The sequence below is a fragment of the Phoca vitulina genome, unplaced genomic scaffold (assembly GCF_004348235.1).
Source record: "Phoca vitulina isolate PV1807 unplaced genomic scaffold, GSC_HSeal_1.0 scaffold15, whole genome shotgun sequence".
NCBI classification, from domain to species: domain Eukaryota; kingdom Metazoa; phylum Chordata; class Mammalia; order Carnivora; family Phocidae; genus Phoca; species Phoca vitulina.
The window spans coordinates 18,773,434-18,908,951 of NW_022589718.1; the positions used below are offsets into that span (position 1 = coordinate 18,773,434).

The window sequence follows — 135,518 nt, forward strand, 5'->3', positions numbered from 1 at the left end:
GTCATCAAAATCTAAAATGGTGAGGGGAGAGGAGATCCACAAGAATATCAGAATAAAAGTGCTCCATCAGCGCATTCTCCCTTCACCCATAATGCCTAATGGCAGCACATTGCTTCTTGAGAAAGATTTCAGTTATTTTGTTGTGATTGTGACCTATTTTCAAGTGGATGTGGGGGCAGCTCAAAATATTTGCCATTGAGTTTTAATCAATGCCATGAGAAAATTGCAGAACATCTCATACAAAATTACGGTCATCTTTTTTGACAGCTTTAACAGAAAAAGTGGCAAATTGCAGAAAATTGTAAAAAAAATGAAGCTAAAATGGTTTACACTTACTGACAACCTTTATCTTAAACCTTGCTATTTTATCATTTATTTAATATAATCTATGATTTTAGCTACTGGCTTAAATTTCACTTTCAATTTTCTTCCTTGTGTTAAGACTGTCTGCCCCATGCGTCTGGTATCCCAGCAGTGAGCATTTGCTCATTCCTGATTATCTGGCATCTGAGCAGTTAGGTATTCTGTTCTGCAGCTCAAATGGTGGTGAATGCTTCTTAAAGACTGCCACTTTATGCATATATTTCGTGATTATTCTGTCTTTAATTAAATTGCAAACATTTCAAAATTTTTATTGCAGACATTCCAAGCTTCCTTTTTAAATACCACAGATGTTCAGTTCCCAATTATCAATAAGAGCTATTGACTTCAAAATTTAGATTAAAAAAATATATTTTTAAACTTACAGAAAAGTTTGCACTATTATTTATCAGAGAGTCTTAAAAAATAATAATGCAAAAGTATCAGAGCTTTGATCTTTGTAATAAAACACTGTTCTCCTCTCTGGACTTAGAACTGTGATGGTTTAATCCACTTATTTGCCTCAATCAAATATGTCACCTCGCATTACCTCTTATTTTCTTATTCAATTATTTGTGTTGTAGGTTATCTCGTGAGTAAACTACAAACTACCAAAAAGTATGGAAGATATACTCTTCTTTACTAGCTCCCCAAACCCTAAACCTCATGTACTACTCAGCATATTCTTTTTTTTTTTTTTTTAATTTTTTAATTTGACTTAAAATGTCATGGGATCTTTAACAATACAGACATCAATGACCATGTCAGCCTGGATACAAAAGACTCTTTTCCAACTTTTGGACAATACACGATGATCTCAGATTCTTGCCCAATATTGGGGGTGGGCAGATTACTACCACAAAAGGGGAGCCATTCAGATCCACTTAGTAAATACCACAGAATCCAAATTGTGATCTGAAATTGACTTCATTCTTTAATCTACAACTTTCCTGTGTATTCACCCCCACTTTTTGGTAATTTTTTTTAAGTTTTAATTTTAATTTTTTTATTGTTATGTTAATCCCCATACATTACATCATTAGTTTTAGATATAGTGTTCCATGATTCATTGTTTGTGCATAACACCCAGTGCTCCATACTACTCAGCATATTCTACGTTAAAAATTTTCTGGGGCATCTGGGTGACTCCGTCAGTTAAGCATCTGACTTCAGCTCAGGTCATGATCTTGGGATCCTGGGAGCAGGCTGCATGGGGGCTTTTTGCTCAGCAGGAAGTCTGCTTGTCCCTTTGCCCCTCCTCCCACTCACACTCTCTATCAAATAAATAAATCTCTAAAAAAAAAAAAGTTTCCATCACCATTATTTATTTTGATAAGAAATTTGCTTCCACACTTAATATATAATCCAGGAAAGTATATTTGCTTATAGACTTACCAGTTTATCTATTTCCTTCTTTTCTGTTGTAGTTCATTTGCTATAAGACTTTTCACCTTTGTATAATAGAGGAGGAGCCAAATTGTTCCCCCAAATAATAGGAAAGTAGATGGGGAGATAAATTATATTTTCCAGTACAAAAATGGTGATGATCTGCCCCAGTGAGGTACCTGAAACATGTATCTTAATTAATCTCTGTCAGGCGATGTAGGAAAATAGGTAGAAACATAGGCAAGTGAGAGAAGACTTGAATGATGATATTAAAAAACTGAACTGAGGAGCCTAGAAAGAGAGAAACCATTCATTCTGGCAAGAAATTTGAGAAAGTTCTAGGTTGACCCCTAAAAGAAAGGAGTTAAGTTTAGAAACAAATTAGAGGAAATTATAAGTGAGCTTTGATTATTTAGAGACGATGAAAGTGTTCTTTCTAAAGGAACTGGCCATAGTAAAACAAAAACAGAAACAAAAACCTCCTTAACCCCTAAAGAAAAAAAAAAAAACTGGACAGTGTAAATTATACATAAAACCTTATAAATCAGTCAAGGGTACTAGAGAAATAAGAAAACCATACAGATAAAATAGAAATATATATTTCAGTATATATATGTATATATATATACACACACACACACTGAAAAGGAGCTGATGACTCATAAAAAAATTAAATAATGGCAAGATTTTTCAATTATAAGAGTTAAGGAAACATGTTTTCCAACTTATAGAGGGAGGAAAGTGATTCCATAACATTCAAAACAGTCAGGTAAACTTTAATTCTTTCAGTAGGCACTTTAAAGAAAAAGATAGTATTCTCAAACCTCATGAAATTTGCAGAATGTGGGCTGTTACTCTGAATCTGACTTCCAAGTACAATATTAGCATAACTAAAGGGAGGAAAAATTAAGTTTTCAAGAATGAAATAGAGTTTAGGGAAAAAATAGGCTTCCCAGATTTAAGAAATTGTCAGCCAAGATATCCAGTATTTTTTTTAATTTTATTTTATTATGTTGTGTTAATCACCATACATTACATCATTAGTTTTTGATGTAGTGTGCCATGATTCATTGTTTGCATATAACACCCAGTGCTCCATGCAGAACCTGCCCTCTTTAATACCCATCACCAGGCCAACCCATCCCCCCACCCCCCTCTAGAACCCTCAGTTTGTTTCTCAGAGTCCATAGTCTCTCATGGTTTGTCTCCCCCAATTACATACTCCTACAAATTGATACTATGTTAAAAATTGAATTCCAGAACTAATTCACACCGATGTTTTCTATTCAATTGCTAAGCATGTATCCGGTCCTTCCCATGTATTAACCAATGCACTAAATAGACAGAGAAATTTATAAATTGTCAAGACTGCCTACAAATCAAATATTGGACCCCACCATTATTTTTTGCATGTGGGGCAACAGCCAATACTGTTACTAATTGACTTAGATATCCGAAGAGTGTGGAGAGGTGATGGATGCCTTAAAAAGATTTCATTGAACCTGTGAAGTTTGATATTGTTCCCAAGTAATGGGAAAGTATTGTTTATATTATCCTTAGAGGGGCTCATATAGAACCTGTTTAGCCCTAGGCTGTCAGAAGTGAGGGTGCGAGGGTTGGCTGATACTGATCCTCCTTAGCACAGAAACAAACATGACTGAGCCTTTGATAACAGCAGTGGCTCCCAAGGGACTGTTTGGCCAAAAGAGATCTCTGGTTGTCATTGCAGGATGGTGGTTGTAAGTGGGGTGCCTATCATACTTAACATTTTTTCTTCCATCAAACTCACACCGAGTACTCATAGATCAAATTCAAATCCATTTCTTCCTTTTTGTTGTTTATACTGACTTATACCCTCTTTTATCAATTTAATTTTCTGCCATACTATCATGAATCCAAGCTAACATTCCCTTCAATGGTCAATTTGCTTCATTTCAGAGCAAAAGTTTCCCTATCCAGTGTCAGTGATGGATCTATCTACACACTTTCTTTTTTCCCATTAAAAAGCCATGTCCACATATTTTTTACTTTTGTCCAAATCTTATGATAGGAGGCTAAATTTCTTGATAACCAGAGATGTTAGGAGTTTTTTCATCAAATGTAGGGGTTGGGAATAAAACAACCAGGGTGATATGTGGAAGATGATTGGAGTCTTAATGAATAACTCGCTAACTCTGTTCTGCACCCATCTTCAATATATATGGAAAATAGGTGAAAAGGAAATGATTTTCCTTATTCTGATCTCTGGGAAGGTTTTCCAAAATTTATTACTCTGCTCCCTCATAATTTGGAATGATTCTACATTTTTAAGATGTATTTCTCATAACGTAACTTAAGAGTTCTCCTTGTCAAGGGTGCAATTTTGGACATTATGAATGCTATTGTAAAAAAAAAAGATAAAAAATATGAGAGACTCTTAATCTCAGGGAACAAACTGAGGGTTGCTGGAGTGGAGGGGGATGGGAGGGATGGGCTGGCTAGGTGATAGACATTGGGGAGGGTATGTGCTATGGTGAGCGCTGTGAATTGTGTAAGACTGATGAATCACAGACCTGTACCCTGAAACAAATACATTATATGTTAACAAAAAAAATTTTTTTAAATAAAATGTATTACAATAAAAAAAAAAAATCAGTAAATGCCTAAGTGTCCTGGACACAAGGGTTGCAAACAGAAAAATGTTGAAAGTAATCTCAGCAAGAACAAGGGTGGAACTGAGCAAATTAATTGATGAAAGCTTAGTATAAAAGATATAATTCTGAAATTATATGTATGCTTAAGAATATTTCAATGTGTGGGAAGAGTATTTTAATGGTGCTTCTTTTTATAATTGGATACATTTACATTCAGTTCTGCACTGGAATGAAATGAGAAGCCCTGTAATTTTGTAGCATCTAAAGTTCACAAAACATTCAAAAGTACCATAAATAGAACCCTGTTATTTTTGTCTCACAAAAATGTTTATAGAAGAAGGGTACTCTGAAGTGAGGCAAAAAATACAGTGCCTGTGAAAATATTTTAGCTGAAATATTTATACGTTTTAATACAAAAAAATTTAGAATTGAAAATATTTTCTATCTAGCAAAATTTGCCCCTGCAGAGAGAATAATTTCTTAATTAGAAACAGGATCTATAGAGAAAGTCCATGGAAAATTGGCAACAATTTCAAAGTTTTTAACTATAAACTGCCTCTTGGAAGAAAACTGATGACAGTATTATGTAAAATAATTATTGTCATCTTCTGTGGAGAGATGCTCTACTGAGTAAGGGTTTGGTACGGCAGCTATCTGAAGTCACCACGTCTCCCTACTCCTGTTCTTCTGTACCTTGTTAAACAGAAGTGGGGCATCTCTCCCTAAAAGCTATGGGTCCCACCTTTGTTCCAGGGAGCAGAGAGCTGAGCCTCTTCGTGTTCTCAGGTCCATTCTACCCAGCAGAGTCAGCGAAATCCTCAAGTCATCCATCCCGCAGAAGCTACGTTACACAGCTTATTTTCCTGCAGCTTTGTGAGCACCTGGAAGGCAGCGTAAGGGGGAACCACACCTAAGGTGGAGTCTGAAGACTCCCGCGTTCACATCGTCACGTGTGTAATGGTACATAACCTGTGCTTCGTACTGGGTCTTTATTTTTTACTCTAATTCTGGAACTCAAAAAAATGTCCTTTCTTGGCCCACATTTATTCTAAGTTTTGATTTTTTTAAAATCTCTTGTTAAATTTTCTGTCAACAACGGTTAATTTTGTGCTGTTTTCCTAAGAATGATCCTAAAGCAATGACAGAGGTCTTTTACAAAGATATTATTCTTCCCTCTTCTCTTTCCACCAATTTTTGCCTGGAGATCACAAAGGGACTAGAAAGGGAAGAAGGAGAAAAAAGCTTTTTGATTGCTTTTGGTTGACAAAAGATGAGTTTCTCCATGGATTGCAGCTGGGCCCAAGAATTTTTCTGACTCATAGCAGATGAAAGATAGTAGGAGATCTTAGGAAATATTGATGTGGAAGTGGTCTGAGAGGCTGATTTATCTCGGGGGACCTGATTAAAATTCTATCCATTCATTTGAAGGAGCGGTGATAAAAGAGATGATTGCTAGAAGCCTGGCCTATCAGTCCCAGCTGTCAGACCATCCTTGACGCCAAATCTCTGGGAGGAATATTCGTACCCATCTTCTCAGTATCCCAAGCCCCATGCTATGACAAATGGCTCTACCACAGTATTAAATATAACTTTTTCTCCTGTTGCTGTTTCAGCCCGTAGCTTACCATTTGATCTCCTTTCTTTCTTTACCAGCAACTTAGACTTTTACAGAGATGAAGTGAAGCTATACATGTATATATGTATTTAACTTTTTACTTTGTAATATCAACTTGCAAGAATAGATACTTAGAGGTTTACAGAACTTCTTACCTAGAGGTGGAGGTATTGTAAGTAAGTGCTGGGTAAGAAAGGGGGTGGGGATGGGTGGGAGCAAAGTTCCAGAGAACACGAGGGTATTCTCTGTTTTGGACAAATGGTCTAGGAAAGAGGTCCTTGGAAGGGGAGGAGTGGAAAGAACAGAATGCACTCATGCCAAAAATAAGAGGATAATGGCATTTTAACCCCAGGTTAGGATAGTTGGATAATGACAGGGAAGAATGGTTATTCCACTCAGAGAGGAAGGTGGGCTGAGAGTGGGGCTATCTGTGGCCATCAAAATCATGTCCACAGCAGTAGGGGAGTGAAAACTTGAGAGAAATGCATACTGGAGCTTCTTCTGTGTTTTGATCCTAGATAACTTCGAGTTGGCTTTAAGTGAGTAATCACATCACTAAGGTGGGTATACCATAATAAAAAAAAAAAAAAAAGGATACAAATAAGCTAATTTCTCAAATTTTGTAATATCTTTGCCTAATCTAGTAGCAACAAAGCATCACTTTCATTAGAAAATTGTTTATACTATAAATGAGAGCAAGGAAATGGGTCAAAACCAGTGAAGAAGAGAATAGGTAGGAAGATAGAGATGGTTCAAAGACCCAGGCAAAAAGTGAAGACATAAGACACAGTAGCAACAACAAACGAGACTACATCAGCCTCCCACCAGGACCTGCCCCCCTTAACCTGGAGCGCTGGCTACACAGCAATCCATCCACTCACTGTGTAGACACACATACAACCTGTCATGGACTGAGTCGGTGAAGCAGATATGCTTGCCTGATGCCAGTGGTCTCCTTGAAGCTTTAGAGCCTGGGCAAATTCTGCTATAGAGGTAGAAGGGGTGTAGAGGAATAGGGGATCTGAGGTGTGAAGTGGAGCTCAAGGTGCTTCCTTCACAGAGAGAGGAATTATAAGATCTACTATAGTGGAGCTCAGGATAAGTGCTGTATAGTATTGCACTTTTACTTTGTAGATGTAAAAAAAAAAAAAAAATTCTACTTTTTGAAGTAATGGTGTCAAAAGCTGGTAAACTTCATAAAAAGCAGTGTGGTATAATACAGAATAACTTGGAGTCAGTTTACCTGGGTTCCAGTTTTAGTTTTTCTACATTCTATAGGACTTAAACCCTTTGTTTACTTATTTTTCTCTCTAAATTAGAGATAACATGAGCTTTTACCAAATTACAAAATTGAACGTCTCAGTTCAAATGTTTCCAAATATCCATTACTTGGTATTTGTCATGCAAACTTTAAAAATTACAATAATTGTGATCTTTCTCAACTATTATAAGAAAAAAGAATCTCATCTCTGAAATAAACAAAGAAACCACCTTTTAGATTAGGAAGAGGAATAATCTCCCCCAAGGGTTGTATTGGGTTGCTCTTTCTTCTCCCTTCGTTCCGCTCTTTTTTAATTATTATTATCAATTGATATGCTGCTCAAATTTATGACATCGTTGATGTCCAAAGAACTGGTCCTCTTTTAAAAGTCTTTTATTTATTATTTATTTGGCACACATGTTTCATATCGACTCATCCACTGCTATCTGGATTTTGATGTTAGCTTCCCAATAATATGCAAAGTGTTTTTAAAATTTAGAATCAAAAAAGTACAGGATGATTTTTTTTTTTTTTCCTGGTAGCTTTGCATGTGAGATCATCCTGGATTTTCCGGTTTGGGCACCAAATCCAATAACAAATGATGGTATAAGAATGATACAAAGGGAGATGAGACACAGGAAGGAGCCAACAGGCTCTTGGTGGCAGAGAGTGGAGTGATGCACCTGCAAGTCACGGACCGCTGACACACCAAACACTCCCTGAAGCCTGAATACCACATTAGCGCAAACTTGGTGGCTTACCACAACACAGTTATCACTTTCCATTACTGTAGTCAGAAGTCTATCACAGGTCTCACCGCCCTCAAATCAAGGTGTTGGCAGGGCTGCTTGCCTTTTGCAAACTCTGCAGGAAAACCCATTTCCTTGCCTTTCCCAGCTTCCAGAGGCTGCCAGCATTCCTTGGTGGAGGGCTCCCTTCCCCCATCTTCAAAGCCAGCAATGGCAGACTGAGTTCCCATGCTGCCTCCCTCTGACATCCTCTTCTACTTCAGTGACCCCTGTGATCTGTTGTGCTCACATGGATAATCTCCCTTTTTTCAGCTGATTAGCAATCTTCATTCCATCTGCAACCTTAATTCCCCTTTGCCATGTAATGTCATGTATTCACAGCTTTGGGGAATGAAGACATGGGCATCTTTGACCATCTTTACTTCTGGCTAACATTCTAAAATTACTCCAAATTATTTTTAGGTTCTGAGTCACCCAAATAGGCATGAACACTTCCTTTCCTACTCCCTAGTTTTGAAAGGTATTCTTCTTGTGTCCTTCCATAACAATCACTGGTGTCCTGACCCCTGCACATATCAGATTGCATTTAAGTCAGTTCTCTGTACTTTCCTACTACCCGGAAAATCCCCCCCTTCTAATTTTTATTTTTTTAATGCTTTATTTATTTATTCATGAGAGGTCAGAGAGAGAGAAAGAGAGAGAGAGAGAGAGGCAGAGGCAGAGGGAGAAGCAGGCTCCCCGCCTAGCAGGGAGCCCGATGCGGGACTCGATCCCAGGACTCTGGGATCATGACCTGAGCCGAAGGCAGACGCTTAACCATCTGAGCCACCCATGTGCCCCCTAATTTTTAAATATTAAACTCCTTCAGAAAGCTTTTAATCTTCTTTAAGAAATAAGCAATTCTAAATTCTTACTCTATAGGAGTGTATGAGAGATGCTCCCTGCTTGTTAACCACCAAAGGCAGAAGTGTGGTCAGCATTGAAAGAGACCACATTTTAGGAACAGACTAAGGCCATTAATAGACTAAAGACTTCTGAGAAGACTTGAAAAAAAAAAAAAGGTCTCTGGACATGAACAGGGAAAAAAAATGGTGCCAGCGCACCAGAGACATCCTTCACACATACTGATTGGACAGAAGTACATAGGTTAGTCCCTCTTCTGTACCCATTATTCTCAATGTTATCACTAAATTACCATTCCTCACACTTATTTTCAATACATTTTTAACCAGATTATTCATATAAGCAGAGATCTTGGAAGGAACACCGTAGGGATATCCCTGACTAATTAGGTCAGTTTCCTCTTACCTCACACGAGCAATCATATTTGACAGCCTTTGTTTTACTTTATTTCTATAATTTTTGCTGCTTATGCAGACTTTAATAAGCTATTCCTTTCAACTGTAGGCTTCCATCCTAAATCTAATGGAGGGAGGACATGCTGTAGGGGGCAGCAACTGATCCTCTCTCATTCTAGTCAGCCAATATCTCTTCCAGCAACATAATGGATTTTCCCTCTTTACCAGAGATCATAGGTTATATTCATGTTCATGGTGAAAATATAGATGGATACGTCAGCTGGATTGCTGTGGCACAGAAAAGAGAGTGTAATTCTCACCCGTCCGGATTGTGTCTTCTAAATACAGAATTAAAGAGCCAACAAGACAACATAAAGAAATGGAATCATCTAAAAGTACTCCTCACCTCAAAATCTCACTGTTTTATTTCAAATTTTCTATGAGTCTCTTCTGGGTGGTTAATTTAAAGTTCATGTTAGGGGCACCTGGGTGGTTCAGTTGCTAAGCATCCAACTCTTGGTTTCAGATCAGTTCGTGATCTCAGGGTTGTGAGATCAAGCCCCACTTCTGGCTTCATGCTCAGTGCAGAATCTGCTGGAGATTCTCTCTCCCTCTCCCTCTGCTCCTCCTGCTCATGCGCTTTCTCTCAAATAAATTAATAAATCTTTAAAAAAAGAATAAAGCTCATGTTAAATGACAATATATGTATGGGTAAAGAAATGCTCACTAGTTGCTATAACAGATAAACCCCAAAATATTGCTGGCTTAACACAATAAATTTTACTTCTTGGGGCATCTATGTGGCTCAGTCGGTTAAGGGTCTGCCTTCAGCTCAGGTCATGATCCCGGGAGTCCCGGGATCGAGTCCCACATCGGGCTCCTTGCTCAGCAGGGAGTCTCCCTCTCCCTCTGCCCTTCTCCCTGCTCATGTTCTCTCTCTCAAATAAAATTTCTCTGATATGTTGTTGGTTGGTAGCTCTACTTTCCTATCATCCAGTAGGACTCAAGCTGGCAGAAGTTGTGATTCCTACAATATGGCTTCTAAGGTTACCTTTAGTGGTATCTTCCAGATTGATAATGGAGGAGGAAGAGGGAGGACACAGAGGGAGACTGTTGTGGACCAGGCCTGTAAATGGTGTATATCATTTCTTCTCATGTTCCTTTTTAGTGAGAACTTGGGAGTATGGCCATACTCTCTGCAACTGCATTCCCAGGAAGAAAACAGATAGGTTTGATAAATGCAAATGTTCTTTGCCACAATGGGAAAGGTAAGAGATTTTTAACTGATACTCACACTTCAGTTCTAAATAATGTATCATATAAAAGCTAACAGAGGTAGGGGTTCTAAGGAAGTAGGTCTGAAGATCTAAGTTTGGTAGATTTGGAGAAATGATATCTGCTTAGGAAGTTTCTATCCCCATCCTCCTGTGACAACTCTGATGGGGGACAACATAAAGGTACTGAGCAGCTGCAACAGGAAGATGATGGCAACATGGACAAGGAAGAATGGAAATGGGCATTGGAAGGTTTCTGAGATCGTTCTGGCCTTACTTTGCTAGGTACTCCCCCTCCTAAAGGGAAGGTGTAAGGAATTCCATATGATTGCAATGTCCATATAATACAAATCAGTGCTGCCTTAAATGGACAGAAGGAATCAGCTTTGACTTCCCACTGATAAGAACTGCCATGAGCACTTAGAATGAGCCAGACAATTTGCTAAATGCTCTGCTTGCATTAGTATTTTTAGCTTTCACAACAACTTTATGAGGTAGTTCTAATTAGATCACTTATACAAAAATGAAAATCAAAATTCAGAATGCAGGTTTATAAGATCACCCAGCAGAAAGCTGTGGAGCTAGGGCTAGTCCCATGGTAGCTTTACTGCAAAGCCTTTTGCTTCATCTTCTGATGCTATTGGGAAGATCGAAGCTGTAAGACTTCAATATAATCAATAATGTGGAAATACACCTCATTTGGAAAATAGAAGGCTGTTTCTCTTAAGATTATTTACCTTAAGAAAGAACCTTTAAAATGTACATAGGTTGTATTCAGCACAAATCAAATGCAAATAGTTTATTTCATAGGAAATAGACTTGAGTACAATAACGAAACAAGGAAAGTTTTAGAAAAATCCAATATATTGAAACATCTTCATAATAACAAAGAAAAACTACGTATACTTAAAATTTACCAAGAAAAATTTATCACTCTGGAATAAGTATTTTCTATCCTTGTTTACATAGATATTCTTAAACTACAATATTAAGTGATGAAACCTATTTGGATGTGGAGTGATGGTGTCCTTAAACGAGTATCTTGACTCTGTTTTACTATACCTTAGCTTACAAAGAGGGATTGATGGAAATTGGTACATAGTTTCATATGAGCTACTTTTGTAAAATTAATCTTTATTAACATATTTAACCGTGTCTACTTCCCAGAGCAGATTCAAAATAATTATTTTAATTTTAAAAATTGCTTGTTTTTGCTAAGAGGACACTGCTTCCTTTTTTAATGAAAACAATGGTGGTATAACTCTACAGTGTTTTTCTCTCTTTTATTTTAGACTGAAGGCAATTCAGAAGAAGCAGATACAAGAACTTCGTGCCCTCCCCATATTTGCCTAAAGGCAGGGCATAGATTTATGAAGGTGCCCCCACTGGCCCCCTACCAGGAAGACAGAAGTAGATGGCACCACAGGAATCTACATGACCAACTTGACTAACCCTTACCTTCCATTAATTTCCCCATATGTTTACTTTTCTACAATTTGTCACCCTTAGGAACACAGAGTCCTTTTCTTTTGTCTTACCACTTCCTGCAAATGTATTGTTCCTTTGTTAAAATGCTAGGTAAGTCCAGATTCTAACCACCCCTTTGAGATAGTCATCACTGGGCACTCCTGTGTGGCTGGGCTGTGCATGCATTAATAAAACTTCTGTTTGTTTTTTCTCTTGTTAACTTGTCTTTTGTCTCTCATTTGCAGTGCCCCAGCCAGTGAACCTAAGATGGGTAGAGGAAAAAAATATTTGTTTTCCTCCCCTTCAATTCAAAGACATAAAATTCAGGACGAGGTCTTCTGAACAAAATTAATTTTGTGGAAGACTAGCATGCTAATGAACTTTATTACCAGATACATCAAATAAAGCACGACTAGATAATTCAGAGAAGGTTGTGAGTAAAGCCATTAGTCTAAAATATAAGATCTTGGAAAAATGAAACCTTATTTACTTTGTTACTTCACAGAAAAAAGTACAATGCAGGAAAACCAGAAAGATCTATGACAGGGAAATTGGAAATGAAATTAAGGGTGAGAAAAAGAAAGAACATAAATGTTTAATTCAGATTGTTAAAGCCAGTGGGAGCATCTACAAACTAGGGCTGCCAGATAAAATACAGAAAGCTCAGTTAAATTTGAAGTTTATGTAATCCACAAATTATGATTTTAATGTATGTCCTAAATATTGCATGGGACATACTTATACTTCAAAAATATATTTGTTGTTTATTTGAGATTCAAACTCAACTGGCCACTCTGTATTATTACCTGTTAAACCCAGCAACTCCAGTAAATCAACAACTATATTTCACTTTGATTATTACTATTAAATGCTTACTTGCCACTTTTATATTTTAGTACAATGTTGCAGTTTAACCTTCATTTGTGATAATTTATTTCCGACTTCACTTGGTATACAGACCTTTCCAGACGTTGTTGTTATAGGATTAACATTTTTTGTAAGCGTTTAGTTAAATACTTGAGCTTGGCAGCTTCAAGAAGAGAGCACATAGTTTTACAATGTGTTATGCACAGATAATGTGTTTTTAATTGTGAATGTATTTATTGAAGGCAAAGGAAGTATTAAATGTGCTCTCATGGGTCAGTAATTGCAAATTGAGGAAGGCTTTTCCTAATCCTCACTTCTCATACTATTTTATTTCTCCTGCTTCTCTCTCTCGTCTCTTCCTGATCCCTGGATCTATGCCTCTCCGGCTTTCCTTGGCCTTCTATCCGCCAACAGCTAAGTCAACAACTGGAAACTCTTAGGTAAATTTACTCCACTGTAACCACCCTGTTGACCTTTTTTTTGGCTGTTTCTCATTTATGTAGAGTGGCCTGTAGTCAAAGCAATTATGGTCTCTAAAAATGCAAAACACTCGACTACAAATACTTGTGTTTTTTTGCTTCTCAGTAGAGGGGCTGATTACACTGTCTGTTGGTTTAAAGTGTGGCAATGTACACAGAGAAAAAGACATGATAAACCACTTCATGGTAGGATTGCTTATGAACTGTGCCCAGACCATGTTACAACAGAATAAAGTTGGAGTAAAAGAGCTCTTTCCTAAAAGTTGTCTATATGGTTAAAAAGAAAACCACATGGGCGCCTGGGTGGCTCAGGTCATGATCCTGGAGCCCCAGGATCGAGTCCCATATCGGGCTCCTTGCTCAGCGGGGAGTCTGCTTCCTCCCTCTGCCCCTCCGCCCACTTGTGCGCACACACGCGCTCTCTCTCTCTCAAATAAATAAATAAAATCTTAAAAAAAAAAAAAAAGAAAAGAAAACCACAGGCCCCAAATGGAGTCACTTAGGTTCAGGTCCCATCGCAGTAAACCAAGGCTTAATACCTAATCTAACTTCAGTTTCAAACCACCCCTCCATTGGGGCACCTGGGTGGCTCAGTAGTTAAGCATCTGCCTTCCACTCAGGTCATGATCCCAGGGTCCTAGGATCGAGTCCCGCATCGGGCTCCCTGCTCAGTGGGAGGCCTGCTTCTGCCTCTCCCACTCCCCCTGCTTGTGTTCCCTCTCTCGCTGTCTCTCTCTCTGTCAAATAAATAAATAAAATCTTAAAAAAAAAACAAAAACCAGAAACAAAAACCATCCCTCCCACCCCCGCAGGAATACAACCTTGAAAGGGGCCAAACTGGAATTTACTGGTCAACACCAGGAGATAATCCACCCCCTTCTGTTTCTCTTAGGAGGGTAACCTTGCCTAAAACATGTTCTTTGCTAATAAATTCCTTTTTTTTTTTTTTTTTTCCCCAGCTCCCTTTCTGGCTTTAAAAACCTTTCCTTTTCTACAGCTCAGCAGAGCTCCCCTTACTTGCTAGATGGGATGCTGCCTGATTCATGAATCATTTAAAAAGCCAGTTAGATCTGGGGCGCCTGGGTGGCTCAGTTGGTTGGGCGACTGCCTTCGGCTCAGGTCATGATCCTGGAGTCCCTGGATCGAGTCCCGCATTGGGCTCCCTGCTCGGCGGGGAGCTTGCTTCTCCCTCTGACCCTCCCCCCTCTCATGTGCTCTCTCTCTCTCTCTCTCTCATTCTGTCTCAAATAAATAAATAAAATCTAAAAAAAAAAAAAAAGCCAGTTAGATCTTCAGATTTTCTCAGTTGAATTTTGTTTTTTAAAGCCATTCCCTGTCTCTACCACCACAGTTTCCAATCTCTTCTCACCCTCCAGCCTTTCCACTCCACTGCCACCATTTCTTAAAATTATTTATTTTTTAGAGAGACGGAGAGCACATGTGTGGAAGGGGAGGGGGAGAAGGAGAGGGAGAAGGAGTGAATCTTACGTGGGGCTCGATCTCACAACCCTGAAACCATGACCTGAGCCAAAATCAAGAGTCAGATGCTTAACCAACTGAGCCACCCAGGTGCCCCAACCACTGCCACCATATTAACAAGAATTTGTTGAATCCTAAAATCCAAAGGATGCTTTTTCCTTGTTATTTTTGAGCTCTCTACAACATTTGATGATATCATTCCTTCTTTCTGCAATTGCCTACAAATATCATACCCTAACAATACCTTTTCCTTTAAAATTTATGAAATAATTAAAATTGCAAAAGAGGCTTAAATAATAATGAGATGAACACCTAGGAGGCCACCACCTATCTTGGGAGTTAAAACATGACAAATACATCTAAAACTTTCTGTATATTTCCTGACTGCAATCCCATCTCTCTCATTCCCCCAATCCTGAATTTGGTGTATAATATCTGTATTTGTTCAACTTTGATCACATTTGTATGTATCCTTAAATAAATTTTACTTTTGATTTGCATTTATTTAAATTATATATATGGAACTAAACTATTTCTCTATAGCAACTTTTGTTTTATTGCTATTATTTTTAAGTCAATACTATGTGACATTTATTCATATTGGTACATACAACTCTAAAAAAATTTTTATAGTATATTCATTGTTTAAATATACTACTGTTGACTGCCCCCAAAGACCACCCCCAAAATTTGTTGATCAAGTAAAGTTTATTGGACTTACTTCAGTAAAGGAGAACTCAAGATTGATATTGTTTCAAAAGTGTTTCAGAAGGGAAAGCAAAGAATGATATTTACAGTTTTAGGAACTGGGCTGGAGGATTTTAGGGTGGACCTTGCAAGGCAGAAAAGTTTGGGACTGGACAGGGTTTAGCATTATGTCCTTGGCTTTGGGGGCACAGAGTAGGGGTCTTAAAGAGAATCCTCATGAGTCTGAGAGTGTTGAAATGATAGAATCGTTAAGTTTTAAAAGCACATTACTTTAGATGATTCACAGTTTATTTCCAGGAGAAGTATTTCTCAGGGCAGGCTAACTTACTTTGCTTGTTCTCAATATCATTTAACAGAGCTATTGTTAATGTAGCTCACTTTTATTTAACTTTAGGGCAAGGAAGTATTGTTTAACTCGCCCTGATGCGATTCTGTCTAAATTCTCACCACAACTTTTTAAAAGTTTTAAAAAGTTTAAAACTTTATCTATCAGTTGATTTTTTTCCAAGCCTACTATGAACAATTCTGTGATGCCATTTTCTACATGATTAAAACCTGGAAGTATAATAGATGGTTATAAAGAATGTGCATTTTAAAATTGATAATTGAAAATTTGCTCAACAAATTGATCATTATAACTTAAATTCCCATTGGAAACGGGAGAATTCTCTTTTCTCCACCCTTGCAACTGTTAGACTTTTTAAATTTTCCCCAAAGTTAAGTGATACTTTATTGTGGTTTAGTTTGCTTTCTTAGTTACCACTTGGTTTGTTCCCTGTCATATCTTTTGTCCACTATCCTACTGAGTCATTTGTTTACCCCTATATTGATTTTACATGCCCTGTAGTTTTATGGAAACCAAGTACTGTCTTATGATATGCATTCAAATTTTTGGCTTGTCTTTTAATATATTTAGATTCCTATAAATATTTTTAATGCAGTAAAATTTATCAATCTTTTCATTATAATTTATATTTTTTGGTCCCATTCAAGAAGTGTTTACCTACAAAGAAGTTATAAAGATATCCTTCTGCATTATTTTTTCTTCTCCTTTTACAGGTTGGCTTTAACATTTCAATCTTTAGTTGACCAGGAATTGATTTTTGTGTTGGGTATAAATCAGGAAGTGACTTCAGTTTTGGTTCCCATATATAGGTGACTAGTTTTCTCAGAATAATCAAGAACATCTTTACAACTTTCTATCATATATCAAGCTTCTAATATATGTGCTGTTCTACTTCAGGCTCTCAATTCTATTCCACTGTTCTATTTGTCTATTCCAGAACTGTACCACGTTTTCTTCATTAGTATAGTGCTATGATACTTTCATATTTGGAGAAGTAAATTTCCCACCCATTCTTTCTTCAAGGGTGTCTGTTCTTTTTGTTTTTCTTTTCCATATAATTCTGGAGTCAGCCTAAGTTCTAGAAAAACAAGAACAAAACCCAACAACACACAGATTTTAAAATCCTGTTGCCATTTTAATTGGAATCATGTGCCACTAGATTGGTTTGGGAAGAATTGAGATTTTTTTTATGAAATCCAATCTCTCTATTCATGCAGATGAAATCTCTTGCTACTTTTTTGTGGCTGTATGTTGTAGGGACCATGAACATGCACTTCGCACTCTCTTACCGTAGAGGACATAGCGGATTGATGAAGGCCCCAGTTGCTGTCCCTCTGGATCTATCACCACAGTGGGTGACAGGACACTCGCCCCAGGCTGCTCCTAGCTGATGCTTGAGCACAGCAGGGTCGTAAGGCAGACCATTCTGGCTGAATTCAGGTCTCCTCTGACAGGGAACTTTGGCTCAGGGACTCCCCATTGGCCTGGAAGAAACTTCTTAAAACTGCTTTGTGGTCCAAGACTATTCCTACCCAACCGTCCTTTTCACTTTCCATCCACAGGTATCAGCCCCGTGTCACAGTCTACACTCTCCTACTTTCTTTCCCCTTTATCCCTTAGACATTCCCCTCATCTATTTCACTGTAGGTGCATTTTGATATCTGCCTCTTGGAGCACCCAAACAAAACACAAAACAAAAACAATGCCTTTTTTTTTTTCCTTAAGAGACAGCGAGAGAGGGAACACAAGCAGGGGGAGTGGGAGAGGGAGAAGCAGGCTTCCTGCCGAGCAGGGAGCCCGATGCGGGGCTCGATCCCAGGACCCTGGGATCATGACCCGAGCCGAAGGCAGTTGCCTAACCAACTGAGCCACCCAGGCACCCCCAAAAACAATGCCTTTCAAGGAGTTTTGTAGTTTTCTTCCAAAGTTATCAGATTTTTGAGATTTTTCATAAATACTTAAGCTTAAGAAATCATACTTTTGATTGCTATTGGGGTAGAGAGGTTGAACATAGGGACCAGCCTAATTCATGAGGACTTGCCTAATTCATGCTATTCTCTACCTAAAAGGTGTGAAAAGCAGTAGAAAGAGTGACCATTACAACCATGCTAGGCCAGAATCTCTGAGGATCTACTGAAGCAGAAGCACACTTCTGGTCTTCCACCACCCTCACTTAGTGAAGATTTAGGTTGTGGGGAAATAAAGGGCTAAGAGCAGGATTCCTGAGTCCCACCTGCAAAAAGAGGCTAAGGAACAAGTGGGGTAGAATCACACAGCAGCTGAGCTCAGGAATGGCATACAGACCTGGTTGTGTAAACCTGGAATCAAAAATCTAGTTTTAGTCCTGGTCTCTTGGCTTTTCAACATATCAGCCTCTGTTTTTGGAGGCTATCACAGTGAGACAGATCCTATGGATTACTTCTCTGAGATGCTGGAGATGGTACTTCAGCAATACTAAACTGTCTAGACAAGAAACTATGGCAGGAAACACAACCTAGGAGAAACTGTCTAGCAACTGACCCCGAAATAATGAAGACCATTTTCTAAGGGCTCGGTAGGGAAATATTGGAGGAGTTTATTCATAAATCTATAAGGGAAGTCAAGAGCAAGTAATCTCTTTTTGCTGACAAAACAGCCTTTAGTTTGAATACCAATCTCACCTTGAGACAGGTTGTTCTGGAACAACCGCCAGGAAGAAGAATAGAAAAGCTCTTAGAATGTAATTACTGCCTTGGTTAGGTTAGGCTGGGACAGCGCAGCAGTGCCAACCCCTTGGCTCCTGTGGGGTATTGTGCTCACAATCCTTACTGCAGAGCTCGGCAGCTAATCATGTCCCAAGGCTGAATGTTAGGACCCCAATTGCTCATCGCCCTTGGGGGGATCTAGCTCATCCCACTTGGGTTCTGCCCCAACTTTGCAGGCTCCGAGGTGGCCCAGTCTTTTCTTTCATTCCATTGTTAATATCAGTTTGAATTTTCATAGGCCCTGTTCTCTTGCTACACCCCTCCCTGCTTCACGTTTGGTCTGGAAGCCTCAATTCTATTATTTAGGACCAAAGAGGCTGACATCTGGCCTGCTCCCCTGAGCCAGACTACAGTGCACCACACTTAGTGAAGTGTCCAGTGAGGTAGAAGATTTCCATGGTTCTTTATAATTATTATGACATCACATGAGAGATAAGACCAGTGAGTCTATGGAAGGTTGAATGATTTGCCTAAGGCTACATGAGTTGTCAACTCATGAAATGCAGAGTCTGGATCTGATTTCCTGCACTTCAGATGCTGTGTTCCTTTCATTGTGCCTTTTCATCTACCATGGTATGCACTCAAATTCCCTATTTCTTTGTTCCCTCTGCAGGCTGGGCCATCCATTGCATCATTTCAGATATCCAAGAGCAAAGTGTGTGCCTGAACCTTGACAAAGCTCACTCAACAGCCAGGCCCACCTTAGGTTTCATTCAGCCCCGGCTTGAATGGGGGTGTCATTCTTCACCTCCTTCTGCTACTCTGCCTTCCTGATAAATGCTCAGAAATTGCAAATGCTAGGAAATCAACAGTTTTCTTTTACATTTCTATTTATTTCCAGTGTCTTCTATCCATTTCCATTTGATGAAAGCTATCGATTCCAAGATGCCACCATTATTATTTGAGAGAACACTCAGCTAGAGAAAGTTTTATAACGAAGTTGTTATATTTATAGTCATCTACTATTTAAGTTGTAAATTGTTTTCTGTTAGCTTTAACTTGTGCAAATGTGCTGTGAGAAGTCACAGGGTGTTCAGAGAGCCCAGTTAATAGGGCTTGGCACCAACACTGGAAAGGTTATGGCTCTTCAGCTAAGCTGATGCTCAAGTCATTTAAAGACTTACCTTAAAGTTCAAAAATGAAATTATTACCACATAGAGACATTAACGCAGTGCTTAAAGGGTATGATAGGAAAACAGTGAGTGATACTTTATATGAACAAATACCTTTTTATGGTCTATTAACAATTCTGTGCCTGAACTAGTAGTTATTCACATTATCTTGTAAATGGAGCATTGTTCAGAAGCACTGGACTGTAATATTATGTATTATATTACCAGTAGAATAAAGTGATAAAAGAGTTGAACTACTTTCAAATGATAGCTGGAGAGATACTGCGGCAGGATCAAGGAGTTTGGTGAATGAGAGTGATGGCGTGGGTGAAGAGAGCTCCATCCCTTTTGAATGCTAAGATAAAGAGGACGGATATTCCACTGGGGTCCAAATAATAAGTTACAATACCAGAGACCAGGATAGAGGAGGTTGATACAAGCAAGGGAACATTCAGGTTTACTGGCCCAGAGGATCCCACTGGGCTGAAACAGAGACGTTGTTGGCAGGGACTAACTGGGATCATATACCCCCAGCAAGGTCCCGGGAAGCCTTTGTACCAGGATTATGGCCTCACTCATAATTTGATATCACACCTGTTTGATGGGGTGGGTTTCTAACATGCGTTCAGCCTTCTTTCAACAACTACCCAGACCGAATCATTAAGCAACAGAGTCTATTTGCTAAAGCCTTCTGCAGATTACAAATAATGAACTCCTAGATCTAGAACCATGGTGATTCTTCCTGTCCATCTCTTGTTTAACAGTTGTATTTTACTCATTTTTGTTTTCCTCACAGAACCCAGATAAATGCTTGCCTATTTTGAGTTCTTAATAAATGTTTGGTGGTGTTCTCTCTTCAAAACTAAACTGTAAGATTAGCAGCTCACAACAGATCCTCTCACAGAGAATAACTATTGAGTAAATGTTGGTCAGTAGATTTAAAGAAAATAAGACTCCTTGGTGAGGGACATAGTGAAAGAAAGATGAAATAAAATGATCTGTGATACACAAGCAATTAATAGGCCTCAGGCACCACGTGAGAGCCTAAGAAGAAAGAGCAAGAGGTAGGTATCTGAGAAGCAAAGGGGAAGTAAGGTCAACCAAGGAGACATTCCCTGTGGCAGCGGACTTCAACAACAGGGATGATTATCGGGAATCTTCCCTGTTTCTTTGAAATCTCAGGCTCTGTGTAATATTTTGGGCATGATGGCATTCAAATGGTGTCCATAATGAGGCAAAGAAGGAAAAGAAATGTATTCTTGGAACACCAAAATGAATCCTATATTTAACAAACTCAGAGAAAGCAGGCCAGGGAACGCTGGGTTGAACAGGTAAAGCCTTAGGTCTGATTGTTCACTCCAGTAAATTTCCTGGAATGACTGGGAGGGATGGACCTAGGTCTCCCTCTGCTGGTAGAGAGGGAAATCAATCCATTTAATGTAAATTTAAAGCATAAAGTTTTGGGGCACCTGGGTGGCTCAGTTGGTTAAGCCTCTTTCTCTCTCTCCCACTCCCCCCTGCTTGTGTTCCCTCTCTTGCTGTCTCTCTCTCTCTGTCAAATAAATTTTTTAAAAAAATAAAGCATATAGTTTTAAAAGACTTCCCAGTTCCAAGAACATTAGAGCAAAAAGAGATTCTCTACAAGCTTTATCTTCCTACTTTGTAATTCAATACGGAACTGGTATGAAAATAATACATATCCGGGTCATAAAGAACTTCTGATCACCATAAAAACACATTTATAATCCTTCAAAATGACGAATTCCTTAAATTAGCATCCAACTATGTACTTTCCTGTCCTAAAAGTGTATTTTTTAAGACTCTAGAGTGGAGAAGCCAGAATTTCAACGCACACTAATTAAAGTGGATATATAGTATAGACCTCTCTCCATCAGCCTTGTTATTAAAGGTTTTAATAAAGCCCCTTCACTATTTTGATGTTGAGAAGCCCTTCTTCCTAAGTGATTTCTTACATAATACCAACCTTTAAAAATCATCCTCAAGCCCTCTCACATTATTTTATGGATTTTAACCAGAAGTCTGTAAGTACTTTTATTATTTGCATATATACAGAGGAGACCATTGATGCTCATGGATTGAGGTTTACAGAGTTTAAATCCCTATCTGGTGGAAGCAGCCCCAAACTCACATCTGACCAGGAGACCTAAACAACAGGAAGTAACTGTAAGCGAGAGAGGAATCAGAGATGGCGGTCTGTGCCAAAAATTCTTTCCCTAAAACTTTCCACACAAAACTGTGCCTTTAATAGGCCAAGGTGGGCCTTGCTTAAGCCTTTTAAGAAAGATATGGAAATTAAAGCAGCATCTCTATTACTAACGAGGCCAGCACCTGGTAATGTCATAACATGAATTATATAATAAAGCAAGGTAATTATGCCACAGTGATTAATCAGAACTACTAAGAAACTTGTATTATCATATATTAAAAATTTATCCTATACACACAATTCTATACTCAGAATTATACCAAGCTAGACTCATGCCTTGAGTATGAAATAGAGACAAGTTTTCTCTGCTTCTCTCTCACCTTCTCTTCCTGGACAGCAATAATAACAATAATGCTAATTTTTTTTTTTTTAAAGATTTTATTTATTTATTTGAGAGAGAGAATGAGAGACAGAGAGCATGAGAGGGAGGAGGGTCAGAGGGAGAAGCAGACTCCCTGCTGAGCAGGGAGCCCGATGTGGGACTCGATCCCGGGACTCCAGGATCATGACCTGAGCCGAAGGCAGTCACTTAACCAACTGAGCCACCCAGGCGCCCTAACAATAATGCTAATTTAAATGTTAGGCTGTGGGGTGCCTGGGTGGCTCAGTCAGTTAAGCATCTGCCTTCGGCTCAGGTCATGATCCCAGGGTCCTGGGATCGAGCCCCGCATCGGGCTCCTTGCTCGGCAGGGAGTCTGCTTCTCCCTCTCTCTCTGCGTGCCGCTCCCCCCTGCTTGTGCTCTCACTCTCTCTGTCAAATAAATAAATAAAATCTTTAAAAAAAAATGTTAGGATGTGCAGCTTCCACAGATTCTAATTTTATCATAACAGTGACACCAAAATAGGAGTCAAGGTATAAATGTATTATTTTGAAGATGAAAAAAAATGTTAAGCATAGAAAGTGCCCTTGGCTTGCCTAATTTCACGCTAATTAATCAACAGAGGCATCGGGAGGCTCTAATCCAGATTTACTGACCTGCTTTAAGTCTGTGGAGGAATAGAGAGGATTATCAGTTTCAGTTTAAATAAGCCCATAATCAAGCTAATGGATGCCTGGTGTTATGTACCACCAGTCCCTCAAGCCTGCAGATAACCAGCTTTTCTTCTAGCCATGATCGTCGTTAGAGATCACTTCCCTTTCCATGACTTTGCAGTGGGTCCCAGATGCCTCTTAAGTGCAATTAAAATCTCCTGAGTTGGAGTTTTTGTTCTTGGAGCAATTGGTTTGTTTGTTTTCAGCTCTTCGTGTTCTCAGGTTGGTCAAATTTTATCCTTTTGTGGCCCTGCTTATACAATCTCCTCTGTGGCAAACCACATTTTTCTCCTTCAGATCATAACCACTTCCGTAAGAAGGGCTCAAGTTCTTCCCGTCCACTTTTTGGTTTGTCACTTCTCTAACTTTCCACAGCCCGCCCGGGGCGAGCCTGCGCTGGGTCAGATGCTGGCTCACCGACAGTGAGTAAGTGGTTTGGATAAGACCTTGGCAGGCGATCTCGAGGACTGGCCGGTTTTAGTCCAACAGCTTTTAAATTAAACCCCAAGCCTTTTCTGGAGTGAGAGGGGGAAAGTAAAGAAACGGGAGGTGGGAAAGAACAATGTAAAGAGAAAAAAGGGATTACTCAGGCAAGGGCTGAAAACTTTGGAAGGCAGAGGAAGCAGATTCATCTGTGAGTATTTTGGCCAATGCTTCTCGATCTGGGATTTCTGCTACGGCTCTGCTTAGGATCAGTCTCTTTGAAAATTCCTCTTTCCTCTCCCCTTTTTTTCTTTCTGGGGACTCCTGTGGATGTCAAGAGCTGAGTGTCTCCACCAGGCAAGCCAAGTACCCCCAGGAGGCCTTGGAAATGTCCCCTTACTGTTTTATGTGTTTTTCAGTTTATAAGGGAAGTCTTGAAAACAAAACCAACTTCAAAGTAATTCAACTTCTTTACTTTTCTTTTTTTTTAATACCATTGAATGTGGGTTGGCTAAGTAAATAGGAGGACTGCCTGTCAGTAATTCACGTTCACATCTGGTCCTCGCAAGCACACCCTGAGTTAGAGAAGTCACATAGAATCAGTCCCACTTCCTGTGCTCGGGTGTCCTCGAGGACTAGAGGCTCGGTGACTTCCCTAAAGAACGTGCTGATAGCACAAGGCAGAGCCAGGACAGAAAGAGGGGTCTTCCCCCTCTGGGCCGCTACACTGACCACATCCTACAGCTTCCCAATAAATATCAGCCTTTTTCCTGAAATGACAAAGCTCTCCTTATTCATGTGGAAGGCACTTGGCAAATAATAATGAGTTATTTAAGTTCATTTCCACAAGAAGAGCGTAAGCCACAGAGAATGTCATGCCTTTGTGCTTTATCTTAATGTGACATAATTTTTCTCAATATCAAAGAAAGTAATATTGTAATTCTATTTTAAAACAAAAAAGACAACAATAAATGCTTTTCTGGTGTCTCTATGTGAGCATACGTCAAGTTTATGGGTGGATATCTCCCCCAAATATAATTTGAGTACACGGTCACTGGTAGGAAATTTTTATGGTAAATTTGTTCCCTTAAAGTTCTGGATTCCCTCACTATGGCAATGTGGAATGAAACTGTTTTTGAGTAGGAATTCAATTTAGAACTTTAATGCTAAAATAAAAATAACTGTATATTACTGCAGTTCCACAACGCTTTTCTCCCCCAACTCATTTGTTACCTCATTTCTTTAGCATAAGATGTTTAAAAATATCACAAACCGACCTACCTCATTCAAAATTTTCAGCATAGGATGAAGAGATGATTAACAAATTTGCTGTTCCTCGTATCTCTTTCCTTCCTCTCCTTCCCTCCTTCCCTCCTTCCTTCTTTCCCTTTTTTTCTAAACCCTCTCAGGTTATCCTTTTTATACCCAATCACTCTGGCAGCTGACTTGGATATAGGACATATCAAGTCTCTAAAAGATAGCAGTCCTGACTTCTCTAACAGGTGCTTATTCAGAATAGTAGCTGTTTTCAATTTATTCTTCCATAGAACCCTTAGAGTGGGGCAATTGTATGCGATTTGACAAAAGAAAAAAATCAACAATTTATGTCAGTAATTTTATCAGCCTTTTTAGGGTAGTGTTGCAAGCATGAAGCATCAGAGATGTTTTCTGAAAAAACTGCAATGTTTTACAGGTTTGGGTGAACTTAATGGCCCCCTATGGAGGTTCATAATGGATGATTAGCAAATGTATTTCAGTCTTGTTTTTCTCCCTCACCTAAAACTCCTTTAGGCATGGAATTCTAAAGTTTTTCATTCAGGGAACCCCAAAGAGCTTTAAGGGTCACATTCAATTTCAGAGTTATTAAAGTAATATAGTAAATCCCCTTTTTAAAATTCTTGGTGCAGTTCACATTTTTGTAGAAAAACCTACAGCACAAAAGTTTGATACTTCATGTAACTGTTAAAACCTGTGTTCATGTGTTTCAGTCTCAGAGAGCATTGTCTTTAGAAAGCACAATTCCGGAGCCAAAGTAATTAAAAATAATTTCAGTTTTTACTTATATGCCTCATAAACTGGAAGAGACTCTAAATATCAAGCCCACGACTGCAATTATTAAATACCCTTATTCTTCTGTCCATTTTTGTGCCCAAGGCCACTGGTTCAAAATCCAGAGCTACTCTTCCTTTTCTCCCTTTAAGGGATTTGGTCTTATGCAATAGTGGATTGGGGTTGCTGGTCAAGTAGTCTGTGCAAGTCTCCTGTTTTAGCGCCTGGTGCTGTGTGCTCCGAAGTCAGCGGGGTCAGCCGTTGAGAAGGGAGGCTGGGCACAAACGGAGAGAGAACAAAGGCGAACGGAAACCCACGCGGATGAGCTGGAGCCTGCATTTCTTTTTCACTGCCTTCAACTTGATGGCCCAGGTGGCCTGCAGAGAAGGTGACGAGTTCCTCAAGGAGCTAACCATGTACGTGGTTCAGGAGTGAGAGAAACCGAAGGAGGCTCCAGAGGGAACTCTAGGAGCTCCAGGTTCTTGTCCCGCAAAGCTGGTGAACCAGCAGAGCAGTGACGAGCAGTGTAGACTTGTATTGGGCCCTGCTGTCCCTGAAGTGACTTTCTGAACATGAACTGTGGCTACGGCTAAACTCCCATGCAAAATGTCTTGTGTGGTCCATAATGAGCCAGAACAATGTAGGAAAGAGAATTCTGGAAAACGTAGTCCTAGTGTAGATGCTTTTTCTCCTCCTCTCTCTCTGTGTGTGTATATATCTATTTCTGGGACTCTACAGTGCATATAGTTTGGTCCAGTGGATGATGTCCCACAGGTACCTTAGGCTCTTTTTACTTTTCCTCATTTTTGTTTCTTTCTGCTTCTCAGATTCAGTAAGTTCAATTGTCCTCTTTACCTGATTTCCGGGTGCCTGTGTGGCTCAGACGGTTAAGTGTCTGCCTTCAGCTCAGGTCATGATCCCGGGGTCATGGGATCGAGTTCCACATTGGACTCCCTGCTCGGCGGGGAGACTGCTTCTCCCTCTGCCTGCCACTCCCCCTGCTTGTACTCTCTCTCTAATAAAAAATAAAAAATCTTAAAAAAAAAAAAGATAAATTACCTGATTCTTCTGCTTGTTCGTATCTGTTGCTAAACTCTTCTAGTGAATTTTTCACATTGCTAATTGTACATTTTAGATCCAATATTTCTGTTTGGCTCTTTTTTCTTGTTTTGTAATTTCTATCTTTTTATTGATATTCTCATTTTAATACATTATTTCTGATGGCCCTGAGTTCTTCGTCTTTTTAAAAAAATCATATTGAAGCAGTTGTTTTACTTTGTTGAGTACGTCCAACCCTGGACTTCCTCAGGGACCATTTTCTGTTATTTTGTTCTTTTTAGGGGGTTACTTTCCTATTTCTTTGTATGCCTTGTGATTTTTGGTCGTTGTTGAACACTGGATCTTTGACTATTAATGTGGTAATCCCAAAAGGCAGATTCTTCCCCCCTTCCCTACGGTTTGTTCTGTTTTTCTTCCCTGAAGGCTGTGGTAGTCTATTTGCTTAGTTACTTCCCTGAATTAATTTTGCAAAGACCGTGTCTCTTGTTGTGGGAGGTCACTGAAGTCTGTTGGTTAGCATGTGTCCCACTAGTGTTTTTGAACGCCAGGAACTAGAAACAAAAAAAAAAGCCCCCCCCCCCCAAAAAAAAACCCATAACCAAACAAAAAACACCAACAACAGCAACAAAAGCCACCTGTCCTGGTCTTTGCAGATGCGCATGTATCTTGCTCTGGGCATGCGCAGAGTTTTCTGCAGGCTTCTGTACACATGGCTTTCTAAAAGTGTCCGAAGAACTCTGTCCCGCTTTCGCTAGCCGGCCTAGTGCAGTCTACGGTATGTCCCAACTGTAACCTTTGGCCCCCGGCATGTAGGGGTCATTAATTCAGTTTGCAGAGTTTTTGAGCAAGGCACGCTGCTTTTCCAGCTTGAGTTCCAAGTTATGCACAACAGGGATGAATGCAAGCTTGCATCACTCCTTCAGGGAAGCCTCCCAGGACTAAGAACTGACCCACGCAAGCATTTGCGAAGCACGTTTGCTCTGCGTCCTCTGGAATTGGGGACCAGGGTCCCAAACAAGGAACCTCGGCTGTGGCTGTCTCAAGACCAAATCCAGGAGTGGCTTAGGACAAGGGTGAGTAAAAATGCGACAAAACTTCCCTGCTGGTTGGAAGTTGCCCTTCTCTTGACTCAGCATTTGCTCAGTGGCTGGAAAATGTTGACTGTTTTCCAGAGTGCTGAGGAGGTTGGCTCTGACAGTTTGTACTTGTTTCTCAGTGCTTCTGTGGGCAAAGCTGCCTGTTCCACCGTTTTGCTGATGTCATGCTCCCTAATTTTTCTTTTTGTATCAGTAAATATACTAAATAATAACATACCTAAAGCAAGTCCTTTGTTAACAGATATTACAAGTGTAAAAATAACTTTTTTAAATGATACAAATAAAATTCGAAACCTAGAGTACTCTGTAAAAACAAAAGAGCTGATAAATATCAAAAGGAATAGAGTTCCATTTTGTGATGTGACAAGAAGATTGATTTGATTAAAGAAAACCATGTAAAAACCTGTCCCCTAACCTTCACTAAAGAAAAAGCAGACTTCAAAAAGTCAGGCTATATTGCAGTTCTACGGTTGATAAAAAGCTGTATCTAGTGCCAAACACATATTCCTAAAATTCCTACATTCCATTTCAATGTATTAAAAAATATCTCAACATAAGCATCTCCTAAATGTACTTTCTGTGGAAACAGTTAACTGTTCACTTGTTACTGTTCTCTGCCAGAACCTTGATTTCATTTAGTGACCAAGGGCCCTTGAGCTTTCGTGAACCTTGAGCTTTTCCAACTCTGGAGCATGAATAATTCTTATTATTCTAATCCGATGATGGTAAGTTTGTATCTCTTGCCAGTGATTGGTTTAGGCATGGGCATCACTGCAATCCCGAGCACACATACGTGACTGAGGTCGCAAATGTTTCATTTCCCTCTTAATCACAAGCATTACTATGTGATTTGTAATAGGCATATGCCTCAAGTGAACATCTTGAGTACAGACTACCATGGTTCATAATTTGTGGAAAAAATGGAAGTTTTTACTTGCAACTATTCAAATAACTGAGGGGAAATATGTTTGGTTCTCAAATATCAACTGATATTCTTATTTTCTACCTCCCCCCTTTAAAATTTGTTTTAATGCACACTGCATTTATTTTGATGCTAGATGGCTAGATAAATGGAATGCAATGATTCTGGTCCAGGTGGTCTTTCTTTTTTTCTTTCCTCTTTCCCTCCTTCCCTTCTTATCTCCTTTCCTCCCTCCCTCCTGTCCATCCTTCCCCAAATCACTGCTTCTTGAAGGAGTTAATGTCATTCACCATTCCGAAGGAAAGCTCCCAAATATAGTGGCACAGTTAAGCTCTTTTCTAGACTAGATTGAGTTTAGTACAGTAAATCAATTACAAAAAGTGCTTTATTGGTTTTAAAGACACAAATGTCTAGATTTAGGTGGAAAATCAGTATCCATATAGCCTACATCAATACAGCATGTGCAGCCCATAGGCACTGATCCTAGACATCTCAAATAGGCTGATATGCAAAGGATTTTTTCTTTTTCTTTTTTTTAAGAATTTATTTATTTGTCAGAGACAGAGAGAGAGAGAGAGAGTGAGTGAACACAAGCCGGGGGAGTGGCAGGCAGAGGCAGAGGGAGAAGCAGGCTCCCTGCTGAGCAAGGAGCCCAATGCAGGACTCGATCCCAGGACCCTGGGATCATGACCCGAACTGAAGGCAGACACTTAACTGACTGAGCCACCCAGGTGTCCCTGCAAAGGATTCTTTAATACTGTCTTCTTTACCATATAAAGGAAATACCTAGACAGTGCAGTTGAGCCCAAGGAGTTAATAACCAGCTGAATGTAGAGCCAGGGTTTAGAGACAGTTTGTCTAGATTGTGAGTCTATTCTCTTAGTCACAAAATTACATTGGAGAAAAGTAGAAGACAAGGACTTAACAAGTAGAAGAATGTAACATGATAAAAGAGCATTTTCAGCAGGCCATTTCCAATAGTTCCAATTCCAAGAGAACATTTTTGCCTTTGCAAGTGAGAGGCAGGGAATCTACTCTCGGGCTACTATTTGTGAAGTGAGACTTCAGGAGTTGAAAAAAATGCATAAGCACATTTTTTTGCTTATCACCATTAAAGAAAGAAGAGTAGAGCCATTCTAGACTAGTACTACTTTCTAATCACATGGCCCTCTGGGTTGGGGGCTTAGGAAACTTGAAAAGTATATTCTTCTCTGACCTAGATTATATTCAATTGGGCTCCAGTAGCAATCACTGGTCTTTCTGCCTGGATACCTAGACAGCTGGGGACAGGCACTGGGTTCCAGGTGACCTTCCACACTCTAAGATATACCCTGGTGATGGGCTGACCATTGGTAAGGTACTGTTTTGGCATGCTTAGGGTCACTGACCCTTAAGGGCTGCAGAGACCTCTCTCTGTGTCTCTTTCTTTGTCTCTTTCTGGTTGTAATTGTTGATGGACTTCATGAAAGACTCCAAAGAAGGGTAGTTGAAACTAGCTTCTGTGCTCAAGACATTTGCATGCTGTTATTTAAAGTGGAGCAATTTACATTTAAAAATGTATTTACATTTTAAACAGTGTCCTCGAATGATGATAACTATTCAACTTAATTTAAAATGCACATCAAACTGAGCTCCATGTTGAAAGGACATTTTTGATCCACCAATTATCAAGATGCATACAGTGATGGGGGGCCCGTGCCTTTTCTCAGATGCGCTGCTTTTTCTAACTTAAGGTTCAGTAAAAACAAACAAAAACGTCAATACATGACCATGTAAAATAACCATGTTGTTTTTCTTAATCATATTATTATTGATCATGTGAAACCTAAGTTTTTCATCATGCCCAGAATATATCATAAACACTTCTACCGAACAGCCAAGTTATTGCACGTTCAGAGATTTTGATGGCCAGGATAAAATGTTTCCTCAAAAAATGTGTATGGTTAGAGATTTCGCAAACTTGGCACAAAAAACCCAAACTCTTCCCAATCCTCTCATTATTAAGAAAGTAATTAAATTAAAATCAATTAGATTACAAGGAAGACAAAAATGACAAAAATTGTCATCCTGTGAAGAGATCAGTTGAAGTCCATCATTGGAAGGTGTTTCCATTATCATTGGTATTTGTAATCTAGAAGCCTTAAACTTTGGAATATTCCATTCGATGTATGTCATTATATTAGAAATCCCTTTTAGAAACCCAAAGAAGTTGAAATGGTTCAAATATAGATATATAGCAAGCATGAAGGTGTTCAATATGTTTATCCAGTGATTTTAAAATATTCCTTTTCTTTAGACAAGATTCCTAATCTCTTAAATATTCACTGAACTGATTTTAACGGAGCAAAATAATAAAATCATTTTGCAACAATGATTTCATAAAGGTGAAAGAAAATATGATACATTATGAAGTACAAGTGACTCCAGCATCTTCAGAGTGTGAGCAGCCTCTCACACCCCATTGTCTAATTTTACAGTCTTCGATAGATGATTCTCTCCCAAAACAAAATACTTCATTCAGCCAAATTGGACCAGTACCTGCAAAAATCAGATACAAATGCATTAGTAAGTCTGACTTTAGGGTTTATATTTGAGTGGGATAAAACCATTAATTTATACACTAATTTAACACCAAAGTATCGATCATTATATACAGGTTCTGTGCTTTCTGTTAGGATTCAAAAATTAATCTCCTGCCCCAGAAGACTTTATATTCTGTCGATGTGTAAACTACTAAAGTACAAAGTAATAAGAGCTATAACAAAGGTACATAGCTCAGTGCAATCATAGATAAAAGACTGATTGGTTTTTAACAGACTGGTTTTGTTTTTAGAAATAAGAAAGGAAATAAGCTTTACTGATCATAAATATATGCCGTGACCTGATGGTCTGAGGGCATCTGTACCAGGCGTTCTCTGCAACGTCAGGATATACTGGAGTTCTTTCCTTAGCTTCCAGGGTTTTGCCATTTACATGTGCCTGGTTTACCAGATATGTTATCTATTTTTTTTTTTTTAAGATTTTATTTATTTTATTTGACAGAGAGAGACACAGCGAGAGAGGGAACACAAGCAGAGGGAGTGGGAGAGGGAGAAGCAGGCTTCCCACTGAGCAGGGAGCCCGATGTGGGGCTCGATCCCAGGACCCTGAGATCACAACCTGAGCCAAAGGCAGACGCTTAACGGCTGAGCCACCCAGGCGCCCTATGTTATCTATTTTTAATTAAACTAAGACTAATACAATCAGCAAAGGACTTAACAAACTATCCTGAAAGAAGACCATGGATTATTAATTGCAAGCACATGCGGACAACAACAAAATGGCAGAGCTCATACTCTCTTTATCTTGAACCCTTCCTCAGACACATTAGAAGGGAAAATGGCTGTCAGCAGTAGGCTACCTGGGAGATATTCAGCCAACTAAATACACAAACTTAACTGCCACTCTCAAGATAAGGACATTATTTTATCAATGAATACGAAAACAAGTGCTTTCTGAAAGGCACCTATGCATGCCAAAAAGAGTTCATTTTAAAAATAATGTTTGGAGGGGCGCCTGGGTGGCTCAGTCGGTTAAGCATCTGCCTTCGGCTCAGGTCATGATCCCGGGGTCCTGGGATCGAGCCCCACATCGGGCTCCCTGCTCCGCGGGAAGCCTGCTTCTCCCTCTTCCACTCCCCCTGCTTGTGTTCCCTCTCTCGCTGTCTCTCTCTGTCAAATAAATAAATAAAATCTTTAAAAAAAATAATATTTGGAAATATTTTTCTGGTATTCTCTAAAGATTTTCTGCATGTATCATATATAAAAGTTCCCCTTTATTTTACACTTAAGACAGTTAGAAATGGAACCTTTGAAAAACTTCTAAATGAAAGATTGCATTGGGTTTTGTTTAACATATATCATGCAAACCTCCTGATGAGTTTCCAAGAACATTTCATGCCGCGAAGAAAGATGATTTAGCAGCTAAACTTCAAGAAACCCCTTAGCAAGACTGGTGGATAGTAAATAAATATCTTAATCCTGTCAGTGTAATCAATAATACATTTCTTCAATTTGGATCAATATGATGTTGAAAGGTTCTTTTTCAGTCACAGAGCTATAGAAAACCTATTTAGAAATAACTTCAGCTCAGAAACAGACCTTGTGTAGCTATGAAACAGTGTTAGATGAAGACTTTTTTTTCCAAAGAGGCATCTATAATGGCATATATAATGACATTACTCTTGCTGATTTTTTCAAATATTCTGTGAGTTCAATAAGCAAGAGTTTATGTACATGGCTGACAATGTGCATAATTATATAGTAGTATGTGCATATATGGAAAAATTACAAATATTGGGAATTTTGTAACCACTATGTGGATAACATTTGGCCTAACCTTAAAAAATGGACAGAGGTTTTCCATGTATAAAAAAGAAGTTATTCCATATAGTGGGGGCAGCATGAAAAGGCCTGATATATTATAACAGTCAACGGTATCCTGGCATCTAAAACGCAAAGTACATTAATGAGTGGAGAAGGACTCATTGGGAAGGCTGGATATAAAGTCGGGGCCATGCTTTACAATATTCAGAATTTTATATTATGCCACCAAAAGAAATGATGTCATCAGAGCTATATTTTAGAAAATATAGGTCTGACAGGAATGTGGAAGTTGGATTAAAGAAAAAACTCTGTAAACCAGAAGGACAGTTAATAGGATGTCTATGGAGAGATTTTCTTTGAAGACTCATGTTTTGATTTACTCTTAGAATTAGATAGGAAATTTGTATTTCCACCTCTAAAATAGTGTATTCACTTAATCTTTAATGATTTATTCCTTTACTAGAAAGATTCAAACATGGGACAAAATTATATTTAGGTTTATGTGACCAAGGTAATTAGGAACTTTGTATTGTTAAATCATTCGTGTCCAAACAATGTTTCTATTAGAAAAGAAAGGTTTTCCCAGGCTGATCAATTATAAAAGTAGTAACCTGGAGAGCTCAAGTATTTTTTTGAAATGTTTATAACAGTATTGAGCCCTTTTCAGCTTGAAATTTTAAGGCAAATAAAAAGGAAAAGATTAGGGGAATATAATCTCAAAATCAGAAACCTTACAGGAATGCCCTTTTTGTTCCCAAGTTGCTTTTACTTGGTATAACCTAGTCTCTTTTGTGTTTGTGTGTTTGTATGCGTGAGTGTATTTGTGCATGTCTGTTTCTTTTTAAATAAAGTCTATATAAACTTTTTGGGAGCTCCACAAGGTGACTCAAAAATATAGGCAAATAATCAATTGCACAAATGGTGAAGCTCCTCCCACGTGAATGTAGTAGAGAGCCCAAACAGTGGGACATTTATAAATTGTACTTCTTAGATGTGTAGACAAACAAACATAAGTAAAACTTTTGGTCAATTCAGACCTCAGCAGTGCAGAAGTTTTACAACCCGGGAAAAGGGAATTAAGAATGAGAATCCTCCCAGTGGCCGGAGCACCAGCAGGGGCAGCCCCACAAGGGCAGAAGAAGATATTATTTCGTCAATTAATGTGCTGACATGTGAACACAAATTTTTAGAAACAGCAGTAAAGGAATTCATGAATGTGAGAATACCAAAGCTGTAGTAATAATAATGAGCATTTAAGCCCACTCTGAGGAATTTATGACACAGCTGAAAACATTCAAAGTACTTTTGATCTGTTACCTCATTGAATCCTCAAATGACCTTCAAAAGTTAAGTGCTTTCGAAATGCCATTTTACTGTTGAGGAAAGGGAAAATCGGGGAGAATAAGTAACTCGGCCCAAGGCCATGTAGCTAATACAGGAGGGAGTCAGCATCCCCACCCCGCATCTTCCTAGAGCCAGGGCTTTTCATCAATGATTCATGCAATCCCCTGCGTTCTCAGATTCAGTCATTCAACAGATCTGTTTTTGAGTGCCTATGTAAGTGATCAAAATCAAAATCCATTCGTTTTTGAACTGACTTCCTGGTGAAGCCTTCTGTTTTAGGTAGGGGCAGCAGCTGAGGTCCCGTAGGTCATTAGCAGCAGAGTTGCTACTTGCATCTAGAACCTCCAGCTCCGATTGCAGTGCCTTTCCACCAAGAACACACGGATAGGATCAATACGCTGTGCGATTCACTAAATCTGGTCTTTAGTGGTGTGGAGAAGATTCACGGGGAACACACTAGGCCTTTCACATATGGTCTTTAAAATTTACATCTTCTAATAACCCTGGGAAAGAATGGCAATTATCTCCATATAACAGGTAAATAAACTGAGACTCAGAAAAAAATGTATGCTTTTCTCAAAATAACAGAGAATACAACCAAGCAACAGAACATGATGACATTTAAAACGTGGTGCTATTCACTGACTGCACAGAAGCCCAAGTAGAGTTATAAAAATAACTTTCCAAGATTTGTTTTTATTTTTACATTAATACATTCAGGACTATTGAGTCTAAGGGACAAATTTATTTAATATGCATTTTCCATCTCATTCCAAATTGTTTTCTGCGTTAAAAATTAATTCAAAGGTAGCATAGAATTCATAAAATTTTACCTTCATGTAAACCCCAAAGATTAAAAAAACAAATTTGTTTTTATTTCTTTACATAATAACTATTACTCAAGGATGTTTGGTGTTGCTGCTTTCCTTCTTATTTGCCTCTGAACTATCTTTCCAGCTCATGGGAAACTGCAAAATTGAGGTGTACAGTTTAGATGTTTTTTAATTTTCTAATCCTATTTATTTATCATCCATCTATCTATCTACCTAACCATGTATGCATCTACAATTCTCTTTACAATTTGGGGGCTGGGGGGAGGGCAAATTGATGATTTTGTGTTTCCAAAAGCACACAACTATCAATGTGTTGTCCATGACTCCTGGAATTTCATGAGCTTGATTTGTGATGCCTGAGACTGATTGACCGATGATACCATTTCCTCTTAATCTATTTAAAAAAAATAACAGATACTGATATCTATTTCAAGGATTTGAGATTTTTTAATCTGATCTTCAATAACTCACCACTTTTCTGAAAAAAAAAAAAAAAAGTGATCATATTTCATTCATGAGCCAGAAGATGGTACAGTGATGCGATTTGAGATTAGCTGCTGAATAGATACGTGAAGAAGCAAAAACCACTGTTGGTTAAAAGTCTGAATGAATTTTAATTAAATCTAGTCATGGCTGGGTGATTTGAATCTGTATTTGAAGATTTCTAATTGGGAAGTGCTTTGTCAACAGCTTCCTCTTCGAGAGAAAAAAAAACATCCTTTTTTTTTGTGAGTTTTTTAAAATCAAAGATAGAATAGGAATCAGAATCGAGGATGGGTAAACTTAGACTATAGTTCTAAATTCTAGTGTAGCGGTTTGGAGAAGACACTTATTTTCCGTTTTAGCATATAGGCAGAAGGAGGAGGTGGGTCTAAAACGGCTGTGAGATTTCATTTACCTTTACAATTCTATAATTCTAAGATTTTAAAGAAGCAAGCTCTTTACAAATGAAATTCTTAAGGATAAAGAACTTAGAAGGACATTCTGTTGAGTGGAGACCTAGGTTAAGGAGGGAATCTTGACCCCTCCCCTGCAACCACCATAACAGTTGTATAAGTTTGGGCAGGTTTTGTGACAGCTCTGTCAAGTTTACTTCCAGAAATTTCTCTATGCAAATTGGGGCTCTCATGTCTTTTCTCACAGGCACTATGAGCACTAAATGAGATTATATAGTATGCACTTGGTTAACAATACTATTCCATACTTAGTATTGTCTTTGTTACCATAAGTAACAAAACAGATATGTTAAGAACTCTGTGGACTCGAAATCAGGTTCCTTAACACCCACCCGCTGTCTAAACATCTACATTTTAAAACTTCCAGTGTACAGGGAGCAGTCTGTAAGAATTTGAGTTCTGACCCATTTGATATATTTTATATCTGAGATTGTTTTTACTCCCTTTCACTGGAGGATAAGTTCGGAGGTACAGTTATATTTTTGATCTCCTTCAGTTTATTCTTGTATTTTTAAAAACTTCCACTTAGAAAATTGATTATGAAATGTGAAAGGGGTATTAAATAAAAAATATATTTAGGCTTAGAATTTTCTTTTGTTTCTGCTTTCAAGTTTGGAGTTGTAGCACAAAATCCTGTAAACTTAGAAGATGGGCTAGTTGCTGCGGGTCCAACTCCAAATCCCTGCCTCAGCACACAGGCTCAGACACACCTGGGACAAATGCCTGGAGGACCACCATAGTCTGATAAAGCTCATTCAAGTTTGCTACCAGGAGGCCACTGGGACAGAGACTAGAACGCCTGCATAGCGAGAGAAGTGACTCACTCCCCCTGCCCAGCCCCATGCTCCCATGCCGTGACAAGCACCAGAAACCTCTCCATGCTTTCTTAGTTTTAACCTTTTTTGTCTACTCAGGAAAAACAAAGAACATTCCAGGGGCACCTGGGTGGCTCAGTCGTTAAGTGTCTGCCTTCAGCTCAGGTCATGGTCCCAGGGTCCTGGGATCGAGCCCCGCATCAGGCTCCCTGCTCCATGGGAAGCCTGCTTCTCCCTCTCCCACTCCCCTTGCTTGTGTTCCTGCTCTCGCTATCTCTCTCTCTCTGTCAAATAAATAAATAAAATCTTAAAAAAAAAAAATTCCACTGTATGCAAAAGGTGCATCCAAATGAAAGAACGTATTTAAAGGATTGTGCTGTAAGTTTTATTCCTATAAATCATTTTGCTTGCAGCTGCAAAGTAATTGTTCTTAAAGCTAACAAGGATTATCTCTGGTAAGTCAGGCTTGCTATTTTAAAACCAGAAAAAAAAAAAAAAAAGAAAGTGGGGAGAAGGGAGAAAAGTATGTCCAGAAAATTGTGTTTTTTCTTTAAGGAGGGAATAACACAAAGGGTATAAATTTAAACTTTTTTCTTCTTGTTTTAGTTCCAGTAATAATGTATAATATAGTGTTGATTTGAGTCTTCTTACTTTCCCAAGAGAATGACAAATAATTAAAACCTGAATGTATCTCTCTCGTCCATTCCCTTACCCCTCCTCTCATATTTCTAAGTTTCCTTTCTGGTCTCCATCCTGCATTCAGAATTATCTTCTTTTCCTCCTGAGTGAAACTATAAATTAAGGTGGAGGAGTGAAAAAACAAGGAGGAGTTGAAACAGCTTCACATAAAAAAGGTTGTTTGCCATGTCTAATCCCAAATCAGCTTACAATAGAAGCCTGTTTGAAAATACAACATACAATGAAGCAGATCATGAAATTTATTTCTCAGGTTCTTTTTCTTCCAAACAAATAACCTCAGTTCTATTATGTCTCCCAGCTCATCTTGCTTTATTATTTTAAAATTCTCATAATCATTCTTCAGTTGTTTGGTGTGGAACTCTACACAGAGAGTTGACACAAGAGCAGATTTGTCTTGAGTAGAGCGGGGACAATGTTGGATTCCCCATATGGGACACTTTTTCAGTCACACTTCTATAGAGTAGAAAATGCATGTGTTTTGATGAGCACTGGGTGTTATACACAACTAATGAATCATTGAACACTACAACAAAAACTTATAATGTACTGTATGCTGGCTAACTGAACATAATAAAAAGAATTTAAAAAAATTCTAAATATTGTTAAAATACTAAAAAAAAAAAATCACATTCAACTCCATGACCCTTGGAACATCACTGATGTCACAGACAATCTAATCCTAATCTGACTGTTGCACCTTTCAAAGAGGATGGCAAATACCCTTGGAATTATGCAGCTGGATCTGTTGCTAGCAGTGATCTCTGCCACTGTATGGAGCAATGGTAGGAGTCAGGCTTTTTTGGGGCGCTTTCTATATGCCAACTCATTTAAGATTCAGTGTAAATCTTATGGGTTGCTGTTATTTTTCCTATTTTATTGGGAAAAAAATCTATTTCCTTAGTTACAAAATTCTTAGTCTTTCCAATTCACTCTAGTAGGCACTTGAAAATGTGAAAGGAGAAACCAATTCAGACACACCTGGTGGTTTCATTATAATAAAACTCTAATACAATGTATAGAATCACCAAGTACTTCGAATACACAGCCTCACTAAAAATGGCCCCTCATCTTAGAGAAGTAGTCAGTTATCTAAAGAAAACTTAAGAGAACCTGAAAAAGATGGTGGAGGAGTGGGGGACCCTATTCCAACCAGTCCCCGGAATTGAGCTGTATATATACCAGACCACTCTGAACAGACTGCGTCTCTCTGCTCTGAGGCAGAGGGTTGGAAATGATCTCTTCTGCTCTGACTCTCGGAAGAAACGCAGAAAGCTGCCAGCGAAAGCCGCCAGAGAAATAAAAGCCCCCCCAAACCTGTTTCCATTGAGCCCATTCCCCACCACAGGGGGCAGGACAACTCTGCCCAAACAGGGTTGCCTGAGTAACAGCATGGCAGGCCCCTCCCCCAGAAGACAGGCTGGGAAAACAAGAGGCCAGCAAACCTAAGGTCCCTATAAAACAGTTGCATCTTGCTTGGGTTGTGGTCAATAATTTGGACTCTATACATTCCCTCAGCCACCCCTCAACAGAATGGCTAGGAGGAGGAACCCCCAAAATAGGAAGGACTCAGAGACTATGACTTATGCCACAGATTTACAAATGGATTTAGATATAACCAAGATGTCACAGATGGAATTCAGGGTAGCAATTCTGAAGACAATAGCTAGAATGGAGAAATTAATTATTGGGCAGAAATGAAAGCTGAATTGGCAGAACTTAAAAATGCTATCAGTGAGATCTAATCTAATCTAAATAATCTAACAGCTAGTGTAAGCAAGGTAGAAGAACAAATTAGTGATCTAGAAGACCAATTAATAGACAAGAAGGGAAAAGAGGAGGCCAGGGAAAAACAACTCAGAATACATGAAAATAGAATCAGAGAAATAAGTGACACCATGAAATGTTCCAATGTCAGAATTATTGGAATCCCTGAGGGGGTGGAGAGAGTGAGAGGACTAGAAGATATATTTGAGCAAATCGTAGCTGAGAACTTCCCTAACCTGGGGAATAAAACAAACATTTGTGTCCTAGAGGCAGAGAGGACCCCTCCCAAGATCAAGGAAAACAGGCCAACACCCAGCATGTAATAGTAAAACTCACAAATCTTAGAACCAAGGAACCATCTTAAGGGCAGTTAGGGGGAAGAGATTCCTTACGTACAGAGGGAGGAACATCAGAATAACATCAGGCCTATCCACAGAGACCTGGCAAGCCAGAAAGGGCTGGCAAGACATATTCAGGGTACTAATGAGAAGAACATGCAGCCAAGAATACTTTACCTGGCAAGGCTGTCATTTAGAATGGATGGAGAGATGCAGAGCTTCCAAGACTGGCAGAAATTGAAAAAATATGTGACCACTAAGCTGGCCCTGCAAGAAATATTAAGGGGGGTTCTATAAAAGGAGAAAGACCCCAAGAGTGATATAGAACAGAAATTTACAGGGACAATCTATAAAAACAACGTCTTCACAGGCAACATGATGACAATTAATTCATATCTTTCAATAATCACTCTCAACGTGAACGGCCTGAATGCTCCCATGAAACGGCACAGGATTGCAGATTGGATAAAAAGACAGGACCCATCCATATGCTGTCTACAAGAGACTCATTTTGAACCTAAAGATACATCCAGACTGAAAGTGAAGGGATGGAGATCCATCTTCCATGCCAGTGGACCTCAAAAGAAAGCTGGGTAGCAATTCTTATATCAGACAAATTAGATTTTAAACTAAAGACTTTAGTTAGAGACACAGAAAGACACTATATCATTCTTAAAGGGTCTATCCAACAAGAAGATCTAACAATTGTAATTATCTATGCCCCCAACATGGGAGCAGCCATCTACATAAGCCAACTGTTAACCAAAATAAAGAGTCATAGTGATAACAATATGTTAATTGTAGGAGACCTCAATATGCCACTCTCAGCAATAGACAGATCATCTAAGCAGAAAATCAACAAAGAAACAGCTTTGAATGACATACTGGACCAGATGGACCTCATAGATATATACAGAACATCCCCCCCTAAAACAACAGAATACTCATTCTTCTCGAGAGTGTAAATGGACCTTTCTCCAGAATAGACCACATACTGGGTCACAAATCAGGTCTCAACCGATACCAAAAGATTGAAATTTTTCCCTGCATATTCTCAGACCATAATGCTTTAAAACTAGAACTCAATCACAAGAAAATATTTGGAAGAAATTCAAACACTTGGAAGCTAAAGACCACTCTGCTCAAGAATGTTTGGGTCAACCAGGAAATCAAACAAGAACATAAACATTTCATGGAAACCAATGAGAATGAAAACACATCAGTCCAAAACCTATGGGATACTGCAAAGGCAGTCCTAAAGGGGAAATACATAGCCATCCAAGCCTCAATCAAAAAAATAGAAAAGTACCGAATTCACCAACTAACTTTACACCTTAAAGAACTAAAGAAATAGCAACAAACGATGCCTAAGCCATGCAGACCTAATTAAGATTAGAGCAGAGATCAATAAGTTAGAAACCAGAAACACAGTAGATTAGATCAACGAAACTAGAAGCTGGTTCTTTGAAAGAATAAGATCGATAAAACACTGGCCAGACTTATCCAAAAGAAAAGAGAAAGGACCTAAATTAATAAAATTATGACTGAATGGGGAGAGATCATGACTAACACCAAGGAAATAGAAACAATTATTAGAAATTATTATCAACAACTATATGCCAATAAGATGAGCAACCTGAATGAAATGGATGCCTTCCTGGAAACCTATAAACTGCCAATACTGACACAGGAAGAAATTGACAACCTGAATAGGCCAATAACCAGTAATGAGATTGAAGCAGTGATCAAAAACCTCCCAAAAAACAAGAGTCCAGGGCCTGATGGATTCCCTGGGGAATTCTACCAAACATTCAAAGAAGATATAATACCTATTCTCCTGAAGCTGTTTCACAAAATACAAACAGAACGAAAGCTTCCAGATTCATTCTATGAGGCCAGCATTACCTTAATCCCCAAACCAGGCAAAGACCCCATCAAAAAGAAGAATTTCAGGCTGATATCCCTGATGAATATGGATTCCAAAATTCTCAACAAAATCCTAGCTAATAGGATCCAACAATACATTAAAAGGATCATCTACCACAACTAAGTGGGATTTATCCCCGGGATGCAAGGGTGGTTCAACATTCGCAAATCAATCAACGTGATAGAACACATTAGTAAGAGGAGAGAGAAGAACCATATGGTCCTCTCAATTGATGCAGAAAAAGCATTTGACAAAATACAGCATCCTTTCCTGATTAAAACTCTTCAGAGTATAGGGATAGAGGCAACATTCTTCAAGTTCATAAGATCCATCTATGAAAAACCCACAGTGAATATCATCCTCAATGGGGAAAAGCTGAGAGCCTTTCCCATAAGATCAGGAACATGACAAGGATGCCCACTCTTGCCACTAGTTCAACATAGTACTAGAAGTCCTGGCAACAGCAATCAGACAACAAAAAGAAATAAAAGGTATTCAAATTGGCAAAGAAGAAGTCAAACTCTCTCTCTTCACAGATGACATGATACTTTATGTGGAAAATCCAAAAGACTCCACCCCCAAATTACTAGAAGTCATACAGCAGTTCAGTAATGTGGCAGGATACACAAATCAATGCACAGAAATCAGTTGCTTTCTTATACACTAACAATGCAACTGTAGAAAGAGAAATTAGAGAAACGATTCCGTTTACAAGAGCACCAGAAACCATAAGATACCTCGGAATAAACCTAACCAAAGAGGTAAAGGATAAACACTCATGAAAGAAATTGAAGAAGACACAAAAAGATGGAAAAACATTCCATGCTCATGGATTGGAAGAATAAACATTGTTAACACGTGTATGCTGCCCAGAGCAATCTATACCTTCAATGCCATCCTGATCAAAATTCCAATGACATTTTTCAAAGTGCTGGAACAAACAATCCTAAAATTTGTATGGAATCAGAGAAGACCCCAAATCGCCAAGGAAATGTTGAAAAAGAAAAACAAAGCTGGAGGCATCGTGTTGTCTGATTTCAAGCTATATTACAAAGCAGTGATCACCAAGACAGCATGGTACTGGCACAAAAACAGACATTTAGACCAATGGAACAGAATAGAGAACCCAGATATGGACCCTCAACTCTATGGTCAAATAATCTTTGAGAAGGCAGGAAAAAATATGCAATGGAAAGAAGACAGTCTCTTCAATAAATGGTGCTGGGAAAATTGGACAGCCACATGCAGAAGAATGAAACTTGACTATTCTCTAACACCATACACAAAGATAAACTCAACATGGATGAAAGACCTCAATGTGAGACAGGAATCCATCAAAATCCTAGACAAGAACATAGGCAGTAACCTCTTTGACATCGGCCACAGCAACTTCTGTCAAGATTCATCTCCAAAGGCTAGTGAAACAAAAGCAAAAATGAACTTTGGGATTTCATCAAGATAAAAAGCTTCTGCACAGCAAAGGAAACAGTCAACAAAACAAAGAGGCAATCCACAGAATGGGAGAAGATATTTGCAAATGACACTACAAAGAACTGGTATCCAAGATCTATAAAGAACTTCTCAAACTCGACACCCAAAAAACAAATAATCAAGTCAAAAAATGGGCAGAAGACATGAACAGAGATTTTTCCAAAGAAGACATACAAATGGCTAACAGACACATGAAAAAGTGTTCATCATCATTAGCCATCAGGGAAATTCAAATCAAAACCACACTGAGATACCACCTTACACCAGTTAGAATGGCAAAAACTGACAAGGCAAGAAACAACAAATGTTGGAGAGGTTGTGGAGAAAGGGGAACCCTCTTACACTGTTGGTGGGAATGCAAATTGGTACAGCCACTTTGGAAAACAGTGTGGAGGTGCCTCATAAAATTAAAAATAGAGCTGCCCTTTTGCACTACTGGGTATTTACCCCAAAGACACAGATGTACTAAAAAGAAGGGCCATATGCACCCCAATGTTCATAGCAGGAATGTCCACAATAGCCAAACTGTGGAAAGAGCCAAGATGCCATTCAACAGAAGAATGGATAACGAAGATGTGGTACATATATACAATGGAATATTACTCAGCCATCAGAAAGGATGAATACCCAACTTTTACACCAACATGGATGGGACTGGAGGAGATTATGCTAAGTGAAATAAGTCAATGAAAGAAAGTCAATTATCATATGGTTTCACTTATTTGTGGAACATAAGGAATAGCATGGAGGACATTAGGAGAAGGAAGGGAAAAATGAAGGGGGAGAAATCAGAGGGAGAGGCCAACCATGAAAGACTATGGACTCTGAGAAACAAACTGAGGGTTTTAGAGGGGAGGAAGGGGGGGGATGGGTTAGCCCTGTGATGGGTATTAAGGAGGGCATGTACTGCATGGAGCACTCGGTGTTATAAGGAAACAATGGATCGTGGATCACTACATCAAAAACTATTGATGTATTTGTATGGTGACTAACATAACTTAATAAAATAAAAATAATAAAAATACAATAGAAAAAAGAAAAAAAAGAAAACTTGAGAGAATCGTCTCCATACAGCCAAACAAATAATTTCACATGAGATGAAACTCTATTGTTTCATTTCTTATTTAAATGGAAAACATTTTCTTGCCAATAGTTCAGAATACTTATTTCCATCTTTTCTTCTCAGTACTTGAGAACTGAAATCCCTAGAAATACAAACAGGAATGAATAAAGGCTTTGGGGAAAAGAATATTTTACTTGTGAGATGAGGCCTTAATGTTAATGCAAGCTTAAGACAATCATCTCCAACTTTGTTTTTACCACCTGCATTTCGAACTCAATGGAAATCAGCTTTGTGCACCCCAATGTTTATAGCAGCATCATCAACAATAGCCAAATTATGGAAAGAGCCCAAATGTCCATCAACTGATGAATGGATGAAGAAGATGTAGTATATATATATACAATGAAATAGTACTCAGCCATCAAAAAGAATGAAATCTTGCCATTTGCAGTGACGTGGATGGAGCTAGAGAATATTATGCTAAGTGAAATAAGTCAGAGAAAGACAACAAATACTGTATGATTTCACTCATATGTAGGATTTAAGAGACCAACAGATGAACATGGGGGGTGTGCAGAGAGAGGGAGGCAAACCATAAGAGATTCTTAACTATAGAGAACAAACTGAGGGTTGATAGAGGGAGATGGGTGGGGATGGGCTAAATGCGTGATGGGCATTAAGGAGTGCACTTGTTGGGATGAGCACTGGGGTGTTATATGTAAGTGATGAATTACTAAATTCTACTCCTGAAACTAATACTACACTGTATGTTAACTAACTAGAATTTAAATAAAAATTTGAAACAACAATAACAACAACAAAAAGAAAATAGCTTTGAAGGCCAGGGCACTAGGCTTCATATTCAGTAACAAAATGAAACTGGAGAACATCTTGTTTGCTTTCCTTCCATAGATCATATTTTGCCAAACCTTATTAGTTTCCCCTTAATTAAGGTACATAGGCTACCGCTGTTGCTCTGAATTTGGTTTTCCCTTTGTAATAGATGAAGGGTTTACTTCAAGATAGAAGAGATTAATGAACTGCAATACGGGGCTTATTTTGTAAAGATACAAAATTAAATGTCAACTCTTTGGATAATGTAAGCTATAAAATTAGTCATCTTGATGAAAGGTATTTTAGGATAGTTTTCTCTTTTTGGATTGAGCTATTTAGCTAGCCCATGTTGATTAAATTATCTGACTAAATGGCAAACTATATTTCACTTTGTCAACACAGGCACATCCTAATAGTTCAAATCACATGTCGTTATTCCTAAAACTGAAGAATTTTAGCCATCCACCAGGTGAGTAAGTCACCATCGATGAAAATTGTATACCATCTACTAGCACCACGGCTCTCCACTTCATAGATGCTAACAGTCATTTTAAATGTTTTAGGTGATTAAGTATATGAAATAAATGGCCTTTATGCTGTGGGTCTTAGTTCCCATAGAAATAAATTCTCTCCCCATACAACATTGTGGAAACTCAGATTGGCAGTTTGGTCTTGCTAAATGATTGACTGATTCATTTGATTCTCTAGTGACCAAGAGTTGGGGATTTTTAAATTCTGTTTTCTCCTTCTCTGGGGGGAAAAAAAAATCTGGCTTATTGACTTTTAAAACATTTTGCTTTTTACAGGTGCAAGAATGATTTTAGCCCATACTTTTCAACCTGGGGAGAAAGTTCTAAAAATGTAGTAGAGATGGAACATATGGAAATTCCAAATATCTATTTGGTTGTGGCAAATTATAGATCTTTTCTATTTCCTTTGTTTCTTCTATCCAAACCTATAAGGCACAAAGAAAAAACTGGAGCCAGGGGCTGAAATTCTCACCATCACCATTCTCTTTCGTCTTATCTCATCTTTTCATAGGAGACTAAATGATATTTCTGAATTCTGAAGACTTTGGAACCTAGATCTCTGCTTTAATTTACCTCTTATATCTGATATAGTGAATTCATTTAGGTAAAGGAATAAAGATTTAACTGTGAACTCTCATTGGTACTATTCACGTGTTTTGCATGATGCTGACCCATAGTCATAGCATAACATTACTTACTATCTTTTATGAATTTAAGAATTCTATCTTATACTGTTGTAGTTTTTTTTATATGATTTGAACACACTCCCCTATTTTATCACTATAGACAGAATAGCAGCATCACCAGATAATCTTATCTCTATAATTTAGCACATAATTTATTCTTGCCCGTATCTGTCTAAAATAACACTTATAAAATCAAGAGGGCCAATTTTTTTTTTTTTTTTTTTGGTCAACATCAACTTCAGAGAAGCCAATTATTTGTCAGATTTGGGCGGTAGAATAAATAAAAAAAAATATTGACTTTGAAAGTCTAATTTATATGCTTACTTTTTTCTAATCTCTTTGTCATTTAGGATTGAAGCACTTGTATGTTTAATTATATATAAAGCCTATTGTAAGGTACCCGTTTAGAAAAAAAAATGAGATAGTAAAAATGTCCAAAGTATACATTCAAATCTTCTGTCCTCTGCAAATTTTCTTCCCAGCTCTCTAATACGTTTATAGAATAGGTTACTGAGCCATCCAGGTAAAAATACACAAACATGCATGTATCAAAAGAATTATTCAATGTTTTATCAACCTCAAATAGAGAGGAAAGTAACCTTCCTCTTCCCTTATTTCTCATCCTGTCTGAAATGATTTGGAGAAGTCATAAGTAGTAGGTATAGAGAACCCATGTAATTGCTTCTTTCTCTTTTATGGTTCCTCACTGTCCTTTCAGAATATAGGTGCTCCATCACAGACCAAGAATAGCTCTCATTCCTGTGGGATATGACCGGGAGGTAAATGCACAAGCCAATGTCCTCCTTTCCAGTTCCACAGAAGACAGAATATGAGTGAGCACATGGGATTGCTCAGATAGATGCCGACAAGACCCAGATCCATCAAGTGAGCTTCCCAGGATTGTCTGTAGTTCACTTGTCCCTATTTCTCCTGTTCTGCTTTACCAATCACTCTGTTTTCCTCTATATTAGTGTTCTCCAACTAACCAGATGAGTCTAAATAAAATTTAAACATTAAAGATTGCCTGATAGCATATGCCATTTATTTTTAATATCTTTCTTTTCATTTCTCCTTTCTAGGAAAGGCCATTCAAAAAACTCCTGTGTAGGATTTTTCTTCCTATTTTGTATGTTCCTGCCGCTACTTTATTCTGTGTATTAGAGAATGCCTACATTTCATTTAAATATGTGTGTGTGTGTGTGTGTGTGTGTGTGTGTGTATTTTTTGTAATTACCTTGTCCAAAGTAAGCTCCTTTATGTACAGCTTGAACACCTTGGTATCCCAGACTCCTACAGATGACCTGTCCACCTCGCAGTTCCCAGTGGTCATCACAAACTGTGCCCCACTGACCATTGTGGAAAATCTCCACTCTGCCCTCATGAGGAGCTCTACCACCAATCAGTCGTACTGTCTTAAGTGGAGCTGTAACAAAAACAACCGGTGGTTAATTATATATAAATATTGTTTTATAATGCTTAAAAAATTACATGTTTTCCCAGTAAGTTCCGCTATTGAAATAAATATTAAACTTTCTAGCACCACCTGTTGGTCAAGAGTTTGATTACAAGTATTGCATTAGTCAAAACTGAAGAGTAAAATGTTTCAACATTTATGAGTTACATATACAATTTATATAAGTTACAGATAGGAGAACACTTCAAAGATTATGTCCCAATGACTTTAAAATTCAACAGCTACATGTTTGTTAATGTCCTGTAGACTTTTCATACTATTTCGAAAAATTTATATAATGAATTGATTTATTATCTTGCCACACTAACACACAAACTGGAACACATAATCCAGTGATTTTTTGATATAGGAGGTTGAGGAGAAGATATTTTATAATAGTATAAACACAAAAATAGATGACCAAAGATCCTGTCTTTTACCAAGAGAATCAAGATAACCGTAGTGACAATATTTATTATTTTGGATATTTTGAGAAATCACTAAAGCAATAAACTTTGTGAAGAAATATACCAAGGTTGTAATTAAAAAATAATTTTGTTCTTCAATGTTTAGTCAAACTGCTATATATGATAAACTTTTATAAAATTTTGATCATGTGCAGGTTTAAATATGAAATGACTCCTATTTAAAAATATATATACATTATGAACCTAGAGAGAGAAAAATAAAAGTGTGTAATTAATGTTAAAAAGCAAGTCGCTTGGAGAATCAAAATTTCTTTAAAGAACCTGTATTATTCTAGTAAGTTTTTGTTTAAAAATCATTTGGCTGAAGAACAGAATGAAAGGCAGAGACAGAAAATATTTTTTAAAAATTTGGCTAGTGCTAAATAAAAATAACAGTATTCTCTAATAATCATAAAAGCCAATGAACAAGTGCAGTTCTATTTAAATATATCTTTTCAAATATAAGTTTGAGAAACACTGTAGTATAAAAAAGCAAGATATAACTTTCAACAAAAATATCCCTCTAATGTGAAAATGGAGTATTAGGAAATGAGTTTACAAAGCTCAATTAATTCAAGAGATATCCAGTAGCTTTTTTTTTCTAATTGGAATAAATTTTGTTGAAACCATAATCTAGTAACAAGTAAAGAATATCAGCCATTTCCTATGACAAAACTGACTGAACTACTCAGAAACATAAAAAGCAAACATGTTAATATGTGGTATTACAGTTATAATTATTTTCTTGATCCTTCCAAAATAGAATTCAGTGCTAAATACTGAATTAATGTAACCATGCCCAAGTGCATAAGCCATTCCTCACATAATAAACATGAGTATAAAACATTCTTAAAGGGAAAATAATTTGTTATTACAGTGTTCAAACTTTCAATTACCAAGTAAAATACCCATGTGACCCAATCATTCACTATAATTGCCTAAGAAAATGGGAAACGATCATCCAGGAGTAGATTGTTTGAAGTTTTAAAATATTAGAGTCATGTAGTATTAAGTAGTGCCACCCCCAAATGTTTGTTTTTACAGAAGTCAAATATAGCCAAGCATAATATGTTTATCATGACGCTATGATGAAACACACATCATATTCAAACATTTGATTACATGAGCTTGATGGTCTTTATGGCCCAATTAAGCGTATGAAAGTGTTCTCACTGTGCATTCTTTATCTCTTACCCCTCCCAAAACGTCATTAAGAAGCTTTGTGTCTGGGGTGCCTGGGTGGCTCAGTCATTAAGCGTCTGCCTTTGGCTCAGGTGATGATCCCAGTGTCCTGGGATCGAGCCCCGCATCGGGCTCCCTGCTCTGCGGGAAGCCTGCTTCTCCCTCTCCCACTCCCCCGCTTGTGTTCCTTCTCTCACCGTCTTTCTCTGTCAAATGAATAAAAAAAATATTTAAAAAACAAAGAAGCCTTGTGTCTCCTGGGGCAGTAGTTCTCAAACTTTAGTATCTGTCTCAATCTGTTCACACTCTGTAACAGAATACCACAGGCTGAGTGGCTTAAAGAACAGACATTTATTTCTCACAGTTCTAGAGCCTGGAAGTCCAAGACTAAGGTGGTGGCAGATTTGGTGTCCAGCTTCTTGGCTTGTAGACAGTGTTAAGGCATTTCTGGAGTAAGAGTGGGGAGCCATTTCCTTGTTGAAGGTGAGTTTTGAGCAAAGACAGTAAGTCTAGACCATAAAAGATATTTTAGTAATCTTGGTGTATTTATGCAATACTAATTATAGTATGTGTTTAGATGTGTGTTCTTTTCTAGATCTGTGACTGCAGAGAATAACTAAAGCAAAAAACCAAGAGTTGGATAATCTGGATTTTAGCTCTGCCTCTCACACAGTTTCTGTGACCTTATTAAACCATGTAACCACTCTAAGACCAAATTTTTCAACTGTTAAAAAGATAAAATGATTATTTGCTATTAGTTACATGTTCTTAGTTAATGCACAAAACTTCATGCCAGGCATTTTCCTGGGTTCCAGGAATTATTTGAAACAAATATGTATCCTGCCTTTAGGATTTTTGAGGTCATTGTGAAAGAAGAAATAGTGCATTCTTTATTATTTATTTATTTAAAAAGTTCATTTAAGTAATCTCTACAACTCAATATGGGACTTGAACTCACCATCCTGAGATCAAGAGCTACCTGCTTTTCTGACTGAGCCAGCCAGGTGTCCTGAAATAGTGCATCCTTTAAAATGGTGTATAAATATAAGTTCTTATTTTTACAAGTTTAAAACATTTTGAGGTTGACATTTTGTGATGAAAGCATTGGAATGAATATTATCTGTGATATTAATTACCTAATTCATTAAAAAATTTTGTTTTACTAATTCCCTCTTTAATGCTTTTCCTTCTCAAAAAGGAGTTCTCAACCAACTGGGATAAGTTTCTGCAGATAGACAAAACCTCCCCTGTAATTTCAGATGTGAGTTTATTTGAGCTTTATTTCTAAACATGATTTTTTTTACTATTTTGAAGAGAACCTTCTAGACCAGTAATGAGTCACCTAGGGTCCATGGGCCAATTACAGCCTGCTGTCTGTTTTTTAAATAAAGTTTTATTGGAATGCAGCCATGCCCATTAGTTTACATACTGTCTAAGGCGCTTTTAGGCTACAACAGGAAAGGTGAATAGTTGTGACCGAGACCTTCTGGCATGCAAACCACAAATATCTACTATCTGGCCCTCTGCAGAAAAAGCTGACCGACCCCTGGTATAGTTGAACACACAATATGTAGACTAGACTGACGGAGGATTTCAGTGGGGATACTCTTGCCAGGGATCCTGGAACAAATAACATCATGACTCATCCCTGCTTCCTTCTCCAGTCTGTCTGAGAACCACTCCATCCCTGCACTTCTTGCTCTTTTCATTTCAGTTATATAACTGCTCACATTTCCCAAATAAGCCTTGTTCTCCCATATTTCTGGGGCTTTGATCCCTGTCTGGAATGCTCCCCCACACCCTCCCCTACCCCCTACACACCTTCCAGTTCTCTACCTTCAATCCCAGGGTTTGGATAGGGTTCCCTCTTCAAACTTCCACAGCACTCCTGACCCACCAGAGCACTCTACACTAGTGAATTTTCTCCACTAAATTAAGATCTTTACAATTAACGTTTCAGCACCTGATAAAATGCAGGTTTTCACTTAGGAATCGATGAAGAGTTATGGTATGAATGAATGAATGAATGAATGAATCACTGTGAGCTCTTCCTGATGTGTAAACTGCATTGCCTGAGTGGATTAAGTCAGTAAATGCTTAAAATATCAAACAATAGAACACACAGAATTCAGTATTTCACAAGTCTCTACAGGGAATACTGTTTCTATGTATAGAAGCAATAAGAGAAACCATAAAGGAAAGACAGGTTTAACTGAGATAAACACGAATCCCATTATGGGGGAAAAAAAAAAAAAAACGATGTGACTACTGAGAGCGCCCCAAGGTGGGAGGGATGATCAGAAGCCTTATGCATTCTAAAATGGTTTTGTAGGTTCAGAGGATTTATTTCTTATTGGCAGACTAATGTTAAATAGAATCTTGGGACTAAATGTCAATTCAATTTACAATGAGAAATGTAATTGCCTCAAAAACTGAAATATTTGTATCTGCTTGACAAGGCCATTTTCTCCCCGAGGACAATCTGCACAGGAAGTCAAATCACAATCAGTGAATTACTGGCTTAATTAATTTATTAATTTACAATGAAACACAGCAGTGAGATTTTGCCTCGGGGACTGGCCAACACTGTTTGGTTAACACATTTTTCCTTATATATGTTAACACATTCAATTTGACATATCTCTGCTCTGATTCATTGTAGTTTAACTTTCTACAAGCAATCTCACTCTTTTTTTTTTTTTTTAAACAATCTCACTCTTCTTATTTCCCAGTTCTGAAGGGAAGAGTAGAGTAGTGATAATTTCTATGTATTCTTAAAAGTCTGTATATAAAATAAAAACATATGAAATATTTATTATAGTAATAGCTTATTCATATTTCTATGACTATAAGATACCAAAAGAAAAATATGTAATAGAGCAGATAATTTACAAAAAGTTTTGTAATTTACATCTGAAGAAGTAATTCCAAATATAAGAAAAGTTAACAAGTTTAGAGGTTATTTTTGCTTTGTTTATTGTAGGCTTTTTTTAAAGATTTTATTTATTTGTTTGTTTGTTTGACAGAGAGCATGCAAGCACAAGCAGGGGGAGCAGCAGGCTGAGAGAGGGAGAAGCAGACTCCCTGCTGAGCTGGGAGCCCGAAATGGGCCTCGATCCCAGGACCCTGGGATCACGACCTGAGCCAAAGGCAAACGCTTAACGCACTGAGCCACCCAGGCGCCCCTAAACATAACCCTTGAGGAGTTCAGTTATTTCAACTGTTAATCATATCGTTTACCTCATGGTCATGTTTTCTCTTTTCTTATTATTTATCGGAATTAGGATTTAGGGTTAAATTTATTACAGTGGTATTTATAATAGAGTTCCAACTGTAATAAATTAAAAAAAAAAATCTGATTGCAATTTGACCTGGAAGTCCTCACAATGTGGCTGAATTCCTCTAGAAAGAGAATTGATGTTTTAAGATAATTAGCTTAATGAGGTATTTAGTTACGAAAGAAAGGCACAACCTGGGTATCAGATGTTTGGAGAAGTAGAGTTAAATTTCTCTGGAAAATTACTGTAACGGATTTTGAATCTTACTCTGAAAGTCGAAGGAGACGGACGTTTTGGAAATCCCTTGACAGAGCAGAGAACAAGGTAAATGGAGAGGGTCTCGATGGAGAGCAGGTACGCAGCGTCGTCCGATGGCAGGGGAGAGCATGACACTGTCCAGTGAGGAAATTTGAGGTCTAAGCTGGCTGGGAATTTCAAGACAGTGAAGTCTGAGGTTCAACTTTACACTGTAGACTGTTCTGCTTACATTTTCCTATTATAACTAAACCTTCAGTAAAATCCTCTTAGATTCCCAGGTGGAGCTAGGGTACTTCAAGTGAAGGGAGTGATGTGGTGCTCATTGCATAATGAGTGGTGTGGAAAGAAAGTAGCAGCCAAAGATACCTAGGTTATTAGGTTCCTAAGGCAACTGTAACAAATGATCACAATTATGTGGCTTAAAACAACAAATTTAGGGGTCCCTGGGTGGCTCAGGTCATGATCTTAGGGTCCTGGGATGGAGCCCCGCATCGGGCTCCCTGCTCAGTGGGGAGTCTGCTTCTCCCTTTCCCTCTGCTCCTCCCCCGCCCCTCATGTGTGCTCTCTCTTTCAAATAAATAAATCTTAAAAAAATAAAAAAGTTCCTTCACAGTTCTGGAGGCCAGAAGTCTGAAATCAAGATGTCCACAGGGCCATGTTCCTTTTGAGGGCTCTAGGGAGAAATCCTTCCTTGCATTTTCTTAGCTTCTAGTGGCTCCTGGCAATTCATAACGTTTCTTGGCTTGTAACTACATCACTCCAATCTCTGCCTCAGCCTTCTTCCTGCATCTGTGTGTCCTTCTCTTCTTATAAGGATGCTAGTCATTCAATTTAGGGCCCACCTGAATCCAATATGACCTCATCTTAGCTTAATTACACCTGCAAAGATCCTACTTCCAACTAAAGTCACATTCTGAGGTTTCATGTGGATATGAATTTTTATAACACTCTTAAACCCAGTATCACAGAGGTGGCAGGGAAGATACATGGAGGGATATAATTTTTCTGTATTTTCATCAAACTATTTTACGTAGGAGGCACCTGAATTGCCTTAGAACATGAGTTTAGTGCTCAGTTGTATTTCATTATTAAAGAACAAACTGAACCCCAAGATTTGAGGACTGCAGAATAGCTGGGTAGTAGATATTTGGCTATACGGGAAATTAGTTAGCAAACTCCACCATGATTATACTGAACACCCATAGTTCAACAGCTGAATAACTAAAATAAAGACTGAGAATCTGTTGCTTCAAAATACTCAGATGGTATTGAGCAAATCGAACTTAATTATGAGTACGAGTAAATTACTTCAACGTATGAAAATTAAAAAGTAGCAGAAGGCTATTATTTCCTATATTTGTCAGTTTCGGGGCTGAATTATCAAATAAAACTTTAAAAAGAATCTTGCTAAAAGAAGTGATAAATACTTAAGATGAAAGAAGAACTTTGTGTTTAAAAAGAATACCTCCCTAGTTGTGCAGATCCCCACAAAGGTGTGATGCTTAAGGATAAGTTTATGTGGGGGAAAAACAAACAAAATGGAAAGGTTGAGTAAGACAAGAGAAGCCAGCATGGTTGGGAGTGTAAGTTGTCCTCAGAGTATCCTGAGCTATAATGTTGCTTCTATTACTGGATTTCCAAATCGCCAATTAAACAGACATGTCTGCCTTTCAAAGACCATATTGTGTTCTTCAAGGGACCGTGCTCATATGTTAGGATATTTATTATCCTTTTAGAATAATTTTGTTATTATTTAATATTTCATTTCTAAGTGAGTCTTAGTTTTTAGAGTTACTTAGGAAAACAAAAAAATTTATAAAGGGGAGTTTTACCTACTTATTTTTAGACTGTTTACAATTTTGCTCTTCACTTAAAACCATATGGCATAAAAATAAGCAATCCATGAAGATACTGAACAGAGCTAATTTAGAACATGCACATCACAAACTGGCATAAATTACATTATCATTCTTTCTGATTTCTGAAAATGCAGGCCTCAGCCAGACCCCGTAAAGGTCCTATGTCCCTCTTTATAATCTGTTGAGACATTGATAGTGATTTAGCCTACTTGATCCTTCACTTGCCTATTTATAAAATACATATAATAACACCTACCTCCAACAATTGAGGTTTCAAATATGATTATATGTGAAAAAAAATGTATTTTAGGCTAGAAAGTACTATAGAAAGGTAGTGCTAGAATTATTAATTATATTTCATTCTGAAAGTTATTCTAGGAAACTAAAATCATAGACTGTAGGGATTTTGAGTTGTGGATTTTGTGGAGAAAAATGTCTTAAATTTCGCCCAAGAAAGCTTAATCTGTTTAGTTATTGACAGGACTGACAACTCAGTACAGATACTTTGACTTTTCATGAAGAGAAAATTATTTTCTAAAATAACTGAGTGCCCCTTGAATTGGATCGGGAGGTAAATTAAAAGAAAATATGCATTGTCCTTGTCATTGTGTGCTATATTTTGTTTATGCTTGTAACTGTTCAGAGCTCTAGGGTGTTATCAGGACTGCCTTGCCGGATCAGTAGGAGACATTAATGTATAAAGTCTCCATTCCCTTGGCATTTGACAGGAAAGGCCATGATTTCTGTCCAACAGCTGTGTCCACAGGTATTTAAAGATAGATCCTACCTGATGCCTCAAAAATCCAACAAATGAGCATTTCTCTCTCCTCCAGGAAACATTGCTTCCATTTGCTTAGCTTAAATTTTGGCTGTTTCAGTGTAATCAAAGTAGATAGGAAGAAGAAAAAAAGCATGGGATAGCAAATTTTGTTTGCATAATCACAGAAAGAAAAGCAGAAAAAAAACCCAACAACAACCATGAAGTGTGGGTTCTCAGGATGAGGTACTAGCTGCTTTATCTCCAAAGAGAGGGTCCCAGTGCTTATTGACCAGAGAAGGGGCACAGTCTATATCAGGGAACAGGATGCTTCTCTCCATGAGAAGCCAGGAGACCAGGGCCCTACTCTCAGTTGTGCCACAAACTTCCTTTATGACTTTAGACAAATTGTGTTGCCTGTTTTCATTTTAGTTTCTTCATGTGTTATGACGTTTTTTTGTAATCACCTCACAGGACTTTTGTGAGAACTGTTTTAGTCCATGAATGTACTTTGAAGAAGTTTGAGAAAGAAGTCAAGTTAAAGAGCGCCTGGGTGGCTCAGTTGGTTGGGCGATTGCCTTCGGCTTAGGTCATGATGGCGGAGTCCCGGGATCGAGCCCCGCATCAGGCTCCCTGCTCAGCGGGGGGTCTGCTTCTCCCTCTGACCCTCCCCCCTCTCATGTGCTCTCTCTCATTCTCTCACTCTCTCAAATAAATAAAAATCTTTAAAAAAAATTCAAGTTAAGATGCAATATAATGTGACAGAATTTAAAAATGGGATAAACCAAGATTCAAATTCCTCCACATAAGTACTAGCTGTGTGATTTTGCACTGGTTACTTCATGTTCTAAATCCTCAGGGGAAAAACAGCAGAGTGATAGGTTCCTTGTGAGGATGAAGTGAAGGAGAGCCATACAAAGTGCCCTGCAGAGCACCTGGCACAGAAGGGTCACTCTTTGTACTACAGACATTAGTGTTATTAGTGTTACTATTTCTTAAAAATTCAGATTTGGGAATGGGTGATGGTAGCACGAAAGTATCTATTGTGTGTTAAAGAAGAAATTTTCAACTACTCGTGCTTTGGAATTCCAAGGAGAGCTTTTGGAAATCACACATACTGGTGCACAACCCAAAGCCCTGAAGTAAGCATCTATGTTGAGTCAGCCATTCGTATATGATAGAAGCCTTAGAGGTCATTCTGATGCTCACCTGAGAGCCTGAGAACAACTGGGAGAACGATACAAGAACACAGTGTGGTTACTTAAGAGAGTTCTAAACCTCTCACATTATGGAGGAATTGACCTAATACATTGCTGTCCAGTAAGCACTAAGCACTTAACAAGAATATTATTGAATAGTATGTAATAGCAAAGTTAGGTTGATCCACGTTTTCAGGGCCTTTACCCTATACTCTGAGATCCTGAAGGGGTGATCCTGCCTAACCCATCACTTGCTATTGACCCTACTTGACTGGGCAGTGAGTATGCCCCACTCTCTAAATACAACAGTGGTTAGTCAAGGGAAAATTCAGTATCCAGGCAGAGATAACAAGAGTTCTTCTGAAGGAAAAAAGGTGGCATTCTTTCTCAGACATGACTAGATGTGAATTTATATATATATATATTTTATATATACATACACATATATACAACTTTGAATTTATATATATATAATATATATACATACACATATATACACAGAGGAAGAGAGAGAGAGAAAGGGAGAGAGAGACTGAGTCTAAATGACTTAGTTTGAACTCCTGGATCCATGCCTGAACACCATGCCTGAAGCAAAACCATCTCTTGGAATTCTTAATTATGTGAATCAATAGATTCTGTTTCTTGACTAAGCAGGTTTCCATTTCTTTCTACTTAAAAAATTGTTACAAATACAGAGATGGTGATTATTTGACAATAAACATTGGAAGTGGGGCGCCTGGGTGGCTCAGTCACTTGAGTATCTGCCTTTGGGTCAGGTCATGATCCTATGGTCCTGGGATCGAGCCCCACGTCGGGCTCCCTGCTGAGCGGGGATCCTACTTCTCCCTCTCCCTCTGCTTGTGCTCTCTCTCTCTCTGTCAAATAAATAAATAAAATCTTTAAAAATAAATAAATAAACATTAGAAGTAGCTTCCCAGGTCATTCTATTTCTCATTAATCTAGTCACCATTGGCTACTGTCTACTTAAACTGCATTAGCCTGACAATTTTTATAATTTTATGGATTCCATAATGTAAAAGAAGATCCCTGAAATGTGAAAACAAAATACTGACAAGAAACAAATGAAAATGAAATTGCTTTCATAACTACAAAAACAGCAGAATGTCTCAAATTTATCTATGATACAATTTAGGCCTTGAGAACTGGTTGGCAGAGAGGCCGGGACACCTGAAATAGATCTTCCTCATTCTTAAAGTTCCAGGCCTGCACAGCAAAGATTTAGACATGAGACTGCCCATGCACATGGACATCAGTTCTTGATACCTTCCTGTTACGGACTGAATTATATTCCCCCAAAATGCATCTGTGGAAGTCCTAACACCCAGTGTGACTATATTTAGAGATAGGAGCTCGAAGGAAATAGGTTAAGGTTCATTGAGACCATCTGGGTGGGGCCCTAATCCAACAGGACTAGTGTCCTGAGGGCACCTTGATCTTGTACTTCAGTGTTCAGAACTCTGAGGGAATAGTTTTGTGTTGTTTATGTCCGGTACCAGTCTGTGGTACTTTGTTCTGGCAACCCCTAGCAGACTAATAATACACTTGTTTCTCTTTTTTTCCTCTTTGTGTTTTTGATTAGTTGTAAACAAAATGAGAAATAGAGTACCTCAATGGGTATAAATTTGAAAATACAGCTTTTTCTTTAATTCATAAATGAGAACCAAGCACCCATCCCTGTTATGTCATGATCTGAACACAGTGAAAAACCTTTAACAAAAAATAATCACTTTGTCACTGAAATGTCTACTTTAAAGGCTTAGAAGTTCTATTTCTTTTTTTTTAAGATTTTATTTATGTGAGAGAGAGAGAGAGAAAATGAGCGGGGGGGGAGGGGCAGAGGGAGAGGGAGAAGCAGGCTTCCCAAGGAGCAAGGAGCCCGATGTGGGGCTTGGGGGACTCACAGGACTCGATCCCAGGACCCTAGGATCATGACCTGAGCCGAAGGCAGACGCTTAACCAGCTGAGTCACCCAGGCACTCTAGAAGTTCCAATTCTTATTTTAAAAAACTACAAAAGTATTTATTGAGTACCTACTAGATGTCTCAATAGTAATATTAATTATTCATTTGGCTACCTTCTGTGATTAATATAATACATGTTCTTTTGGTATAGAAATAGTGTTTCTAGGTATAGGTAATAGAGTAGGTAAGAGATTATAACAGGAGAATATAACAGGACAGTTTGGTGTGGAAGATGTTTTGGAATAGAACAGTCATTTTGTAGGAAAGGAATTACGCCATAAACCATGTGGAGTTCTGGTAAAAATATTGTGTACAGAAACTGAATATTGGTTGGTTCAGGTAAAACAATTTACCTTCCAGCATTTCTAGGAAATGAGAAATCAGAATTACACAAAACTTAATTAGGACGAAGGGTGTTTTTCATTTTGCTAAAGAATTCACATTAGGATTCCTTTAACCAGTTCGCTTAATGAGCATCTGAAAGGTTGCTGGGATTCAGGTGTTTCACTTGGCAGTGAGTGGGTCAAGCAGATGTGAGTAATTCAGGGGAAGCTGGGAATGAAAGTAACTGGAGAGCCCCAGGAAAGGGCAAGTCTGTAGGTTAAGCCACAACGGGAAATATTTCTTGGACATTTTATGTGCAAGTAACTGTGTGGTTCTAGGGAATTTGGTGTTGAGATTCCCACTGCAGGACAATGTGAACCCCTACTTGGACAGGCTTTCATTGACACAAAATAAACGATCTTGTGTTGGTCTAAGACTAAGCTGACTGCAGAATGGGAAGCCGGGACCCAGTTCTCTCAGGAGCAGCCGGAAAGCCATTTTACCCTTTGAGGTTGTGGTTGATGAGAAGTGGTGTGTTGGGTCTATTTCACCTGCATTCCGGCCCAGAACTGGATGAATTTCAAATTTTGCTGGTGCAAAAGTCCGAGCTGGAGCTGTACTGATTTTTTTTTTTCCTTCTAATTGGCTCTGGGAGGAGTTGGGCTGTGTGAGTCAGCTGGGATAGGGACTCATCAGGGCAAGTGCTAACTGCTGGATCCATTCATCATTTAAAGCTCTATTTCAGGGGCGCCTGGGTGGCTCAGTCGTTAAGCGTCTGCCTTGGGCTCAGGTCATGATCCCAGGGTCGTGGGATCGAGCCCCGCATCGGGCTCCCTGCTCGGCGGGAAGCCTGCTTCTCCCTCTCCCACTCCTCCTGCTTGCGTTCCCTCTCTCGCTGTCTCTGTCAAATAAATAAAAAATCTATAAAGCTCTATTTCAGTTCATAAGATGTATGAGTTATTCCCATCTATTGTGTTAGTGGAACGTTCAGTGTTTTAGCAACAATGCCCAGACTCACATAAAGCTTTACTTTAAACACCACACGTGTGCTCCGCTCAGTCCTAACGTGGGCTGCCCAGAAACGTGTAGTGAGGAGTTAAAAGGAGACACAGTAACAGAAGAGGAACATCAAAGCAGCCAAACCTCATTCAAAATCATTAAAATACAGCCAGGGACTGAAGACAAGACAGAATATTAACGGGTAGCTCCTTCCCCTGGGGTCCGCAAGTAAATAACTCCTATTACGGATAACGCAAGTTTCACAGGTATTCCAGGGAGACTGTGTTTCTGGATAATAGATTCAGGGCAGAGACCGGGCATAAGAGCTGAACTAGTAGGTGAAGGTAGAAACATAAACAAATACAGATTAATTGAGAACGCTTATTTTTTTTTTAATTTGAAATAACGGAAGTCATACTGTAAGGATTTTTGTCTCCTTAGCGTCTTCAAATTATAGGCCCATTCTAGAAAAGCAAATTGCTTATTACAAATCTCTTTCTCAGGGCACGTGGGTGGCTCAATTGGTTAGGCGTCTGTCTTTGGCTCAGGTCATGATCCCAGCATCCTGGGATCGAGTCCCCCATCGGGCTCCCCGCTTGGTGGGGAGTCTGCTTCTCCCTCTCCCTCTGTCTCTCCCCCCGCTTGTGTTCCCTCTCTCATTCTCTCAAATAAATAATTTTAAAAAATCTCTTTCTCTCTTTTCCTTCTTTCTCCACACCCTCCATGCTATGTATTTGTGACATTTACATATAAAAATACATAAAACTAGTGTGGGGTTGTTGAATGGAGTCATAGTTATAAACAGGGCCTTTAGGAATTTGTACATTTAGCTTTGAATTTCTGTTCTTCCATTTATCAGCAGTGAGCTTCAGTTTACAACCTATAAAATGGGAATAATCATAGTCCCTACCTCCAAGGCTCTTCTGAGGTTTAAATGAGAGAATGTGTCAAAAGCCCCTAGCGCACAGCCAGTGTTCTCTAAATGTTCATTGTTGTTAATTATTTAGTGTTTGGAGGAGAAGGTTCGACTTTGGTCAATTGAATGAGAAAGACCAGAAATCACTTAAGATCGTGCTGAGTCCTCAGTAGAAATCAACTGGAAGACAAATTGATATTTCATATCATTGTATGAGTTTCAAAATAAGACACCTTAAATTCACATCCTAATTATCAGCATGAACAAAGCACAGTAAGAAATACTAATCAACGACACATTGCTAATTGGTATGTTTAGGACAGAGCCTCACACAAAGTGTTTAATTGTACAGCAGGATTTGTTTTTGCTTGACTGAAACACCCTTCCAAGTTGGGTGAGAAAGAGCAGGCAAACCCTTGTGACAAGCATGAGAGCTTGGGGTAGACTTCTCTTCACTGCACATTACTCACATTGGTATAACTTGTGCATTTGAACTGGGCATTCAGCATCTATTTTTTTTTTTTAAGGACCTAATTCCTTTATTTTTCTCTGAGGCTATACTTACATTTTAGAGCAAAGTATCCAATTAAAATGATCAAATGTCACTAAGTTGGACTCACCAGGCATGAGCATTCTGAATTATAGATTTAAAAAGCATCACTTCCAGGCCTCCTCATGAAGGGCACAAGTGTCCAATAGACTTTGATGAATATCTAGTTCTATTTAGAATGAAGTATAAAGGGGAATGTCAGTTAGATTAAATCTACCACCCCCTTTCTCCACATTTCCTCTCCCTACCAAACACACACACACCCTCTTTGCAAACCCTGTAAGGTCCAGTTTACACTGAAGAAGTTAATCAACCAAAAGAGATTTCCCATGAATTCAGCATCTATTTTTGTCTAAACAGAGAAGAGAAGCCCTTCTCCCCTAATCTGTGGTCTGGGCTGTCAGACAACTTGTGAACTGAGTCCCCTGGAATTTTCTTCCACGATCTCTGGCATCAAGGTCATGCTGTGGCCAATGTCGACCAAGGCCTGCTAGCAAGAGAAGAGGCTCCCCAGGTTTTAGCTGTCCCCCAGCACAGAGCAGCGTAGGAAGTCACATCTGATTAAACCATGTACAAAGAGATCCAACTCATCTCCACGTGTTTGCATTCATGGACTAGTCAACATTGCCAGTTTTCTAATAATAAGGACCGTCTGAAGACTGGCTGATTCCTCTACCTCCTCTTTTTTTTTTTTAATTTTTTTTTCTTGGGGACTCTGGTGTCACACAGGTGCAGACCCAAAGTACCACTGACAATTCTAATTCGTTTCAACCTTTCTGGGCGCTTTCTCATCAGCACAGTCTTGGGCTCTTGCTTTGTCCTTCAGAGGCTGGATTCTTGTTTTATTAGGCTGACATTTTGTTCTGACCTCTGTTGACAGCTTCTGGCCTCTGGCATGCACTCTGTTAAGTCACTTCTTTTATTTATAACTTAAGTTCTTCAGCTCGGCTCAGACAAACTCATTGATTTGTGATCTGGTCACACTCGTATTGCTCTATCTAACGTAAAATCTTACCTTATTCTCTAGCATCGCTCTTTTCGTCCGTGACATTTATTTGGCTTCTCGCATTTTCATTTTGCTCTTCCTCCTACCCTGATTACAGATTTTACATGTCTGCACGATACCAGCAAGGAAGAGCGGTTCCAGTTCAGAGAGACCACTGTGAAGTGTACCTTATGTGTTTAAAGCACTTTATGGTTTTACAGAGCATCCTTCCCCACACAATACCTTATGTGATCCTCACAACAACCCTGTGAGGTAGGTGTCACGATGTCCATTTTACAGGAGAGGGAATGGAAGGGCTGAGAGACACATGGACACATGACTCAGAATTTACTAGAAACCTAAGACTGTGAAGCTTGGGTCTATGTGTAAACCTTGAAGGAAACGAGAGGTGTGACAATGTGATCTGTTAATTAATAGAGAGACCTACACAAATATCACACTACTCTATATCTTCCCTGTTCCTTTTTTTTTTTTTTTTTTGGTTGGTCTTTTCTTACCTTGTCTCCTTTCTCATTTTTATCCCTTTCTTCACCTACACAAAATATCTCCAGGTCTACTGAAATATTTCTTCATCTTCAGGATCTATAATTGATATTTAAAGTGTAATATACAAGGAGATTTTTAGAATAAAACATTTCAGTATTATTTTTTCATGATCAAAATATTCTTGCTTCAGATAGCCGGGTCATTTAAGGAAACAAGTTCTATTTTTTGGTCTAAATGTGTTGAATGAACTGTCCAAGCTCTACTTTACTTCACTATAAACTTGAGAAAAAAAAAAAAGGTTGTAATTTGTAGAATAAGAAGGTAAACTAAGCTAATCAAAATCAATTTACTTTTTAATATTTTAAGGAATTTAATAATCTTGATCTCCTCCAAACACCTTTAGAGCCCTATTCCTCCCCTTACAAAATTCTGCTGTATTGTAGAAATTGCCCATTTACATGTCTAGGGCTTCCAGGGACAATTAGCTCTATAAGGTGAGAGGCAATAGTCATCTTATTATCTCCTATGTCCAGCTCCAGGAGGTATGCAATGAACATATGCTGAGTGAAGGAATGAGTGAATTAACAAATGCATTTTCTTTTATGTATCCTATCACTTATTGAGAGTATTGTTTTTAAACGTCAAGAACCCACATAGAATCAGTATCCAAGAGATGTCTCCTAGAACCCAACGGGTTAAATTGGGTTCAAAAAACATGAGGTGAGTGGATGGCAGAGGGCTTCTGGCCTGGCTCTGAGAACTGGCACGAGCAGCCCACCAGTCAGTACATGGGAAGCATCCCAGCTAAGGGCGCTAGGAGATGGTGGTGATGGTGGGGTACTGGAGTGGGGAGAGGTAGGAATGTGAGAACAGAGGCCCCAACAGCACAAAGGACCAGGAGAGAAAGCTATGTGGAAGCTGCACACCACACAGGAACCAAAGCCATTTGGAGGAGCCACAAAGGGATCTTGGAGTTGGTTGTGCTGATGACTTGTCCAGAGGTGAAGGGCCTTTTAATGAGATGGTAGCAGAGGGTGTCTTGCCCAACCCACCTGATCTTAAAAGGGCCCTGCCCAAATACGATCAGGGGGTTGTACCAGTCCTGACATATATATATAAAAGAGGAAATCAGTGATTATTCTTTTTATATTTAAATCATGCCTGAAAAATATTAAAATTGTATATTAAAATAACTCAATATAAATTATTATTTATCAGAACTAATTAAAGATGGGGAGAATCAGGCACTTTCATGCAGAATAAATTGGTACAACCTTTTTGGAGCCATTTACAAGAAACCATCAAATTGTAAAATGCATGTCACCTTTGAACTATTGACTCTACTCCTAGCAAATCCTCTATTATAAAATAGTTCCACAAGGTCATGTATGAGACTGCTGAATGTAGCATTGCTTATTAAAGCCAAACCATGGCCAAGAAAAATCATCAAGTGTTCATGACTAGGGAAGACTGATGTATTATGGGCACTATGGTATAGCCATATAATGGAATACTGCATAGTCATTGAGAGAAAAGAGCTAGAGCCACATGTCCGGACATGGGCAAGTGACTGACATATTAACTTCAATCAGGTAAAAGCAGAACATATTGTATAGATGTTTGTGTCTATGATTCTTTCTTTTTGAAACATTATGGAGTTATATATACTCTCTATGGGGGTGGTGCATGGAGGGAAATCTGGAGGCCATAAACACTTATACACAGAAATATCTCTATTGTTGCTTTCACAAAGAAAGTATGAGCATAAAGTTCAAAACAGCCATGAAAATATCTATAGCTGAAAACATTTCTGAACAAATCTGAAAAAAACATTCAAAGCATTTGATAACCTCAGGTACCAGAAGACCGGGTGGGTGTTCAGTTTAAAAGACTGCAAAACAGAGAAGTTCTTTATTTGCCAAGCTTACCCAGAGTCAAGGTTAAGTAGCTCAGGAAAGTCTCAGAAAAAGGAGAAAAAGAGATAAAAACCACATCAAAGATAAAGATAAAGGCAAAGATAAAGACAGAGATAAACAGGAAGATAGAGAAAAGAGTTACACAATGAGCTCAAGTGAAAATAACCGGAGTGACAGGGAGAAAGGAGACCAGGTAGGATAGAAAGTATTACAGCAGACAAAAGTAATCACATTAAAGAAATGGACAGGAAGGAGAAAAGGTATACTAATGTTTCCATTATCTTACTATAATAGTAACAACACTAATAAGCACTGAAAGATGCTAAAGCACTGTGAGGAGACACACAATAATGTTGTTCAATTTAGGGGCAAGAGCCACCAGCAATGCAACAATTGTGAAAAGCATATACTTGAATGGCTAAGCATTCAAGGTGGTGAACCTAAATTGTCTAAGGGCCATATCCATACACACTACAGGTTAAAATAATTCTGTCATAAGGGAGAGAAATTGGTACTATATTTTTTTTAAATCTTTTTTTTTTTCTTAGATTTTATTTATTTGACAGGGAGAGAGACAGTGAGAGAGGGAACACAAGCAGGGGGAGTGGGAGAGGGAGAAGCAGGCTTCCCGTGGAGCAGGGAGCCCGATGCGGGGCTCGATCCCAGGACCCTGGGATCATGACCTGAGCCGAAGGCAGACACTTAACGACTGAGCCACCCAGGCGCCCCGGTACTATATTTTTAAATAATAACTACAACTGAAAAATGCTAGATTTTTGGTACATTAAAGAATTAGCCATAATCTGTCTAAAGCAGACACTGTTTGGGTAGAGATTAGGATCACTGTGTGTAGTGGCAGCTATCCCCAGATAGTAGCTATCTCCTGCTGGGAACGCAGGAGGGGGGATTCCTCAGTTCCTTTTCATAATCCTTTCACTTGATCTGTGTGGATTCAGCCTAATACACAAGAACCGACTTAGAGCGTGGCATATTGATGACATCCCATCTAATATTTTGTTTTGAAGGGCCAATGTATATGAGGTCAGCATCCGATCAACAGAGCTCCCTGTGTCAGATCTATTCTGCCGCAATTTTGAAAGTCTAGGATATAGAACACAACTTTTCAAGTTTTTAGTAAAACAAAACAAAACACAAAAACCCCAGCCATCAGAGAATTGGTCGGCCAGGGTTCTCAGATTGTCCAACTTCCTAGCTGGAGTCTTTCAGTTTGCTCAGTCAGTAGGTAAGGAGGATACAATTGTTTCTGTTCATAAACTTGATTTTCCTTCAGTAGATTGAAAGTGGCTTGAAAATTGAACAATTTTCTATGTGGAATTTTTAGAAAACTGTGCTCATCAGGAAAACAAAATACAAATGGGTAATGAGACTCAGAGTTGTATAATTTAATCTATTTGTTTTACTACAATTAGCATGCTTTATTTGGAGAAAACTGTGGCTGACTTCCACAGAACCTCTGTGGATTCATGCTGAAGTTGCCCACACTCTCCTTGAGCCCAGACCACTATGATCACAGGCTTGTTTATTATAAGGCACACATAAAAACAATGAAACATAAACTTACTTAGTATGCTTCCACTCCCTTTGTCCCCCTTCTGGCCTTTCGGTCCAGGATTTCCTTGAAAACAAACAAACAAAAAGCAACATTGTTTTTTGTAATTAGGGCAATTTAATTATTTAAAAAAAAAATAACTTGTAAATGGAGACAAAAATGAATTGCTTTAAATGGAGACAGAGCATCACAAGGTAACCCGGAATATCAACTTACCATATCCTACTGTATTCAAATACAATAATGTTGATGTTGATAATAATAATAATGGCTATCATTTTATTTTCACTATTGAAAAATTTTTTAAACTTATTTTATTTAAATTCAATTAGTTAACAGATAGTGTATCATTAGTTTCAGATGTAATGGCTATCATTTTAAAAGTCCTATTAGAAACCTGTCCTTGTTCTGGGTAAGTCCCTTTATCCATTATCTCAAATTATTTATAAGGGCATTAAATATCCCATTTTCCTAAAGCAGACAAAACTGAGGTACAGCACTTTTTGTGCTTATTCATCTTGTTTTTTCCTCTTCTTTGACTTTGCTTTTCTCCCCCCTCCAGGAAGTTTCATGTCCTATCATCTCATCTGAAACCTTGATTCTGTATTTCCCATTACACTTTATGTGGTTTTCCATTTCTTCAGAGGGGAGAATCCCAAAGATGGGCTGTGAATGAATTTCTGAGAATGCTAAGATCCTGATGACCTCATCCTGGGGGAAACTTAGAAGGTCTCAAGGGCATCCAAGGCTATAGGCTACTTCCTTTGGCTTTGAGAAACCTCACCTATTTACAGAAGGGTCTGGTACAAATGCTATCCTTTGATTTGAGGGTCAGGACTTCAAATAGGTACTGGAAACATTGTTAAGACCTTTGATGACTGTTCACGCACAGCTCCACTTTCGAAGGTATATCCAGAAGATCACGTCTTAGTACCAACAAAGAGATTTTTTTTTTTTTTTTAAGATTTTTTATTTATTTATTTGACACAGAGAGAGATAGTGAGAGAGAGAGAGAGCACAAGCAGGGTGAGCAGCAGGCAGAGGGAGAGGGAGAAGCAGGCTCTCCGCTGAGCAGGGAGCCCGATGTGGGGCTCGATCCCAGGACCCTGGGACCATGACCTGAGCCGAAGGCAGACGCTTAACGACTGAGCCACCCAGGCGCCCCACCAACAAAGAGATTTTAATGGTAACCATGTCATCTCCTGAGAGTGGGGCTATTCTTGTTTATTGATTCTTCTTCCAACATTCCTCAAATATTTACCTTGCAAGTAATCACCTTTCTTGGCATAAATGTAGGGCTGATCCTAGTACTCTCTTAAGTCAGAATCTTTGTTAATGTTCTTGACTTCCCCCAACAAAATCAAGACCCTCTGTCTTTTCATCCAAGAGCTCAGAGGACATAGTTTCAAATCCATGGCTTTGTAATAGCATACTAACAGCAATTTTAGAAATCTCTATTTGAATTATTTTGCTCTGCTACTTACCAGGTATGTGGCTCAAAACAAGTTTTCAAATCTTTCTGAACTAAAAGCTTATTTTTCCATCAAATGAAAAAATAACACCTTCCATTGCACAGTTACCTTAAAAATTAGCAACAATGTTTATAAAGCATCTTGCCCATAAAGAGATGAATAGAAGAGATGGTAGCTCTTACTGTTTTACATCTTCCAAAGCTTAGCTAGAATGGTCTCTCTGTCATTTTATTCTCAGTGAATGAGAGAGGACTTTGTCATTTCTGTTCACTTTTTATGGTACAATTATTTTTAATTTTACTTTATTTGGATTTTGTTGTTTTCTTTCTTTCCCTAATTTACTTTACTTTGTCTTCATCTGTCTTTGTTTTTTTTTTTTTTTTTTTTAAGATTTTATTTATTTATTTGAGAGAGAGAGAATGAGAGACAGAGAGCACGAGAGGGAAGAGGATCAGAGGGAGAAGCAGACTCCCCGCCGAGTAGGGAGCCCGATGTGGGACTCGATCCTGGGACTCCAGGACCATGACCTGAGCTGAAGGCAGTCGCTTAACCAACTGAGCCACCCAGGCGCCCCATCTGTCTTTGTTTTTGAACATTTGTTCTTATTTACCATTTAAAGAAGATTTTTTGATCCCCAATTTATCAAATTTAAAAATACAAAAATTACACTGATAACATGAGAACTGAGATTGAGCACTTAAAAAGCATAAGTTGTTTCCAATTAAAATTCTATTGTGAAGATTTCATGAAATGCCAACCATTCCTTATCAGTGTATGCTAAAGGGAATGCCTCTAATCGTTTTGCATATATGATTACACTGTACATCATTATATTCACTTATTAATTGTGATTTAGTCATTTCAGGTAATGTGAAATTGGCAAAAAATCATTAATTTATAAAAGTACTCAAAACCTTTCCTATTTTTTGGATGATATACTTTTATGAGATACAGTACCTAAGTTTCAGATTCCCAAGAGGAAAAGTCTAAGCTATTAAACAAAAATTGGGAGAGGGGGGATTTAAAAGGATGTAATAATGATCAGTTCTAATTCTTTTCAAAAAGATAATGTAATAAATAAATTTGATCATTTTAGCATTATTTAGTAAAAAGGAAGAGGCTGTACATTATTCTTGGGAGTCTTTTTATACCACAACTGGTTTTGGATAGTTTAAGAACAGAAATGCTTGCTCTAGCCAGAGCAAATGACTCACTTACATCCTGATAGCTCTAGGTTCCTATGATAAATTAAAAAAAAATCAGTTTTTTTTTAAACTTTTGCCTTTTTATCTTATACCACTTTTTTAAAATAATAAAATCTTATCAATAAATACAAATGTCTTATGTCACTCTAGCCTGATTCAGAGATCTCCTCACAGAGGACACTTGGAAATTTTTTCTCACAGGTGAACACATCAAAAACAGCCTTGCTAGAGAACAGGGGTGCATCCCTCCTTTAGAATGATACCTTTTGCTAAAAATGGAGCCCAAGAGCTTTGTCAAAACCTGGAGTTAATCTCCTTTATAAATGACACTCTTCAATCAAAAATAAGGAATTGTATTTCTGAAAGCCATTGAAAAATAAGAAATAGTATGTAATAAATTGACATTCTAACTTTAAATATAAGGGGAGGTATTTTCAATAACATCATTATGATTTCAAGTGTTTTTAGTGACCCTTCTATTAGCTAGACGCTAGGTTAGTTATTTTTACAGACCTGTCATAATTAGCCCAGCTGTTTAGCTATTTCTTTTTCTTTTTTTTTTTTAGATTTACTTATTTATTTATTTGACACAGAGAGAGACAGAGAGAGAGGGAACACGAGCAGGGGGAGTGGGAGAGGGAGAAGCAGACTCCAGGCTGAGCAAGGAGCCCAATGCGGTGCTCGATCCCAAGACCCTGGGATCATGGCCTGAGCCGAAGGCAGATGCTTACTGACTGAGCCACCCAGGCGCCACTAGCTAAAAATTTTATTATTTATTTATTTATTTATTTATTTATTTATTTATTTATCAGAGAGAGAGAGAGAGAGAGAGACTGAGCACACGCAGGGGGAGCAGCGGGCTGAGGGAGAAGCAGGCTCCCCACTGAGCAAGGTGCCCAATGCCTCGATCCCAGGACCCATGACCCTGGAATCATGACTTCAGCTATTTCAATTTTAGATGTGACCATCCTCCGTCCTAAGCTTACAGCTGTTTCCTATTTCCTGAAGTCTCCACCTTCAACCTTCTCACTAAACTTACGCTCTTTCCTCTGTCTCTTCAACCATTCCTTTATCTTATCATCAGCATTTAAATAGTATTTAAAATCTCTTTCAAACAAAAAAAATCAAATGAGAAAACACAACAAACAAAAAACTGACTTCTTTCTTCTCTGAGAGTCAGATTGCTCACGAATGGGCTCCTCCTCCTTGCCTGATCCTCATCTGCAATTCATCTCTGAGCATCCCCTATCTGTTTTCCACTCACCCCACTGAAACCTCTCTCAATAAGGCAACGTCCTTATAGCAATAATGCAAAGAGCTTTCTGTAGAGTTCATCTTCCTTGACCACCTTTTAAAACTCCCTCTCACCTTTGACTTTTTCATCACTCCTTCCCCAGATTTTCTTCCTCACTCTGGCTGCTTCTGTTCAATCCACTGCTTTGTTCTTCCTGCTCAGCCTGTACTTTCACTACTTAAGGCTTCGTCCTGGGCCGCTTCTCTTCTGTCTACTCATGAAGTAGTATTAAAGTCAATGATTCCAGACTTGTTAATTTTAGCCATTCTGACTGGTGTGAGGTGATATCTCTTTGAGGTTTTGGTTTGGATTTCCCTGATGCCAAGCAATATTGAGCACTTTTTCATGTGTCAGATGTTGGCAGGGATGCAGAGCAAGGGGAACCCTACTACACTGTTGGTGGGAATGCAAGCTGGTGCAGCCACTCTGGGAAACAGTGTGGAGGTTCCTCAAAAAGTTGAAAATAGAGCTACCATACGATCCAGCAATTGCACTACGGGGTATTTACCCCAAAGATACAAATGTAGGGATCCGAAGGGGTATGTGCACCCCAATGTTTATAGCAGCAATGTCCACAATAGCCTAACTATGGAAAGAGCAAAGAGGTCCATCGACAGATGAATGGATAAAGAAGATGTGGTATATATATACAATGGAATATTATGCAGCCATCAAAAGGAATGAGATCTTGCCATTTGCAACAACGTGGATGGAACTGGAGGGTGTTATGCTGAGAGAAATAAGTCAATCAGAGAAAGACATGTATCATATGACCTCACTGATATGAGGAATTCTTAATCTCAGGAAACAAACTAAGGGTTGCTGGAGTGGTGGGGGGTGGGAGGGATGGGGCAGCTGGGTGATAGACATTGGGGAGGGTATGTGCTATGGTGAGTGCTGTGAAGTGTGCAAGACTGTTGAATCACAGATCTGTGCCTCTGGAACAAATAATACATTATATGTTAAAAAAAACAAAAAGAAGAAGAAGATAGCAGTCGGGGAAGAATGAAGTGGGGGAAATCGGAGGGGGAGATGAACCATGAGAGACTATGGAGTCCGAGAAACAAACTGAGGGTTCTAGAGGGGAGGGGGTGGGGGGATGGGTTAGCCTGGTGATGGGTATTAAAGAGGGCACGTACTGCATAGAGCACTGGGTGTTATACACACACAATGAATCATGGAACACTACATCAAAAACTAATGATGTAATGTATGGTGATTAACATAACATAATAAAAAAAAAATCAATGATTCCAATAAACATTTATATAATCATAGCTACAACTTTGTCTTTCTATCTCCGGCCTCTCCCCTGAACTCCAAACCCATATACTCACCGATCTACGAATATTTCCATGAAGGACACAGAGAAAATGTTCAGTAATTATTTGTCAAATAAATAAATGAATCATAAATGGCCTATAGTTTTAGATACTCCTAAACTTTTTGAAGTAAATATGTGAGATTATAACTGCTCTACCCTATAGATCAAGACACCATAAATCGTCCCCTTCTCTTAAGGGCTGTTACTGACAGTGTCTTAAGTCCCTCTCATTTCCTGGTGCTGGCACCGTACCTCGTACACAGTAAGTAGGTATTATATGTGGAAGGAAGGGCACAGGGTGGGGAAGGAAAGGAGAGCAGAAGAGAAAATAGGGTGATCGTTCTTAAACTTTTTGCTTTGAAATCTGTCAATGCTTTCAATATTATCCTGATAGTCCAGGCTGTGTCGTTAGTTAGAATATGACGATTATTGGATTTTATTTTTAATTTTACTACCTTCTTTGGACTCCTTTGGAGGAGAGACTCTATTATTCATTGTTTTTTTTTTTTTTTTTTTAAGATTTTATTTATTTATTTGAGACAGAGAGAATGAGAGAGAGAGAGCACATGAGAGGGGGGAGGGTCAGAGGGAGAAGCAGACTCCCCGCCGAGCAGGGAGCCCGATGCGGGACTCGATCCAGGGACTCCAGGATCATGACCTGAGCCGAAGGCAGTCGCTTAACCAACTGAGCCACCCAGGCGCCCTCTATTATTCATTGTTTTAATGTACAGTATAACTAAAGTAACACCAGGCACTGATGCTCACATTTCTACCAAATTTGAGTTTTTAAATAAGGCAGTGGTATTCTAAGGATATCTTTTGTCAAAGGAAATCCTGCCTCTGCCCTGGCATTTATTTTTTGCAGAGTTCTCTTTCTCCACTCCTTTTTTTAACCTAAAGATTTGGTTCTCAAAATGTGGTCCCTGGAACAGCATCACCTCGATCACCTGGAAACTTAGGAGGACTGAAAATTTTCAAGGGAGCGCAGACCCCAATCTACTGAATCAGAAACTCTGGGGGTAGAGCACAGTACATGGTTTTAATAGGCCCTACAGGTCATTCTTTTTTTAAAAATTTTTATTTATTTATTTGAGAGAGAGAGAGTGCGCATGAGCATGAGCGGGGGGAAGGGCAGAGGGAGAAGCAAACCCCCCGCTGAGCAGGGAGCATGATAGGGGCTTTATCCCAGGACCCTGGGATCATGACCTGAGCCGAAGGCAGACGCTTAACCGACTGAGGCACCCCGGTGCCCCTCCTACAGGTGATTCTAATGCCTGGTCACGTTTGAGAACCTCAGACCTAAAGAAACTGTACTTTTTTTTTTTTTTTTTAATTGAAGTCTAGTTGACATACGATGTTATAGTAACTTCAGGTACACCGCCTAGTATGCATCTTTTAGTCCAGCACTAACATGACTTCCTCTGTAAGAATTCATCACTCTCTACTTTCTGCTCCCATAGTATTTTGTCGTAATTCATGAATGTTTATTACTTACCATGTTGCATTACAGCTAATTGCTTCTCCATTTTTCTGTCCCTGCTCCTTAAAGGCTGTGCTATATTTATCTAGGGCACCCAGTGAACCCTCATAAAATTGTGCTGGGTTGGTGAATGAATCAATGAATGCTCTCTCAAATACTTTGACTGGAGGGCATGTGTTGAACTGTAGGAATTTGATAGTAGAAAAAAATCCTACAGCTTGTGTAAGCAGTAGCTACTAACGTAAATATAGAACTTGCTTTGTGACAGAATATTTTGAAGTACTTTAAGACATCTATTTATTTGAATTCTGCAAAAATTCTAAAATATGGGTCCTCTTAATAGCCCTGTTTTTTAGATAAGGCAACTGAGGCACAGAGAGGATAAATGGGCGGGGAGGTAGGATATACGATGCTATTTCTGTCAAGTACCAACCATACTCTGCTATCCCTGTATTTCCCAAGAGTGTAAATAACAGACATGGAAGAACTATGTGCCAACATGAAATTCAAAGTCAAACCACTTGACAACCATTTACCCTTCCCAAATGAACCACGTAAGGTTAGATAGTGCACATAAATGTTACAGAATGATCTTGTTGATTAAACTTTAGAAGAGAGGTCATTGTGAGAAATTTCTGGGAGAAAACTCCAGGGTGGAGAGCTGGCTCATCTTTTATCCTCAGCTTCAAGCACAGTGTATGAGAAAACAGAGACGCTCAAAACAAAGTGAAGTTATTTTTCATTACATCAGCTAAGTTGTGCTACAGTTACACATCCCCTCTGTGGGTTATTCTTAACATCGTCAGTGACCATGTAGGAAGGCTATATATAACAGACAGATGGTTGTGAGAAAGAGTGAGGCCTTCTTAACATTCTTAAATTTTTTTTTGCCATGTTTCCACTTCTTATGTACTTTCCAGAAAGACAAACTAGTAATTCTGATTTATTTAGAGTGCATAGTGATATTCACTTATGAAGTTACCTCTTATGATTTAATGTAAATAGAAAGTTACAAATAGATTGTACCAGAAAGTGTCCCGGACAAAATCTTACCATGATTTTGTGAGAGACCTATTTGAGAGAGATAGTAGATGCATATGCCATTTTAGCTTTAAACTTAGAATACAGATAAAATATGTTTTCTCACTTCATGGAATTATTTTGAATTATCTTGGAAACTATAAGTAGCTTTGCAATTTTGTCAAATTCAGGGTTTTTAAATATATTTATCTATTGCTTACAAATTGCCCATTTAGGAAATTCAGCAATTCCTGAAGGATGTAGATAATTTCAAACAAATTAACAAATGAACGCTTCTTCCCATTTTGCCAAAAAGGCCTGATTAAAGCTAGACAGTTTTAGAGATGGTTGGTATATAAATATACCATTCAGTTCAGGTAATTGGGTCTGATTGTATCTTGCTTATTTGTGGCTAGCTGATTTTTCTGCAAGACCAATTGCCATTGACACAGTCCATAAACACTGATACTATCAAAAATAACTCCACACACCTATTAAAATTGCTAAAATCCAAAATGCTGATAACACCAAAAGCCAGTGAGGATGTAGAACAACAGGAACTCTCATTCACTTCTGGTGGGAATGCAAAATGACACAGGCACTTTGGAAGACAGTCTGGTGGTTTCTTACAAAATTAAACACAGCAACCAGGAGATCCAGCAATCAAACTTCTAGGTCAACTCATGTCAGCAGCTGTATTCATGACTGCCAAAACTGGGAAGGACCAAGATGTCCTTCAGATAGGTGAGTGGATAAGCCAAATGTGGTACACCCATACATTAGAATATACTGAGCATTAGAAATAAATGAGCTATCTGGCCACAAAAAGATATGGAGAAGCTTAAATGCATACTGCTCAATGGAATAAGCCAATCTGAAATGACTACATACTGTATGATTTCAACTGTATGACATTCTGGAAAAGGCAAAACTACAGAGAGCGTCAAAAGATTAGTGGTTGCACCAAATTGAGAAGGAGTATGGTGGTGATGAGTAGGTAGACTACAGGGGATCTTTAGAGAAGTGAAATTACTCTGTATGATACTCCAGTGGTGGATACATGTCGTTATACAAGTGTCAAAATCCACAGAATGTATAAAACCGAATGTGAACTCTAGTATAAACTGTGGACTTAAATTACTAATAATGTATCTATATCGGTTCATCAATTATTACAAATACACCACGTCAATAATGTTAACATGTAAGATGTTAACAATAGGGAAATTGGATGTGGGTTTATGAGAACTCTGTATTTTCTGTGCAGTTTTTCTATAAACCTAAAACTACTCTAAAAAACAAAATCTATTTTTAAAAAACACCTCAATGATAAGGATCCTATTCTCTTAGTCATTTTTTACTTTGAAATTAGGAAACAATAAGCCTGCCTCTTTCTAAAATTTCTGTGTAAATTTCACAATTCAAGCTTAAGCTACAGCCTTTTTCTAAGGAGTAGAAAAAATGTCATCACATATATAAATTTTAAAGAACCTGAACAATGTAGTTTATTAAGAACTAATATATAACAGCAGTCAGTTTACCTTGCACAGAATAGGATTTCTGACCTATCCGTAGATTGCTAACTATAACTCTCCAGGGTTTGGTCAGTTTTGGTTAAAAGGGTATTTATACTTTGCTTGTTTTTCTTTGCTAGTCTTTCCATTCTCTTTGTTCTAACATAGACACCATTCTTCATGTGATTTATGGTTAGGTAGAGTTTATAAATCCTGTCGTCTTTTTTTTTTTTTTTTTTTTTCCCCTTAAAGACAAATATTTTCCTTTGGGGCATAGAAACTTTCCTCAGGTAGAGAGAAATTAGTTTCAACATGTTTCAGACCACAAAATAAACTTCATGTGAGTCTACTATTCATACTAGGATGGCCATTGCTTTTGTTATACAAAGAAAATATACATTATCACAATACCTGTCCTCCCGGTCTTCCCCTGTGGCCCTGGGAATCCTCGAGGTCCAGAAAAGCCAAGTGCTCCCTGATCACCTTTAAGACCTGGAGAACCTACATGGTTAATGAAGAAAAACACAGCAGTGATAATTCATTTTTCATATAGATTTGTGGTATAATGAAACAATTTAGTTTTGAATATGCAATAGGCAAATCTCCAAATAAAGGGATAATATTCCTTCCCAAAATTTCATGTGTGACATTGATAAATAATACAAGCAATTGGTAGAAACATTAGCTCACTTAGTACAAGGTAGATATCAGTAAATAACATACTGCTATTACAAATAAGAATACATGAGAAAAAAAATCTTGGAGTTTTGACCAGAAGGCTTATGCAGTCCAATTGGGAATCCTCAAATGGCAGGATTTTGCTGTAGCTGAAATGGTAACTTTGAAATGTACAAGGTAGAAACTGAATTCTTAAGATTTGTTCCCAAAAAAGCACAACTCAAGCAATGAGAAATATATAAAAAATATATATATTTTAAAAACTGTATTTCTATATATTATATATATATATTTTAAAATTGGGATCCAAATGCTGGAATATATTAATCTTTCTTTTGTGCACTTGATTTTACATATTCTATTATAATCCCAAACAATAATGTAACCATATGTGTGTGTGTGTGTGTGTGTATAGTATATGAAGATTCATTTATGGGTACATATTATATAAATATACAAATCCAGGTTTTATGTTCTTAAATGAAAACAGCCTTTCTCCCCCTCCCCCAATTACTGTGGTGACCATGAAAACTGCATATAAAAGTATTATTTTCCTGTAGAATAAAGTATTTCATCCTGGAGCTCCAGCAGTTTGAAATAAACTATTGTAAAAATTTCATTTTAGATTTTATTATCAGTTCACAGAGATCTCATTAATTCAATTTTCAATTAACTCCTTGGGAAGCACATTATTAAAAATTTAAAAATTATACATCTTTTTCCAATATCAATCTTTTAATATATTTTCATTAGTTTATAAGTTCCAGGAGGCAGGACTTAAACATATTGAGTAAAAAAAAAAAAAAATCTTTTCTTGAGGTATATTCATACAGACACCTAAAATTGGGCTAACTCGTCTCTAAGAAATGTTAAGTATATTTTAAATTGTTAAGAAATATTATTCAACTGAGTCTAAACTTTGATTCCAACAGATATTAAGCAGAGATCTAAAACAATAAAATGATAAATTATGTTTAGAAATATTCATAAAGTTAGCCCATCTCAAATGAATTTACTCAATATATATTACTTTGTATATATATAAATTCATATACCATATGTATTAAAAATACAAATGTATATATCTACCTATGTATAACAATATATCCATATATCATCCGTAGATAGATTCATATACTGGACACACACACAGACATACGCACACACTCCACCTTGTAGTATCTATTAGCTGGACTTCGTAGCATACAGCCTAAAAAAGAACTAACATCACTTCTCAAGACAGGCTGATTGATTAATACTTGTATCTTTCTTCATCATCCAAGCAAGACAGTCAGACCTCTGTACTCACAGTTATTAAGATCTGCCACTTAAATTTACATATAAAAATATTGACTCTAAATGCTCTCTCGGGCGCCTGGGTGGCTCAGTTGGTTAAGCGACTGCCTTCGGCTCAGGTCATGATCTGGAGTCCCGGGATCGAGTCCCGCATCGGGCTCCCTGCTCAGCGGGGGGTCTGCTTCTCCCTCTGACCCTCCCCCCTTTCATGTGCTCTCTCTCTTTCCTTCTCTCTCTCAAATAAATAAATAAAATCTTTAAAAAAAAAAATAAATAAATAAATGCTCTCTCTTTTTTTTTACTCTTAGAACATTCCCAACTCTTTATAGAGAGTCTCTTACTGGTGACTCCCATTTTTACCATTTGCTCCATTAATTCAACAAAAATACACTGAGCACACATATGCCAGTCCCTGTCTGTTCCTGGAATTACAAAGGTTTTTATCTAAACAGATCTCCCAGTGTGGAGACATACAGCAAGGAGGTGAACAAATAAAGAAAGAAGGTAAAGAAAGAAGGTAATTTTGGAGATTATAATTTTAGAAAAAAGGGAGAAATGCAATAGAGGATGCCTTGCTTTAGAGAGGGGGGATCAGGAAGAACCCCTCCAAAGATGGCTTCCTGAGTCCATTACAGTGATACTTGGGATTCAGCTGTTCAACTAGGAGTTATGTCACATTGTCAGTGGGCAAACAAAGGAATCTATAAATGAAGTAGATGTGATGCTTTCATAGAAATCACGTTATCTCTAGCCTTCTATTATGGGAGATGTTTAGGCAGGCTCTGCCCTATGGAGTTATATGACCTGTTTAATGACGTCTGAAAACATGACCCCTAAATGTAAGTACCATGACTGAACTTTATTCCACGACATCAGATTCTCTGAACCTTTCCAGTGACAATTAGCTAATGTTCTACAATAACCTGTGGCAAGGGGAAAGGGCCTGACACCTGCTGCTAACCCAGAGGCAGTCTAAGTACACAGAATCCCAGTCATGGAAGTTAGTGTTTTGAGGGACCTGACACATCATCTGTCATTTTGTAGAGGCAGGAACAGAAGACCAGAGAGATTCAACCATTTATGGGAAGCTGGTCTGATAATTAGTCACATATCCTGGGTTTGCCGCTCTCTATTCAGGCTTCTTTCTGTGGTCCAGCAGACTGGCAAAGAGCAGGGACTCTGAAATCATGCCATCTGGGTTCAAAGACTTGCTCTGCCACTTACCAGCTACTGGTTGATCTTGGGCAAGTCATTTAACTTCCCTGTGCTTCTCTAAAATAGGTGCATTGTTTATCCCTAATCGGAAGTTTGATGTGATGGTTAAGAGAGTTATTGGTAAGTGTAAAACACTTGGAAAAGTGCCTGCCACACAGTAAGTGATTTGTTCATCTTCTTTTCTTCCTCCCCCTCTAATTATTCTCGTTCTCCTTCTTCTTCATGATACAATCATTATTTTCACCAGCTTTTTGTCAAGGCTGCTAAATTTAATTTTATTTAATGATATGTACACAGTTTGCAGGCATTTTTGGATTCCTTGGCACAATGTGTTACCTCCTGAAGAAACCTGCTTTCGACACTCAGAGGAAGAGTCTGCAGTCAGCAATGCTCCTTACTCATTTGTATATTTAGGGAGTGTGATCCATGTTGAAGGCTGGGTGAGAGGTCTTTCTGGGCCACAGACTGGGAGAAGGGGTGAGGCGGGGTAAAGACATGGGTAGATATAAAGATTAATGAAATACAGTTCTTGTCCTTCAATAACCACAGTAAGGATGGACTTTATTTTCTCCTCCAGAAGCATGATTCCTATGGTGGAAAATTCAAGCCAACTAAGAAAAGTAAACAGCACTGGATGATGATCAAAATTTTACAGCCAAAGGAGCCTTTGGTTCCCTCTTGAGGCCTCTTCCCAGGTCTACAGGTCAGGCTACCATGGTATTGATCCCAGTGGGCAGAAACAGCCCAGCAGATGGCTATCCTGGGGCAATAGCCCAGAAAGTGGCCCCCAAAGGATCTCAGATGAGATCAGGAATCCTTGACCATAACATTCATCACTTACAGAATTACTTATCATACTGAGAGTTTTGTGAAAGCAGAGATTCTCTCCTTCTGAGTATGGGATCCACAAGGCCTTATAGGGCATCAGGCACAGGAAAGGTGCTCAGTAAACATGTTGTGGAGTAAAAGGCACTAGGTCATTCTCCCTGGCATGCTGCTAAGGAGCTGCCGCTGTGAAATGAATTTCTATTATGTTATTTTGAGATAAAGCAAATTTTAACAGAATGTCCAGCCCAGTACCCGTAGCATATTTAATGCACTGATCATTTAGGACCACTAGAATAATCGTTTAAGTTTCTCAGGTTTACATATCATGGTTGTGAATCTAGGGGACTTTGAGTTGGTCAAACTGAGTTTAATGAGCTCAACTGGAAGTATAGGTGGGATTTGAATGAACTCACTGTAATCAGGAAGTAGAAATACGACTGCCCATCATATACTCTTTACTTCCTGATTCCAGTACTTCTATTGGGCAATCAGGCAATCTGGCAGAGAACAAAACAGAATGCAGCAATTAAGTAGGGAAGAATCCATGAGGAGAGATGCCTGGTAACCTGAATACTTCTGCTGCAGTGCCCTAAACCAAATGGCAACTTCATAATCTAATAGAGTCCATTTACTCCCCAACAACGAAATCTAACTCTTTTATATGAGGAACTGCATAATGCCTATTTGTGTAAATGAGCCGTCCCAACAGCAACAGACTAAACCCTCATGAAAAGAATCAAAGCAGCTTTGCAATGGGATCTGTTTAGGGTATTAACAAAAGCTGAAACTTTTAAATCCATCTTTCTATTTCACACATCCGTAGTTCAGAAGCAGTTGCAAAAGATGCTCCCAAGATGAAGCTTTGTAGAGCAGGTTGTAGCCCAGACTGAACTTACATGGTTGAGTTAGAAAGCTTTGACAATTGCGGTTTGTAACGGAGGTGCTGACAGACCCCTGACAGTATTAGCTCTGACAGCTCATAGTGTACTGGTTACTTCCCCTGCTATGACATGAGTACACGATTGTGAGGATCTCCTGAGTGCTAGGCAAGTAGAAAGACTTTTCTGAATAAAGAATCTTACCCGGCAATATTTTCAAAGGCATACCAATAACCCACCTGATATACATATACACACACACACATATATATGATTTTATATGTATATATATATATATATATACATATAAATCATATATAATAATATAAATAGATATATAGATATATGTCAAATAATTTTAAAATCTTTTTAATGTGAACTATGTATTGGCTTTTTAAGCATAATGTTGTTAAGGTCAGAGAGGTGTCAAATTCACATCTTTCATTTTTAAATACTATTTTTCTGATGTAACCTGGGGGCTAGTCAATATATTGATCAGAAAGAAGAACATTTTATATAACCAAAAGACAGAATAACAGGATGAAGTACATGGTATTTAGACATGTTTCTGGCAGCACAAACCATTCTAGTTATAATTAAGCCATGCAGCATACTCCCCACTTTCAAAGAGCATGCGGGTATTTGATTTCTAGCCAAGAATAACATGACAATCATGCTGTTGCTATTGTCTCCTCTATTTTTGTGAGAGCAGGGAAAGTTCATGCTCTTTCTCCTTTTCTGTCTTCTATTATCTTCTCTCAAAATATTGCTTTCAAGATTGCAACATCAACTGAGCAAAATAATTTAAGACAATTTTGCTCTAAGTAAGATAAAGAGAGTAGCTGATAGTAAAGGTAAAAGTCATCCGTATTCTAGTCAATATTTACATTTAGATTTCATGGGTTTAAGCAGATATATCCCAGTTAAGGACTATATAAGGAATGTGATCCAATTTCCTTTGAAACACACACACACATGCAAATATATGCAAATATATTCAATGTGAAGATGATCTTCATATTCTCCTTCTCTTGTGACCTAAAGCTAGGGCTACCATATACTGTGTGCAATCGATAACACAGATAGCACTCCCCAGACATGTGAAAAACCCCATGTGGTGGCTTTGGCTAAAGCATTTAACTTTCCTCAAAAAGCCAAAGTCAGTTACATTTGGTACATTATAGTGCTTGGGCTTCCGGAAAACACTTAATATCCCCCTTAGCACACACACGTCCAGATACACACATGCGTGCACCCCACGGGAGACAGATCAAATAGCAATTCCCCCCTACACACATATATGGATGTATATTATCGGGTCCTGAAGGATATGATGAAGTAGTTACTATTACCATACCTACTGCACCTGGAATGCCTTGTGGACCACGTTCTCCAGTGGGACCTCTATCTCCTTTTTCACCGGGGGGTCCAGGAGGACCTTTAAAAAATAAATGACAATTACCCATCACAGTTTTAAAACATAGGTAAAATGAATACGTCATGTTTTAAGACAGTTCTATAAGTAAAGCCAGTCTTCTATTTGTTGTGTAGTAACATAGAATGAGTAAGACTGACCTTCCTGAATGGAGCCGTGCCCTACTATGGAGGAGCGCAGTGCCCTACTATGGAGGAGCGCAGTGCCCTACTATGGAGGAGCGCAGTGCCCTACTATGGAGGAGCGCAGTGCCCTACTATGGAGGAGCCGTGCCCTACTATGGAGGAGCGCAGTGCCCTACTATGGAGGAGCCGTGCCCTACCATGGAGGAGCCGTGCCCTACTATGGAGGAGCGCCGTGCCCTACTATGGAGGAGCAGTGCCCTATACTGACAAGGGTGAGACAGCACTAGAACAGACAACCTAATCATGTATTACATATTTATGTGTGTCTAGCACTTTTTTAGGTTCTTAGAACCCAGGAGCAGAGAAAAGACTCAGAGTCAATGATGCCATAAACTCAACTTAGTATTGTGTACATACTAGGCAGATTTCACTATTGATTTAGATGCTGTGTGGAAAATGTGGGAGGACGTAAAAATCATGTGTGATTCACACATAGTAGACAACCCAAAACCATGTTGTTGAAAATGACAAACTCAGACGTTTGTTAGAGAGACGCATATCAGCAGGAGCAGAAGGTTGAAAAGCCTTGGAGAGAGTAGGCTTTGAAAGGTAATTTGAACAATGGAGAGAATGAGATGAAAGAATCTGAGTGAGAGGGAAAGACTTGGGGAAAGGTAGGAAGGTGAAAATGAGTAAAATAATACTTTTCAAATAAAATACAGTTGACCCTTGAACAACATAGGTTTGGATGTTGGGTCCTCTCATATACAGATATTTTTCGACAAATACAGTACAGTCCTGCAAATGTATTTTCTCTTGCTTATGATTTTCTTAATAACGTTTCTTTTTTTCTAGACTACAGTATATAAGACATATAACATACAAAATACATGTTAATTGACTGTTACTGTTAAGGCTTCCGGTCAACAGTAGGCTATTAGTAAAGTGTTGGGGGATTCAGAAGTTACATACTCATTTTCAAGGGCACAAGGGGTCAGCACCCCAAACCCTGCACTGTTCAACTAGAGTTGTACTAAGTAATTGTATTAAGTAGAATCCCTAAATAGATATAGATATGATAAAATCAGTTGGGAGAGGTTGCAGGGAGAATTTTGACTACCTCGCCTCACAATTTCCCAAGTGTCCCCTGAGTACTGAATTTAATCAATACTGATTTAGTCATTTGAATTTGCTGTGCCCAGCAAAATGGTTATCTAGTGATCACCTCTTGAGAATGATGGCACTTTGGAATTTAAAGGTAACCCTGCTAGTATTCCATCTTCTACGCAGACTGCATAGGACAAGTATTAATCCCTTCACTTCAAGCAGAACACTTTGCAATTTCCTTTTCAACTCCAAAAGGAAGAAACAAACTTGGATATACCACAGAATAATAAATAGCGATGTTTTAAAAGAGGTATTTTCAATCGCTGTGGTTTTGCCAAATGCATAGTCTAAGGATGACACACAACTATATTTAGCATCACTGGTTGGAGAGCACTTGCTTACACATTTTAATCAGGTAGGAGAATAAAATACCTGAAAAATTTGAAGAGAGGACCACATGAATGGATAAAGATTATCTCATGAAAAAGTATATTCTGTTCATGTTCTTTATTTCTTTTGAAATCCTGTCTCTGCTTCTCTCCATTTTTCTGATCTGTTCCATTTTTCAAGGTCCAACTTGGATTTTAGAACCTTCCTTCCCTGGTTACTCAACTTTCAAGATATCATTGTTCTTCTCAATGGCAATTTGCCCCTTTCTCTTCATATGCAACATGGGGCAGTAATATTTTATTATACTTTCATTACAAAAGCAACTCTACTTATTACAGGAAATACAAAAGCCTAAAAAGCCATAATTCATAATTCAATCATCTTAAGAGACTAACCATTAACATTTATTTCTTTTCTGTGTATTTTTTGTTTTGTTGGACTACATTTTTTTTTTTTTTTTACATAATCACACACAAATTCCCCTAAGCTATAGCTTCATGTCGGAGACATATATTTAGATGTTGCCCAAGAAATGTCACAGTTCTACACCAGTGAGGAGTTACACCTCCACAACCATGAACATGGCTGCAGTTGATTCATCTCTACGTAGTGACAAAGTTAAGGGCAAGCAGGACAGAAAGACTCAACTTGCAGCCCGAATTTTGCTGAGCAAATTGAAAGGAAGCAAATCCACAGTACTCAAGCGTGGTGTTTTGAAAAAAAAAAAAAAAAAAAGTGGACAAGGAAAGATTTTGATTTAGTAATTAGAGCTCTAAAGCAAGACATAGACATTCCAGGAAAAAGTAGAATGTATGAGATAAGAAACAAGTCACTGACAGACTAGATCTTGGCTCTTAGCCTCTGTGGTTAAGAGTTTTCACCATTTATTCAGCCAGTAAAAGATGGAACTCTTTTATAAACATTTCCCTTTCAATTATTTTGCAGGTAACTCTGTAGAGTAACTGCATAAAGCTCTATTGTTGGAGAATTAATTCAATCATAACTAATACATGGGTTATTTTATATAATTCTGAGTCAAAGATCCCTGTTTTTTATATAAAATACTGATACTAGGTTTCTGAATCCCAGAGTAAGAAAACCAGGCATGCCTTGAAGAATTCTAACTAGGTGTGTTGGCTGTTACATTTTTATCCTTATTTTGTTGTTCCTGTAACATTAATCTCACTTATTATGTTTCATTTTTATACATTGTTATATCTCTTCTACTTCCTAGAAAATGTTGGAAGTATCTCAATAAATATTTGTAGTGTCTTTTACATATTTTGGGGGAGAGGAGTACACAGATCACACACCAGTTTTCTCTTAGCTTTCTGTGTAGAACTTTTGAGAACACAGTCAAAATCACGCTATCATGCTACCTTCCAAAAGTGGTCTCCTCTCTATCCCTGCTGTAGCTCACATCCTAATCATCCTGCACTTGGACTAGTCTAGAGATTTTTATCTGGTCTGAATGTATTGTGTCTCTTTCACCCTCATCTTTCCTTCAGTCCCAGCTTTAAAAAAAAGATAGTACCTCTATCAACTATATATAGAAATATAGATATCTATTCTGCCATGTTATGGAAGAAAGAATGAAGAACTTAAAGTCAGAAGACTTGGTGTCTTTGCAGTCACCTTCTTTGCTCTGAATTACTAGCAAGCCATAAGAATTCACACTATTTTTCTTCAAATTAATACCTTCTAACTGCAAAGTTACAGGGATAATTCATAAATACTGCAGCAGTAATTTTCCATGGACAATTCCCTCTATAAAACACACATACAAAATCCACTACTTAGCTCCCTCCCTGTGATTTTTTTTAAAAGGAAAACTAAGATTTCTACATCACCACAAAAAAGAACTGATTTAGAATACTCAGTAACCATAAATATCGGAGATCAAAATTACACAGTTCACTAGAAAAGCAAATCCAGGCATATCCCAACATTTAAAATCCTCAGATGATACCAAAGAACTAATAATGTCTGCCTAAATTTCCAGCGCTATGCTTCTCTGTGTCCTATTCATTATGATCACACATTTTCTACTTTATTCTTAATCTTTCCTTGTCATCATAAAAATCTACCAAATCTTCTAGGCTATTGCTGCTTAAACCTGCCTCTTTTTTTCTTTTAGTTTTCATGCTCATTGACTTAGGTCTATCTTTAATCTGGAAGAGGCCTTAAAGATTTCCTAGTCAAACATACATATAGAGGGGTCAGAGAGAGTAAACTATCCAAGGTCTTAAAGCTAGTTGGGTAAAACCAGAACTAGACTACTGTTTTCCTGACATTCTAGGCTATCCTATTCTAAACTTAACTGACTTCATTTCTCGCATCTGTTTTTCTATTATTCCTGGAATGAATTTTTCCATTACATAGTGGTTAAAGACAACCATTTTTTATTTTTTAAATCATGATAATTGATTGCACAAATCTCCAAATTTATATTCTATCAATTGTTTATTCTTCTTCCTTGACACGAATATGTTTATGTTTGAATATAAATATGCTTTTAGATCCTGGAAAGAAAATTTGCTTAAAATTTCTTTTCAAATAAACATCACGTTATCTTTTCTCACCACTGAGCCATATTGTATTTTATTTCTCTTAACTCCTCTCCTCAAATGTTTACCGACTTTGTTTCTTTAAATCATTGCTATGTCTCACCCCCTGCCAAACTACTTCACTATTGCAGTGATGAAATTCCATTTAGTCCTTTAGACTCTAATGACTATAATTACTTGAAAATGTGTTAAAATATTTTTGTCTCTTTTATCTGCATGATTACTTAGCAACTGTTAATATCAAAAGGGGGGGACAAAAAGATGGCTAATCCTACAACCAACAAATGATAGGGCACACATTAATTTGTACAATTTGTTTTTCTTGGGTTATAGTTTCATAAGTACTTGTTAAAAATTTCTTTTATGCCTAGATTTGGTAGAGAATATAAAAAACAGCCCCTAATTTTAAGGAATGTATTGTTTCCAAGAAGAGGCAACACTGCTCTAGAAGACAATGTAAGGTAATTTTCAAGATGATTATCATGTGAAGATTTCTCTGATGAAAGAATAACGTTTAATATTAAGCAAGATACAGATGTCAGAAGAGTATTACTCTGATGGAACTAGAGAAGGCTTCACATATTAGATGGACATTGAATGAGAGATACGATATTTTCAGATAGAAATAGAAGATAACGATATTTCAAGTGAAGGCAAAGGCATGAGGCAGGATATAAAAACTACTGGGTGTTAGAATCACAGTTAAATCACTTGAAGTACTTGGTATCAAAAAGGGAAAAGGGAGGGAATCAGATATTCAAACGTGGTTAGAAGACACATTATAGAAGACCCTGAGTGCCACGGAGAGAAATGTATAATGAGGAAGTGATAGGCTTATAATCTAGGGTTTCTCTTCAGAAAGGCTGCATTTTAACAAGAATGTAGATAGGATTACAGTCTGAAAAGAAAGAAATGAGGAAGGAAATATTTGGGAGACTATTTCAATAGTCTGGTACAGTGGTGATAAGAAAAGTTTACACAAGAATATAAAGAATCAACAAGGGGATAGAGAATATAGAACCTAAGAACTAATAGCAGTCTTGGAAGAAAATAAAAACAATTAAAATTGCTATATTGGAAATCTGGAAAAATGACACTGTCATTACAAAGTGTGACTCAATAAGAAGAAAGTGCTAATTTCACTTATTTATTCAATACATATATATTTGCTCACCCACTGTAGAGCAGGCCCTTTAACAGGTGCTGGGTAGGGGGAGATTGACAAGAGAGGTGAAACTCAACCTCACTGAACTCACATACTATTAGAGAAGATGTATGCTAAACAAATAAGCCAATGTGTATATGGAAAATTTCATCAAGTGACAAGTACTGTGAGGAATTTAAAGCAAATGATGACACAGAGGGATGGGGGAGAAAAACTAACCTCCAAAAAGGTGTTTTTGAAGAAGGATTGGAGTTCTAAGAGAAGAACGTTTCGAGAGAGCGGGAGTGTAGTTAGTGCACATTACGGACAGCAAGAAGTGAAACTAACATTTCCTCCTTCGTTACTTATACTTTTAAGTGGCACTTTCACTTTTCCAGATTTCCAAGCTAGACAGAGGGAATGCCAGAGGGGAAATGGGAAAATGAGGGCAGATAAGTAGACGAGTTCCAGACCAAGTAGGAATTTAGATTTATTCCAAATCAATGGGAAGAATATCAAAGGGGCTTAAGCATGAGGGCTAAAACATCTACTAACTTTTTTTAATACCACTCTTTTGCTCTCCATAATATAGAATGAATTAGAAGTCGAATCAGGAGGAACTGAGAAGTTGATGTAGTGCATCAGACAAGTATAGTTGCTTGAATTAGCGTAGTAGCAGAGGAGATAGAAAGAAGTGATTTTATTTGAAATATTTTGTGTAAGAAGAGTTAACAGGACTCATAAATGGATCAGATGTAGGAAGTGACAGAAAGACATCAAAAAGCTTCTGAGATCTTGGAGTGGGTAACTAGTTGGATGATACGGCTGATAAGGCGGGGGAAGCCATAGAGTGGGGGCATGGATGGGGTAGGATGCTCAAGAATCAAGGGTTTGGTTTTGGATTTATAAAATTTTGGATACTTATTTGAAATCCAAAGTGAAGCTGTCTAATTGTTAGAGGAAATGCTGATTAATTCAAATTTTTCTTTGTCATCTGTGTTAATAATTAAAGAGTACATGCAATGCATTCCACATAAGTAAGCTATAAAGCACAATAAAACAGAGAATAACCCTGCGACATCACAAATCAAGAAATAGGTCTCTATTTAGGTGCTCCCCGATCTCATTTATCTTCTTCCTTTTCAGAGTTAAAACATTAGCCTGAATTTTGTGTTTCTCACCCGCTTTCCTGCACTTTACAAGCCACCATTCTTATTACATATGTAAGCATCTATAAATCCACATTATTTGCTTTTGCTAAATTGTGAGCATTAGAAATGAAATTGTACTATATATAGTTTTCTGTGACTTGCTTTACACTTTTTTCTTGTAGACACTTGGATATTAGACAAAGTGTTTTTTTCCTAAACTAGTGATATGTAATAAAAATCTCATGGATTTCTGTTTATTACTAATACAATAAAAATATTAAAATTATAAATCAGCGTTTAACAGACACGGAGGCTAGAATAAGAGGATCTAACATGAATTTAATTAGAATTACAGAAGAAAGGATAGAGAGGGTTGTGAAGAAGCAGTATTCAGAGACTGAAGCTGATAACTTTCCTGAATTTATGTTGGATTTAAATCCACAAATATGAGAAGTAAAAACAAATGCAAAATGAATAAATTATCAATATAAAAACACAGCTAGTGAAATTGCTGGTAATGAAGACAAGAAGGATGACAGACGGATTGGCAGTCATTTTTAAAACAGCTAGGAAAGCCAAAAGCCAAGGAAATATCCTCAAAATATGGATCGAAATAACCAGAATAATTGTCAACCCAAGAAATATGTATGCAGTAGAACAATTTTAAAGATCAAGGACAAAATTGAGAAAATGAAATCAAAAGGTCTCACCTTTTAGACTTTCACTAAATGAACCTCCAAAAGGTATACTTTAAGAAGAAGGAAAATGATCGCAGAAGTGATGTCTGAGGCACATTTAGAAGAAGGGAAAATTGGCAAACTCAGGTACAAATTTTAATATTGTCCATATAATGTAAGAAAAATAATACTGACTAAATTCTTGGTTTTTCTTAAACTATATAAAATAGAAATAAAGTATACTCAAAAACAGAAAATCAGGGAAAGGGGACATCAGACAAAGTTTTTTAAGTTCCCTGTATATTTAGGATCAAGGTGAAGATATCGATCAACGTTAGACTTTGTTAAGATAAAGTTTAAGGACAACCACCAACCAAACAGAAATAGATTAGAAAGTCTCCAAAATTTTTTTGGTGCCTTTGGTGGAAAGAAAAATTCAATGAGAAAAATCTTAATCAATCCAAAAGTCGACAAGAAAGGAAAGCAAATGGAACATAGAACTGGACAAAAACAGCACAAAATAAGATGGTAGAAATAAGTACAGTGAAAAGAAATGGTTAGATTGCACATTTTTTAAAAAGTGTTCTTGGGGCGCCTGGCTGGCTCAGTTGGTAGAGCCTCCAATGCTTGATCTCAGGGTTGTGAGTTCGAGCCCCATGTTGGGTATAGAGATTACTTAGAAATAAAAGCTTTAAAAAAAGGGCTCTTTATGTAAGAGAAGCCTAAAACAGTAAAATATGAGAAAATATTTTTTTTTTTTTTAAAGATTTTATTTATTTATTTGAGAGAGAGAGAATGAGAGAGAGAGAGCATGAGAGTGGGGAGGGTCAGAGGGAGAAGCAGACTCCCTGCCGAGCAGGGAGCCCGATGCGGGACTCGATCCAGGGACTCCAGGATCATGACCTGAGCCGAAGGCAGTCGCTCAACCAACTGAGCCACCCAGGCGCCCAATATGAGAAAATATTTAAAGTGTAAATAAAATCTAGGGTAAAAATGTGTATGATGTGTATATTAATTTAAAAATCAGTAAGATTCAATTTACTATGGTTTACCAATAGCAACCAAAGCAGAAATTGACAAACCTATTGTTATTTTACAGAGTTCAAAGATCTCTCTAATTAATCATACAGTCAGGTAAGAAGTAAAAAGGACTCCGGAAGTTTTGAAAAACAGAATTAACAAGCTTGATTTGTGGACAGGTAGAGAATTTGGTGCCTTATAGAAAACTTGTATTCATCTTCATTAATATAGGATATTTTGAACAATGACTCATTAGACCTTAAAGACATTTTTTTATCACTTTCAATTAAAGAACACCAAGATACTGTTATCTTACCGTGTCTTGATAAGATCTCAAAATGACTTTCTCCAGACATCTGTGGTAAACATATGCTCAAAAACTATTTTGTACCATAGGATTTCAAACACCAAATCTCTGCACATAACAGTGTATTTTAAAGTATTATTTTCTGGAGGAATGAGAAAATATTTTACCTTGAATTAAAGTGATATTTTTCAATGTCTGAGAGTGTTCCCAGTCTTTCAGTCTGAGATCATTAGTGATGTTATTCAGTACTTTCACTTCTCCTTTTATTTCCTGTTCCAGATTCACTTGTTTTTCTTTCACAGACATAATTTCTGCTGACGCCTTGTACACAAACTCTTCTAATCTACTCACGTCCTGTGAAATAGAAGCATCTGCAATTTTTATTACACACATAATTATCAAATCTGTAAGTTTTAGAAGCCCTGAAAGCCAGGTATTTTTTTTTTTTTAAATATTACAGAACATTATGGAATAAGAATACGGAAATTAGAGAACTGTCTTAAAAGAGTAATTTCTTGGTTTCGAAGCATTTCCTCTTTTAACTGAATGTCTGAATGGTTACACCCTCTGTCCCCTCAAAATTAGTTGAATATACCCAAGGTATGCTTCAATTCCTAAATATATAGATGTCAAAATGCTAAAAATGAAACAGAAAACTTGTATTTTTATCAGAAGTGAAATTTCTTTGTACTGTACTTAGAGTAGCTACATATTCCAATTCTGTGAATTTGATGGAATTTGTATATTAAAATGTTTTATAGCAATAATGTTTAATGTCATAATTCTCAGTGGTAATGGGAAATACTTCAGGATAGTTTTTCACATTCAGCAAAATCTCAACTAGAATTTTAACAATCTCTTACTTCCAATTTTTTTGTTTTGTTTTGTTTTGTTTTGAGAGAGAGAGACAGAGCACAAGCAGGGGAAGGGGAGAGGCAGAGGGAGAAGCAGACATCAGGGAGCCCAAGGGGGGGGGGCCAATCCCAGGACCCCAGGATCATAACCTGAGCCAAAGGCAGACACTTAACTGACTGAGCCACCCAGGTGCCCCAGTGTTTTGTTTTGTTTTGTTTTTAAAGCTATCACCTCACACATGTCAGAATGAGGTTAAGTATACAGTCATAATAAAGTTTTTGACAGTGTTTGTCTTTAGTTTCCTTTCAAGACTTTGGCTTGGTTTTACTTTGGGTGTTGGGCTGTTTCTGATGTAGCAAACCTTCTCATCCATTCTGGTGACATTTTCTGTCCCTCTGTTCTTTTATCGCATCCTCTGCTTCATGGTATGCTCTATACTTTTCTCTCTCTCTTTTTTTTTTTTTTTGAACAGATGTGTAAACTCTAGCACATTCTTATTGCTGTATTAATTTTGAAGATGAGCACATCCTACCCACAGCAGTGTTGTTCCAGGAAGCAGGGCAGGAATAGTGGTAAGTTAGAAAAGAGACTATGAATTGCACAAATACTATAAAAGTAAAAACACGTTTCAAAACTACGATAAGCCCGTATCCAAAGGAGTCGTCTATGTCAATGGCCTGCTGGACTGTGAATCCCGCGGGCACGCTCTGCCTCCTGCCTGGTGGAGGAGGAATGCGCTATGTGGAGCCGGGAGGGTTGCTACTGGGTGGGAGAATTCACAGACGTTCCAGGTGACTCATGTCAGGATCATTCCTTGTGCAAAGTCTGATGTAGGTGAAGATGAAGTGGTTTCTTGGTCAATAACTGCAATTTCTTTCTTTTAAAAGTCAGTGAGTTTCTTGTATAGTTTTATTACAATTGGCCCGGCTTTAATTTCATCCATCTCCATGAAAGCAAAGCACTTGGTGCTGGTGAACCTTTTTTTAGGCTTGTAGTGTTTGAATTCAAAGAAGATACCGGCACCTTTGGTTAATTTTTCAACATGCTTCTGGAGCTCAATGTCCACATTAAAATGAACATATGTATCTTCTTTTCTTGAAGCCACAGGAGTATCTTGCACAGGAGTTAAATCTATGCCATTCAGATCCTTTAGGCTAACTGTGATATAGGGATCGATGCACTGCCCCGCATCTTTCAGACTGATTTTCTCAATTCTGATGGTGAGTGACGTTATTCCTGGTTCTGACTGCAGCCTGGGTAGGAAAGTGCCAGGAACTCTAGCAAGAAAGGAATCAGGAGACCCTGCTCCAGCACCACCCTCTTCTTCATCTTCTTCAAATTCCCCATTCTCTTCTTCACCAGGTGCTAAAATTTTTCTTATGGGGACAGGCTGCACGTCAAATGGGAATTCCTTATTATATGTAATATTCTTTAGGATTGGTTCTAGCTTCTTCAGGTCCTCAAGTTTAAGTTCTTGAGACTGGACTATAAAGCTGCACTTCATAATTCCAAACATGTTGCAATTTTGCCTATGGTTTTCTTTTGTTCTTCTGTGAATTCAGAATTATTGTATTGAGCTTGGGCCTCTTTTTATCCTAATATCTGATACTCGTCTATTGCCTCCACCAGCTGGCCCCAAGAGTAGAAGTTGGCGCCTCTCCTAAAACTGGTGCCCCAGCGCTTCAGCAGACTCCATCCAGGTCACCTCCGACATGGCTGGTGCCCACTCCGACCCCTCCCGCCCCTACCCCAGCAAGGCTGGGCTCTAGGACGCCATCCTCCCCGGGACTGGCCCCGACATAAACAGGGCCAGGAGGAACCCCTACGGCCACCACCGCCACCACTGAAGAGCTGCCCAAGCCCATCTGCTCTATACTTTTCTAAGGACATCTCTGCTTAACTGCTGATGTATTTTCACTTCCCACTGGCATATAGAAATAAGCCAGTGGTATATTGCTTCCGAATTCAGGTACAAAGAGAAAATTACACTTGCCTTGACTAGACTGGACAAGTTGAAGTGAGGGGGTCAAGGCAGTCAGGGTGTAAAGCCTTTGAAAGGAAATGAACAGACACCTAGATTGGCCTCTTCGGTGGCACTACACTCAAGCAGAGAAGCTTATCAGTTTTTACAGCTCTAACTGTGCCTTCCCCCCAACCACATCTCTATTCTTTTGTCTCTACTCTCTATCTCCTCCTTCCTTGACTATCTGGCATTTTCCATATCATATGCTACAAGTCATGATAATGAAAAGTACAGCACAAGGAATACCGTCAATAATATTGTGAGATGTATGGGGATGGATGGTGACTACACTTTTTGTGGTATTGAGTAATGTATAAAATTATCAAATCACTACATTGTACACCTGAAACTCATATGACATTTAAAATAAATACAATTTTGGGACATCTGGGTGACTCAGTTGGTTAAGCATCTGCCTTCAGCTCAGGTCTTAATCCTAGGGTCCTGGGATCGAGTCCTGCATCGGGCTCCCTGCTCAGCGGGAAGTCTGCTTCTCCCTCTGCCTGCCACTCCCCTGCTTGTGCTCTCTCTCTGACAAATAAATAAAATCTTTAAAAAAATAAATACCATTCGGAAAAACATGTTTAAAGCTTGGATATGAGCATGGATGTTTGTAAAGCACAGCAACATAAAAAATACGCTCACCTTCATTTGGGTCGCTCCAGATAGCCATGGAGCAGATGGCAGGGGGCTAGCAGTTGATTTTGCTACCAAAAAACCCGGACTTGTCCATGTTTTTCATACACAAAGCTGAAGCTACCTTTTTATTCCCTTTTTTGGACGCTGCATATGGTGCTCGTATTAGCCAGATTTCACTTGAAATAATTTTTACTGGGAAGAAGGAAAGTGCACTTTTTTTTTTTTTAAACCCTATTCAGCATCCATACACACCTTCCATACTCCACCATCAGCGGCCCCGCTGGAAACTGGCATTTAATTTTGCAGTCTTACAGTCCTTTTTATGAACAATGGACATGATGAATTCCCACCTCTCTCTTTTCTTTTGTGCTAGTGTACTTTTTTTCCCTCAAACTGATGTTTGGTCTGTCCTTGATAGGCATCATGCTGGTATCACTTATAAGCCTTTCCTTCAAACAGCATTTACTGATTCGGGCATTCATTTAATTTACTTATTCCTGCATTGAGCTAAAGATTCGAAGATGAATAAAATTGTTTAAGCAGGGGCGCCTGGGTGGCTCAGTCATTAAGCATCTGCCTTCGACTCAGGTCATGATCCCAGGGTCCTGGGATCGAGCCCCGCCTCGGGCACCCTGCTCTGGTGGAAGCCTGCTTCTCCTTCTCCCACCACCCCTGCTTGTGTTCCCTCTCTTGCTGTGTCTCTTTCTGTCAAATAAATAAATAAATAAAATCTTTAAAAAAGATTGTTTAAGCAATGGAGACGAGAGTCCGAATACTGTTTTCAATGAGCACATGTGTGCAGACCCACACACACACCCGTATACATACACTAGTACTGATATAGTTTCTAAATCTCTACAAGTGATTGTTGCCTGGAAAAAAAAAAAAAAAAAAAAAAAAAGCTTTGGAAGTCCCTCCATTCCCTCGTAACTTCATTTCTAATGCTGGGACCCTCTCCAAAAGAAGTGTGATCTATCTGAACTCAAAGAGTTTACTGATCACCAGAGTTTGATTATTTCCAGTAATTATCACTTCAAACATGTTCAAGACTTCTACTGTCTTCCAAATAGTTTCCAGTTTGGTTTCAACTCTTGATGTGAGCTCATAGATATCCTGTGGTCTCTACTGAATCTGGGACATTAGCAATACCAAATATATCCTGTCTGTTCATCTGGTCCATCTTAACTTTCTCCTTGCTCTCTTTCACTGCTCTTCTGTTTTTACATAAAGTAATATTTCTTCTCCCTTTCTCTTTCCCTCCAACTTAATCAGTTATTACTCTCATAACTGAAATTTTATTATCTCCCATATTCTTCTGCCCTGCAGACAGTTACTATCTTGTGACTCTCTCTACCCTTCCATAGCCTAAGTCCTTAATATTTCCTTTTTTTAAGATTCTATTGTATTTATTTATTTGTTTGTTTATTTATTTATTTATTTGACAGAGACAGAGAGAGAGCACAAGCAGGGGGAGCGGGAGAGGGAGAAGCAGGCTCCCCACTGAGCAGGGAGCCCAACACAGGGCTCAATCCCAGGACCCCAGGATCATGACCTGAGGTGAAGGCAGATGCCCAGCCGACTGAGCCACCCAGGTGCCCCAGAGTCCTTGATATTTCAATAGTAAGGGATATACTTAGATACTTATTAACAGTGTGGGAAATGCTTACAGTCAGATTTTGGAAGATGTGACATGGATTATCAAGGCTGGTGTTGGGATGAGGTTTACCAACGAAGTCCCCATATTTATATAGCTATGCTGTTGTCTTCTGACATCTTAAAACCAGGATCATGTGAAATTCAAAAGTTCTGAGTGATTGTACCTTACATATAAAGATGTAGACTATTTCTTCTTAACCGTTTTTTTCTATTCCCTAGTCAATAATTTAGTTGGTCTTCATCTGATGTTTTAACTCTAGAGGTTTATTGTTACTCTGTAAGTGACATCCACTTTTAAAAATCACTACTGTTAATACTGTCTCTATACAGAAAACAACTTCAATAATCAAACATGGGTCTATTCAAATAAAATCTACTACCAAGATGCCAACATTGCTTAGCTAATGGTAGAAATTTTATAGGCTTCACATTAAATGATCTTAGGTCTTAGATATTTGATAAGACAAAGATTATTTTTTCACAAGAGTAGTTAAATTTTAGTCATATGCTTATTTTTCATGGGATGGAACAATTATAATTATTTAACAACCAAAAAAATACAATTTTGAAATAAGGGGCTTGCTTTTTAATTTCTTTCTCATCAATACAAAGTAATCTGGCGGGTTGGCCACAGGATAGTCTATAGCAGAAGTGAGAAAATTATTAACAAAGATTAACTGGACCACAGCTTCCCTCCTGTGTCTACATAGTGTTTCTGGCTGCTTATGCACTAGAATAGCAGAGCTGAATAGTCACAAAGGAGACCTCGAAGTCCCCAAAGACTAAACTGTTCACATCTGGCCCTTTACAATGAAACTTTTGTTGACAAGTTGGTCTAAACATGGCTTGGTCTCTTATCTTGTGTATTTGATCCTATGATAAAAATAAAATGTTGTAAGTATTATTCAAAATTTAACTCTTTAATTATAGTTATCTTTACATGTTAAAACTTATGTATACTTCTTGGGAATGCCAAAATAAACTATTTTAAAATGTAGATTTTGTATGTTACTCATGTAAATGAGGTTTCCATTTCTTTGATGATGAAGAAATTTGGGTCTGTTGTAAAATTTATAAATACAGAGTACCCACTAAGATAATCTAAAAATTGTAATTGGTTTAGACAGTCCAAAGAGATAGTATAACAGGATTTACAGAATTAAAATACCTTAAGAGAGTCTATATCCAATGGAAAAAAATCCCCCATTTTATTGGGAACCTGGAGAAGACAGTAGGTAAATTCATGTACAACCTTCTGGTAAGATTGCCAGAGGAATCAGGGTAAATTGGATGATGTTGAAACGGGGTTTGCAAATTTTGTTTTCTTGAACTGTCTGAGGAGATAGGATCTAGATGGATTCAATCCCGGCATGTGACATTCTAATATAAAAATTCTTACCTCTTGCTGTTTTAATGTATTGTCTTGGACTTTGCCATTCAGTGTTTCGATACTGAGCTGCAAATCAAGCAATGTGGTATTCAGACTTATTAACGACTTGGAGATTTCATCTATCATGTTTCCGTGTCCCTGAACTGAGGATACCAAGGTACTCAACTGGAGAAGAACATCATTAAATCTTTGATCAGTCACCAGACTAAAATTTTGGAAATGCAATGAATCCATGAGATTGGCTTCTGTATCTGAAATATATTGGATTCTCTTCTCCATGTTGCTCATTTGTTCCGTAACAGCTTCTCGAAATCTCATCTCATCTTCACTGTCATTTCCTTTTCCTGTGAGACTTTGAGATATTTCATTTGCATTAATTGGACCAACTGTGCAATTCTTCATTTCTCTCTTCAGAAGCTGTGCTGTATAGTTAAGTAAAAATAAACAGAGTCATGGCCTGTATCCTTAAATGCATACACCACTCCATACTGTATCATTCCATTCCATTCTAACATTTTGAATGCTATCTGAAACCGGGTATTTATTTTAAATATACAATGTGTGAACCACACTATGCATATTGTTGAAAGGAAGACAGCCAGCCTCCTTTTCCCACTTTACATCAGAATTGATTCCAGGATCAAGTCATTCTTTCTGAATTGCTGCTTATATGCATCTTCTGAGCCACTGCATTTAGCTTTGACAGTAAGATTATGAAGTGCATTGTATCCTACTCTTCAGGTCTGTTAGGATAAAATGAGGTAATGCTTAACACGGTATCTGAAGCAAGCATGTTGAATACATTAGCTGTTACGAAGATAAATGATGTGACAAAAACAATATGTAGTAAAAATAGAAGTATTAGTGTTATCCACCGTATGCATAAATTGTTGGCTCATCTTCCTCATCCAATCACTTAAGCTGGCAGAGAATTGTCATTTTCAGTTGACATAGGCCTATTTATTATTGGTGGGACAGGAAATTGAGCAAATAATTTTTTTTCACTTTAAAAAATATTATTTTTATAAGATTCCTCTTTACCTATTATAAAATATATATTCATAACAGAAAACCTTTAAAAGATAGGTAATAAGGAAAAATAACTTACTCTTAATTTCACCATCCTGAGTTAAAATGCTAACATTTTGGTGTATGTATATCAAATCTGTCTCTTTTTTTCACTAGCATATTATTATTACAAAAGTAATTTTAATACTTACATTGTATTATCTGTATGGATCTACCAGATTTATTTAACAGAACTCCTACACTTAATTTGTTCTGTTTTTACTAATATATCCAATGCTTTGAGAAACAATCTTTTAGGTAATTATTTCCTAAAAAAAAATCTATTAAGTTGTATTTGGGGGATATACGGAGCTGCCGATATATATTTCCAAATGGGCACATGTTTTCTAAACAAGGTAATTATCCTTCTGAAAAGATCTAGAGCAATATGTTTGGAGTTTCAAATCATGAAAAGCATAAACATTAGCTCTGCAAATAAAAATAATATGTAATTATACACAATAAAAAATGTTAAGTACCATTTTATCACTAATCAGTGATAGTTAAGATTGTTTTTCCTATCTCCCTCTATTTCTATCCATATTATTTTATCCACATATATATCACTTTTATTCATTTATTTTGAATGCATAAGATTTTTTACATTTGACCATTACTGAGCAATAAAAAGAGTAACTCTATATGGTTTAAAAATATATCTACATAAATAGCTAGCTACACCTGATACATCGGCTTTCTTAATAAAAATGATATGGCAATAGTATCAGCCTTATGGATTTTTGGGAATTAGGTGAGATAATACATAAAAGATAATTAGTTCCACCCTAAGCTCAAAGTTACCTGTTATATAAATGAGAGGCTGGTATTTACTCAGGAACAAGCTGCCTGATTCTAGAATCTAGCTCCATTCCTCAATTACTAGCTGGGGTACTCTGGGAACTCTTCTTAAGTTCCTCAAAGATTGAAAAGTAGTAACTGCTTCCAACAGTGGTGTTGGGGATGCATGAGGTAGGGATGTAAATCCCATAGCACACAGATGGCCCATAGGACAATTCTGTTCAAATTAAAGTACCTTATCCATGAAAGATATCTTAGAGAGTTTACGGTCTTCACCATCTTTACTTAAAAAGATGTTTGAGGATGGTTGCTATTGTAGGTATTATTATATCAGGAATAAGTATGAAACTATATATGCAATTAAATCCCAATTTTAAAAAGCCACATTATATCATATTTTCCTAGATTCTTTAAAATTAGCTTATTTGAATTAATACAATATTCGACAACATTTTTATATGATCCAGAGTATTATTTTATACTTCTTAATTTATTAAGGAAGTGGACAAAAAATATATTTCTTAGCTGGATCTCATCACACTTATTACATTAAGTATGGGGAGCAAGTTCTGGACTGACAGCCTCATTCAGGCATTTAATTCTATGATTTATTTATTAAGGACCTACTATGTATAGAGCACTGCTTGAGGAACTCTGGGAATGTAAAACTGGGAAAGGATTTTGACTAAAATAGAGACCCAAATTAACAATTTTTACAAAACTATTTCAAAGATGTTCCTTACAAATGTTCCCTTCATGATGATTATTGCTTTTTATAAGTAGCAGTTAAGAATCCAGGTTCTGGAGTGGAACTGCCTGGTTTAGCAATTCTTGCTCTTTCCTTTTTAATCTGTGATCTTGGGCAAATTATTCTGTCAGTGCTTCTATTTTACTAACTGTAGGACAGGATACTAACAGTCAGTGTTCAAATAATTAAATGAGCTAATATATATAAGGTGCTTATACTACTTCCTGGCATATGATAAGCATTTGATAACTTTCAGCTTTTTTGTTATTAATATTTTGGATTCGAATTCTGTGACTTATGTGTCTATATGCACAATGTTGAAAATATTGAAGGGGAATCAATAATGTTTAATATAAAAAAACTGGGGGGAGGCTGGGTGTTGCAATGACACAGTAGTTTCTGCACTTTATTAAGCATAGTGATCTACTTGCTCAACCATGTCATTTTTCTTTCCCTGGAAATAATTTCTATTTCACATGGATAAAGCAAATTTTTTTCACAGTATGGAAAGGGAAGACTTAAACTGACAAAATATCATGTGACCAAAGGTTTCCATCTGACATGGACTTCAACATAAAGTTGACAATAAAGACTACATTTTTGCTTATAGATTTACAAACACAACATGGCTTGTTTTCCCAAATCCTATATGAAAACTAATTTAATCCTAACTTTCCAAAAAACTCTTTAATTCTGTATCATAAATCTAGGTAAAGAATGCCAGAGTGCAGATCTTCAAATGCTCATTTCTTTCATTATCATTGGAAAGATGGCATTTTGTGACTTTCCTATTTCACATTTGAAAGGAGACAAACTTATGGCTTGTGTAAACCCCCAGGGAGAGAGTGATATTTGATTTCACAGTTCACATTTACTCCTTCATGTTGCTAATATCTTCTCCTGCCAAAATTTTGTATTATTTTGAGCTAAAGAATCTTCAGTATTTCAGCAACAATTATATATGCATTAATCCTAGATTGTACTTTATTGCCAGAGACATTATTATGTTGTTGTACTATGATAAGGATCCAGGAGTTTCATTAAGAGATGATAGCATATGGAGTAGCTTTCATCATTAAGAAGCATCTTTCATCATATAAGACATTTTAAATTTAAACAGAGTCTTTCTGCACATTTTATTTCATCCATCAATTCATGTTTGCCAAAACAGAGCAATTTCCATCTTTTAGGGATATATTTTGTCTTTATTTACAATTTCTTGATCTCAAGTAGAGATATGTATTGCATTTGTCTTGTTTTGGTTTTGGAAAATATTCTATCTGTAACTTAATTAAAGTTGAAAATGGACTGTCAATTGTTTATTCAAGTGTGATAGAAACAGTGAGATCTATTCCAAGTTCTGGTGACTTTGAGTGCTGATGTGACCGTATAGGATTTTAACATTTTTAACTTCTTGTCAGTCTTACTAGGTGCCTACAATAGTGTTAGGAAACAAAGCTCCCTCCCTCCTTCCCTCCCTCCCTTCCTTTTCTTTCATTCTTTCATTTTTCTTTCTAATAAAACTACTTTGGATCAGTCATTTCAACCCAACAATGAATGTGGAAACTTGGTAGTATTTTCTAATAGCCCAAAGATTTTGAGCTTGGTTAGAACCCTGAATTCTTTCCAGACTTCACTGGCCCATTCTGCACGTGCCTGTCAGATAGAAGTTGCATTCCCTGGCGTTGACTCTGTAGGCCATGGTTTGTATGAAAGGGATGGAATTTACCCAGACTCTAACTAGCTTATAGCTAATGATCCCAAGCAATGAAGCATCTTTCAATTGTGCATTTCAAATGAACATAAGCATATACATAAACAACATACAGATAATCTCAATTCATCAGGAGGTCAGCTGTGTAATGATAGACATAGCAGGTCCTTTTCCATAGATGGCTCTGGTTGGTTTGCTTGGCTGATCAGTTTCATTTGTTGTGGTGGGTTTTAGTTTTTTTTTTTTTTTTAATGGCCAAAATAGGAATTAATTTTTACCTGTGAAAATATTTTTGGGCTAAAATTATGGAAACTGTTTTGCATGTGTGTGTTTGTGTGTCTGTTTAATTGGCCAATCCCATTTTGTTCTAAAAATTCAATTACATCGGGAGAGAGTAGACCATAGAGGTTAGGAGTCAAGACTCATGGGTGGCATCTGCAGCTCTACTACTGAATAGTCTTAGTTTTCTTTTGTGGATAATGGGAATAAGTATATGTCTGCTCAAGGGTAATTGTAAAGGTATATTAAGATAATCCGTGGCATATTTATAACACCAGTGTCTGAACATAGTAAATGCCCAAAAGTGACAGCTACTGTCACAGTTGTTGTGGTTTTATTATTATTTCTTAGCAAATCTTGGCTCTTAGAATATTCCTTTAGGTTGCTTCTTCACAGAGGAGGTTTGGCCTTGTGTTTAGGAGCACTTTTCTTGTTAAGTTGATTAGTATGCACATCAAAATGTATCTGACTCCCCGTTTGTTAGAGCCTACATCCAGAAATTTTGCCAGTCAGAAAGAGGAGAGCCACGGGCATATAAATTCAAATGCCAATCAAATCCATCAAAAAGGCTACCGAGGGGAATAATATTTACAGATCTGACGGAGTTATATGCAAGCTATTCACCCCTGTGGAAACTCTCAAATCCATCCCCTCCTCAAGTTAGACTTGCCAAAGAAATATGTACTCTAAAGTGTTTTTTCTAATTTTTTTAGGTTGAGGGGATGCCATCAGGTTATTTTTAGAAATGTTTGCAATAATAGCCTTATGAAACATGTGGCCATATAAACTGGAAAGAGATTCCTGAAGTACAGGCCATTATTGGGCGAGGTCTCCTCTCGGTGAGCACTGGCAGGAATATTTCTTTCTCCTCTCAGTGCTAGGAGCAGAAGAGCTTATTTTCAAACAACTGGCTTGTTTTCTTGTTGTTTTGCTTTGTTTTAGGCATTGTGAATGTAAGTGGTCCTGCTTATATCTTTACATTGGCAACCGGAGTACTTATCATAAAATTCTTGACCCACCACAAGAAGTACATAGGACTCCAGGGGATAACATATTTTTTGGAATGGTCTAATCCATTCCATCTCACCTTTACATAGCTGTATTTTTATTTTCATCTTCTATTCTCTATTCTATTTTTATTTTTTTAAACTAATCACTTTGAAGAATCTTTTTTTTTAATTTATGAATTTGAGAAACACTTTGTAAATGCTTCTTCTTGTTTCTACAATAACTAATTCACAGGATGAGTTGCTGAGTTTCAAAACTCTAGAATACTGTACCTGCCATTATTCCGATGATGGGTATGAGAACTACAAACACAAGAAGATAAAGGACAATCAGTGCAGCTTTGAGGGACTTCAGTTTCTCTTGAAGGGTTGGGCCATTTTTAGGATCTAAAAAAACAAAAGCCCAACCTACTATTAGAAAACTTATCCTTCTTACTTAATTAACATTTTGATAATCTCCAATTCTATCATTACTACCAAGCCTGTTGGAATAAAAGGGGAATAATAAATCTGTCCCCGTTTATTCAGTAGGAAGCCAAAAGAATAGTCACAGGAAAAGCCAATACGGGCATCACTACTGATTTACTTTCCATTAACTAAACATCCATGACAAAGTTACTGTCCTCTACAACTTGTACTTGTCTCATTTGGGGACATTAGTTAGTTGACAAATTTTAATATTTTGATACATTTTAATATTCATATCAACATATTCAAACATAAATTTTATTCTGTTTCATATGGGAATATATTCGGAGTAAAAATCAGATTCTTCAAGTAACTACATAATTATGATTTTTTTCAGAGTTTAAATCCGATAAGAGACATCTGTTTTCAATAATAATGCAAATTTTCTTTTTCAATTTCATCTCAATAATTCTGTATTTGGATATCTATTATGATTTGAATACATTAAAAAAAATGAAAGAAAACTGCACACTTTGGAATGGATCAATGAAGCCCATCCTCTGGGTATTTCAGAAAATATTAATATTTTCATAGTATACATTTATTTGGAACAGTGATTCACATAATGGGATCCTAATTGTGGAAAAGTTAACTCAACGTGGACGGGAATCTTAGCAGAGGACGAAATTTTCTCTGATTAGGTGAATAAAATACCCATTAACAATTTCTTTCCAATGGCCATTACTTTCATTGCACAATAAAAAAGATTTTGTTTTCAGGTTGTAAGTTCCCAAATTAAAAATAAAAATTTAGATATTATTCGATAATGTTCTATGAGGGATTGGAAGGAAAAGGAGAGAAAATTTTTAAGTAAATATAAGACCCAAAAAAGCTAAAAAAGAGAAAGGTCTAAGGAAAAAGAAAAAGAACCACCCACAAAACAAGCAAGATGGGATATCCCTTTGCCAGGCTGAATGAGCCTGAAACTCATCAGTCATCTCCTTTATCTTTAATTTACAATCAAATCCTCTGCATTCTGCCTTTTAAGTAGCTCTCCAAAGTTCCTGTGGCCTTTTCTCTGTCCCCAATGCCTCTGTCCTCCCTCCTCAATCTCTCAACATCTTTACCTTAAACAGCTTTACTAGGATCCTTTTTCCTTTTGTCTCATCCATGCCATATTCTCTCACCCATCAATTGTGTTGTGCACAATACCCGTCATACCTTGGGGTTATGGTCTGTATTTCAGGTTTGTCTGTGTAAGAACTCATCCGTCCTGCCCCTTGCATATGCTGCTTCCTCTGACTGAAATTTCTGTGGATCCTCTTTCACCCACCCTACCCTTTTGGTGAAATGTACTCAGCCTTTAAAGGTTAGCAGAATTATATGCAACTCAATCCTGCTGCCTTAATAGACCTGTCCACATATAACCGAATAATGATTCTTTTGAGCTCCTGTAACCCTGCAAACCTCTGTTTCAGCACTATTGTGGGTTGAATTGTTTCCCCACAAAAGATACCACTGATGTCTTTAACTCCAGTTGCCTGCGAATGTGACCTTATTTGGAAGTGGAGTCTTTGCAGTATAATCAAGTTAAGATGAGGTCATACTGGATTCAGGTGGGCCGTTGTGCCATGATTGGTGTCCTTACAAGGAGAGTAGAGGACACAAAGGCACAGGAAGAAGACCATGGGAAGATGAAGGCAGAGATAGGAGTGATGCAGTTATAAGCCAAAGAGCAAGAAGAACAGGCAGGAGCAACTAGGATCTAGGAAGAGGCGGGGAAGAGCCTTGAAAGGGAGAACTGCCTTGCCGACACTGTGACTCCAGATTTCTGGCAGTCAGAACTGTAAGAGAACAAATGTTGTTGGAAGCCACCCAATTTCTGGTAATTTGCGACAGCAGCCCTAGGAGACTAATACAAGTACATACCACCCATGATTTTCAAATATCAATTAATGGTGCTAGGGGTATAGTTACTTCCAGGACTTCACCCAGTGGCTGTGAAATCAGAGGACACCATCAACACTGTGAACTAATTTAACCTGTAACAAAGCTTCCTTAGTCCAACCTAAGCTTATTTTCTATTCTGTCTCAAAAGAGGAGAAGACCTACTTGTCCACTAAGTCTTCACATTCATACACATGAAAGGTAAGTCCCAGGACTGTAATTTTACATAGTGTCACTAACTCTAAGGACAACCGTCACAGGCACCCCCCTCTTGTACTTACACAGAGGGAGCAAGGCTGTCATGGAGCGGGCATCAAACTTCACGGATTCTGAGCAGTTATCAGTGTCATCCTGTTGATCGAGAAAGCTATTCCACTGTTCCATCTTTCTGTCAGACACGTGGAAAAACACATTAGTTACACATGAAAGGTCTAGGGCCCTGTGGCATAATGTCTCAAGTTGAAATTTAAAATTAAAATTCAATTTTAGGGACGCCTGGGTGGTTCAGTCAGTTGAGCGTCTGCCTTTGGCTCAGGTCATGATCCCAGGGTCCTGGGATCAAGTTCCGCGTGGGGGGGAGTCTGCTTCTCCCTCTGCCCCTCCCCCTGCTCGTTGTCTCTCTCTCAAATAAAATCTTAAAAAAATTTAAAAATATAAAATTCAATTTTAGCAAGGGAACAAGTATGATTAATTACTTAAATTTACCTATCTGCCACATCTAGCAATATATTGTATCTACCCATGTTTTAATTTTCACACTGAAAGACAGACCTGCATGGAATCTACTCACGTATCTTTCTATGGACAAATGCATATCTGTCTTTATAGATGTGTGTCTTTTGAGAGTGAGAGGTAACATTTCTTCCTTACCTAAAAAAAAAAAAAATCTTTTCCCAAGTGACAGAAAACAACTGTGTAGCTGGAAAGAAAAATAATTTCCCTTAGAACAAATAGTTGGGCAAAATTTGGAGCAAATATTTCCTGTGATCTTTCATCAGAGGTTCTGGATAAAACAAATAGTTATGTGAAATTTGAAGCAGATATTTCCTGTGATCTTTTATCAGAGCTTCATGAGCCAGTTTTTCTTTTGCCAAGGCATCTGTTTATCACGCTAGAAAGATAAAGTCTAGTCACTAGATTGAAAGCAAAGGAAAAACTTAATTTTCCTTTTCTCTTCTTTGTATTGTTTTCTTTCAGGGCTTCCCTCATTATACATTGGTAGCATCACAAATTATGTCTTTGTAGCTTTTTAAGCAGTTATATTCTATGACATAATCTATGCCTACGTCTCTTTAAGATGCATTAGAATCCTCTGAGAGGCTTGATTAATGGGCCTCACCCCAAGAATTTCTTTTTTTTTTTTTAAAGATTTTATTTATTTATTTGAGAGAGAGAGAATGAGAGAGAAAGCACATGAGAGGGGGGAGGGTCAGAGGGAGAAGCAGACTCCCTGCCGAGCAGGAAGCCTGATGCGGGACTCGATCCAGGGACTCCAGGATCATGACCTGAGCCGAAGGCAGTCGCTTAACCAACTGAGCCACCCAGGCACCCTCACCCCAAGAATTTCTGATAATTAAGGTGGGGTTAAGAATTTGCAATTCCAACAAGCTCTCTTTTTTTTTTTTTTTTTTAAGGATTTAGTTATTTATTTATTTGAGAGAGAGAGAGCAGAGCGAGCGAGAGAGAGCATGAGAAGGGGGAGGGTAGAGGAAGACGGAGAAGCAGACTCCCCACTGACCAGGGAGCTGGACTTGGGGCTCCATCCCAGGACCCTGGGATCATGACCTAAGCCAAAGGCAGAGGCTTAACTAACTGAGCCACCCAGGCGCCCCCGCCCCCAACAAGTTCTCTAAATGATGCAGAGTGCCACCAGTCTGAGGACCACATTTTAAGAACATTTTTCAATGAGAAAAAATAATTGTAGGACTTTTTCTTGGAAACAGTTCAGTTCACTTGATTGATAAATTTAGCATAAAATCAACATCTTCTGATCATTTCTTATTTTCTCTAATGCTGAGTTAGGGATTTAGTACAGCTGAGGTTTTAACAGAGTGCACAGGCAGCTCTGGGACACCAAACTCACATCTTGTCCAGCAGATGGAGGCCAATCATTCCTCTGCAAACATTCGTCCTGCTTTGGGAAGAGGTACTGACAAGCAAGGATGTGACTAAACTTATATATATTTTAAATATTACCAAAGTGATTCTTTATTTTGCAATGACAATCTCTGTATATATATCATTCTGTAGATTGGCCATAGTTCCTGTAAATCCTATTGATCTGACTAAGGACTATCGTTAAATGATTTGGCTACTGTGGAGAAAGTGGACATAAGCGGAAAGTAAAGGACTTACATCCTTTTTTCTTAGGCAGAGACAAAGTAAAACAAATAAACAATTATCTGGGAAAATTGACCATTATAGGAAACCAAATTGGATAATTCAAATGCAGACTCTCCTGCTATTTCCCCCCTTTTAATTTATTCTATTATTTGATTTGGATGATAGCTTTACTTGCCAAGCAAAACAAACAAACAATTTTTAAAACTGAGATGACAAGAAAGCTTAGCTGAATCCATTTGAGAACTATAGTTCAAAGCAATTGGGAATATGTAGCAAAGCTGTTTATCTTTTTTTTTTTTTTTTAAAGATTTTATTTATTTATTTGACAGAGACACAGTGAGAGAGGGAACACAAGCAGGGGAAGTGGGAGAGGGAGAAGCAGGCTTCCCGCCGAGCAGGAAGCCTGATGCGGGACTCGATCCCAGAACCCTGGGATCAGGACCTGAGCCGAAGGCAGACGCTTAACAACTGAGCCACCCAGGCGCCCCAAGCTGTTTATCTTTTAACTCACAGTTTAAAAAGAATGGGGTCACACATATGGGAGGGGGGAAAAGGGGGGGACCTTAAGAGACTCTTAATGATAGAGAACAAACTGAGAGTTGATTGAGGGAGGTGGGTGGGGGTTGGGCTAGATGGGTGATGGGGAATAAGGAGGGCACTTGTGATGAGCACTGGGTGTCCTATGCGAGTGATGAACCACTAAATTCTTCTCCTGAAACCAATATTACCGTATATGTTAATAAGAATTTAAATAAAAATTTTTTAAAAATGGGCTCACAATGTATACATTTATATATACCTGCTATTAACCAGAAATCTTTTCCTTTCAGGCTGCTTACTGGTCCCTTCTCTTTGGGCATGACCATGGCTTTTGTCCTAATACTTGTGATATTATAACTCCATTTTCACTTAAATGCAAAGGAAAGATCTCTTATATTACTCAGTCTTCAAAATGGGAATATTTTTGTAAAAAAAAAAGAAACCTCTTGAATCTGATAAATCTCTCTAGACCTTGAGCCACATTAGAGGATGGACCATGTCTGTTTTCATTCGACATTCAATTAGCAGAAACTAAAGCAACTTGTATTAAAGAATATACTTAATATTTGCTGAATGAATGGACTGGATTTTTTTTTTTTTTGGTAGGATATTAGTCATATAATAGTTTTGGTTTTGTTTTTTAAACAAGATGGATGTTTGGAGATACTGTGACCAAAAAGATGTGCTTCTTCTGATAAAGAACTTCCTGGCAAATGAGTTGTGTCTATGATTCAGATTCATTCTTTCTTTTTATTTTTTCTTTCTTCCTCATCGTTGTCATCATCATCTTCTTCTTCTTTTTTCTATTCTATATTCTTACTTTTCTGGTAGATTCCTTGAGCTGAAGCAAATCTTAGGGCTGGGTGACTATGTCATGCTGTTGAGACACTGCCACTTACTCTAGCTTTTTCCTTAATAGCCCCATTTTTACTTTGTCAGGTCCAGTCAGCAGCTAGCTATGGCCACATACCATTGGAGTTCTCAGGGGAGCATTACTAGCATCGTGGTTGGAACAACTCTTTTTTGTGAAGGACTATCTTTGTTGTGGAGGATGTTTATCATCCCTGGTTGCCACCCTTTAAGTGTCAATAATATTTCCTAGTCCTTATATTACTGCTTCCCTTGCAAAAAAAAAAAAAAAAAAAAAAAAATCCAAAAACTTTATCCCCACACATTTCCAAAGACCTATTTCTCTCAGAACCACTCTTCAACATATATCCCTAATGTGGATCATTCTCAATGATCTCTCAATCCCTAATGTTAAACAATCTGATTGTTTAACATGTTTTTAATGAAGATTTGTTTTCATGAAAAAAAAAATATCTTCATGAACTTCAGCAACAATAGAGATTCCTCAAATTGTCTTTGGAGATATCTCTCAAATCATTCCCTGTGTGTTTATGTATACATATAGGACAACTGTTAAAGTCTATATGGATGCTTCTTACAGAAAACTTAAACATTTCATTATTTTAAGAGGAAAGAAAGTGGCAAATCCAGAATGATAATGTACTGATCTAATCTTGGCCTCAATAAAGCAGGATGAATGTTATTTTTATCCATATACTTGTTTAGAAGCTCCACATGTTCTTTCTACTAAATTTGTAATTTTTTAAATTTAAATTCAGTTAATTAACATATAATGTATTATTGGTTTCAGAGGTAGAGGTCAGGGATTCATCAGTCTTATATAATACCCAGTGCTCATTACATCACGTGCCCTCCTTAATGTCCATCAGCCAGTTACCCCATCCCCCCACCCCCCTTCCCTCCAGCAACCCTCAGTTTGTTTCCTAAAAGCCACAGGGTTAAAGGAGTTTTCTTGGAAGAAAGAATGAATTCTACTTTTTTTTTTTTTTTAAAGGTGGCTCTAGAATGCTAGATGCTACACCATGAAAACAAACAAAAAATAGATGGTATTAGGATTATTTCCAATCAATGACTTTAAGATGGAAATACCTATCCCTTCATGTAGGCCAATCCAACAAATTCCTACTGTGTCATTATATCAAGTACTGAGCAAGTCACTAGCATGTCAAGATCAATGTGCACAGAATATTCACAACTCCCAAAGATCTTACACATTAATACGGAAGAGTAAAATCTTTATAATCACCTGACAGTGATGTGTATGTGTGTGTGTGTGTGTGTGTGTGTGTGTACATACACAAAGCACAGACATAGTCTAAAAGGGAGTAATTAATTATTTGAGCAAGGGGGTGGTCAAGGAGGAAACAGAACAGATGATGCCTTTATCAAAGTTTTGTCCCAGGGATGGAAAAGCTATTAAAGGGCATGAGGGCATGGACGGCATGGGGACTAAAGTGGATCAGCATTACAGAAGCAGCAGCTCAGGGCAGAGGGCCCAGCAGACAAGGCCAGAAGAGCATGTAGCTGGAGGCATTCTATTCATCAACTTTTTTTTTTTTTTTTTAAGATTTTATTTATTTGTCAGAGAGAGAGAGTGAGAGAGAGCAAGCACAAGCAGGGGGAGCGGTAGAGAGAGAAGCAGGCTCGGGACCCCGATGCGGCACTCCATCCCAGGACCCTGGGATCATGACCTGAGCTGAAGGCAGACGCTTAATCAACTGAGCCACCCAGGTGCCCCTCTTCTTTTATTTTTCTGATTGCATACATTTACCTGGCTGTCACAACCTACCCAAAATATAATATTGAGGAAATACCTATACAAATTAAGTAAAAAATTATTCTTTACTTTGGCAGTAGTGACCTGGTTTATATTACTAGCGACAAAATATACACTGTCCATTAAATATTTTACTTATTTCCCTTTCACCCTGAAGTAGAGATGAGGCTCAATTTTGCTTTTCTTTAGGCCTCTAAGCTTTGATCTATCTTTTATGGGCTTATGCAGATGATAAACATGGTGCAAGTTATTGGATTTCAAACTATAGTTTCTCTGGGTAGATTTATTAAAACTTTGAAAAAGACAAACGGACTAGCCTAACTGACCATATCTGGACTATATAAAACCCGAGAGGTACAGAGGCCTGGCAGGGAGATGAACACTAAAATCTGTTGAATGGAATGATGAGTGTAAAACATTCCCTTCTGGCTACACTGGTACACCAGGGAAAGTCTTGTTTGTTTTCTGGGGCAGCGTATCAGAGAGGCTGGTGAATCATCAACTGTATGAAACATGGGTATATGCTTTTCCAGAAGAAATGTTTAAAAAAAGCTGCTTAGGTTAATCACAGATGGTGCTGTCATAAGACTGCTGGTATTTTCTGTCATTATTTTCTTTTGTTTTTAGATGCCATCCTCCGTCTGAGAATCTCATCTACTTCTATGGCTTGGGATATTATCTGCATACTGACCAAACCAATATATCCAGCTCAGATCTCAAGTCGCAGAGTCAGATTTTTTAAATAATACAACTAGTTACAATGGTGTATTTTCCACATTGACCTAACTTTTCCTTTCCCAGAATTTTTGATGTTGGCGTATCATCCATTCATATTAGTCTATCATTATTATAATCATTTATTTATTATTATCTTCTATGTATTGTGTACTGGGGCTTACATGATGCAGTCAGACATATAGATGGCTATATATTTGTAATACAGAGGTGGTAGCAAAGCATCATCACCCAAACCAGAAGCCAGGGCTTTATTCTAGATTACTGTCACCCACAAGACCCATATCTGACTGCAAAGCAACTCCTGACTTCCCAGGACACTTTCCTGCCTCTCTACCTCGATTTTTGGATTTCAGCTCCTTTTTATCTACCCTAGGCATGCATCTTGGTTAGTAGCATAGGGTCGGCAATTAAGGGGAGAATCCAATGGCATTGGGAAAGAGGAACAAATTAAAAGAATTGATGAACCAGCACAAAAACGTAGCACTTTAACAAAGAATAGGATAAAAAAATCAGAATAGAAAATATTTTTCAGGAAAAAAAATATAAGGGACATAAACTTGACAACCAACATACTGAGTGGCAAAGTAGAGGAAGAAGAGCTAGTACTAAAGATAAGAAAGAACCTTTGAGACCATGATAGAAAAACAAGTCAGGGCCACAGAAAGGAAACAAGAATTTCAGGATGTACAAGGACATTCATAACCTGCCACATGGAATTTGAGCTGTTTTAGTTGTACGGTAGAGGCAGAAGCAGACTTGAAAGGTCCAAAAGCAGTAAATGTCTAAAAATGAAAGGTGCTGACAGTATACCAGAAGTCTGGTCATGTTCATGCTCTTCTGCTGAGAAGGGACTGAAGATTGCACTAAGATAGTCTTTATCTCCTGCCCAGACCTCTCCAGACCTGTATATGCAACTGCCTAATAACATCACTACTTGGATTTTTGAGTATGGCCCCAACCCAGGGTCTTCCCTTGTCCCCTCACCTTCTCTCATCCTTCTGTCATCACATCTTGTTGGTTTGTTTTCAAATCCTCTAGAGAAACTGACTGCTTCTCATCACCTCTGCTATAACCATCCTTGTTCGAGCCCCATGATCTTGCTCACCTGGACTATTTTGATAGCCCCCCTACTGGTCATACCACTCCTCTGCTCAGAACTCATGAAAATCTCATCTCACTCAGGTCCTGACTAAAACCTCACTGTTTCAGACCTTTCTTGAGCATCAGATTTAAAATTATCACCTCGCTTACATCCTCTTCTCCTTCCCGGTTGGATTTATTCCCACAAAATTTATCACCAACTAACATGAAAAACGATTTCCTTATTTATCTTGTCTATTTCTTTTAAAGATTTTATTTATTTACTTGACAGAGAGAGAGAGATAGTGAGAGAGGGAACACAAGCAGGGGGAGTGGGAGAGGGAGAAGCAGGCTTCCCACTGAGCAGGGAGCCCGAAGCGGGGCTCGATCCCAGGACCCTGAGATCATGACCTGAGCTGAAGGCAGACGCTTAACGACTGAGCCACCCACACGCCGCATTTATCTTGTCTATTATCTGTCCCCTTTGCCCCAGTAAGACCCAGGATTCAGGAATTTTTTCCTCTCTTTGGTTCAATAAGCAGAAAGTTCCTGGCACTTAGCAGGTGCTCATCATATACACAAATGCATTACAAGAAGTTACATAAATAAATGAAAGACAATTATTTTCTGCAAGATGATTAGTTTTCATATTTGATGTTATGCCTCAAGAAAAGTTCATTATTTCACTCATGTGGAACTTTTAAAAGTCCTTTTGTTATGCATCATGAAATAAAAGGTTTGTCTCTGAATTGTGCATAAACTGAAACAAAAAATTTCACCCCCAATGTTCTCACTTTACCTCAATGTCATTTATTAGACTTACCATATTACTTTAGTTCTTCACACTGATTATTATCATTGTAATTTTTTAGTCATATTAGAGAACATACACATGCAAAGTTTTGTCAGCAGCCAGTGAACAATTCAAACAATTCAAATGTGTCTTTAAATGTCATTTCTGAAGAGAAAAAGTAACCTCACATTTAGTTACAATTCCTATCAAATGTAAATGCATGAAAAAAGGGTTGTGAAATCTTTTGAGTTTGTATAATCCATTAAAAGCTTGTTCTCATGAGAAGTGAAACACATCTCTGCAATATCAGCTTTTTATAAAGTGGGTGAAAAGTTTACAGAAGCTACAACAGAAAAACCATAATGAAAGTGTTTCAATGTTAACCTGTTTGGAAACATACCCTTCAGTTTTTCCTGCTCTTATTATAAAAATATTGTAACAATATGAAAGATAAGTTGGGTCAGATGGGAGAAGATATTTGCAAATCATATTATCTGATAAGGGATTAATATTCGAAGTATAAAAAGAACTCATACAACTCAACACCAAAAAAAAAAAAAAAAACCAAAACAAAAAAAACCACCACACAAAAACAAGAACAATTGGATTAAAAAAAGAGGGGGGGGCAGGGGAACTGAATAAACATTTTCCAAAAGAAGACATTCAGATGAGCAATGGACACATGAAAACAATCTCAACATCACTAATTATTAGGAAAATGCAAATCAAAACCACACTGAGATATCACCTCATACTTGTTAGGATGACTAGTAATAAGACAAGAAAAGAAATAACAAGTGCTGGCAAGGATGTGGAGTAAAGGGAACACTGTGCACTGTTGGTGGGAGTGTAAATTGGTTCAAGCACCATGGAAAGCAGTATGGAGGTTCCTCAAAAAATTAAAAATAGAAATATCATATGATCCAGCATTTCCACCTCTGGGTGTTTATCTGAAGAAAATGAAAACACTAATTCGAAAAGATATATGCACCACTTTGTTCACTGTAATTACAATAGCAGAGATATGTAAGCAACCTAAGTGTCCATCAATAGATAAATGGATAAAGATGTACTTCTTTTATATATTATATATATATATATAAAAATGTATAATGGAATATTACTCAGCCATAAAAAATAATGAAATATTACCATTTGTGGCAACATGGGATAGAACTAGAGGATATTATGCTCAGTGAAATAAGTCATACAGAGAAAGACAAATACCACAATTTCACAAAACAAATAAACAAGCAATAAACAAAACAGAAACAGACTCATAAATACAGAGAACAAGCCAATAGTTGCCAGAGGGGAAGGGAACAGGGGGGTGGGTAAAATAGGTGAAGGGGATTAAGAGGTATAAACTTCCAGTATAAAATAAGTCACTAGGGATGTAAAGTACAGCATAGGGAATACAGTCAATACTGTAATAATTTTGTATGATGACAGATGGTAACTAGACTTATCATGGTGATCGTTCTGTAATGTACATAAATGCCAAATCATTATATTGTATACCTGAAACCAATATAATGTTGTATGTCAACTGTACCTATACTTCAATAAAAAAAAAAAAATTCTGTCATCCCATCACCTTTACATAAGAAAAAACACCTTCATTTTTCAGATGAAATTTCAGTCTTTGTACATATGTATCCATGTTACATAGTTGATACCATGGTGTATATTACCATCTGGTCTTATATATTTCCCTTAAAATCATATCAATATTTTTATACTTCAAATGATCTTTTTCTTCAAATTTAAACCTATGGGCCAAATAATAATTCATCAAATGTATCTACCCTACTTATGTAGTCATTTTCCTATAATGTAATTTTTAAGAAATTTTTTCCTTCTCTTTTGGAGGGCAGTGTTTTACTAATATAGATGATGATGTTATAAATATTTTCTTTTTTTATTCAAAATTTAATTTTTTTTATTTTATGTTAGTCACCATACAGTACATCATTAGTTTTTGATGTAGTGTTCCATGATTCATTGTTTGCGTATAACACCCAGTGCTCCATGCAATACCTCCTTAATACCCATCACTTTGCTAACCCAGCCCCCCACCCCCTCCCCTCTAAAACCCTCAGTTTGTTTCTCAGAGTCCATAGTCTCTCATGATTCATCTCCCCCTCCAATTTCCCCTCCTTCATTTTTCCCTTCCTTCTCCTAATGTCCTCCATGCTATTCCTTATGTTCCACAAGTAAGTGAAACCATATGATAATTGACTTTCTCTGCTTGACTTATTTCACTTAGCATAATCTCCTCCAGTCCCATCCATGTTGATGTGAAAGTTGGGTATTCATCCTTCCTGATGGCTGAGTAATATTCCATTGTATATATGAACCACATCTTCTTTATCCATTCATCTGTTGAAGGGCATCTCAGCTCTTCCCACAGTTTGGCTATTGTGGACATTGCTGCTATGAACATTGGGGTGCATATGGCCCTTCTTTTCCCTACATCTGTGTCTTTGGGATAAATACCCAGTAGTGCAATTGCTGGGTCATAGGGTAGCTCTATTTTTAATTTTATGAGGCACCTCCACACTGTTTTCCAAAGTGGCTGTACCAACTTGCATTCCCACCAACAGTATAAAAGGGTTCCCCTTTCTCCACAACCTCTCCAACATTTGCTGTTTCTTGCCCTGTCCATTTTTGCCATTCTAACTGGTGTAAGGTGGTTATCTGCGGTTTTGATTTGAATTTCCCTGATGGCTAATGACAATGAACATTTTTTCATGTGTCTGTTAGCCATTTGTATGTCTTCTTTGGAAAAGTGTCTGTTCATGTCTTCTGCCCATTTATTGACTTTGATTATTTGTTTTTGGGGTGTTGAGTTTGAGAAGTTCTTTATAGATCTTGGATATCAGCCCTTTGTCTGTAGTGTCATTTGCAAAAATCCTTTCCCCATTCCATGGGTTGCCTTTTTGTTTTGTTGACTGTTTCTTCTGCTGTGCAGAAGCTTTTTATCTTGATGATGCTCTGTGGCCACCTGGTCCCAGAGTTTGCCCCTTAAGCCCCTGTGTTCTGTTTGAGCCCTGTTATCAGTCCCTTCCCGACCCTCGGCCACCACTCTCCAAGCTATCGGTGGTCCCCAGGAGCAGGATGCTTTTGCACTGGGGTATTACTTTCCAAAGGCTAGCTTCTGGCGGTCCCCCCCCCCCATTCTGTTTATCCTCCAACACCTCTCCAAGCAATCACAACTCCATCTTTCGTACCTCTCAACTGATGATCCTCTGCCCCCGTAGAGATCCAGACTTATAATCTTATCTCTCAGGCTGATTTCATGGTTGTTCAGAGTGGCTTGGTAGATATCTAGCTAAATTCAGGGGACCAGTTGAAATGGAGTCCCCCAGTCCTCTGTCATCTTGCCTCCCAATATTTTCATAATTTAGTTTTTTTCTTTTAAATATTTCTTTAGGATAATTCACTATATGTTGAACTACCAGGTGAAAGAAAAATTATCTTAAACTTCCTGGTATCTACTGCCTGACTACTCTTTAAAAAGATCATACAAATTTACAAAGATTCCAGTCATATATGAATATGGCAGTTTTAAGCCAAATTAACCATTATTCAGTAATAATATTTATTTTAGAATCATTTAGATTTTGATAGGAGTTCAATGATATCTCAAGGTGGCTTTTATTTGTCTTATTTACTATTAGTGTGGGAGAGATAGTTCATGTAATTATTTTTTATTATTATATATTTATTTTTCTTCTTAGGTTTTTGTTTATTCATATCAATTGCTTGTACATCCCCAGTGGAACTTCCTTTATATGGATATGAATAAAGTCTTTATATGTAATATATATTTAATGTACATTCTTTTCTTCTAAGGTGTTCCCCATTCAGATTTATTATCAAACCCTTAATTTTATCTTTAAGATTTTGGGTAAATAAGAACTCTGTAACCTTTCTTATTATTTAAAAACAAAAACTCTGATTTTGTATGAAAAGTCAAAAATATATATGAACGAGAATAGAATTAATGTATTTGTAAAACCAATAGCTCTATACTTGAGGAATATATCCATAAAAGGGATTAAGGTGAGAATGGAAATATCCATATTGTGCCTGATGCCACTGATGCTCATCCTGGGTAGTGAATTCACCCCTGAACTGGAAGTCTACGTCTGAATACTGGTTGTGCCGTTTCGTAGCTCTGTGACCATTAGCAAATATTTCAATTTATTTGATTGCACTTCCTTTATATATGTAAAATAGGATTATAAGATCGGTCTAAGAATTATTAAGAAAACGTATTATTTTTATAAATTGCCCGGTACACAGGTAACCATCAGTAAATAATTATTTTTAAGTACCATTTTTTTTTTTTATATGGACTTTTCTTCTTTTTACCCTCACAGACTCTCCATGAGGCATACAGCAGTATTTTCTCCATTTTACAAGGCTAGGAAACTAAGACCCATAATGTTTAAATAACTAGTTAATGTTACACAACTAGGAAGTAGGGAGGCTTGGATCTAAATATAGGCACTGTACTTGCAGAATATTAGCTCCTAAATACTGCATAAAACATTTACAATCACAGTTCTGTGACTTTTCTATTACTATTCTCACATGGCTAATGAGAATGCTAACCCCCATTTTATGCTGTGTAAATCTCAACCCATTCTTCAAGATGAACCTAAATTTAAACATCTCCATGAAGACCTTCTCAAACCCTTTGCCCCTAAGTAATTCTGGCCCCTCCTACATTCCCAGAGTAGTTATCTATAGCACTCTTACAACTAGTTAAGGTGCTTAAATTATATTATGCCTATTTGCCTTAGATCATGAACTTCCTGCAGATAGACCATATTCTATTTTTCTGATCCCTTCCCTATGTCTAGTTCAGCCAAGTGCTTAGAGTAAATATCCAAGCAATATTTGTTATATAAGCAAATACAGGTAATAATAGGTATTATATGACAAGTAAGGAAATGAGACTAATTAAAATAGCCTCAATCATATTTTGAATAAGGTCAATAATTCTTTTAAAAATATGGACAGTTAAATGCCCAAAATTTCTTGCTAGTTTAACCTACAAAGTATTTAGTATATTCCATATATATTTATGCACACACACACATTTTTTTCACTCACAGAAAACCTAGCAGAAATCTCTATTTTTTATCATTGAAACAACCAGACCAAATTATTAGTGATAGGATAAGAAATTCTACCAAAAATTATCGATTATATATATAGAAACATATATGTATAAACATATATACATACATGTTTATACATCTCACCTATCACACAAACACACAAACACACACAGACACAGAGCAGACACATATAATCAATAGAAGCAATTTTGGAAAAACATTTAAAAACTTATTTTACCGTTTGTCCTAAAGACAGCAGCACTGATTTATCCACTTCTCTCTCTTTACAGTTGAGACCTAAAATCTTTATCACATAGTATTTCAGCATCTGGTCCATGAAGAAAGGAAATGACACATTTGTGTGCTGAAAATTTTTCTTAACAATGCATTTTAATAGTACTCTCATCAGTGCACAAGTTTGCGAAATCTACATTTGTAAGATAACTCGTTCCTCTTCCCATTTAGGACATTACAAAAGAAAAGAGAAGTAAAATGAAAAAGAAACAAAGGGTTATTGTAACAGGGTCCATGATGTGCGTCGGATTAATTTTTCCCTTTTTGTAAAATCTGGATGCCTTCTATAACATCCTCATTTTCTATTATTATCTCTTTATCTTCTATTAATCCTAATTACCTTCTCTTTCATATTCTACATTGAGAGAAGACTCAAGCCCACTCATCTCTAGCTTCAAACACAACACACATGAGGGAAAGATATGGATACCTACTAAGTAAAAGTAATAATCCGATAATGCTCACTTCTCAGCTCTATCTAGACTTATGTTAACGTTATTTATAGATCTCTTTTGAGCACTTAACAATTTGTTGATCTCCCCAGGAGTGTAGTGAAGGAAAGAGGTCTCAGGCATGGGGTTTGAGGAAAAAAGTTCCTTCACCTTCTACCACCCTGTCAGAATTTACACTTTGCATCTCATTTAATCACATTCAAATTCCAGTTGAGACACACAAAAAAAACATACATTAATGAACTAATTTAGATCTAATTCTTCTGGGGGAGACTGTTGATGTTTCATAGAAACTTCTTGGTTTTCCAAACAGGGAAGGATCATACTTCCTATAAAGAGACTGCCAAAACAGTCTTGCCATGATGCCCACGGACACCACAGAACACTATCTCAGAAGACACTAGCCTGGTAGAAAGACTGCGGGTGCAGGAACAATGCACACAGTGTCTGGGAGACAGAAATTACCAGTATCATTCAGCCATTCTTAAAGGCTAACAGTAATACTACCAGGGACGTTCAAGCAAGCAGCAGAGCCGCTGAGCCAGGCAGCTCTCGACAAGAAGTTAGGATCACAGACATGGGTGCAAACTGACTCAGCGTGAAGGCTGTTAGGCTACTCCTTAACCACATTAGTTTAAATTTATCGCCAAATTCTTAGTGAAGAGGAACGGGAGATGACATCAGAACTCACTCTATTTCCTTTATAATCATTTGTAAATACATCATATTATAGAATATGGCCCTTTTGGCATCTTAAAAAATCGGCAGTTTAAGAACCCCTTCGTATATTGTTAAATTTATGTGCCTCTGTCAACACTGTGTGATTAGAAAAGTCAGACTCTGGGATAACAAGCTAAGACATTAACTTTCCAAAATCCTCTCCTAATGAGATTTATTTCTGTCCAAGTGGACTATATTTCTAGGATGTCTCTGTAATATTGCATGTATGTATTTTTACTTCCACAATGTGAATCACTTCTCTATTTGATTACTTCCATAATCCTCAGCCACACTATTTCTGTATTTGTGTATACACACACACACACACACACACACATTACAGATGACCCTTGAGCAAAATGGGTTTGAACAAAACGGGTCTCCTCATGCATGGATATTTTTTCAATAAATACAGTATAGTACCATAAATGTATTTTTCTTCCTTATGATTTTAATAATATTTTCTTTGTTCTAGCATACTTTATTGCAAGAATATGGTATATAATACACAAAACATACAAAATACGTGTTAATCCACTGTTTATAATATTGTTAAGGCTTCCAGTCAATAGTAAGCTATTAGTAGTTAAGTGTTGGGGGAGTCAAAACTTAGATGATTATCTTCAGGTGTGTTGGAGGGGGTGGAAAGTCAGTGTCCCTAACCCCCATGTTGTTCAAGAGTCAACTATATATATGTATATATTAATATTATACTACATAACAATATTAGCTATTAGGTCTTACTATATGGAAGATACCCTACCAGAGAACTAGGTGGAAAACGTTCAAGTTAAGCTGATGATTAATCGAAAGAACACAAGGAATGTCAAGGAGTTGGGGCTTCACATTCATCATTCCATTTGATTTCACAGCAACTTTGTTAGGTCATTTTCCAAATTAAGAAATTGAGCCTTAGAGGGACGCCTGGGTGGCTCAGTTGGTTAAGGAACTGCCTTCAGCTCAGGTCATGACCCTGGAGTCACGGGATCGAGTCCCACGTCAGGCTCCCTCCTGGGGTGGGGGGGGGAGTCTGCTTCTCCCTCTGACCCTCCCTCCTTTCCTGCTCTCTCTCTCTCTCATCCTCTCTCTCTCCCTCTCTCTCAAATAACTAAATAAAAGCTTAAAAAAAAAAAAAGAAATTGAGCCTTAGAGGTATTAAGTAAACTGGTCAAGATCATAGAACTATGAGTCATCAGAGCTGGTACTCAAATCCACTTAAGTCTGATTTCAAAAGTAGGTGAAAGACACATTTTTTTCTGTCTGAGATCAGTGTATGTATTCTCAGGGGTCTTGGAAAACAAACCACAAACATGGGTACATACCAGACCATCTACATAGTGGCTTTACTATCAGTTACTGTCCTGGGATTCCAATGGCTTCATTTAGGTTGATTATGAACGTATGTGTCTAGCGTGAAGGCTATATAACATTATGCCAATGTGCAAATAAAGTTTTACAATTAAATAGAAAAATAGGCTGGAAAAAATTGACTTCAGTTTCATGAGGCTCACTGTGGTAGAGGTATGCATGCTGAACTAAAAAAATATATATATTTTACACTCATTAAGAGACACTTTTATATATCTAAAATTGCAACAGGTCATTAGTTACAAGGTAAGCTATACCTTATATTTATGTGATAAATTTGCAAATTATATTCTGAACCCAAAGTTGTGATTTAAATACAGGTTTTCATAATGTTGCAATGGACGCATCTCTCCATGTGAATATAATGCATTTAAGAACTACCAAAATCTACTTCATCAAAACTGATATTAAAAAATTGCATTCTAGGGCGCCTGGGTGGCTCAGTCGGTTAAGCGGCTGCCTTTGGCTCCGATCATGATCCCAGGGTCCTGGGATTGAGCCCCGCATTGGGCTCCTTGCTCAGCAGGGAGCCTGCTTCTCCCTCTCCCCACTCCCCACTCATGTTCTCTCGCTATCTCGCTCACTCTCTCAAGTAAATAAAATCTTTAAAAAAAAGAGAGAAAAACTGCATTCTAGCAGACCTTTGATGATTATAAACAGAAAAAAAGAAAAGCCTTAATGTTATCAGTAACATTTTATACAAACAGAAGTTTCCTACTGAAGTATTCATTGAAGTTAAAAGAGACTAAGTATGGTATCAGAACTGAGCAGTACCTTCTTTTTATGAAATCTAATAAAAATGTTTTGGTTTGGGATGCCTGGGTGTCTCAGTTCATTAAGCGTCTGCCTTCGGCTAGGGTCATGATCTCAGGGTCCTGGGATGGAGCCCCACATCCGGTTCCCTGCTCAGCCAGGTCTGCTTCTCCCTCTGCCCCTCTGCCCCCGACCCCTGCTTGTGTGCTCTCTCTCATTCTCTCAAATACATAAAAATAAAATCTTAAAAAATGTTTGGTTCAACCACACAATCTTAAAGTGACATTGTTGATTAAAGTTTTAGTATTCTTGTAGGATTTTTTTTTTTAAGATTTTATTTATTTATTTGACAGAGAGACACAGCGAAAGAGGGAACACAAGCAGGGGGAGTGGGAGAGGGAGAAGCAGGCTTCCCGCGGAGCCTGATGCGGGGCTCGATCCCAGGACCCTGGGATCATGATCTGAGCCACCCAGGCGCTCTTCTTGTAGGAGTTTTAATTTGACTTACAAATGTATTTCAAAGTTGGTTAGGAACTACAGATCTAAATTCCTAAATTCCATAGAATTCCATAGAATTTATTCCATAGAATTTAGATCTAAATTTGTTTGTTTTAACATAAAATTGTAATAAAATAATATATCAACCCTCAGTGAGATGGAGGGACCAATATAATTACTTTCTTTTGAGAAACAATGCACTTTACCACACTTAGGTTTTAAAAGAAAGTGTATGAAAGGTTTCTAGGTCCAGCCTCAACATCTGAAAAGCTTGTTAGTCATCATCCACGTTCCAACGCCAAGAAAAAAGCTGAAAACAAAGCAAATCCAAAACCTAAAATTTGAAAACAAAACGAAAAACAAAAACCAAAAAAAGAAAAAAGCTGAACACACTGAAAACCAATGACTTTTCCTGGAGCCATCAGAGAACTGAGGTCTTCGAGCAAAGGGCCACCCACATATTAGAGAGGTAAGCACAAGGGCACACAGCTGAGGTCGGCTTACCTGGAGCAGAAGCCGCTGGAGCCACAAACTAGTGAGGACACAGAACTGGCAATTTTGACAAACTGTTGGAGGACTAGTGAGGACTACTGTCAGAGACTCCTGGGGCTGAAATCCTAAGGAACCCTCACACTTTTCTGGGCTTTACCTCCAGTAACCCCACCAGGTTTTTATAGGGAAGAGCCAAGGGAAATCACCCGGTGCCTCAGGCGGAGGGAGGGGAAAAGTAACCATTTTTAAACACACCCAGAGCATTCTCCACAATAAAGACTTCACCAGAGCCTTATCTCACCTGGTAGGGCTGGAGGGTAATCACCCAACTCCAGCTTCCTTCGCGTCCTGGAGTCGGACGTGGGGGGGGGAGCTAAAGAACAGGTGTGAGGGGCGCAGTCCGGGGCAGGCGCTGGGATTTAGTCGTGGATTATGGAACACTTCCCTTCTCGAATACTTTACCACCCCAGCCACCAGGCTGCAGGGTGATACCCGTGAATTAAGGCTCAAACAGCTTCAAGGTCCTTTTTAAGGGAAGTGTGTAGGGAAACCAAAGGTAGCAGAGGAGACAAAAACAAGGAAGAGTAGAGGGATTTTCAGCCTCAGACAGCGACAGATACAAGCACAACCCAGTTCCTAGCCAGGTCATCATAAAAGCTCACACTAACAGGCCTGTTAACCTCAGTTCCTATTACCGGATCCACCATCTCTAACTTTCAACACAAAATTAAAAGACAGGCTAAAAAGAAAGTGCCTGCCAGGGCCTAAAAGTCACGCAGTCCTTGGGCCCTTAGGGAAGGGGAGGGGGTAGAGGGCGCACAACATACTAGTGACTAATTTCCTTGCAAGCTCAGCTGTCTCCCCAAAGAAACATTAACGATTCACCCTTTCCTCGTGATTCATGTCTTAATGACACAAAAATACCAGTTTGGAAAAAAAAAGTAAATGTGAGCTCATTTTTAAGTGATATTTTAAAAACACGAACGCACATTGCCCTGAGTTTAGGGAAGTGTGGCTTCAGAATTAAAGTGGCAGACCCATGTGGTTTAAATCAGCTTAAAATTGGTAAAAGTGTCAACTGATGCCTGAGCAAAATTCATTAAGCGATTTCTTACCCAGAAGTCTCCTGGAAATCTGAGATGGCAGCCTAGGTGCTCAAGAAGAGCACAGGACTTGCACCATAGCCAAGGGGATTGCAGCAAAGTGGAGATTTACTATATAGCAATTTCCCCTGTTCTGTATCCTCTTTTTCTCAGAGTGAAACCTTCTCAATTTAAAATGACAAATATTATCAGAGAACGAAGAGCTCTTCATTTGTCTTTTGCCTTTCACATCTCTTGAGACCACCACAGACTCTAACCAGGAGCCTTTTGGGGAAGGTGATTCTGAACAATGACGTTTCTGGCATCTCTGGGGAGCAGAAAGGACAAAATGGGGAGGCGGTGATGTGTAGTGAGGCAAACAGCAATACTGCGTATCTAGTTAGTCCAGGAACTCAGAAAAAAACACCTATCTTTCGAAGAAGGAGTGGAAGCTGAGTTGCTGAAGAGAAAGAAAGAAAGAACGTCCTGGGTGGAAAAAGTGCATTCAAATGCCTGAAGGAGACAAGAACACGAAGAACATCAAAGACCCAAAGACCGAAGCAAGGCCAATGAAGCTGGGGTCAAAAAAGCAAAAGGTGGTAAACAAGGTCCAGATAAGGCTGAGAGTTAGGTAGGACGCCAGTGGGTTGAGGAGCTTTTCTTTATCTTAAGAGCAGCAGAAAGACATCCATTTTGTAGTGGGGTGAATGAGGCACATTTGGATTTTGAAAGTTGCCTTTGCAACATGGAGAATAAATTGGAGGTGGGAAGTTCAATTGAGTGCAAGTAAAGTTAGAAAGTTATTGCAAAAGTGCAGGGGAAGTTGATGGCAGCCTGAATGTGACTGGTGTCAATGGTAATGGGGAGTAGGAGATAAGAGATATATTCAAAGGCAAATGTAATGGGACTTGATAATGGACTTGATGTGAGAGATGGTGGGCTTGAATTTTTTGCATTTACTACTGCATACCGACTTGCCACCTTGCTCCACCCTTCTATTTTCCCCAAGAGGCTTAACTTCCTGTACTAAAACCAATGGCTTCCTTGGCCTTGGGCTTCTGAAGAGGTTTGGCAGATGGGCAGCCCAGCAGGAGATCTGTGAAAGAAAGGAGAGTTCTCTCCTATTAGTTGTCTAGAAATGAAATAAATATTGATTGTCTAGGAATGTTGGGTGGCCTCTTAAGGAGCTTCATGACCTTTATAAGCAGAAAACTTCTTAGTCTGGTTGGTAGGCAGAAACCTAGCTCTCATTACTGTGGGGATTTTTTTTTTTTTTTTTTTAAGATTTTGTTTATTTGTCAGAGAGCACAAGCAGGGGGAGTGGGCAAGCAGAGGCAGAGGGAGAAGCAGACTTCCCACTGAGCAAGGAGCTTGATGCAGGATCCTGAGATCATGACCTGAGCCAAAAGCAGACACTTAACTGACTGAGACACCCAGGCGTCCCTACTGTGGGGATTTTAATATCTTAGCCAGTTCCTGAACTTCGAGAGTTAACAAAGTCCACTACTTTTTAAATGATGGGCCCTTTGAGGAACAACCCAGAAACCTGGTCATAGGACTTGTGGTAGGCAGAATAATGACCTCCCCCCAGAAAGACATCCACGTCCTAATTCCCAGGACAATGTTATGTTACAGGGTAAAGGAGAATTAAGGTTGCATATGGAATTAAGGTTGCTGAGCAGCTGACATTCAAATAGGGGAATGATTCTGGATTATCTGAGTGGGTCTAGTGTGATAACCAGATCCTTAAAAGTAGAAAAGGGAAGCAGAAGAAGAAAATCAGAGCAAGTGATATGTCAATGGAAGAATGGCCAGGGACATACAGGGTTGCAGGCTTTGATAATGGAGGCAGAAGGTCTTAGGCTAAAGACTGGGGGTGCCTTCCAGCAGTTAAAAAAGGCAAGGGCATAGATTTTCCCCTCCAATATCCAGAAAGTAATGCAACCCTGCTGATAATGTGGTTTTAGCCCAGTAAGATCCATTTTGGACATCCAACCTATAGAACTGTAAGGAAATCAATTTATGTTCTTTTAAGCCTCTAAGTTTGTGTCTGTTTTTCTAGCAGTAGAATATGAATACAGAACTGTATTAGTTTGCTAGGGCTGCCATAACAAAGCACCACAGTGGATGGCTTAAACAGTAGAAATTTACTTCTCACAGTTCTGGAGTCTGAAGTCCAAGATCAAGGTATTGGTTATCCCACTGGGATAAGGTGATCAAGGTTTGATTTCTCCTGAGGTCTCTCTCCTTTTGGTTCTCTTTCACATGTTCATCCCTCTGTGCTCCCACTCCCCTGATATCTCTTTGTGTGTTCAAATTTCCTCTTCTTATAAGGATACTAGTCATATTGGATTAAGGACTCATTTTACCTTAATCACCTCTTTCAAGGCCCTATCTCCAAAACAGTCACATTCCCAGGTACTAGGGGTGAGGGCTTCAATATCTGAAGTTTGGGAGAACACAATTCAGTTAATAACAACTATATCATGAGCCTCCTTTGACGCCATCTCCAGAGCGTTGAGGCAATATACTAAGGTGACTTACAGAAACTTGTTAAATAGAGGCTCAGAACTCATGCCATTTTGTGTGCTTATGGACTGTCCTGGCCCAAGTCCTTCTCATTGTTGATCCGATGGGACCACAGACCCATCCTGTGGTTATTTCCCCAGACACAAAATGTGTATTGAAAATATATTTAACAATTGGCAGAATTCACATTTATTTCTTGATCTGTGGAGTAAAAACTCTCTTGGTGGAAAGGGTCAAATAGAAGCCACAGAAACTTTTCCCTTCCCACCAGGATAGTAATCCAAAAGCCCTATTGCACCCCTGGGAGAACTAGTGAGATCAGGGCACAATCAAATATTAATGTTGCAAAGTGGTTATTTCAGGGGGAATGACATGGGAATGAAATTTTCAGAATGGGCAAGGGCACAAAAACATTCATTTCCCATGTAAATGTCCACTAGAGGGCATCCACCATGGTTGCCCAATAATCTGGTTGACAAGATGACTTTCTCTGGTGAAAGTCAGCTTTATCCTCCAGCCACTGTATACACAAAGTAATGTTGCAACAGGGATGGAAGTGATTCATAGGCTGAACAACATGGGCTTTCTCTCAATACAGCTGATCCAGATACTGCTGCTACTGAGTTTTTGATTTGTCAACAGCAGATGAAAACACTGAAACATCCTGATATGGCCCAACCAGTCATCCGATGGCACCTTGATCACACTGGACCTCTTCCAGGGAGGAATGTCTGATCTCACTAGGATAAACACTTGTTTAGGATTTGGAGTTGCTTCTCCTGCTTTCAATACTTCTCCCAGCACCACAGTCAGCAAATACACTGACACCCTCATTCAACACTGATGTAGGGACACCTGGGTGGCTCTGCCGATTAAGCGACTGCCTTAAGCTCAGGTCATGATCTCAGGATCCTGGGATCCAGCCCCACGTTGTTGGGCTCCCTGCTCCATGGGGAGTCTGCTTCTCCCTCTGCAACCCCCACCTACCCCCGCCACTCATGCTCTCTCTCAAATACATAAACAAAAAATCTTAAAAAAAAAACAAAAAAAACACTGATGTATACCATGCAATATTGCTTCTGATCAAAGAGCATATTTTATAAGTGGTTCTAGGTTTAAAGACTTCAGGAATGAGCTCTGATTGGTTAGGCTTAGTGAGGCGTTTATTACAAGCCCAATCACTTTTGTCTACAGGTGGGTTTTGTAAGACTGTCTCTCACCGATTCGGGAGAGCTAGGTTATTATTTCACGGAGTCAAAGAATGAATCTCCCAGACAAAGGAGAGTGAGTAAAGTGATTGAAGTTTATTAAGCAAGGATATAGAAAAAGTTCTCAGGAATGAGAGGGGTCCTGACAGGGTTGCCACTGAGGGCTCTTAGGGATGGTCTTTTATAGAAAGCTACCCAGGGAACTTAAATCTTTTCAGCATCTCTATTGATAGCACCATTGAGTAAGGACTAATGATAATACCTTCAATGGCTTACTTCCTTTTTAGGGTCCAGTAATTCTTGGTTGGTCACAAGTAGCTGTTATAACAAGACCCCCACCTCTGACACCTAGGACAGGGTGGTCTGTTTTGTTCCCTTATGTCTGGTTTGTGAGCCTGATCCCATAGCCCCCTGCCTAGCCCCACCTGTCCCTAACTCATCACAAAAACTGGATGGTTGGATTGGGAGAAAGAATATGTCTCAGAAGAGGAGTGTTAGTAGGGGGGGAACACATCCACATTAATTTTCTGTTCTAAATTTCATATTTATCTGTCATTTGACTTTTCATCTATTTGTCCCATTTTTTAAACAGAATGATAAATAAGGGCTTGCATATTCTTAATATATTTTTAAATTAAAGAATTAAAATGTTGATAATAATATCTCACATATATTGTTTAGGGCATAAATTTTTACTATTCTTTTTTTTTTTTTTTTTTTGCATTTTTGTCTCACACATAATAGGCCCTTAATACATATTTTTTGGGGGGTGGGTGTGAGAGGGGTAGAGGGAAAGGGAGAGAGAGAATCTCAAGCAGGTTCCATGCCTAGTGGGAGCCCAATGCTAGGCTGGATCTCACAATCCTGGGATCATGACCTGAGCAGAAATCAAGAGTTGGATGCTTAACTGACTGAGCCACCCAGGTGTCCCTTAATACTTTTTTGAATGAAAAAAAAAAAAAAATGAAAGAACTTTTACACAGTTTATCTCATTTCCTTCTTTACAATGACTTTATGTTCTGGACAGAATATTATCCCAGTTTAGAACTCAGGAAACAAAGGCTAAAAGAAGGTAACTGCCTTAGCAGAAGGTAAAAGATTCAGTTTGAATCAGAACAACTAATCCTTCTTTGATACATTGTATTATCTGTAAATCTGATAATGATGATCCCTGTGGGCCACTGTCTCCTGACAAAATGGCATTAGAGACCCTTTCCATATTTGGTAAATTCCCCACTGTGAGGATCTTTTCGGGAGGTAGGGTTCCCCAACCATGCAAGCTCCAGGCTCTCTCTCCCTGTTCCTTGATAACTGGGGTGCCTGCTCTGAGTTAGGCCAGGCCAAGACTAAGTCCTACCTGGGTTTTGAGTCTTGAGAAAATATAACAAAGTTGTTAGGATAGGTAAGAAACAATCCATGGCAATGGCAGGAATGAGGGTGTAGAGGAAGATTTGTTATCAAGAATCCTGTGTTGACGCAAAACCAAAAGACAACTGACAGAATGGGAGAAGATATTTGCAAATGACATATCAGATAAAGGGCTAGTATCCAAAATCTATAAAGAACTCATCAAACTCAACACCAAAAGAACAAAGAATCCAATCAAGAAATGGGCAGAAGACATGAACAGACATTTTTCCAAAGAAGACATCCAAATGGCCAACAGACACATGAAAAAGTGTTCAATATCGCTCGGCATCAGGGAAATCCAAATCAAAACCTCAATGAGATACCACCTCACACCAGTCAGAATGGCTAAAATTAACAAGTCAGGAAATGACAGATGTTGGCGAGGATGCGGAGAAAGGGGAACCCTCCTACACTGTTGGTGGGAATGCAAGCTGGTGCAACCACTCTGGAAAACAGTATGGAGGTTCCTCAAAAAGTTGAAAATAGAGCTACCATACGATCCAGCAATTGCACTACTGGGTATTTACCCCAAAGATACAAAAGTAGGGACCCGAAAGGCTACGTGCACCCCGATGTTTATAGCAGCAATGTCCACAATAGCCAAACTATGGAAAGAGCCAAGATGTCCATCAACAGATGAATGGATAAAGAAGAGGTGGTATATATATACAATGGAATATTATGCAGCCATCAAAAGGAATAAGATCTTGCCATTTGCAACGACGTGGATGGAACTGGAGGGTATTATGCTGAGCGAAATAAGTCAAACAGAGAAAGACATGTATCATATGACCTCACTGATATGAGGAATTCTTAATCTCAGGAAACAAACTGAGGGTTGCTGGAGTGGGGGGTGGGGTGGGAGGGATGGGGTGACCGGGTGATGGACACTGGGGAGGGTATGTGTTCTGGTAAGCGCTGTGAATTGTGCAAGACTGTTGAATCTCAGATCTGTACCTCTGAAACAAATAATGCAATATATGTTAAGAAAGAAAAAAAGAAGAAGAAGAATGTAGCAGGAGGGGAAGAATGAAGGGGGGGAAATCGGAGGGGGAGAAGAACCATGAGAGACAATGGACTCTGAAAAACAAACTGAGGGTTCTAGAGGGGAGGGGGTTGGGAGGATGGGTTAGCCTGGTGATGGGTATTGAGGAGGGCATGTTCTGCATGGAGCACTGGGTGTTATGCACAATGAATCATGGAACACTATATCTAAAACTAATGATGTAATGTATGGGGATTAACATAACAATAAAAAAATTAAAAACCAAAAAAAAATATATATATATATTTGAACAAGAAAAAAAAAAAGAATCCTGTGTTGACGGTACTATTGGCAGCATCCTTAAGTCAAAGAGGCTTTGGACCTGTGTGCTTTGTCTTTGCTTCATGCCCTTTTCTCAGGCTGAGTTCTCCAGCCTTCCTGCAGATTGTGGGAGGGACCAGACAGGCTTTAGTAAAGTTCTTTGCTGCTTACATTAAACAAAGTTCTTATTACTGTAGTGTTGATGATACTTGATGTAACCAAACAGAAGCTGATGTAGTCTCAAGAATCCCGATTACTCCCCTCTGTCTAATCACCATTGTCCAGAAGTTTTCCTTTCTTTTTTTCCCCTTCTTTCTCAATTCAATTGTTAAGAGTTAAAATGCTGATAGTTTACACTATTCCAATTGTAGCTTTATAAATGACATGCTATCTCTCCTGAATCATAGGCAGTTTGAATAAATGGATTCTTATATGGAAATTGATCATATTCTATTTCTTCTCATTAGATACGTAACAAGGATATGAGATAAGCTTTGTAATCTTTAATAACGATTCATTTAAAAATATTCACTCAATCCCTAACAGCTTAGAGGCAAACACCTTAATTTCCCAAATCTATGATAAAAAGAATAGTTAGAATTTTGTTAATTAGTTCAGGTAGCTGAACAGATCTGATGGGGTCCTGCAGCTCTCTGCAGGACACGGATGTCATCCAAAAAGCACCCAACTAAGGAGAACCATGAATATGATAATAAGGATGAAAGGAAATAGCAACTTTTTATCATCAGCCAAAGTGAAGGATACCCCACAAAGGACAAAAAGCACCACCATCTTTTGAATAATAGTTCAAAGAAGAGGATGATTCAGAAAAATGAAGAAATAAAACTAATGTAAATGGCTCAAGATTGCATTTTTCTTTGTAATATAAATGGCAATTGCAATGCTTAATCTTGCGCCTTCTATTATTTAGATGTGAATACAAATTATTTTAGGAAAATTCCTTTGTGAGGCAAAAGTTTTTTGAAATTTAAATGAGTTCTTTCCCATCTGTCATAATGCTTACAACAAATTTACACAGACTTCACATGGCATTGATCCTCACCAAAGGCAACAATCTTCCCTGGCTGCTTTTACATCATATGGATGAGATTTTGTTTTTATTTTATTTTATTTATTTATTTATTTTAAATTTTTTTTACTACAGTGGACACTGGCATTTTAAATATTCCAGCTTGTCCTTAAAACCTCTACCAAAAACATTGCACTACTTATATTTTTAAAATACCAACTAGTTAAGACAGATTAAGGAGAATTATTAGGAAATTCGTTACTGACATTATTATATTAACATTCAAAATAAATTCCTTGCATCCAAATCACTTGCTATATTCACACAACACAGGAGAAAAGGAGGAAGGTGAGACCACTGATGACAAAATTAAATACATCAGCTAGTAAAACTATTCAATAAAGAAACATGGTGTTATTTATTCAAGAAACACATTATGGAATCCTCACTGTTTTCCAGGAACTAAATATTTTTATTTTCTTATGATAATTTACTCATTATCATGCACAGGATTCTTTTTTTTTAATTTTTTAAAAAGGTTTTATTTACTTATTTGACAGAGAGAGACACAGCAATAGAGGGAACTCAGCAGGGGGAGTGGGAGAGGGAGAAGCAGGCTTCCCGCTGAGCAGGGAGCCCGATGCGGGGCTTGATCCCGGGACCCTGGGATCATGACCTGAGCTGAAGGCAGACGCTTAACGACTGAGCCACTCAGGTCCCCCAATCATGCACAGGATTCTTTATATTTAAATAGCATGCAAAATTAAGTATGGATGCTAATCTTGGGAGTCTGGAATCCTGCCTCTGGAATTTACTATGACATCAGGCAAGTTATTTCACTTCCATTTTTTACCAGTAAAATGAGGACTAAAAAAAAAAACTATTAGAATTGAATAAATTCATATCTGTAAAGAACATATGACAGCATCTAGCACCTCCTCAGTAATGTGCATTGTTCAATTGTTAACAGCAAATTAAAATGTTAAAATTTGAAAACATAAAACCAACATTGAATCCTCTTTATTAATATTAATTTTTTCCTAAAAGATCAATTTCTAGGAAATATTAACTAATTAGCAATATTCTTTCATTTTTAGTAGCTGATTTTTAATATTGGCAAGCCATTTTACCCAGTAACCTCAACTGAGGAGTTGTTTTGATTGTAAATGAGATGGGTTGTTGCATTTTCTATTCTCTTGTTTACTTTTATCCCCTGACAAAATTCTTTTTGTCCTTGATAATTCAGCTATTTATTTATTTACTTATTTTAAAGATTTTATTTATTTATTTGACAGACAGAGACACAGCAAAAGAGGGAACACAAGCAGGGAGAATGGGAGAGGGAGAAGCAAGCTTCCCGCGGAGCAGGGAGCCCGATGGGGGGCTTGATCCCAGGACCCTGGGATCATGACCTGAGCCAAAGGCAGATGCTTAATGACTGAGCCACCCAGGCGCCCCTAATTCAGCAATTTAAATTAATGATTTAAATCTTATAGTGGTTGAAAGGATTCTTGTTATGTAAATCATCATGGTTTCTTTGCTTATAAAGTCAAGCATTACAACATCATGGGAAAAACTAAAGCCAAACTATATGGCTTCAAATTCCAGAAACACCACTTATTAGTTATGTGACTTTGGGCAACGTATTTAACCTCACTGTGCCTCAGTTTCCCTCATCTCTCAAACAAGGATAAAAAAGCAAGCTATCAGGATTGTTGTGAAAATTAAATGAGTTTTATAGCTGTGCTTTTGAAGTAGGGAAGTTGAAGGGGTTCCATTTTTAGAAAGGCTCTGTCTCTGTTGGTTTTCCGCTGTTTTATTCATGTCCATATTTTGCCTCTGAATAAGCCAAAGAAGCTATGTTCCCACTTTAAGGGGGAAGCAAAAAAAAAAAAAAAAGTGAATCATTCTCTGAGTTTTATCCTAGGCCCCAAACACCTGATAACACCTGAGAAGAGCTGGATCCCAAACATGATCCAGCACGTTAGCTTTAAGGACCCCTTGGCTCATGCTGGATTAATACCCCTACCTTCAGTATGGAATAACCTATTGTTCACCTGACACTCACCTTTGATTGGACCCTACCCCAGATTCCTGGAGGGACAGGTACCCTAGAGCTTTTTCTAATATAAAACCCTTGCCCCAAGCAATGACAAGACTCCTTCCCTTTCCTTTATGAGTCTCCCAGACTTTCTGTCTGCAATTCTCTACCTGTAACTTACACTATTCAGTAAACTCTGTTTTCACTTTTTTCTGGCTAGCATTTGATTTCTATCCTTCGTGAAGCCAAGGACCCTGTTGGTAGGTCCTGTGGGACCCTTCCCTGGGGTCTTGGACTCTGTCTGCATCACTTTTACAGAGTGAATAATCGTGTTAATTAGCATTATTGGTATTATTATAATAATTCCCATTGTGATGTCATTATAGTTTGATTTTTGGTGTCTACTTCAGGGCCTTTGAAATGTATATTTGCTGCACTTTTTGGTAGATGTCAACTTCTTTGACATTTCAAAAATACATTTACTGAGGATCTATTATGAGTTAGACACTTGTGGGTGAAATAAATGTCACAATAAAACACTCCTTGTGTTTACGTTTGAAATCTGGAAGGGAAACTTGTATGTGGAATACATTGTTAGTACTCATCAATAGTAGGTTCTCCTTGCTTTCCTGAGTATTTGGGAGATCACAATTTCATTTGAGTCATTTTTGGGCTAAGGCAATGAAAAGTGCAAGTTCAGGTAGGAAGGCATACTAGAATCTTACACTTGCAAAGATTATTCAATAATGGATTACACATTGCAAAGAAAATGACATGACATCAAAAACAACATGGCATTAATATGCAAAAATACATTTATATTAGTATTAAAAATACTATTTCTTAGAATAGCAACTTTGTCTCTTTTCGAATAAAACAGAACGCCTTAAAACTTCCAGAGTTTCACAAAATGTCACTAAGAATAGTTTATAAAATTGCAAATAAAATGAGTTTTATAGAATTCTCAGAAATATTTTGAAATATCTTTAGAATAAAATCAATTTCATTATATTTACAGAGTGTGAAAAAGAATGCCATCTTGTTCATGAAACACAGGAACTCAAAATCACATTTTCTGTTATTTACTGAAACAAAAGGAAAATTATAGAAATATGTGTATCTATTTTGAGTCATGGAATTTAATAAAATAATTTCATTTAAAAAACACACTTAAGTTTCTCAAAACATTTGACTCAAATGTTTATTATAACTTTAATGTTCTTATCCTTATAGTATGGGTCAATAATTTATGGCCAGCTAATTTTTTTTATAAAATAAAGTTTTTTGGAATACAGTCATGACAATTTATTTACATATTATTTATGGCTGCTTTTACTACAACTTTAGACGTATTTGTGACAGATGGTGTATGTCCCACAAAGCTGAAAATATTTACTATGTGACCCTTGATGAGAAAAATTTGTTAAACCCTGCTTATAGAGTTAGTAATTTTTATTAATTTATCAACTTTTAAGTATTTTTAATTTAACTCATTTCAATGCACTAAAACAGAAACCTATACTCTTTAGTGTATTTGGGAATTTTAAGCAGAAAAGTTTTTTGTTGTTTTTTTTTAAGATTTTATTATTTGAGAAAGAGAGAGTACAAGCAGGGGGAGCAGCAGAGGGAGAGGAAGAAGCAGGCTCCCTGCTGAGCAGGGAGCCCGATGTGGGGCTCGATCCCAGGACTCCAGGATCATGACCTGAGCCGAAGGCAGATGCTTAACTGACTGAGCCACCCAGGCGCCCCAAGTTTTTTGTTTTTGTTTTTGTTTTTTTAAGATTTATTTATCCATTTGACAGAGAGAGAGAGAGTGAGAGAGAGAGCACAAGCAGAGAGAGTGGCAGGCAGAGGGAGAAAGACAGACTCCCCGCTGAGCAGGGACCACGATGCAGGGCTCCAAACCAGGACCCTGGGACCATGACCCGAGCCAAAGGCAGACACTTTTTTTTTTTTTTTTTTTTTT

The 135,518-nt window shown here is 38.0% G+C and overlaps 1 protein-coding gene and 1 pseudogene across 3 annotated transcripts; both read right to left on the bottom strand.

The window, feature by feature from the left end:
* Nucleotides 1-29,273: 29,273 nt before the first annotated feature.
* On the bottom strand, nucleotides 29,274-118,725 carry MSR1 (macrophage scavenger receptor 1). Of its 3 annotated transcripts, none has more exons than XM_032413583.1 (10): nucleotides 118,608-118,725; nucleotides 105,375-105,477; nucleotides 103,012-103,125; nucleotides 97,134-97,546; nucleotides 90,729-90,915; nucleotides 81,996-82,076; nucleotides 76,155-76,244; nucleotides 66,447-66,500; nucleotides 47,467-47,655; nucleotides 29,274-31,126 (listed from the first exon to the last, which is right to left on the bottom strand). In XM_032413583.1, the coding sequence occupies exons 1-10, from the start codon at nucleotides 118,704-118,706 to the stop codon at nucleotides 30,993-30,995; spliced, it is 1,464 nt and encodes a 487-aa protein (XP_032269474.1). In that variant the 5' UTR covers nucleotides 118,707-118,725; the 3' UTR covers nucleotides 29,274-30,992. The 3 variants fall into 3 exon arrangements, with proteins under 3 accessions (XP_032269474.1, XP_032269475.1, XP_032269476.1); XM_032413584.1 differs by having other exon boundaries at nucleotides 105,375-105,481; nucleotides 118,608-118,694; XM_032413585.1 differs by lacking the exon at nucleotides 103,012-103,125.
* LOC116637690 lies at nucleotides 92,224-94,347 on the bottom strand (annotated as a pseudogene).
* Nucleotides 118,726-135,518: the final 16,793 nt, after the last annotated feature.

Excerpts from the sequence above, each read along its gene's own strand:
- MSR1 (XM_032413583.1), bottom strand. The coding sequence starts at position 118,706 with ATGGACCAGATGCTGAAATACTATGTGATAAAGATTTTAGGTCTCAAC. Across the intron at positions 82,077-90,728 it reads AAATATCACTTTAATTCAAG|GTCCTCCTGGACCCCCCGGT; the intron begins GTAAAATATTTT and ends TATTTTTTAAAG. Across the intron at positions 47,656-66,446 it reads AGGGAGTGGAAGCATACTAA|CTCCACTTAAGACAGTACGA; the intron begins GTAAGTTTATGT and ends TTTTTGTTACAG.